The sequence below is a fragment of the Ochotona curzoniae genome, unplaced genomic scaffold, assembly GCF_017591425.1.
Source record: "Ochotona curzoniae isolate NIBS_2020 unplaced genomic scaffold, NIBS_Ocur_1.0 scaffold_2587, whole genome shotgun sequence".
NCBI classification, from domain to species: Eukaryota; Metazoa; Chordata; class Mammalia; order Lagomorpha; family Ochotonidae; genus Ochotona; species Ochotona curzoniae.
Genome location: NW_024467096.1, coordinates 8,336,390 through 8,458,285, shown reverse-complemented (window position 1 = coordinate 8,458,285; position 121,896 = coordinate 8,336,390). Strand labels below are relative to the sequence as shown.

At 40.9% G+C, this 121,896-nt stretch overlaps 1 protein-coding gene across 8 annotated transcripts; it reads left to right on the top strand.

The window, feature by feature from the left end:
- Positions 1 to 1,598: 1,598 nt before the first annotated feature.
- Positions 1,599 to 77,996, top strand: OPA1 (OPA1 mitochondrial dynamin like GTPase). 8 transcript variants are annotated; one of them, XM_041003032.1, is made up of 31 exons: positions 1,599 to 1,800; positions 8,093 to 8,411; positions 8,972 to 9,068; positions 9,803 to 9,910; positions 10,341 to 10,394; positions 11,077 to 11,144; positions 19,087 to 19,197; positions 23,805 to 23,858; positions 27,338 to 27,442; positions 29,335 to 29,421; positions 30,462 to 30,575; positions 32,404 to 32,484; positions 32,619 to 32,693; positions 33,006 to 33,077; positions 33,164 to 33,263; positions 33,599 to 33,729; positions 35,301 to 35,373; positions 35,479 to 35,551; positions 36,542 to 36,657; positions 37,649 to 37,713; positions 38,465 to 38,541; positions 42,834 to 42,999; positions 44,826 to 44,978; positions 46,168 to 46,276; positions 46,723 to 46,802; positions 48,792 to 48,932; positions 51,657 to 51,773; positions 54,021 to 54,114; positions 56,661 to 56,771; positions 76,195 to 76,269; positions 77,672 to 77,996. In XM_041003032.1, exons 1-30 carry the CDS (start codon positions 1,769 to 1,771, stop codon positions 76,257 to 76,259), a joined length of 3,048 nt encoding a protein of 1,015 aa, XP_040858966.1. In that variant the 5' UTR covers positions 1,599 to 1,768; the 3' UTR covers positions 76,260 to 76,269; positions 77,672 to 77,996. The 8 variants fall into 8 exon arrangements, with proteins under 8 accessions (XP_040858966.1, XP_040858968.1, XP_040858967.1 ...); XM_041003034.1 differs by lacking the exons at positions 9,803 to 9,910; positions 77,672 to 77,996; XM_041003033.1 differs by lacking the exons at positions 10,341 to 10,394; positions 77,672 to 77,996.
- Positions 77,997 to 121,896: the final 43,900 nt, after the last annotated feature.

The window sequence follows — 121,896 nt, the reverse complement described above, 5'->3', positions numbered from 1 at the left end:
GTTTTTGTCAGGGCATACAGAGATTACAAAAAGTTTTCATGGAAAGTATGAATATAATTTATTTAAATAACTCCCATCTGTGGATAAGTATGTGACTCTAACCTTTTACTATTTTGTACAATAATAGAAATAAATTTCATCAGATAAACATTTTTTTTTTCAAAAAAAAAGAAAGAGATGTTTGTGTACACCAACAATCCTTGAAATGTGAGTGGTCTTCGAAGAAAATAACCACTTTCTTGCTTTTGGGAATTTTACTAACAGTGTCTGGGATCATACTTGGTGTTACCAAGTGGATGAATCCAGACTTGTCATTCCCACAGCTATGGGAAACACAGTTCTGTCAAGGCCATTATGTGTCTCTGGGGTGACGCACTCTTTGAGTTTAGTCCTGGCTATGCCACCAATTGGTTCCATAATCATTTACAGGTTACATCCCTTTCACAGCCTACAGGCTCCTCACAAAACACACACTGACTGGGTTAGAATGTTACAAGGGTGTTTAAGGTCAAGGAACTGACAGAAGATCCAGAGACAGAAGAAAGCAGATGCGAGATTTCCAAGGGCTGGGACTCTTCTGCAGGAGACCAGCCAGTGGAACTGGGTGGTGAGAGCTGGAGCAATGGCAGAGAATGTGATGTCCTCAAGAAGCTTGAGGAGGGACGCAGATGGAGTGTGGGGATCAGCCGAATGTCCCTGTGAGGCTCAGCCACCACCAGCTGTGCTGGAGCAGCCACAAGGGCTGATCCAACAGAGGGGTAGGATTAAAAACCAGATGAAAGTTGGTGAGGAGTGGACAACCAAAATCGTTTTTTAAAGGTCTTATTATTTCTGTTCAGAAGTCAGATTTACAGAGAGAAGCAGAGACAGAGAGAAACACCTTCCATCTGCTGATGTACTCCCCAAGTGTCTTCAACAGCCGGGGTTGGAACAGGTTAAAGCCAGGAGCCAGGGGCTCCTCCAAGTCTCCCACGTGGGTGCAGGATCCCAAGGCTTTGGACCATCTTCGACTGCTTTCCCAAGCCACAGGCTTGGAGCTGGATGGGAAGTGGAGCTGCCGGGATGTGAACCGGAGCCCTTGTGCAATCCTGGTGCATGAAAAGCAAGGATTTTTTTTTTTTTTTTAACAACGGTGTAAACTGCCCGAACTTAATCTAAACCCACACACAGTTGGCCTGGCTGACTTGAAGTTCCTTCCGGGTCTGATCTTTATTCCAACGCTCTGACCTTGTCCATGAAAATTGCAGTATTCAGGATTGTTTTAAACGCAGATCGACAGGAATAGTGGCAACGGGAGCCATCGTTAGCTTATATTACTTTGTTACTGTTCATTTTGTACGCCCTAGGCACCTGCATGCCTAAATGTAATTAAATTGTCGTGACCCTGCATCTTAACCAGCTCTCACCCTTACCCTCTTCAACTCCCAGATCTGGAGACTCCAATTCCCAATTCCAACCCGGAAACAGTGAGCGCTCGGAGAGGCGGAGCGAGCTGAGCCTCGGGCGCATGCGCTCCGCCACCGCGGACCGTTCGCGTTGCCCGCCTAGGGGAGTGTGGGGAGACTGTTTGCTTGACGGACCGAGTACGGGTGCCGGGTCGGCGTTTGCGGAAGTCTGTGCGCCATTGGGAGGGCCTCGGCGGCTGCTCCGTGCCCTTGTTGCGGAGGGCCTTCTCCTGGGTCATTCCTGTGGCCGGAGCCGGGCTGGGGCTGACACGGGGCCTCCCACGTGGCCATCTCGGCGCCTGGGTGACCTCCCGGCTCGCGGGATGTGGCGACTACGCCGGGCCGCCGTGGCCTGGTAAGTGCGGGCTCTCCCCCGGCCCCGTTATTTCTGGGGTGTTGGAAAGCCGCGTTGCCCCATCACTCCGTCCATCAGGGGAGAGGACGGGTCTCGGCCCGGGCCGAGGGCTATGCAGTGCCGGCCCCTGTCCAGCTCGGCCCGCTACACTGTCCGTTTGCACCCGTGTGTCCTCTGCTCTTCCATGGGTCTCTGTCCGTCCTCTGCCAGCGGGGCTCGGCCCTGTCCGCGGTGGTCTCCAGCTCCCACCTGCACCCCAGGTCCGCGTTGCACCTGCAGGTCCCTGGGCTCCTCTCCCGTTCGGGGGACCTCTGCTTGCAGTCAGATCCGGAGCGCCGTGGCGGCTTTGCTGTTCAGTGGTCAGGCAAGGAGACTCGCTCTGGGCTGCCGCGATGATTGCGACAGACACACTGTCATTGTCCCCCCTGGTCTGCTTTAAACCTAGGGCAGGAAATCAACAGCAACCTTTTCATTTTGGCGGGTTGCAGTATGCGTTTTTAACGTGGTTAGTTTTGACCTTTACTTGTAATATTGTTCCTGTGTCCTTAGATGCCTTCAGGCCTATCCTATTGTAGGCATTTGGGAGGAAGCAATGTGCAGGAGCAAGGTTGGAAAACCTTGGTTTGCCTGAGTAAGCTCAACCTCCTAGCCTGTGTCCTGAACACTTTATTTTCCAGAATTTCCTTAAGTGATGTAGCTACTTTACAGCGTTTATGAAGAGTACAACCACGTTCATTTTATGAAAGTTAATTGGAGCACAAATGCAGATAATATGCATAGTAGTTTACATTTGCTCATCAGTTAGAATCATGGCATAATTTAATTGAATTTTGACTTGGAGGTAAATTCACAGTGCTTGGAATTGAAGTATGTTGCCTGCAACCCTTGCATGTCTGCTTCTCAATAGTTAAGGGGGAAGCAACTCTGTCATTTTCTTTTAAAAGAGAATAAATGGGTAGGACCCAGCATAGTTGTTGCAACAGTAAGGGTGCGTGAAAATATTTTGTGGGTGAGGTTTTAAAGCACACTGGTTTGTAGTTAGTATGATTTGTCTATTCATTTGGATACTCTTGGACTGAATTGCTTCTGAACTGTGTACTCCATGGAGTCCTGACAGAAGTGCCATGCTTGGCGCAGTTAATCTACCTGCAAAAGAGGAGATGTTGGAAAGTCAGCCTTGTTTAAGTGTGTCTTTTACTTTAGTCCTTTTCCAGGGACAGTTAAAATACCACTTTTTTAAAGAGATGAGAATATAAACGTGCTTTAAAGATATAAACGCATGCTTATGGGTATAATATTTGTATAAAATTATTGAAAAAAACAGCTACATATTAGGAAGTGGCATACATTAGAACACATAGTAGGTGAGGAAGAGAATAGATGATTTCTGAGGGCAAAAACCTGTCTTGCACCCACTTGATTTTTAGATTTGCTTGAATACAGAGGTTGTCTTCAGGTTATGTCCCTTTCAAAACTGTGAAGTCATTGCTGCATTTTCTTCTAGAATTCTTTTTTGCAAATGAGAATTCTCACCAAAAAAGTCCTTTTTTTTATTCTTGAGCTTGTCATTGCTATAGATTTCCCATCATGCATTCTTGCAGGATCTTAACCTTATCATCTATATTAATTTTTTTCAGTCCCCAGTTCACATGTGGGTCTTTTTTTCCCCCTAGCATTCACGTGTCTTGGCACTCTGGGCTTTTCCACACCAACATTGCTCTCTCTTCAATTCTGGGAAATTTATGTGTACATACACTCAGTAGGCATATTTGCAAATTTGTGTTTAAGCTTTATATGTACCTTAGTAAGACATACTTCATTCTGTAAACTTTTTTTTATTGTCATTTTTGAATGACAGTGTACTCTTATCTCTGCAGTATTTTCAAGAATGTTCCTAAGAATATGTTCCTAAAATGAGGATTTAATACCTGCTTTTCCGAGAAAGGATTCCCCAGTGCTGTGTAAAAGAGTTGCTGAATTTCCCCAAGAGTCTGGGAATGGCTGATGTAACCCCGTGGGCAGTTTACCACTGGATGAGAGGCTAGTTTGGCAGTTGTATCTTAAGTGTGTGATGCATCAGCTAGCAGTTTTCAGGAAGCAGGTAGCTGATGTGAGCAGATACCCTACAAGCACTGGTATAGCTTGGATCTCAGGGCATCAAGGCTGTGGGGTCCTCCTGCGAGCACACAAGAGCCTTAGCTCACAACGGCTGCTGTTGACGCCCACTTGGATTGGGTCTCCTCAGACGGCGCCTTCAGTAAGGTTTCTTCAGCTCTAACTCACGTACCTGTATCTCAGCAGGGCTTTGTTGTGAAAAATTGCTCTCTCCTGTGTGAACATTGATCTTTAGACTATCTCCCTGAAATGGAAGTTCTGGAAGTAATCCTTGAGGATGCCTTTGGAGTGCCAGGATTTGGGCTGTTAGCCGGACTGAGTACCTGGAGCACCTTTCTCCTGCAATTCCTGACCTGAAGTGCTGGACCAGCGCATCCTCCCTTTCTTTGTCCCTGACTCCCACCCAGCAGCATTGCTGCCAACATGAGGAAAGTAGGCATTTCAGGGATTTGGGAGCAAAGGAAGGAGAAGGTGGTGAAAAGCAAAAAGCATCTTAGAGATGAACTTAAATCTGAAATACATCAAATTATGATACGTATATACAGATAATTTCTGAGGATTAAAGGATTATTCATCCCTTCATACATTGCTGGAGGTTAGCACAAATTAATATTTGACAAATTAATAAATGGCATTTGTTGAGTACTCTGTCCTAACCACTGCTGGGTTCTTTCCATTGTTTGCAATCGAATTTCGCCCTTGACATTGCCTGTCATTTGTTAGGCACTGGGTTAGGCCTTGGAAATAAAATGTTAAGAAAACAGGACCACCAACTTTAAAAAGATTGCAGTTTCCTGGCACAAACAATATTACTGCAATAAATACACTATTATGTAATGCAAATTTTATAAGCTCTACAAAGAACTGTGGCAGAGGGCCTCCCCTTGTAATGCAGATTCAAAGAGAGCCAGTGGTATCTAAGGGGAAGCCATAGGAAGCCAGTAGTTTGTCACCCAGCCATGAGAGGTAGAAGGAGTGTGTCACAGTTGAGGATGAGGACTAGGCTGGGTCGAGCTTCGAAGCAAATAGGAGACAGGCAGGGATCAGACTGGTGCTGCTTTCAAGACCAAGGGATTCAGATTTTATTCTTAATTCAAGCAAAGCTTTTTAAGAGATGGGTGGAAGTGAGTGACAGTGAGCACGGTATGTAGGTAATTGTTGAGGAAGTGAGTGTAGCTGAACAATGAGAAGTTGGTATATAAAGGCCTTGGTTAACCCCCAAAGTTGAGAAGGAGACTGAAAGAAAGTACACTGGGGTAGGAATTAAAGGTTGAGAGGAAGCTTCACTCATTTGAAATGTCAGTGTTGTCAGACCTTGCTAAGAATTCCAAAGACGCGAAGGCCTTTGGTGTGGTCAGTTGTAGCTGCTCACTGAAGTGTAGAAATAAAAATGAATAGAACTGGAGGACATCATGTTAAGGGAAGTAAGCCAGACTCAGAAAGACAAATACTGCATGTTCTCCCTCATGTGGGAGCTAAACAACAACAAAAATCCAGCGAAACTCAATCTGAACAGTGTGCTAACTAGAGAGTGTGCTAACTAGGTTGGGGTGGGAGAGAGGCTTGGATCAGAAAGTAAGGAAGCTGAATGTGGTTCATTAATTGGGACATATATACTAATGTGAGATGTTTCTGATAGTGGAAGCTGAGTGTTTATAGCTTCTAGTCATATCATACTAATAAAAGATGTTAACAGTAGTGGAAGTTGGTTGTGTGGTGAACAGCAACTTGGTATTACTGCACAATTTCTGTCTTATAAGCCTAATACATCTGAAATTAGGTTGGTTTATTATTTTATAAAATGGCTAGAGCAGAGCCTTGAGGTGTTTTGTTGTATGAACTATTGGTCAAAATGAGAGACTTACAAAGTGAATAAATAAAACTTTAAAAATGGTCAGACTTGCCCTACAGCTCCTAAGGTCTGGTGAGGTAGGGGAGAATTCCAAACAAGGGTTTGCCCTTGATGGGAAGAGGAGCCTTTGCTGGAATCTTGCACCGGGGAGAAGGTGAGTGTAAATGCAATAAAGAAACAGTTTCCTTGTGAAGAAGTTGCACCTGTTTGCTCCTGATGGCTTCCTCTTCTTAGAAGAGTAAAGGCTGAGGTCATGTGCCAAGCACTGGGGGAGCTGTGGAGAGATGGGGTGTTAGAGAAAGAAGGAACCATCAAGGATAGTCTGGACAGGGAGTGGACGAAGGATTGGATAACAGAGAGGAAGTGGAAATGTCAGGCGATTAAGAAGGCCCCTTTGATATTTCTGTCTGGTTGAGTATAATTCTGTCTGACAGTACTTCATCTCCTTGGCACGAGCAGAGAGAAAAAGTAATAGTAAGGTTCATCGAGTGTTGGTATTTTGCCAGACAAGTTAAAGTCTGAGCACAACAGATTTGATGGAGAGAATGTCAGAATCAGACACTTAAATTAGTCATTATGGGTGTTAATTCTATTTCTGCTGTTTTGCCATTTTACAGGACTGAGAAATTGCGATTTCTCCAATTTTACCTCCCAGTATGAACCATCTGTGCCAGCCTGTTGGGGTTTTTGGTTTTTTTTTTTTTTTTAGAATTGTCTTACCCCATGCTCTTTTGCTGACCTGGAATTCTCTGTTTTGACGTTTCACTTTCCTCTTAATGTTTAAACTTTACTTTTTTCTGCTAAGTTTTCACGGATTGTTTCATCCCAAGAATCGCTTGTTTTCCTGTGAACTCTTGTACCACCTAACTGTGCCTGCTGCCCCTTAGACATGGGAGTGTTGGGAGTGTTATTTTCGTGTGTGTGTGTGTGTGTGTGTGTGTGTGTGTGTGTGTGTGTGTGTGATTGGTAGTCTAGAGACACTTTTGAAGCTGAGGGGTTTGCTGAGTTTGAGGTCAGGAGATTTCAGTCTCAGTCGATAAAAGAAGGTGTGGACTAGACTTGTTATGTCACGGTGAAAATTATGATGTTTTGGAGACTGGGCTGTAAATTAAAAGAACTGTAATGTGTTGACTGGTTTTTGTAAAGAAATCAATTGATTTTGTGTGCAGAATTAACAGTTACATATCAAATCGCAAATGAATGGTGTGCCTAAACCCTGGTAAGTCCTCTTTCCCTTGGGTCTCCTGAATTAAAAAATTCCTACAAAGTGTTAATGAGAGCAAGACCCTGTGTCGTCCTGAGTGTTCTAGATTCTTGGGTGTCGCTTCAGCCTCCTGTCTGGGCCACACTGTTCAGGCATCTGCTGCTTCCACATTCTCGCCCACTAGTGTCTGAAAAAGAATGATCTTACTGTCAGGCCGATTCTCATTTCAAACTCTCTCCCACCTTTGCCTGGGCATTCTATCTTAAGCAAGGCATTGTTCTGAAAAACAGATCTGGAAAGAGAATAGCTGGCTTTACACTGGCTGTTTCTGAGCTCTGACAGTGGCATTTATGCAAACATGCAGCCTCATGCCTGGCACTGACCAGGAACACAAGGGATGCCCCATTCTCCCCACCGTCTTTCCTCACAGCGTTGTTTCTCTGATTCTTGATCTCTTTTTCCTAAGAAATTTTCAGTCCTATGTAGTAAAGTCGTGTAATTTTAAAAATTGCTTCGAATTGGACCTGGCCCGTGGTAAGCAATGGTGAATGTGCATGTTAAACATGATCAGGCGAGTGGCTGTTATTGGTGAGTCTTCATTCTCTGCAGTGCCTCTGTAGCTAGGAGAGAGAGGATAGCTCTTCTACACTGCTGAAATTTCTGCTAACAGCAAGATTGTATACAGTTTTATTCTTAAATTTACTTAGAGTATCTAGTAATTGACTAAATAAATAAATAATCCCCTCCACCTCTTCTCCTTTTAGTTTCAGTTTCTCAGGCCAGGATCACAGCCCGCCTTCAGTACAGTAAAGCACAAGCCTCGGAGTGCCAGCTCGGATGTCACTCTTCCCTTTCATCCTCTCAGGAGTGTGCACTTTGTGCCACAAAGTCTTTGTGTCCACAGTGAGGACAATTCTAGTCCTTCGAGCATCGTTATTAGGATTAAATGAGGTAGCATGTGCTAGCAAAGTGCCGGACATAGTCGATGGTTAATAAACGCACAGTACTGTGTGAAATACTTTGATCACATGTGCATAAGCATGTTTTCCTTTGAATATTGCTCTGTCGTTTCGTTTGTATTTTGTCGCTGACCTTTTCTCCTCTTCTCATTTTTCCTGCAGTGAGGTCTGCCAATCCTTAGTGAACCACAGCTCTGGAATGAAAAGAAGCTTACCACTACAAAAACTGCATCTGGTTTCACGAAGCATTTATCATCTACATCACCCTTCCTTAAAGCTCCAAAGACCACAGCCCAGGGCATCCTTTCAGCACTTCTCCTCTCTAACTAATCCTCCTTTACGGAAATTGAAACTTTCTCCAATTAAATATGGCTACCAGCCCCACAGAAATTTTTGGCCAGCAAGGTTAGCTGCAAGGCTCCTAAAGCTTCGGTATCTCATCCTTGGCTCTGCTGTTGGGGGTGGCTACACAGCCAAGAAGGTGAGTTCAATGTCCCTGCTGCTATTCCAGTTATTCTAGCATGCTTGCTTTGAATCTTGACAGTAGACTTTTTTTTAACCACAGTATGTAATTAGATGTTAAAATGTTTATTGTTTGTATCTACCATAGTAGATTGTTTTAACAGTGATAATAAGAAAATACCTCCCATGGAAGGGGCCCTGGGCTAGGGATGATATTAGCTAGCGTTGATGTTGAACTTTGCCATTCTGTGGCAAATCTCATGCTGTCACCTCTCGGGCCAGAAAGAAAGCATTCTGTCTCAGCATGTCTTCCTTTATGTCCATAGAATTGCTGAAAGCCAAATCATAAAACCTGTGAAAGCAGGAGTGTGTTTCGAATTTTACACTCTTCCGTATTTAGTAGAGGAAGGCTTACATGTTTTGTGTTTGTCTACTATTTAACTTTTAGAACAAATTAAATTTGTTTCTTAAATTGTTGGTCATAGTACATTGCTCTCAGTAGACGAATGTGCTTTAAGTAACTAATTTTTCTTTGCATTTTTATTTGGCAAAACACCTGATTAAATTCTTATTTTTCAGACTTTTGATCAATGGAAAGATATGATACCTGACCTTAGTGACTACAAATGGATCGTGCCTGACATCGTGTGGGAAATTGATGAGTATATTGATTGGGGTTTGTATCATCAATGTTAAAATACACTTTAGAGTCACTTCCTTAGGAAAAAGAAATAGTTACATTGAGATAGTTGGTAAACTTACGAGTGTGATACTGCACAGTTATTTTCTAGTGACAGAAGTGATAGGCTGCCCACGTGGAAATGTATGTGAAGAGTACATCCTATAGACAATCATTTGACACAGCTCTTACCATCTTTATTGAATCTTTTTGTCTTTGTTTTATGCATATGCTTATTATTTAAGTCCACCTCTAAAAGTTGTACTGTCACAGTGAACATACACTTTGGCATCTTGTGTCTACCTGTCTGACAAGTTTGACATTTCTGCTTCCAAGCAACCTCTCTAAACATCATTTTCAGTGTCATGTAATGTTACCCAGAACAAATATATCATGATCTACCTAACTAGCTCTTTTTAATTAGATACAAGTCTGCTACTGGTCTCAGTGATTTCTGCACTTGGCCACTGTGCAACTTCTTACAGGCATGTGAGAAAAAAGGCTATTCGATAGCTATGATTGCCTGGAACTCATGTTGACCTTTTAAAAATGTTTTTTGATGAGATAGCTTCTTCACAGTGTGCCGCAGCTCCTCGGCTGGGAGATTAGTAAGAACAGTAGCCATGTTGTGCAGTTGCTGTGAGGATTCAACAAGAATTGTGTAGTCCTTCTGTGGTTTCTGGCACGTACTCTGATTTTGAAGGTTGTGTATGTGTTTTGATCTTCTCCAGAGAAACTTATAAAAGCTCTTCCTACTTCAGAAGACCTTGCAAAGGTAGCACCAGACTTGGACAAGATTGTTGAAAGCCTCAGCATACTGAAGGACTTTTTCACCACAGGTAGGAAGGAACCTGTTAGATCTAACAAAATGCACTTGTTTATCATCATATTTTAAATGAAATCAGTACAAAAGAAAAATAAGGTTTTTTTAAAAAAAATTTCATCACACAGTAGTTTGAAAGCTCAAAAAAGGGCAAAAAAGAGCTTACAAATGCTTGGCTTTGAGTTAGTAAAGGAAAAACACGCTTATCCTTGACATGTAGATGAGACTTCCTATGTGTTTGCTTTTCATAATTAGTTAGAGCCAATTTGGGGTTTTCAAAGGAAATTTAGCTGGATAGACCATGCTGAGACAGTTTCCCAAGGTCTATTTGAACATACTTGCCCAGTGACATCCCGGTCGTGTTGTGACAAGATCTCAGACGTCTGTGTGTGCTCATTCCTATAGAATTTTACAATTCTATTTCCCCTTTTGCTGATTCTTCACAGGTCACAAATTGGTTAGTGAAGTCATAGGATCTTCTGGCCCACTTCTCTTGTTAGGTGTGTAAACAGACATTTCTGCTGACCTTAACATGCCTTTTAAATGCTGCTAATAAACTAGGTGCAATTACAATTGCAGACCAAACTTTTAATGCTGCTTGTGCTAAATTTTAAAACCCCAGAACTGTATTAGGAAAACTCATTATCTTATAGGTAAAAATGATAAAATAATAAAAGTAATTCTTAAACATGAATATGTAAGTCTAAAACTGTTTTGAAAAGAAAATTTGCTTAGTTGAAATAATTTGATGTGCATCTAATTATTTTCAATGAGTGAAATGAAAAGTGATTTTTTAGTTTGTCTCATCTGCCCTGTCATAGTTGACGTTGTAAATTTGGTTTTATCTTCTGTGTGGTCAGTATTGGCAGTGATACTGGCCCAACTGTAAGTACTGTCATGCAAAATAATTCTTACTAAAGACTGTCTTTTAATCATAACATTCAATTATATATACTTTTAAACAGTTGAGCATGTGCTATAATTTTCCTTTAAATTTTCTGTATCAGTTACCAGTAATGTCATAAAATAAAATAAAATAAAAAAGAAATGAGTTGATATTTTGAACCTGAATTATTCTAAAGCTTCATTTCCTTTTAACTGGCTAGACATAATTTGGTATTTAAGTTAGACTATGAGTAGACATGACTGGAGTATTTGAAGGAGTGTTTATTTATCTTTAAGGTTCCCCTGGAGAAACAGCATTTAGAGCAACAGATCATGGGTCTGAAGGTGATAAGCATTATAGGAAGGTAAGGATAAGCAAGAATTCCTTACATATGTAGCCTTGAAAGATTTTTTTCAAGTTTTTATTTTTCTAGGCCATTTGAAAATGGTAACGTCTGAGGAGCAGATTCACCCAAGAGTATCTAAATAGAGGTATTGTCACTAGTCTTAGTGCAAAATGTGAGGTATTAGTGGCAGTTTGTGAAATATGACTAGAGAAGCTCATTTTCTTGAGATGTGTTCTATGAAATATTAACTTGAAAAGTTATCCCTGTGAAAGGATTAGGTAAGAGGATACCTCAAATGTTTTTGGAAAAAAATCTACGTAAGGAATAAGTTTGTTTTTGTGCCAAAAATTTTTTGAAATTCATAGTTTTTTATATTTTACCTTTTCCACGGATTATTTTAAGACTTTTGTGTGTGGGAGGGAAACTGATTTAGACAAAGTAAGCAGACTTAATTTTCCTGAAACTTCTCAGAATTCAATATATTCAAGCACGTTATAAAAATCAGTATAGTCTCCCATTTTCTCTTAGTTCTCCTGGGAAGTAAGCTTCACTTAGGGGAGTTTGTGAGAGGGAATGGATGGGTTATTAAGAAATAAATCATTTCTCTTATATTGAAAGTCAGAGTTATTTATAGAGTTACTTAGGGTGTGTCAGGTTCAGTACAAATTCATGTGCAAAGTCCGTATGAAAATTACAGGGTAGTTACTAACATAGAACAACATATAACACTGTGTTTTTATAACCACACGTATTTACCTGAGAATTTCCTGGCCTTCATTTCTTTTTCATTCTTTTGGAATTGAAAAAATAGTGATTCTGTGAAAATTCTAGACATGTGTATGTTTCGAGAAGGGACAGCATTGTGGCTTTACAGACTAAGTTGCCACTTGCCATTCCATCACCCCTCGTCACAGTGCCAGTTCAGGTCTGGGCTGCATCTCTTTTGATTCAGAATGGAAAAGAGCAGATGGTAGAACAGAGTCTTAGACTTCTGCCACCCACTGAGGAAGGTGTTCCTGGCATCCACCTGCTCTGATCTGCCGCTGCAGCTGTTTAGGTAGTGAACCAGCAGCTGGGGGATTGTCTCTTTGATTTTCTTTTTCTTTCTCTGCCTTTCAAAATAAAAATAAGAAAAGAGATTTATACAAAAAATGTTTTATGAACATTTTAATTTGAATATTGAATATATTTTATATTGAAACTTATTATAGTATTGACACATCAAAGGAAATCATTTTTGTTTATTTGGGGCACAAGAAAATGTAATTCCTCTGTAAAGGTTTCCACCTCTGTCCCTATCCTTCAGCTTTTTATGTAATATTCCAAAACTGTTTCATCCTTTTTCCTATGCATTTACCTTTATAATTTGAAGAAAATATGTTTTGAAGTGTGTGTATGTGTGTGTATTTTGCATTTTAACTTGATCTGTTTTGCATTAGCATTACTTTTACCAAAATCAATCTGGATTATTTTACTTGGGAAAAATAGGTTGGTTTAATATATGTAGCTTATTTTGAGCCTAAGGGAGGTAAGTTTAAATGTTCAGAGACAGAGCTGATCTAAGTGAGGAGAAGGTGATTTAGCGTGGTTCTCTGAGTGACAGGATTTTTCCTAAATTGCATCGGGATGTCTGCATGCCTGTTTTCTCTCTGATACGGCTCAAGATCACCTTGGTGCATGAAAAGCCTGTTGGATAATTACCTTAAAATCTTAATGAAGTGATAGGTGACTTACTAGTTATAGACCAGGTGCTCTGTAATACTGAAAGCAAGAGAATGTATGTTGGGAATTTAATTATAATTGCTGTACAGTAGACAGGAAAGTGAATGTACTGCATTATGTTTGACTTTGCTCTTTGCTTACTTCATAATAAATATCCAATGAACTATTTCCTTTTGTACACTTTCTTAATGTATAGTGATTATCTTGTCCATTAAAAAGTTAGCATTTTTTTTTCCCAACTTTTTTTTCTAAGTTTGGATCTAGCGTTACAATTAAACTACTTTCATTCCATGTTAAAACAAATTGTAATTGATATTAAAAAATTACTATCAGAAAAAGCTTCAGGGGATGGTTTTGAATTCTCTTGATATGAAGCTTTATGTTTTCAGGGCTTGACTATTGCCTGTGGTACATAAGAGTAAAGAACATGCAGTCAAGATGTAGCTGAACTTGATTTTAGGAGAGTACTCTGCAGATTGATGGTTGAATATAAGCCTGAAGGAGGCCTTAGGGCCTTTTTAAACCATTCAGACTTCAAGTTTGGAAGTTCGAGAAATAATCAGAAGTAGTAGACTGGATCCAGATTTTAGCTGATACTTCTGTGATTAGGTTAGTCAGGTATCTATCTGAGAGTCCCAGATTTTAAGTAATTTTTTTAAAGATTTATTTATTTTTGGTTACAAAGTCAGATATACAGAGAGGAGGATAGACTGAGAGGAAGATCTTCATGCGATGGTTCACTCCCCAGGTGGTTGCAACAGCCGGAGCTGCACTAATCCAAAGCCAGAAGCGTGGAGCCTCTTCCAGGTCTCTCACATGGGTGCAGGGGCCCAAGGCTTTGGACCGTCCTCCACTGCTTTCCCAGGCCACAAGCAGGGAGCTGGATGGGAAGTGGAGCTGCCGGGATTAGAACGGGTGCCCATATGGGAAACCGGCATGTTCAAGGCGAGGACAACAGTCACTAGGCCACTGTGCCGGGCCCTTAAGTAATGTTTATAGTTGAGAGTGCTCACCTGTTAGTTGACTGGCTGTCAGATTTTGGCAAAGTTTCTCATTGGAAACTTAAAGGTAAATTTCTTCTTTAAGTATAAAAGTGTGTGGGAATCAGTTAATTATTTTTTAAAATAATAATACTTGAAAAGCATTTCTTCAATTGAGACTAAAGGGTCCTCATTTCTGTAGAGGAACGTATCTATAGAAAAGTTCTGTAAAGTTAAGGAACAGTTAGGAGCGTTCAGATCAATTGAAGTTAAACTGGTGGAAAGCTGAGGGGAACCCCGGAGTTAGATGGCTTGACTTGGGTGAACTGCATGAACAGTGGAAAGAACTTGATGAGCTGTAATGTTGAGCCTGGAGCCTCCAGACTTACATGTGCTAGAAGGTTGTGATAGTAACAAAGTCCACAAAACATATGTTCCCACAAGATGCTGAACGGGCTAACTAATCATCAGTCTTCTTTGGTTTTACCTGGATTTATACATTCATTTTGTGGCATTAGTTATTATGTTGATCAGAAATTTTGATAACTGCTTTGATTTAATCAAAACCACTTCTTGCAACTTTATTAAGACATAACACAAAGTAAAACCATATTTTAATAAATAATTTTTAAACAAAAATGTTATTACTGGTCCACTGGAGGAAAGAGGAAAATAAAAATATTTAAAACAGCTATCAGTATGGATAAGTAATATTCTTGAGATCTGGAGACATTAAGAATTACTTGAAGATAAATTTGGAATTGGAGGTTTTTTTTAAGTAAATTAATAGATTAATTTGATTGATAATCATATTTCTGTCATCCTTAATATATGCAGGTGACAAGACTACTTAGTATATTTCCTTTTTTAGATTCTGTAGATTATTGTGTTCTAGCGAATATTGACTTGCAAAATGAAGCATTATTTATGCTTTGTCTTGTCATCTCATGTCACAAAAGTAAAGATTATGACCATTTTGAAGGTGACAAACATATTTGCAGATTATAAAAATATTTAAATGACTATTACAGATACAACTTATAGAAGGCGTCATTACCGTTTTAAAAGTAATTGTCAGATGGTGATGCGTGTGCTAGTGTTAACGCCCCTCTTTCCAATATGTTAACTTTACTTCTTATTTTGGTGGTTGATTTTGTGCCTTGTGGCTGAAATATTCTCTCTTCCAGTATTGTCTGCCAGCCTAATCTCTACTTCCCTTAAAAGCAGTAGGGCTGTCATCTTCGTGAGACGTCTGTGACCATTTTAGCTCTTTTCATCTGTACTTGGTTAAAGCCCTTGCCATGTGAGACACTATTGTCGTCAGCTTGCATCCTTACTATTTAGTGAGTGATTTCTGTCACTTATTTGCTGTCTTCAGAGCATGTAATGTTGAGCCCTCAGCAGGGTTAATTGATTTAACTCTGTTGAAGAGAGACTGATTTAAAAGGAAGTAAAATTGGTTGGTGCCAACCATGATGGACTGAAAAACTTTTTGCTTGGATTACCCGTAAACTGTTTTTGGTCTCCGTGTTTGGTAACTGTTAACAAGAACAAGATTGTAAAAGTTTGTGTACTCAATATTCTGAATTGGACTAAAGCTGTCTTGCTTAAGCGTATATTTATCCTTATGCGACAAATAATGTAACCGTGGCAAAGTTAAATTCTCAAAACCATCATCATAAAGGAACCACAGAAACTCTTATGTTTTATGAACAACTGATTAATAACTTCACTAGATTAGATTCCTAGCCAAAAGACAGATCATTTCTGTGCTGGAGTTTGGTAGAAGGGATCAGAGGAAGGTAGCAGGAAATTTCTGTGTGAGAGAAAGTAGAATGGAAAACAGACAGCCTTACATTGTGATAGTTACAACAGACAGTACTTACATGCCATTCAAGAAAATGCTTTCATATGTGCATATTTATATCCCACTATTTTTAGGTAACTTATTAAAGCAAGGGGTGTAGTAAAAGTGATATGTTTAAAATTATTGCTAGTAGGCCATTTTGTTCATTTCTTAAAATTACTTGTGGAAATTGTCTAAATGGTTTTTCTGGATTGGAGCAAGTTAATTCCTAGTGGAAAAATCTATTTCCTTGTAGGAACCAATAATACACATTTTTTTCAATTGGTTATGAATATTTTGAACAGTTACATATTACTGCAAGGGGAGAAAGTAAGAGAATTCTTAGCTACTAAAACAGAATTGTTCAAATTTTACAACGTAGTGTAGTGCTTAGCAGTTTTTTTTTTTTTAATGGGAAGCAGAAGATGTCTGCACTTGCATAAAATTCTTTGAGCAGATTGAGTTTATTACGAAAATTCTAAAGCAATGGTTGTGAACTTTTCCTTACAAAAATCATAAAGTCAGTATTTTAGACTTGCACACCAATAATATCCCCATGAACTAGCCCAGGAGCCCACCATGTTAGCCAGCTTTTTCTGTCGGAAGCACTGCATCATGGTAGTATCATTTTGTTTTTTTAAAAGAGCAGATTGAAATAATGGACCAGAGGCACTTTGAATATAATAGCATGACCATGTGCAAAGTGATTTCAAATGCAGACTTTGGAGTCACAAGTCACAACACTTGGCCTGGGGTCCTTCCTTTCTGTTTTCTAAACTGCAACTGTAGGCTGGTTAGTTAGCCATTCTGAGTTTTCACTTTCTTCTGTAGAAGAAAAAACTCGGCTGGGTAGGATTGTCATGGTATCACACTGAAGTCCTGTAGCACAAGACCTGGCTATGTAGTTTTATAACAAAACCAAATAAGTATTCTTTTAGGAGGAAGAAGAGGAGTATGAGAAGGAGCATTATTTTCTTCCATTGTGAATTATTAAATGAGTTAATAGCATACTAATTTCTTCCTATCATCTGTGGAGTCTTCTGAGTATTACCAAAAAAAAAGGGGGGGGGGGAGAAGTGTGAAATTTTAAGAGAGGTACAAAATAGCCTATTGTTACCAATGAACCTTTGTGGGTTCTTTCCTTAACTTAGCAAGAAATAAAAATCAGGAATCAAGTGCAAGCATAACAGAATCTTTTCAAAGCAAAGCGATGGAATAGCACTGCCCCAGCAAGAAGTAAGGGGGTGGAGTGTCCGATGGACTCTGGCTTTAGGGGAAACTGGTTGGGCTTGTTAACATTTTTTTTTTCCTTCATTGAACGTTGAGAATAGCATAGGAGTCCCCAGGTGTCTTGAATAAGAGTATTCAAGTGACTGTCTTGTCCTATTCTGGGAGCATTGCCTGCAGCTTCCCTCTTCTTAGATCTGGGCGAGAAGCAGGGGGCAACTCCAGGTGTTGCTTTGCACAGTCAGTTAATCTAGTATTTGCAGACAGTGAACTGTGAGATGAGGTCCAAGAACTTGGTATTCCCCCACTCTCCTCCAAGGCCCTGGACCCAGCCTTGCCTATTATCAGTAATTCTGAAGATAAGGCTTTCACTAAGCCTCCTGATTTAAGCAGTTATTTAAAAACAGTATCAGGCCTTACACTAGGGGCTGGGTTTAAAACTGAATAAACAAGCCAAGAAAGCCTTCTTTAGAGGGAAGAATTATTTGAGAAATCTGAACACTGTAATGATTAAAGGAAATGATTATGATAAATGACCAAATGAATGAAAAATAAATCAGATTTTTTCTTGACAAAAAGCAATGATATTTTCAAATACATGAAAAAGATCGCGACATTCTGAGGGTAGTGAATGAGTTAACAAGCACTCATTCATTGAAAGATTTATCAGTGATCATCAATCATTTATTTTAAAAGTCTTCAAAAATAACTTCATCTATTTATTTGACAGTTGGCCTGCTGTATCTGTAAACAAGTGGTACAATTTCATTTCTCATGTGGAAAAAATTGTCTGGTTTCATTCTTTGATGTATAGTTTTATTCATTAAATAAGCTTCTGGGTGAGTTTACTAATTACATTTTGAATTTAATGTTACCCAGTGTTTTATTTTAAGATGGAATAATTATACAATATAAAATATTTTGATAGTCACTTTAAGCAAACTCTGGGGCTGTTTTAAAGTCCTTAGATTATTTTAATAAATTGTGGTTTTCCTAACACTTTATTTCTGTGAGTAGGCAGAAACCAAGCACATTGCACTCCCAGAACACGTGCGCGTGTTAGCTTGTTGGACGTTACCTTTTAGGGGTTGCTGCTTGGGAATTAGGCTTGTGATACTGTTCATTCCTAGTTGTCTTTTCCTCTATATTTTTCAAGGTTGGTTTTTCTAATAGGCCAGTTTTTGTTTCATTTTTAAATTGTTCGTTTCATTTTTAAATTGTTCGTTTCATTTTCTAATAAGCCATTTTCATTTCAAATAGACTGTTTTTTTAATTTTTGAATTCATATAACCGATTTTCATAATTATATACATATTGATGTTGAGTGCTGTTTAATGATTGATATGTGCTTGTTATCCATCAGATTCTGTTTTATGTCAAAACACTCATAAATTTGGGAATTTAGAGTAGTATTTGATGTTACATAGTCTAAGCAAATCAAAATTTAATTTTTTAATTTATAAAATAAGATCTTGGGTTTAGTTAAGTGAGCCTGTGTGTACAAATGCATGCAGAATTTATGGATTGATGTAAAACCTTGATGAACTTGATCCTAGAAAACTCCAATTTTCAGCAGGATTTTGAGGGATTGTCATCTTGAGGAAATCAGACATCAAAGAAAGATAATTGCTGAAGAGTAATAGTGAACAAATAAGCTATTGTCCCCCACACAGTCCCATGAAGATTGAGGGCAAGAATTAGAATATATAAGACTATAAGGTCAATACTTTAAAAAAATCACTTCTGTTGTTTGTTTTTTTTTTTTTGCTCCATAGATAATTATAAACACTAGTTTATATCAGAAATGAATTTGTTTTCTACATTGTCATGTACCAGAAAATTTGCTGAACCAGAGCGCTGCCCTGCTTGAGCATTCCAGTTAGTCTGCTTTACCTGTGTCGATATTATGTGCCTGGCTTGTTTTATGAATCATTTACTGTTGCATTTCCATTTTGACTTTTTAAAAAACACTTTTTTCGCGAGGCATCTAATTTGACTATGGGGAAAAATGGAAACTCAGTACAAAGCCCAATTATAGGACGGCTTTAAAGGTGCACCAGTTTCCATTTTTGTTTTAAACTATCCATTTCTCCTTATCTTACAGCTCTTCCTTTGTTGTACCCTTCGATTTAACATTGTTCTCCTCCCCAATTTTCCTCTTCTCCTCGTTGTAAACTCATGGCAGGGTCTGCTTGGTGAGCTCATTCTCTTACAACAGCAGATTCAAGAACATGAAGAGGAAGCACGCAGAGCCACTGGTCAATATAACACGAGCTATGTCCAACAGAAGCGCAAGGTGATGGATGGTTCGAGGGGGCTACTGATGTATTCACACTAATCAACCATTTCTGCCAAGATCATGTCACCTTAATCCATTCGTGGATTCCAATTATGATTTTTTTAATAAAGCATAGGAATTTAATTTCTAAACATTAGACTGGCTGTGAGGATCTGTGGATTTGGATTTAGAATAGAATCATGACTTTCTGTTTATATGGTCCAGTTATTGAGTCACAAGTGTGACTCTGTAAACAGTTTATCTACCTGTTCTTCAAGTTATGTTTCTAAAATGAACAGGGTTGCTCTAGATTTGCCAGTCTATAGTATTTAAAGAATGAAGTTTGTTTTAGCTAAAATAAGTCAGTAGGGAGCAATTTTTTTTAAGAAGAAAACTTGAGACTTAATTTCTATGAAAAGACAGGTAGTTCTTAACAAACATTTACTGAATTTATTGCATAACTTTGTTGCATTAATCAATAGGGTGAACATAAATAAATTTTTACCTTGATCCACCTAGGGATTGGACATTGGAAATAAGTAATTATGATCAGTAAAAAATTGATTCTAATAAAAATTATGATATCTCTATCAATGTTACAGTATTGGTGAAAATATTTATAAAAATAAAATATAAAATTATACACAATAAATAGCATATACATCTATATATGCTTCTGGCTGTTAAAGAACCCCCAGAGAAGATTCCCAAAGTTCCTGTTCTAACAGAAGTTTCAGATCAGAGTGAATAGATGTACTAGAGTTACACTCAAACATTTCAGATCAAAGAAAATAGATGTGAAACTAGAGTCACACTCAGAGCTTTTGAAATCAGCTAATTTTATTACATCTGAAAAGTCTGTCGAAACTTTATTCAGAAAGATTCAACCATATAGTTGACTGCCTGTAGGTTGTGATTTTAAAATCAGCCAGTATTATAGGTGCTGATTTGGTGTGCTAATTCTGCTAACCTTATCTGATCTGGTGGTGGTTAATACTTCAGAGTATTTACGATAGTTCCATTTGTTTTTCAGTGTCGTTTCCTGGTTTTTCTCAATTCCATGGCTGTGGAATCAACTCCTATATGCTGTTTAGCTTTCAATAAGTGAATAAAATAGGAAATAATATCATTTTTCTCCTGCATGGCTCAGTTAAAGTAGATGTGTTAATTACGCTAAGGAATAAAGTTATTTAAATGGTACTTTAACAATGTCTGGTAAGCCATGAGTATGCCATTTAAATATTTTAGCAAATTAGGTGCTTAGCATATCCATATTTTTTTTTATAATGTAAACAAGGGTGAGGAGCTAGTACCTTCTGGCATGTTACTTAGAACCATAACTATTGGTCTAGTTACAGTTGTTCTTAAAAATAATTAGAGTCCATTAGACCTTCCACTTCATGGTTTCTAACTTTCAGGACTCTGAAGTCTAGTTTATCATTATGCTTTTTCATCTGATTCAGAGGACATTAGTAATGAATGCTAATGGCTGATGATACTGCAGTGCCAAAGGTTGTTGTTTGTGTAGGTCTACTTTAGTGGCCTTCATTCAGGCAGAGTTATATCATTCTTATTTCTAACACTTATTAAATAATTGATTTAAGCTGTAGGTGCCTGGCTTTTCCTATTTGCAGAATAGGGAGCGGCAGGTCTGTGCCTCTGTGGAACACGTACGCAGTGGAACGCTGCACAGGCTTGTTATTACCCACCCTGTAGTGACCTTCTGCAAAAATAAAGGAGTCTTTTAAAAGAATCTGTGCTCTTCTACAATGAAATCTTTTCCTACTCTGAGTATTTCTTCACAGTAACCTCCCCTACTTTTCCCTTGTAGTTAATACAAAAGTGACTAATTCATATCATTTCAGGCTTTTGAGGTTTGCTTGAGCCCCTAACCGCAGCTACTTTTTGTTGCTTTCAACTTATTCTTTCTCCCTTACCTTTCAGAAAATGAAAATAGGTCTCCATTTTTAGTGTATGAGTTGTAACTTGCACATTTTTCCTCTAAGGAGCAAAAGCGCACAAGCAGAGATGTTGGAATAAAACTGCCATTAGTAGTTTTCTTCCGATACCTATGTACACATATATAGAATTTTTACAAATCTTTCATGTGTATATATGTAAATAAATACATATACATATGTATATATACAGATATGTGTGTGTGTATATATATGCATTTCCATGTTTCAGAATAGTCAAACTGGCTAGAGAGAAGTACTTGAAATTTTAAAAGCAGGCTTGCTTTTGTGAGGAGCTAGTAAAGGTTTTCCTCTTTCAGCATAACTTGTTTCTGCAGAGACTTCCGCTTTTTCTCCATCAGTTTCACAGCCCTGGAATTGTAGAAAAGCTCTGGTTTCGAGACCTTTAGTACCCATTTCCATCAGAGTGAGTTCGAACTAATTTCTTAATGAAAGCTAAATGTATTGGACAGTAGGAAATGAACTTATTGTTGTTAAGTAACTGGATTTTACCAGTAGAACACATCAAAATAAGACACACCCAAATTCCTAGTAAAGATGTAGAGTAACAGATTAAATTTAGCTTGTGCTATTTTTAAAGAAAGTATGCACTGCTTCTCTTCAATTACATGTGCTATATAAGCTTAGAGATTTTCATCTTGTTAGAGAATATTAGATTCTTGGCTCCACCACCACCTGTCTTTATAACATTAAGATTTATTTTGATGTTCTATGAAGGCAAACAAAGGAAGTCCGTCTTTACAATCACGACAGAAAGGACAATGATGAATACACATAAAACTCTGAGTTTGTAAAAATGTAAACAGTTCTGATCAGTTAGCATAAAAAATGTACTTAGGATACTCCAATATCCTATATTAACATCTTATATAACCTCTTTATTTTACCAAATTTCAAAGTTAGCATTTTATAACCTTTGGTTTACAATAAAAATTCAAAGTTTTTTGCATTATTGATTAGATTCTTCGTTGTTCCCCCAGATGTTGAGTAGTGTTTGGTTTTTTGTAGTCACCGATGATAGATTCTATGAAATCAATAGATATTCACATTCAAAACCAAAATGGTTTATGCTAATACTTTTTATGTATTTCATACTAACTTAATAGTAGCTGGATAAATATTTAATAGGACAACTTTTATAGATGTACCTTTTCAATAAATTTGGAAGTTAGTTACATAACACATTTTTTAGACCACACAATTACAGAATGTTGGCATGCCATATGATCATGATAAATTTTATTTCTTCATTGATCTTCAAGAGTTTGCTCTTTGGGTTGTGGACTCCTTGCCAATGTGCTTGTCTCCTTGCAATTAAGGAGGTTGTTAATAATTCTTGTCCATCCTACACTAGCACACTTGGCTAAAAAGTCTTCCATTGCCAGGTGTGTGCTTACTATGCAGGACTGCGAAGACCATAATTAAAGTTTGTATTGTGCTGCCTTTATTTCTAGTTACCAAATCATTTTTGAAGGTTTTCAGGCATAGGTTTTTAAAGAAAAATAAAATACATTACCTATTGTTTCTGGCAACCACTGTCTTCTGTATTTTGTAAGTAAAATTTTGGGAAATTTTTGAGAAAGAATTTAGAAATAGGGATTAAAATCTGAAAATAACATTCTATAGCATGGACAAGACTTATTAATGTCTATTGCAATAATCAAATCTAAATTTTTCCATATGTGTTTGCTACCATTATGTCTTGATTGCTTAATCAACAAGAGAAAATGAAGATAGAAATAAGGATTTAAATGGAATAAATTCATTTAACTTGGATTTTGCTTGTATGAATAAATTCATATTTACACATTTTGGTTTTCAGAAATTAAGCAATTATTTGGAAAGGCTAAGGCTAACAACTTGTATACCTCACCAGAAAATCAAAGCGCAGCTCTGTGGATTTCTCTTAAATGACATCATTTTCATTATTATTTAATTGATCATTGTTTTTTATATTAACTGTTGTATTGTGACTACTTTAAAACCTGCTGTGCATTTCATCTGAGAACTATTAGAAACCATTTGAAGTAGTTTGCACAATACCCGTGGGTTTAATTCTGTTTTTGGTTTATGTTCAGATTGATTTTCACTTGGCTTTGCTACAGATCCAATCTCTTTATTATGGGTTGTCAGATCTTATGTTGGGATTCAGTTTGAAAACAAGCATCTGGCTCTACTCATTAAATATCTGGGAATGCAATTTGGTGGATTTTTTTTTTTTGCGTTTATTATGCTGTATAGAAATAGATATTTCCTTGAGAGATACACTGTGACCAGTGAGCTATTTCAGTAGTTACAATGGTAGCATGTACCTGATACCCCAGAACACATTTCTGCAGGGAGATGCTAATGCCTTCTTTCTCCAGGTGTCTAAATCTCTTTTCAAAAGAGCTCTGAAGGATGTAGTGATCATCTGTGTAAATCTCTTACTTTCTAACAAGTCTTTCCTGAGAAATAGCTAAAATTTTCCAAGGAAAAAGACTACTAAAGGATTTTAACTTTATGTATATATATATATATATATTTTTTTTTTGTTAGTGAATGAATAAATTTTTACTTTGTTAAAATTTGCTTTATTTAACTATGCATTATAAAGCCAAGTGTAAGACATTGTTCAATTAAAATTCAGCGATTTTCAATGCTTAGGTGTCAGATAAAGAGAAAATTGACCAACTTCAAGAAGAACTTCTGCATACTCAGGTAATTCTAATGAATAAAAAAAAACAGGGACTTTTTAATTTTAATGTGCTTTTGGTGGTGTGGAAATTATTTTTCAACAAAACAAAATTGCAATGGTAGAATAATATAGAATTATTATCTTTGGGTACAAAAGATAACAGAATAAGTAATAAAAAAGGAACCATTAAATAAGTATGAATTCACATGTTTATTGTAAAAATTTATCTTGAGCAAATTTTATGCTTATACTTTTGAAGAAAGACCATTAAAGGAGGAAACTGATTTTTTTCATCTACAAACTTACATTTGCATCTTTATAATAGATGAATTGATAGTAGATAAGAAATTTCAGTTAACACATAGTTATTGATTGGTCAAGAATTTTTTCCTTTGCTTCTCTGAAGCCTGAAATCAGCTGCGGCTTAATGGGAATTCCCTGAATTCCCCTTTGAGACTAGATGCCAACCCAGGAACCTGTGTGCACCAGTGGGTGCTTGGCCCAGTCTGACATGGCTTGCCTCCATTCCCTGCATTCATTGGCATTTACTGTGGCCTTGCCTAGCCAGCCCATATCCATTCCAGTTCTCACCGTTGGGTGATACAGTGCAGCCACTCCTGGAATACCCTCAGAGCTGGCTGTCATGTGCACTCGTTGGTGCCACAACCTTGCCCAGCCCGTTCCCTACCAACTCTAGTTCTTGCAGTCACCAGTGCGTAATGGGTCCTAGACCAATCCAACTCAGCCCACATGCATTCAAAGAGGATTTGCAGCCATGTTCAGACTGGTCTGCCTCCACATTTTAAATAAATATATGTATATACACAAGCAGTGGAATTCCCTTAGTTCCCGTACCAGGCCCTCTCCCAGCCTGATTTTGTGCATGCCAGTGGTATTCCAGCCCAGCCTGGCATGGTCCACCGCCAGTCTCAGCATACTCCCACCCCTCACCCCCAGTCCTAATACTCACTGATAGTTACAGTAGTAGTAGCCTAGCCCTGCCCAACTTGTCTCCATGCTTGGCTCTCATGTGAATCAGCAGGTGAAATAGCCTAGCCCAGCACTGTCCATACCTCATCCTAGCTCCTGTGTGTGCTAGTGAATGGTAAGGTTTGGCCCGGCCCAGCCTGCCCCTGAGCCATTCTACGCACATGCCAATGAGTGTTACAGGTTGCCTGGCCTGGCTTACCCTAGCCCTGGCTTTCAAGGCTCATCAGTGGGAGCTGTGGCCTACTAAGAATTTCCCAACTTCCACTAGACCTGCTACAAAACCCAGATCTCACATATGCCAGTGGGTACTTAGGCCCCTACTGGATATATAGTATGCCCCTCCAGTCCCAGCCTTTGCATGTGCTGGCAGGTGTTGTAACCCAGTCTGCTCCCAGGCCCAGTTCCTGTGTGCGCCTTGAATGCTGCAGCCTTGGCTGGCCCATCCTGCACCCAACCCCTGTTTCTGTAAGTGTTGGTGAATTCCATGGTCACACCTATCTCACCCTGTCACCATCCCCAGCTCTTGAGCAAACCAGCAGGTATTACAATCCCATAGGGGTGAGCCCACAGAATCTGCCCCCCAGGTCTGGTTCTTTTGTGTGCCAGTTAGTGTCATGGCCCAGCCTAATGTGGCCCACCCAGGCAGGCCCCTCAGCCCTAACTTTTGTGTGTGCTGGTGGGCAGTGATCGATGCCAGCTCTCTCATGAGTGGGTGCATTGATCTGACCTAGAAAGGTCATCTGGTTTTCTTCCTTCAAACCGCCTGCTTAGTCCCCTTGTTTACCTGCATTTGCAGTAGCCCAGTCAGTCCCCCAGGAGTCATTCTTCACTTAAAATATACTCCCTCAGTGGTTCTTCCTTCCCCATAAATCCCTAAAGCCCCTTCCCTGGGCAATCCACAGGGCCCCTTTGCCCCCCACTAGCATGGGCCCCATAATCATTTTCCTGCAGGGTTCACTGGCACCTTCCCACATGTCTTTTTTTTAAAAATGGGAGCTCTACTGGGACACTGGCATAATTAACACAAATTTGGCACTAACCAGGCCCAGAATGCCCATTGGCTTCCTTTTTGCCAGCAGTATAACACTTGCCTTGGTACGAGGCAACCTAGTTGCTTACCCGCACCTGGGGCAAATAGTGCTTTTTCAAGGTATTTCTGATGCTGCTTGGATGAGCTGATGACTTACAGTTAATGATAGAAGGAATTGTTTTAAAGATTTGAAAAGTTATGTTTAAAGTTAAAAGACAATCTTCTGTTCTCTGTAAGACAAAAATAGATGATTTGGATGAAATTAAACTAGTATATTTTGAATCACAGATGCCTTGATACCTCTGTTTTCTGTCTTACATCTGACTCTGCTAAAATCACCTACGTTCTTGGTGGCATTGTGTATATTTTTGTCTTCCCAGGCAGTTAGTTCCAGTCTTCAGCCAGAGGTTAAGAATCACTAGTCTCTGTGAAAATGTTTAGAGTAGAACATAGCTTGTAGCTCTGCCCATCTTACACTATGCCGTTCAGCTCTATTTTTCTGTTTTGACTTAAGTTGCCTATTTCTGAGGGTAGAACCATTAAATCTTGCTATTTATTTTGGTTTTCGTATCAAAATCAAAATTTTTCTAAGGACTATTTTCCATTATAAAAGTAATGTTATTAAAAGTTGTACATCAACATAATGCTTATTATACGAAGGAATAATTTTGTTTTCTGTTTATGTTGATGTTTAGAGAAGAAATAAAAACTTGGAAGGTCAATTAGAAAGGGTCAAATTAGTTTGTGACGGAAAGTGTGTGACCAAACAACTATTTTGACAAGATAATCTCTTACTCTTCTTTGAAATTATTTTATTAATATCTAGAATATTAGTATATTATCTCTGGATATGTAAACTTAATAGAACTTGAAAGGACTTCAGCCATTGATGAACAGACCTAAATTCAAAATTCTTCCTCTTCTACCTACAAGCTAAGTGACTTTGGTGAGGCTGCCAAACGTCCCTGACCTTAAAATCCTGACCTATATGACTCGTGCCTCATTGGATTTATATGAAGGTTGAGGAAGCTAGTGCTTAGTGCATTAACACTAAGCCAACACTGGTGCAGGGTCTGTCTGTTACTGCTAGCTGTTACTGTATCATCTTAACAATGATAAACTAAGGTGGAGAATGAGAGGAATCTGAATTGATCAGGTGGCTGTGTGATGAACACTTGACACTTTGATTTCATAGGAAATAATCCTCTTAGAGTATACGTAAAAGCTCTGAATTCCTACATTTGTTGTATTTTTAATTTATTTTCTTCAGCATAAATAGCAAAGAGCTTTCCAACTAAAATGTGACACAAAATATAATTAATTGTATTGAGATGATATACATAGTTTATTATCAACATTTTGTAGAAGTTTTTAAGTGTGATAATTCTTAAATAGTCCAGATTTGGGAAGTTTTAACTTAGGTTTAATATTCTTTGACACCTGTTTTTTTCTCACTAGCTTATGTGTATTGTTTTATTGCAGTTAAAGTATCAGAGAATCTTGGAACGTTTAGAAAAGGAGAACAAAGAACTGAGAAAATTAGTGTTGCAGAAAGATGACAAAGGCATCCATCATAGGAAGCTTAAGGTATTTTAAGATGATCTTAAATTGCTACTTATCAGAACTTTGCTTAACTTTGTATATTCCTTAAGGAAATATATTCTCTTTTTCTAATATAATGTTCATATTTTGTGTGTTGTTTTATACTATGCTTATAAAATGTACATACTTTTAAGAATCATTTCTTAGAAGTGTGTTTTTCTGAAAGACATTGCTTATCCTTAGACTTAATTTGTATATCTATTCATATCAGCATTACTAGTTGATGGGTGGACATTTAGCTATGAAGATCATTGCCTTGCTCATATGTGCAGGAAATTATTTGACCACTTCAATTTTAAGAAAACTGACACTATTTTTTAAAAAGTATTGATTTATTTGAAACACATATTTGTAGAGAAAGAAGAAAAGAAAAAGAGATCTGTGCCATCTGCTGGTTCATTTCCCAAGTGGCCACAGAGGTTGAGATTGGGCCAGTCTAAAGCCAAGAACTGCATTCTGGTCGCTCATGTGGACAGTCAGGGTCCAGGTAGCTTAAGGACCATCCTCCACTGCTTTCTCAGGTGCAGCAGCAGGGGGGATCAGAAACGGAGCAGACAGCACTCAACACTGGTGCTCCAATTGAAGACAGTGCCCTGACACGCTGCACCACAGTGCTAGTCCCAACGTTATTCTTTTAATTACAGTTTTATTAGGTATCTAAAAGAAGTTTTTGAAATGAGTTTATGCTTGTGTTGTTATTGTTGCATTGACAATTACCATTATTAATACATTCAATATTTTTATTTCTTGCCAAACCATGCCATATATGTTAAATCCAATTTAAATGAATGTCTTAACTTGAATCTCAGAATAAGTATACATGATGTAAAGAAATGTAGCAGAATCATGGTGGATTAAGTCATGGTGCCAGATGCATTCTGTGGCCAACCATGCAGTTTTCATTTAAGCACCTTGTGTTTAAACCTTTGACTCTATTTCATGACTGCATAAAACACATAAAGCTCTATTTTTGGCATTCCCTAAGATGCCACTTGAGACACCTACATCCTGTATCAGAGTGCCAGCATCCTGCTAGTACACATTCTAGGAGTAGCAAGTGAAGACTTGAGTGATTGGGTCTCTGATTCGCATATAGGGAACCCAGAATACCTCAGAGATGGTGTTTTCTCTTCCAAAATACTATCATAATGAAAATTAGGCAGCAGATAATGAAATTAAGGCAGCAGAAGATGAACCAAGTGCTAGAGTCCCAGCCGTGCCCACTGGAATCCTGGATCGAGTGTCAGGCTCCTTGTGGCCTGGCTTCAACCACCTGGGGTCACATTTAGAACCAGCAGATGGAAAATCTTTCTCTGTCATTCTGCTTTTCAAATAAATAAAATAAATGCTAAAAACAAAACAGAAGACTCCGTGTTGAATTGTCCATGCTTCATCAAATACTTGAAGCAAGGAGCATTGTTCAATCCCAGTTCTCCAGAAACAGCACAGGACTTGCCCTGACGCACACACTTTTTAGCCTGTCCAGAGGACATTTAACCACTCTTCCTGGGAATCATTCCTGCAGTTTAGCCTTTCTTCAGTCACTTACTTGTATATCCTCTCTGTCCTTTCTTCTCTGGCTGTGCCATATACATACATACACACACACACAAAGCAAATTTCGGGTAGAATAATTTCCTTCTTAGTTGGTAACCTGATTACTTATTTGGTTTTATTTTACATTAATAGTCTTTCAGTGTTGGCATTTAGTATTAGTTTGACAATATTAACTTATGACTTCCATTATTTGCTGTTTAATTAAAAGGGTGAAAAAATAAATCCTGATGAGTGTATCCCTGAATAAAATCAGCTAAATAAAAAATGTAATTTTAATTTATACTGTTTTAGTTTAATAATAATATTTCAAATGTTTACAGAAATCTTTGATTGACATGTATTCTGAAGTTCTTGATGTTCTCTCTGATTATGATGCTAGTTACAATACCCAAGATCATCTGCCAAGGGTAAGTGAAAAAAATAATAATGAGCTTGTCCGTTAGCAATGAAGCACTTTAACATCTCAATAAGTTGTGTACACATAAGAGTGTTTATATAAAAACACATATATATACAGGGTAGGTTTTTGTAAAAACCTATAAAATCTTATGTGTTCCATATCCTGTCTTGAAGCAGTGAATATTACTTGACTTTTTACCTTGGTTCATATAAATAAATAACTTTTTGCTTTTATTCCATTATATCTTCTGAAGGAAGCCTATCAGATAATTACATTATATTTATAAAATACAACATTAAAATGCCTGAAAGGGGATTCAATTAAGGGTATTATGACATTTCACTTAATAGAATGGAAAATGTGTTTGTAAAGTATAAACTAGTCATTAAAGGATTTGTGTAAAGTTAGTGATCTGTTTTTAAAAGTGCTGGCATCCGTTAAACTTGAATCGGTGGTATGTACAGTAATATCTTGCTGTTTATATTTCCAATATCTGTACATGTGTTTACCATTATTTTTTGTGGATACTTAGAAAATTTTCACAATAAAATGAAAGCAATTGAAGACCATTGTGCTTAGTGAGGAAAACCAGTCTCAAAAAGACAAATACAATGTTTGCCCTATTTGCAGCAACTGATATACAGAATACAGAAAGTGGGATGTCTACAGGTGAAATTGACATTTTGTGTATTGATAATTGTTTATAGCCTTTGTGCTCCTGAGGATCAGTTGTTTATTTAGTGTAGGGTTAAGTTTATGATTATAAAGTAAATTGAAGTATGTTGAAAGAAAAATAAGAAAGGAGGTTTGAAGCAAAGGAGGGAAGAAGCAAAATGGGGAGAAGTATCACTTTGTTCTTAAAATAATATATACAAAACATGAAATTTACCCTTTATGTAAATTTTATAAATAAATTTTTTTGAAAATTTAAATTTTAAAGCACTGATTTTTTGTTGATATTTTTAAAGATTTCTCAAGCAGCGTTCCAAATCTGTTTGAGTAAATAAGAAAAATATGAATGAATGTTGTTTTTCTTTTTCTGGCAAGGTTGTTGTGGTTGGAGATCAGAGTGCTGGGAAAACTAGTGTGTTGGAAATGATTGCCCAAGCACGAATATTCCCAAGAGGATCTGGAGAAATGATGACACGGTCTCCCGTCAAGGTAGGAAAACGGTCTCCCGTCAAGGTAGGAAAACGACAAGTGCCTCAAAAGAGCAACTGTTTCAACAAAGTCTGTGCTTGTATTGAAGACTTTTGTCTAAAGAAAAAAACATTATGTAACAATTAGTTATTCCTAGTGTAGAAAGTAATAGTAGCCATGAGGCCAGTGTTGGAGAAGTGAGAGAAGAGCAGAGTAGAGCACAGCAAAGAAGAGATGAGAGGAAAAAGAGAGGAGAGGAGAGACTGAGAAAGAGCATGAGGATAATGGAAATGAAGTCAGGACATAAAGATAATTTTCTAATTTTATTGTCAGAAGAGCAGGACAATGGGTTGGTTGTAGCTGAAAGATTCTGTATCAAAGGAACATTTTAAAAGTTATACGCCGATGGTAATGTCATAAGGAAGGGAAAGGCTGGTGCGAGAGAAGGAACAATGCAAGAACAAAGTTGCCAAGGTGAAGAGGCTGTTATTTATTATACAGGTTGTTCAGAAAGCATTGACAGTTCATCCATGGCCACTGGAAGAAAACACATATATGGTGTTAAATGAATATTTATTGGACACATGCTATGCGTCAGAACTCTTAGAAGACAGTGTGCTGATAAACCAAAAAAACATTCTTGTCATGATGGAGAAGAGGAAAATAGACAATAAATGAATAAATAACTAAATAAATAAACTATGTAGCCAAAAAGTCATGGTGTTCAGCTAACAGGTAAAATAGAATCAAGCAAGGAGAATGGGGGTGCCACAGCATTGGTATGATACATTAAGAAAATGGTGTGTGAGCCAAGATTTGCACAAACTGAAGGAAGTGGTCATGTTGCTATCTAGTGCAAGAGTGTTTCAAGCAAAGAAAGCCCCTGGGGTGATTAGGTATAGTAGGAACAACAAGTAGGCCAGTGTGGCTAGACCAGGGAGGAATGGCAGGAGATGAGTTCTTGTATTGACGTCAGTTTTTATTGTCAGTAAAATGGAGAGTGAGTGCGGAGTTTTGAGTAAGTAATGTTTAAAGCTTACTGCATCGAGGACGGCCCAAAGGCTTGGGACCCTGCACCCGCGTGGGAGACCCGGAAGAGGCTCCTGGCTTCGGATTGGCATAGTATCGGCCGTTGCGCTCACTTGGGGAGTGAATCATCGGACAGAAGATCTTCCTCTCTGTCTCTCCTCTCTGTATATCCGCCTTTCCAATAAAAAAATAATAATAATAAAAGTAAACCTTAAAAAAAAAAGCTTACTGCTGCTGTGTTGCAGCCAGACATTGATAAGATAGGTGGTACCCAGAGACCAAGTGAGAGAGAATTAAAGTATCCAGGTGTTGCTTGGAGCAGTGACGGTGAAAAGAATGGTTTGGTATGAATCTGTTTAGAAGTTAGAATCCGTATGAGTTCTTGGCAGACTTAATGTGGAAAGATTGAGTATGTGTCAGTCATTAAGGATGCCTTTGGCCTGAATGTGTTGAAAAATGTAGTTTACAAGGGAAACCAACGAATGAATCAAGTTTGCATGAGATGAAGTTTAGTGTTGGGCTTATTGCTACCAAGTATTAGTGAACAAATGCTCTGTGTAATGTTGGTTGAGAGAAAAGAAAGGGTAGAGCTACTTCAGGTCATAAAAGATAAAAAGTAACTAGTAGTCTTTTGGAGAAATCGCAGCACTTGTTGGATATGTGTCAACACGGGTAACATCATTACATCCTCGGAATGGTCCTGATGGACCTGCATGCGCTGCCCCTAAGTGTAGCTTGAAGGGATTGCTGGATTTCTGCAGTGCATAGCTCGGTCTAGACTGTCAGTTCCATGGTCATGTCTGTTTTCTGTGAATTTCAGGTAACTCTGAGTGAAGGTCCTCACCATGTGGCCTTATTTAAAGATAGTTCTCGGGAGTTTGATCTTACCAAAGAGGAAGATGTAAGTAACATTCTGCTTTAGTTCCGGTGTATCGGTGTATCGTGTCACTTTAGAGCTCTGAGTCAAGTCAATTCACTGGTGGTTTTTTGTGAACTAAGATTTTCTTAGGGTTTTCCTGTTTTTTCTGTTAATAGCTTGCAGCATTAAGACATGAAATAGAACTCCGAATGAGGAAAAATGTGAAAGAAGGTTGTACTGTTAGCCCTGAGGTAAATATTGCAATTCATTTCAACAAGGTTTTTTGAAAATTTGGTGTTTGTGGCTTCAGATAAGTCATGATATTGGTGTTGATGTTTTGATTACAACTATTCCAAGATGCACAGATTGTTTTAAAGGATTTTAAATTATGTTATTCTCTTGTGGGTGGTTTTACAGACATTTAAGATTGGAAAAAGATTAAGTTTTTCTGAGTACTGTACGTGAGTGGATAAAGTACAGATATTCAGAGTACATAACACCAGATAATTCATAGAAAACTCCTCCCTTACCACCAAAATTAACAACATTTTTCCCCTGACTAGACTATCTCCTTAAATGTAAAAGGTCCAGGACTGCAGAGGATGGTGCTTGTTGACTTACCAGGTGTAATTAGTGTAAGTATGTTTTTAAAAACATGTATTTTATTTTATCCCTATTGTGGAAAACCTTTTGAATGAAATTTATGATATTTTTCTTCAAGACTGTTACATCAGGCATGGCTCCCGACACAAAGGAAACGATTTTCAGCATCAGCAAAGCTTATATGCAGAACCCTAACGCCATCATACTGTGTATTCAAGGTACATCGTGTCAAATGATGTTCATTGCTGTAGAATGGTTCCTTCTGTGCCAGCCTACGCTTTACTCTAAATAATGCACACTATTAAATCACTCAGATAAATGCATTTTTGCTTTCTCTTCCAGTTCATTTTATTAGTAAATAGAAGGGAAGTAAGAAATATTTTGATAAATTTCACTGTAGGCAGCATTGAAATTCTTATTGCCTAGAATTTCTTTCCATAAATATGATAAATGTATTAAGGTAGTCTTTCTTGCTATAATCTAAAGATAAGAGCATAGCTTGTGCTAAGCTTTTAAAATCTACAGTCTCATTTTTTCAATTTTTCTTTCCCAGATGGGTCTGTGGATGCTGAACGCAGTATCGTTACAGACTTGGTTAGTCAAATGGATCCTCATGGGAGAAGAACCATATTTGTTTTGACCAAAGTAGACCTGGCAGAGAAAAATGTGGCTAGTCCAAGCAGGGTAAGAGCAGATGATTGTGAGAACAGACTCCTTGCACAAGCTCGAGTTGCAATAGTCTTTGATTGGGGGCGGGGATGGGGGAGGGCCTTATTGGTTCCCATTGAAAACAAAGTATTAGAAAATTATTGCAAGTTGCTTAAATGGAATTTGGGGCTGTAAATAAAGTTGAAGTTAATGCCTCAGAAGTATTTATTGCTAATGTTTGCCCAAATTCAAATCATTTTAATATGCTAATAGATAGTCATTAACTTCATTTGTTGTGTTTCTTTTTTTAAGTTGATATCCACAAAGTAGCAAAAAACTTATGTATGCCAATTTATGGCAGATAAACATTACCTTCCCTGACCCATCAGTTTTCATAGAAAAAGCACTGAGTTGAGAGTCAGGCTACGTTGCTCTTGCCAATGCACCTCTGTTAACCAGTTCTGTGCCTTCTCAATTTAGTCAGTACAGAATTCATTCTTTAGTTTGGTTAACTAAACTAGATCTGAAGTCATTGTTGTTTATAAAACTGTGAATTCAATATGTACTCTTAAGTGTTCCTTTACTTTAGGAAGTGTATTTTTAGAATTATTTCATAGAAATCTCTTAATACCTTGCTTTTCTTCTTTTTCTTACCAAGGAAAATTTTTATTTAAGGTAACAATGTGAAGTCTTGACTAAAGACGTGCCTTCTTCCTAAGTACAGAAAATGATAGTTAGCAATATAGAATCTGTAGCCAGATTGCTTAGTTTCAAATCCTGGCCCTACCATTTGCTAGCTATGTAACTTTTTAAGTGCTTTACACTTCCTCAGCTGGTAGAATTGAAAATAGTAATGAAAAATATTAACTGTCATAGCTTATGAAAGTTTAATCAGTCAAACATGTTATAAAGTAGTTGAAGTAATGCTTAACACCAAAGCATGTTATGTGTGATGTTTGTCATCTGTGGCTTTTATATCAATACTCCCCATAGAATAACAACTTTGATTTTGACTCAGATTTTGTTTACTTCTTGCCTTGAATTTTTTGGGATGATCCCTTTGTAGGACCAACCCTTGGCTCCATGAGTCTCTGGAAAAACTATAAGACTTATGATATAGCCAGACTTACATCCAAAATTTATTAGCAATATAAATTGCAAGGCAACATCATGAAAAGGTGCTTGAAATAAAGTCTAGATGAACCAGGTTCTGATTTCCAAAAGTCCTCTCACAGTAGTCACGGAGAGCACATTCGGTCCCTTCAGTAGTGTGTTGCCCACAGAGGCAGGAACTGCTGGGCTGAAGATGAGAACTTATCCAGATCTCCCACAGGGCGTGCTTGCCACTGCTGCTGCACTGGAGCTAGTTCTCTGTGTGAGGTGTGAGAATTTTAACTGGCATCTTAACCACTAGGCTAAATGCCTGCCCTAGTACATGTATTTCGGTAGTAAAAGCACATGTGTTTACACTTGTATGCTTTCCCTCAGATGGCAGCCGAAGTATTTGTAAATACTTTTGTACAGATTTAATATTTAACAACACACTAAACTTTGAACAATTATGTAAACCTACAACTCATATTTATTTTTCTCACTTTTTAAAATAGATTCAGCAAATAATTGAAGGAAAACTCTTCCCAATGAAAGCTCTAGGTTATTTTGCTGTTGTAACAGGAAAAGGTATGCAAAGAGGATTATTGTCATTTATTTTTTAATCTTTTGTTGCTTTTGAATAATAAAGATGAATTGTCTTGGAAAAAAAAAATATGACATATCTTTCCCTAGGAAACAGCTCTGAAAGCATTGAAGCTATAAGAGAATATGAAGAAGAATTTTTTCAGAATTCAAAACTCCTGAAGTGAGTGTCTTGTTAAACAGAATTCTACAGTATTGCTTAAACTGAACTATTTGTGTTTCATTCAAAAGTTCATGTTTTGTGGCTGTTATACTTTAGCACTGAGTAATTTCCCAAACAGTGATATATGTTTATTAATAAGCTACTCTGACAGAATTGGAATTAGATGGAATTAGATGATCACAGGATGTGATAGAGGCTGATACACCACTCCGTTGGGTGTGGCACTATTAACATAAACACCTTGTGTGCCATTTTACTTGAAAAGTAGAGAGTTTTTGGAAATAGAAAAATATATTTGTCTCTGGGTTAGCATAGTAAATCAACACAGCTTTTAGAACGATATTCAAGTATTGTCTGTTGGGAGTTAACTGACAAGCATTTAGAATATACTGTTCAATATGACAACCAGTCCAATGTGGTTGTTAAAATTTAAATCAGTCAATAATCAAATTAAAAATTGAGTTCCTCTACCATACCAGCCATATATTTCAAGGGATTAGGAGCACCATGTATGACACAAGTGTTGTAGCACATCAGGTTAAGCCACTACCATGATGCCAGCATCCCATATGGGTACCACTTCAAGTCCAGAATACCCAATTTCCAATCCATCTTCCTGCTGATTGCCTGGAAAAAGCAATGAAAGATGGCCCAAGTACTTGGATCCTTGCTCTCATGTAGGAGATCCAGAAGAAACTCCTGGCTTCAGTTTGGGCTAGTCCTCGCCATTGCAGCCATTTGGAGAGTGAGGCAGCAGATGGAGGATCTCGCTTTCTCTTCTTTTTGTAACTTTGTCTTTCAAATAAACAAGCAAATAAATTGACTTGTAACTAGTATATGCCATGGTAGACAGCACAGATATTGGACATTCTCTTTACAGAAAGGCTTTAAATAGTGCTGATATAAAAAAGACATAAGTGACAGTTCTGTAATAGTAAGTTATTGTCCTTTTTGTCATTTTAATACATATAAGCTCTTATTTTTTTATAGGACAAGCATGCTGAAGGCACACCAAGTGACTACAAGAAATTTAAGCCTTGCTGTGTCTGATTGTTTTTGGAAAATGGTACGAGAATCAGTGGAGCAGCAAGCAGATAGCTTCAAAGGTAAGTTGGATTTTTAAAATAAGCAGATATATTTAGATGTCTTATTAGTCGATGGTCATTAACAGATATCAGAATCTTTACACAGGTAGGGAACTGTTTTTGTCAAGGGCCATTTGGACATTTGTAACAGCATTCACTGATCATTCAAAATTGCCAGCTTGAATTTCAGGTTGCCATGGTAGGGCCAGATTAACTGCTTTTGTGGAGCTCATATAGTCAGTGGGCTAACATCCCCACTCCTACAAAGTTGGTTTACTATTTACTACTGGTAACATAGAGAAAGTAGAAATATGCCATCCTCTATTTGTTGAAAAGAATGGAATTTTCCCCTTTCAAGGGAAACCTTGCTTGGAACACACAACAAACTTTATTGAAGCTAGAAAGTTTGCACTCATGTTTTGGAGAAAGCTTAGAAAAACATTTACCCTTTTCAGAGAGAAGAGAGCAAATATCGTGAGAAATGGAGCACTCCATGCTTTAGGTGCATCGGACTCTTTCCTAAATCCTGCACTTTGCTGCTCCATTGTCTTTGCTTTCGTAGTTTCAACTGATGAGATTCTCTTTCCCATTCTTTTAGAAGTCCTACTAATTTCACCTAGTGTTTCGGTAACCTTGTAAGTATTATTTGTATTTCCATGTTACATGAGAGAAAAACAGGCAACAAGTTACCTAAATGACCTACGGGGGTCATACAGCCATGGGTAGTTAACCCAAGATTGGAATCTTAATGGAACCCATTTTTTTTAACAACTTATTCAGCTGTTTCAGTTGTGTGCTTTTGAAGACTAAGACACTAGAATCATAGCAAATGGTAAATAAAGTTTTTGCAGTAATGAACATCTGCAAAGTTAAGAGCTCAGATATCCAAAGAGCCTTCAGTAAACTCTCAGAAATTCAGTTTCCACAGGACATAGGCTAAGTAGCATAACTTTTAGCCATTACATCTGAAAAAGAAAATCATCAGACTTGAACATTTTCCCTTTTTTTGCAGCAACACGTTTTAACCTTGAAACTGAGTGGAAGAATAACTATCCTCGCCTGCGAGAACTTGACCGGGTAATGTTTGGATACCTCACGTATTTTTTCTATGTTGTCATCTACTGTTGTGTCCTCGTAAAATTTGCATGTATGGGAGAATTCTGGTAAGACAGATTAATTTTGATCTTAAATATTTTAGAGCTGTGAAAATACACTTCTAAGTTATCTCTTCATATTTAGTTAAATTACTTTATGGCATTAAAAATAAATTGGAATTATGATTATCAAAATAAATACTTAAGACATTTTCTGAGAATGTAGACTTTTCTTTAAAGAAGCTGTAAGCTGTTCAGTTAATGTATTGTGTAATTAGAATTTTTTAAATTGTACATTAAGCTTTGACCTTTTCAGCACTAAAGACCTTAGAGAAGCTTGTTGTAGTTCAGTGGAAGCCAAGTGTTCTTTCTCCATAATTAAAAAAGGACATTATTTGTAAAACAGAGCATTAATTTACAGTTACTGATACTGTAAGTATGTTTTGATGCTTTCACAAAACATCATGTGGAAATCTTAAACTGTAAAAAACTGCATGCGGAATGAAGCACATCAAGTGGATACTTGGGTTGGTTTGGTTGTCTTTCTCTGGATAAAAAAGGATTCTATGAAAGAGGCTGTAGAAGAGCTATTCCGCTGGTGGTGGATATTTAAACCTCAACCCAACCTAGTGATTTATTAGAAGTCTTCACCTGCTTGTGATTGCATCTGGAAAATCAGAACGGAAAATCTACTGTTGTGTGAAAATCTTACTTTTTGTATCCATGTTTTCTAGAATGAACTGTTTGAAAAGGCTAAAAATGAAATCCTCGATGAAGTCATCAGTCTAAGCCAGGTTACACCAAAACATTGGTGAGTGTTCGCTTTGATGTTAGTTCCTTTGCTCAAAAACGATGTGTTATAATGCAAAAGTAAAACTTAGCGTTGCATTATTGCCCTTACTCATCCTTTAGAATATTAAGTAGACAAAAGCAGGAAAGTATAGCTTTTGCAAAAGTAATCACTGTGATAGTCTAATCAATTGAAATGGTAGAAAATAGCTTTTTTCCTATATGGTCCCTTTAAATACTAACTCATCTTCGATTTTGTCTTAATAAGTAATTGGCTTATTTTTTTAAATAAAATCATTTAGGCAGAATGTCATCAAGTGCTGTAAATAGCAAAAGGCTTAATTTTCCACTGAATGAAGATTTTAACTAAATGCTGCTTACAAATTTTTATTCAGTCGTTTTAAGGATGACAGCGGGCAGGAGAGAAATGGAGGGAGAAATGGGCAGGGACAGACAGAGATCTCCTGTCTGCTGGTTTACTCCCAGATGCCCACAACAGCCGGGGCTGAGCCAGGTCAAACCAGGACCCTAGAGTTTATTCCTGAGCCCCAAGGTGGCAGGCCCTCTCAGCTGCTGGAGTCTGCCATCACCTGCTATCACTCAGTGCGTCCATCAGTAGGGAGCTGGAATCGGGAGCAGAGCGGGACCTCCAACCCAAGTGCTCTGTGTCTGCTGCTCTGTAAACCTAAACGTGCCTTGTACGTAATTCTCCACGTCAACATATTTGGTTTTCAGTGGCTGCATAGTAATCCAGTTGATGTGCATAAATAAATAAACCAATAAATTTATTTGATAAACCAAATAAATGTGATTCCAAATAGAAATCATAGGTTATTTCTTTTTTCAAACATAAACAGTACCACAGTGAGATTCTCATAAGTCATCTTTGTCAATAGTATCTTTATTTTCATAAATTCCTAGCAGTATGATTACTAAATAGAATTGCACTCATTGTTTACCGAACTTCTCTTCATTACCTAAACTTCTGATCACAGCAACTAGGATGCAACTTGGGAAGCCACTTCCCATGTCAGAATACTTGGGTTTGACCAGGCCCAGCCCAAGCTGATACAGGCATCTGGGGAGTAAACCAGCAGATAGGAGATCTCTGCCTATCTGTCTATCCCTTCTTTCCTCCCCTTCTCTGTCATTCAAATAATTAAATAAAAATTTGTAAGCAGCGGTTAGTTGAAATCCTCATTCAGTGAAAGATTGAGCCTATGACTATAAACTAGTGAAAGTATCTTATTGTGGTTCTGCCTTTGTGGCAAGGCAGATAAAGCTGCTGCTCACAATGCCAGCATCCTACCAGGATGCCAGTCTGATGATTCCTCCACTTATGATCCAGTTCCTTGCAGACGGCCTTGGAGAAACAGCCAAAGATGGCCCAAATGGAAGATCCAGATGAAGCTTCTGCCTCCTGACTTCTGCCTTGCCCAGCCTTGGCCATTGAAACCCCTGGGAAGTGAACCAGAGGATGAAAGATTCATTCTCTCTCTCTCTCTCTCTCTCTCTCTCTCTGTCTCCTTTGTCTCTCCCTCTCTCTGTAACCCTGCCTTTCAAATGAATAAGTTTTTGAAAGAAAAAAGTTTTATTTTTAAAATATATATATTATATTTTTAAAAGATTATAGATATTTTAATTATACATTTTATTGTTTTTATTTATATATTTTTATATCTTATTTTATATTTTATTTATATAATTTTATTATATATTATATAGTATTTTAGACTATTATAGATATCATATATTATTAAAATATATGTATATATATTTTAAAGATTTTATTTGAAAGGTAGTTACACAGAGAAAGAGAAAGAGCTCTCTTCCATCTACTGGTTCATGCCCCAGGTGGCCAGTTTCCACGGCTCAGCCAGGTGGGAGCCGAGAGCTTCATCCAGTCTCCCTCCTCGGTGGTTGGAACTTACAGACTTTGACCATTTTCTGTTGCTTTCCCGGATCATTTATCAAGGAACTAGATTTAAAATGAAGCTGCCAGGACATGAACCAATGACCATACGGAAAACTGGTGCTGCAGACAACTGCTTTCCCCACTGTGCTACATTCCCAGCCCCTTAAAAATGTTTGCTTAAATAAAATGGGATGTAGGAAAAAGAAACTACAGTGTTAAATGTAAATTTATGGAGGTCATCCCTGGATAGTGGTGAAACCTAGAATAGAATAGAAATCTGTACTGTATAAGACAGTTGGGATAATTGGCAGAAGATAGCAATAAGTTGCAGGTGGCATAACCAAATGATGAGTCACACTGAGGGAATTCCATGTGAGGTCGGGTGTGACGGTTTAGAGGTTTCACTGTGCAGGAACCTGTACAGGTCCCACTCTGGACTTGGAGAATCATAGTTCTCCATAGGGGAGCATCAAGGCACGGAGAAGAACAGTGAGAATGTAACATTTTTATGGAACAGGATGTTGGGAGCGCATGAAGATTGTTATGACTGAGGGAAGCAGTGAGGCTCGCACAGTGCACTGCAGCTTGGTGATGAGCAGGCAGTAGAGGCCGAGGAGCAAGAGGTGACAGTAACAGCCCTGTAGGCTGTGCAGCATGAGCCCTCTTCGAGAAAGTGACTTTTGGCTTTTTGTTACGGTTTCTTTGCAAGAGTATCTAGTGATAGAGATTGTTGTTGCATTCTTTATTTATTTATTTATTTTTTAATATTGGAGTAGCCTGTTACACTTTACATTTTGGAGGAAAGTCAGAAAAATATGTTCTTGAGATTTTTTTTTTTTCTGAATTGGAATAATTCTTTCTCTGTCTAGAGACCTATGTTGTTTTAAGACATTTGTTAAGGTAGATTTTTAGCTTGACTGCATCTTTTCTATTTTTTTTTTTAAGATTTGTTTGAAAAGCAAAGTGACAGAGTGAGACAGTTAAATATCTTCCATCCCCTGGTTCACTTCCCAAGTAGCCACAACAGCCAGGGCCTGGCTACACGGAAGCCAGGAACCTGGAACTCCATCAAGGTCTCCTTCATAAATGGCAGGGGCTCGAATACTTGAGCTGTCCTCTGATGCCTTCCCCAGAGCATTTGCTGAGAACGGATTGGAAGCAGAACACCGAGGACTCAAACTGGTTCTCCGGTTCTGGGTTGCCAGAATGAGAGGTATCAACCTGCTTCACCACTATGCCAGCCCCACTACATCACTTTAATGGATGGAGTATTGAAAAAATATTATCTAGCAGTGTCCCATAATATTTTATGCTCTGTGCTTAATCAAATAAATTATAAAAATTATACCAAATGGCCCAGCACGATAGCTCAATGACTAAATCCTCACCTTGCATGCTCCAGGAACCCATACAGGCACCGTTTTTGTGTCCCAGCTACTGTGCTTCCCATACAGCTTTTTGCTTGTTGCCTGGGAAGGCAGTAGAGGATGGCCCAAAGCCTTGGAACCCTACATCCACATGGGAAACCTGGAAGAAGCTCCTGATTCGTGATTTCAGATTGGTTGAGCTCTGGCCAGTGCAGCTACTTGAGGAGTGAACCAAGGATGAAAGTTCTTTCTGTCTCCCCTTCTTTCTGCACATCTGCCTTGACAATAAAAATAAATCTTAAAATTATACCAAAATAATTTTAGCCTTGGACTCCAGAACAAGGAGATACAAAGTGTGTATCAATATTAGACTAGTAAGTACCTGCACGGATGTTTGGAATATTAGTTATTAGAGTAGTGCAAGCCTATATGAGAATCTAGTCCTCTTATTCTCAGCTAAGAAGAATATAAAATGGCACGGCCATCTCAAGAAAGTTTGGTAGTATCAAGAAGTGTCAAAGTTTGGTATTATCTTAAAAAGTTAACATACAATCACTCTGTCACTCAGTCAATCTGCTCTTACTTGCCCAAGAGGAATTAAAGTGTGCGTACAAAGACTTGTACATAAATATGCATAACTTGATTTGTAATAACCAGCATGTAGCATCAGCTTAAATGTCCGTCAGCAGGTAAATGCAGTAGCAATACCATTCAGCGATAAGAAGTGAAATGTTAATACATAAGACATAATTATTCTGAATAAATGAAAACAGATGAAAAAGAAAACACATATTAGTGGATTTGTATCAGTTCCTGGAAAGTACAAACTAATCAGAATGATGGAAAGCTCTGCTCGTTCCCACCTTTTAGGTGATGGATATGTGTTATTATCGTGATTATTGTGACTCACTGATGCATAAACATTTCAGAGCTTATCCAAACCTTAAAAATGTGAAGTTTATTTACATTAATGATACCTCAAAAACTGAATGTCAGCTTTGGTGTTTTGCAATTTTTGTTTTCTAATTTCAGGGAGGAAATCCTTCAACAATCTTTGTGGGAAAGAGTTTCAACTCATGTGATTGAAAACATCTATCTTCCAGCTGCACAGACCATGAATTCAGGAACTTTTAATACTACAGTGGATATCAAGCTTAAACAATGGACTGATAAACAGCTTCCAAATAAAGCAGTAGAGGTTAGGATATAATTTAATTAAATGGGTAAGAAGCATCATCTGAAGAGAGTAGGAGCTGTGAAATTTAGCTTTTATTCCTATCACAGCCACTCTTTCCTTTTGGTCCTTATATTCCGTTATTCCTTAGTGCTCTTCTGCATGTTGGAACTAACCGTAATGCTATACCAAATACTACTCTTTTACAAATTTACTGTTACATTAGCCTGAGGATATTGGTTCTTTCAAACATACCATTTAGCAGCACTAGCAAAAATTTCCTCAGATGTAAAATATCTTAAATGTGTTCCGTAGGCACAGATTGTTTAAATAAAACATTTGATAAACCAAACATTTCATTAATTTTATTCAAAGCTCAGTAATACTTGCGTACTCTTCCCATAGGATTCAGTCTGTTACCCGTGTGTCTTGGCTGTGACTGGATAGCTGTGGACTCCTTGGAATAGGGTTTAGCCTTTCTGTTTCATCATCTAAAGGAATGGCAGCTGTGCCCACCTCGCAGGGATGTTAGGAGGATTAGATGATGTAGGATCTCTACAACGCTTAGACAGTCCCTGAGCCATCGTAGCTGCTGAGGAATCGCAGCCTCTGTGTTCTCATCTTCTGAGCCGTCTGTCCTGCACAGAGCTCTGTGAAGAGCAGTAATCCCCTGTGCTTCTGTATGTAATTGCTGCATAAAAGTCAAGTCAGCGTTAGGAGTGTTTTCATCTCTACCTTAGAAACGAATGCCATTTGCTAATTATTCAGGTTTGATTTCCACTCCTGCCCTCCCCCGTCCCAGTTTCTTCCCCTGTCTTCCCAATTCCTTCAAGCTTCGAAGGACTCTCCCAGCCTGTCTGCTCAAAGTGTGTGTTGCTGAACCTGGGTCAGCGCTCCACAAGGCCACCGTGACGCAGTTAGAGAGCTCCTGTCAGCACTTCACTACCTCTGCTCACTACTGCCACTGACAGGACAGGAGAGTTTTACATCCAAAAGTTCAGGCAGCAGAAGTGCTCATAAAGATGGCAATGACTGTCCTGCTGTGCGTCCTCCTGCTGGGGTGGTGGGAAGGGTGGGCACCTGCTGAGGCTCAGGCGGCACACAGGTTGATTCCAATCACCCTCTGTGTATTTTTACAATCATCGATATGACAGAATTTCTTTATGTTTTAAGTAGGAGAGGACTAGGAGACAAAATCCAACACTTAAAGCCCACTTAGTCATCGGTATATTTGCTTTTGAATTATGTCTGACACTGTGCTGTTTCATTGTTTGCAAAATTAGAAATCAGCTGCAATGCAAAGCAGAATAATAGCCATATGAAAGTATTCATTCATTGTCTCTGATCTTTGGTTAATTGTAAAGATGTGACAATGACTGAATTGTTAAGGCATTTTAGACTTTTTGCAATGTAGAAGTAGGGAAACTCAGATGTCTTACAGGTTGAAATAAATAAATGAACTGAAATGAATGTATACCTTCCCTCATAGAGGCAAACCCCATGGAGCTCAAGAAGGCAGTGACATGTAGGAATGGGGATGTGCCATTCCCAGATGGCTGAGAAGAAGCTGGGCTGGAGATTGTTACATGAAGTCTCCGGGCTTTTATAAATGTTGCAGCCGTGGCGTTTGTTTCTTTATACACTGTGCCTGTCTAACAAAACATGTCAGGAGGCCACGTCTGTCCCACCAGCGCCCAGTGTGAGAGCTTTCGGTCATAGTGTATGTACTTAGTGCTCTTCGTTAATGTGGTTTCTGATAAGCTGATTTATTGGATCTGTTTAGCTTGAATTCATGTGCTACTTTCCATGTGTGTAGCATACACATAGCTTTTTATCTTAAATGATTTTAGGTTGCTTGGGAGACTTTACAAGAAGAATTTTCTCGCTTTATGACAGAGCCCAAAGGCAAAGAGCATGATGACATATTTGACAAACTCAAAGAGGCTGTTAAGGAAGAAAGTATTAAGCGCCACAAGTGGAATGACTTTGCAGAAGACAGCTTGGTATGTTGTCTTGTATTTGTATAGAAGTATCATATTTTTTATACAGTTTCTTATGTTTCTTATGTTGATACTTTTTCATAAAATTGATGTAATTTTGTAGAATACATACTGAATTTAAAATAATGAAGAAAGAGATTAATGGTCTCTCTCTACATTTTACCGTTTCTCTTCCTAACATTCACTATAACTTTCCTGGCTTTTATTTCAGAAAAAAAAAAAAATTTCAGAGTTTTCAAATTGTCACCTAGCAGGCATTTCCTGGACCTTGGATAGCTGTTTCTAATGTTACCTGCCATCTGTGGTAACAAAAGGAACTACATGCATCAAATGTTAGTCTAAAATTGTAACACTAGTCACCGTGTGTGTCAGAACTTCTGCTAAGTGTTGTGCAAGCATTTCTGATTTAATTTCTAAACCGTTCTATCACTGTCATCGACAGCTGGGGTTCGGGCCCTGCCCTGTGACTGCAGAGCCTGGCCTCCGACCGCCCGTAACCCGATACAGCTTTTGTTCTGTAGTGATTTCTCACCAGCATAAAATCAGACCTTCCTTAAGCACCTGGTTTGTTCAAAGACTGTTGAATGACAGGATTGAACAGTTTTCTAGGAAAACGCCTCTCTCACTGCAGGCTGATTGTAATTAACGTTTTCTTTTGAATGAATATGTGTCTTCATGTTTTAAAACCGTATGTTCTTTAATGTTTTAAAATTGGCTTTCTGGTGGGTTGATGTCATTTTCATTCATTTGGAAACCATTTTCAATTATAATGAATAATATGACCTATACTTTTTATGCGTCTATCCTATTTTTCATTGCTGTTAATGATGACATAATGGTTGTTAATTTTTTCTCCTTTTTTCAGAATGTTAATGCACAAGTATAAATTATTAATCCCTGAAAAATTAGGGTTTGGGGTGTTGGATTTTCATAGAGAAAGATGTGTGAAATTCCCCCACCTCTACACTCTCCTCTGCTAACTTAAGATAGGGGGTAATTTCCATTGTTTAATTTTTAGGCAGAAAGTCAACAAATCAACAGGCAAAATTTAAGTTCTGTACTTTTACGGGAGATGTTCTTTCAGGCTGTTGTAGATACATTGATAATTTCAGATATTAACTAAGCTGTTATTTTGAATAAAGCTGTGAGAGTGATGAGAAAATGAGATCTTTTTCTTTCCTTCTTGTTGCAGAGAGTTATTCAACACAATGCCCTAGAAGATCGCTCCATATCTGATAAGCAGCAGTGGGATGCAGCCATTTCTTTCATGGAAGAAGCGCTGCAGGCTCGTCTGCAGGACAGTAAGCACAGCCAGAGGCTGCAGAACTCTGGGATTCTCATTGCTGAAGGAGTCATCCAATTGGATAAATAATTACAAAAGTATAATTAGCATTTCCAAATCTTTGTCATTAATAATATGCAAAAAGTGGTTGAGCATTGTTTTTGAGTTTGCTCAGTCAACTACTCTGACTGCTTAAAAAAGCCAATAGATTGGATACATGATGCTTGTATTACTCAATTTTTTAAAAAATCATAATTCAGACTATTTTAGTATTTTTATAAACATTTGTACTTTTCATGGATTCTAAGCACATATAACTAAACTCTTATATGTGGTCTTAGTTTTTTTAATTATAACTAACTTCATATTGATAAAGCAACATGGAAGTGAAAAACATGAGTTACAATTTAGGTTTTTGGTAAATGATAAAATTCTTAATAAATAACTGTTCAAAAACTTTTCTAGCTGAAAATGCAATTGAAAACATGGTTGGTCCAGATTGGAAAAAGAGGTGGCTGTACTGGAAGAATCGGACCCAAGAACAGGTAAAAGCAAGGGCTTTCTGTCAGTCCCGTGATGACGCAGTTTCGTTCATCTTACTTCAAATGCTCAAGTAGAATGTTTGCCAAGCTCATGGAGTCCTGAGAATTTCCACTGTTTTTCTAAAAGTTAATGACCAAAAAAATACAGCAGAAAGTTATTTTTTTTTCTTAAGTGGAGTAGTTTATATTAAAAGAAATGGGAAGATGAAATATAATCCTTTGCCTCATTACTTTGCTCATTGCAGTTCTCTAATTTGAAGTAAGAAAAAAGGTATAAACAGGAAGAAATGACTAGCTTTCAGGTGATTTTTCAGTGAATACAGTTGGGACAAAATTCTTTTGAACTTTTTTTTCTTTCCTTGCATTTTCTCACCTGGATTTTTCACTTAAAGCTTATTTATTTTGCATTTTTTATTCCTGTTGTCACAAAATAAGTATAGAAATTGAGACACAAATAGAATTGTAAATTTCAGTTTGTTAATAAACATATGACAAACAATTTGGAAAACATGGAATGATAAAGTTGAGTATTTTACAAGTCCCCAACCCTCACTACCACCTGTTTTGACTCCGACCATATCCTTTTACTCTTTAAATCAAGTTTATGGCACTGTGACCTTCTTAACATTCATTCTTCAAATGAAGGAGTCAAAATAGAATATATACTAAAAATACTGAAATGAATGAAGTGATAAAAAAGAGATGACATCCAATCGAAGAAGTGGAAAAATTAATGAGACAAGATAAAGAGAATGAACAATTACTTCTCTATATTTTTGTTTTCAAGTACAGTTACTTAAATTATGGAGAGTCCTTATTTTCCCTAGTTTTTGCTTTATAAGCTAGAAGATATGTCTGAAATTTTCTCAAAATAGAAGAGACAGTCTTCTCCTTTTTGTCATGATTTTTGGGGGAAAAAAAAAGTCTTGAAGAGCTGAAGAGGGACCATTCGAGACGGACTGGCTGTGCTCTGGAAGTGTTATACGGACAGGCTGGGAGAAGGCATTCTATTAGGAAAGCTTTTCTGTGGAATCTCTCCGATTTTCTGACTTTGGGACAAGAAGAAATATCAGTTAGAAAGCTGGTGAAATGCAGATAAACTCAAGGGAGAAAGAGGCTCGCTCAGTGAAGTTAGGCCTAATGAGCCTTAGCAAATTGGCCTCAGGTACTAGTGGTAAATGTGCTCCAGCGAAATACTCAAAAGAAATGATGTCCAGTGTCTAGGAGATGGTCTCAAGACAAGCAAGAGTTTCCAAGAGTGAATTGGAAAAAAATGCTGAACTACTCCCATATAAATATTCATTTCCACTTGTGGCCCAGTTTGGGATAAAGTGCTATAGTAACACCTTGTTTAATTTGATACAGTAAAAATACCTTACAACATTGCAACAATTGGTATATGCATATTCTTCCTCTGGTGAGAAGGTTAATGAAAAATTGCAGCAAAGGGGCTGGAAGTGAATTTAAAAATGCTAGGTACCTCCCAGCAACAATAGTCTGGAGTATGATTTTTAATTAAAAAACTTTATTGAACTAAATGATACATTTTGTATTTTAATTTGTATTTTAATTTGCCAGGGGATAAACATGTCGTCAGTCAGGAGGTCTTTCAGTAATCTGGTTGTAGATATGGGGCATTTATTGAACATGATCTCTTTCTGTAGGGTGCTTTTTCTCCATCCAAATCATCCCCTAAGGTCAAAAATAGTGTATAGTAGGTGCTATAACTGTTGCTACAACTTCAAGAGTGAAACATTTCACAAACAACAAAATGAGACAAAGGGGCGAAGTTTTTTCTGCTCTCCTAAGAGAAGTAGTTCTGTACTCATAGACCAGCTACTTATGTTCATAAACCAAGGAATTGCGTTCTTTTCTTGTTGGGATTAAGTTTGTGCAATGTGTGAGATTACATAATTATTAAAACTGGGAGTGCGGTGACAAGTGCCAAATCGTGGGCCATGTAAACACAGTCTTCTTTTCAAAATTTTTAAGTGTGTCCACAATGAAACCAAGAATGAATTGGAAAAAATGCTGAAATGCAATGAGGAGCACCCAGCCTATCTTGCCAGTGATGAGATAACTACGGTCCGGAAGAACCTTGAATCCCGAGGAGTAGCAGTGGACCCGAGCTTGGTAAGAGTGCTGTGAAAGGCATGATTTCACTTCCATGATCTTTACTTCTTGCAACAAAATATTATTACTCTGAGTGGATTATTTAGGTATTTAACTTTGGTCATTTGAATAGTAGCTGACAGTAAATATTTGAGTAAAGAATGGAAATTTTATTCTCAATGTTGCTATGTTAAGGGTATCACTTTAACTTATAAAAGGGGAAATTGCGGCTTAGAAAGTGAATTTTCTTGGACAAGTTAAGTATTTATTGCAGAAGAAAATGAAGTCTGCCCAGACCTTGCACTGCATCTCACTATTCCAAATAGCAAGGCTGAATTTCTGTTCACATGTGCTTATGAGTGGAAAAAATTTAGAAAACTGTGAGTAACTTTTCATTAAATTGGAAATATCTTTGAGTTATACCTTGTCTTCCTCACTTACAATAAAGTTAAACATAGCCTACACTTTAGGCTATTATTTGCTTTTCTTTATGATGCTTATTTACAACAGATTTTTTTCAAAAAATTCCAAGCCTACACTCACTGCTATTTAATATGATATGAGGGTTCAAATCCTCATTTATGAATGAAATCCAGTTTGAAAAGTAAATGTCACTAGCAATGCAATCACATAGATAATTGTTGGCCACACATCTATTCTTACAATCTTTGAAAAATTATCTGCTAAATATGTTTCTAAATTGAGGAATAAATATACTTAAATTCCACCAGAGAGCTAACTCAGCAGTTAAAACTGTTATATTTCTGACATTGTTTATAAACTGAACATGAAATTTTTATGTTATTTTAGGGCCCAGCACAGTGGCCTAGTGGCTAAAGTCCTCATCTTGCATGCACCAGAATCCCATATGGACGCCGCTTCTAATCCCAGTGGCCCTGTTTCCCATCCAACTCTCTGCTTGTGGCCTGGGAAAGCAGTCGAAGATGGCTCAAAGCGTTGGGACCCTGCACCTGTGTGGGAGACCTGGAAGAGGCTCCAGGTTCCTGCCTTCAGATCGACGCAGTTGTGGCCATTATGGCCACTTGGGGAGTGAATCAACGGACGGTAGATCTCCCGCTCTGTATATCTGACTTTCCAATAAAAATAAAATAGATCCTTTTTAAAATGTTATTTTTATTGGAAAGGCAGATTTTTACAGAGAGAAGAGACAAGAACGTCTTCCATCCACAGGCTCACCCTCCAAATAGTTATACTGGCCGAAGCTGAGCTGATCTGAAGCTGGGAGCCAGAAAGAAGCCTCTTCCCAGTCTCCCACATGGGAGCAGGGACCCATGGTCTTGCACAGGCCACAAAGAGAGGTGGATCAGAAGTAGAGCAGCTGGGGCATGAACCAGTACCTATATGGGATGCCAACAGTTGCAGGCAAAAGATTAGCTTGCCTTGCCAACGCAGCCCCAAACATGAAATTTTTAATTTAACATAGGTGTAAGTTTATCCACATTGTTCCTAGCTCTTGGTGCTTTTAGTGATTATACATTGTGTTGGGCAGTGCAATAGGAAGATTTTTGTCTTGGAAGTAAAATGGAAGAGGTTAGTGACTTGATTTTTGCCAGGGGGAACAGGCAGCCTGTATTTTAGGATGCATATTAACTATATCTTTATTGCTCTACAAGAACAAGAAAATCTGGTTTTTTTTTTTTTCAAGTAATGCTTTGTCTAGCACCCTTTGCAAAATTCTAAAATAAGCAACAAAATACCATGCTAAGGATGTTAGGTAGAGAGGATGTTAAGAGATGTGATTTCTAGTACAGTCCAGTACATGAGCTAGTAATACTACCTTTGAGTAGTTGATTGAATGTCTCTGACCCTTAGATTTGGCATGTGTCAGATGGTATGATGATATTTATTCCATTTTTTCTTGTGATTGTGTTCAAAAAAGATAATTGGTATAAGTGAACACTGAATAGAAACATAGTAATAAAGCAGTGGGGCTAACGTTGGTATGGCTGCGGTGGAATTTAATAATGAGAAAGAAAGGCCAGGTGTTTTGCTAACAGTGATTCAGATAACATGCTTTCAATTCATGTTAGAGCATTTGGGTTCAAGTCCCAGCTCCTTTTCTGATTCCATTTTCCTGCTAATGTAGCATCCTGGGAGACAACAGGTGGTAACACAAATATTTGGGTTCCTACCAACGTGTGGGTGACACAGAATAAATTCTAGTCTTCTGTATTTGATCTGGCCCATTCCCAGCTATTGTAGGCGTTTAAGGAGTTGAGGAGTGAATCAACAGATGGAAGCTGTCTGTTCTATCCTATCCCTGCCTTTTAAATGGAACAAAAGTAATGAATAAAAACAGGAATATCTTATTTATATTTAAATATGTAATCACCACAAGGAAGATAATGTTTGGCCAGTGATTATGGTCTGAGATTGCTTCCAAGCATGAATTCTTTACTTAATCAGTATTTTCAATCTGGTTTGTTCTGTAATAGTCTCACTTCAAACTAGGAGATAGTAATCCCCCACTCTATATAATAGACTACAAGATGATTGCTTGGATATAACAGTTTCTAAAAAATGCTAAATTTTGAAGTGCATAAGCTAATAGGAAGTCAGAATAATAGTAAATCAAATCTGTCTTGAAAAAATGTTAAACACTGGTAGAATAACAATACAACATTGCTGTTGCTGCTAATTAACTTGTATAAAAAATGTGCAAACATCTCAGTATGGTGGATCAATGAGAGAAACAGACACTAACATTTTCTTCTCTTGTTTTAGATTAAGGATACTTGGCATCAAGTTTATAGAAGACATTTCTTAAAATCAGCCCTAAACCATTGTAACCTTTGTCGCAGAGGCTTTTATTATTATCAGAGGCATTTTGTCGACTCGGAGGTAAGCACTACAAAAACAGATATGTTTTAGCAATAGTTGGTAAAAGATATTGGCTTTAAACTCAATTTTATATCCTGTGATCATCTGAAAGAAAAGTCTGTATGCTTTAAAATGATTAACCTGATTTTTTCAAAGATACTTGTCCTTTTGGTAGTAACTGCATCTTACATACGTGTCAGACTCAGCACCTGTAAGAATGCGTTTGTGTCTAAGTGTAAAAAATAAAAATATGTAAAAGGAAATAAAATCTCCTGGCCTAGAAATTAATTTTAGTTAACATCTTGTGTCTCCATATAACATAACCAAACACTTCATGATGGAAATCATCCCACAAAACAATACTGACCATACTTTCATTCCTCATATCATTGAAACTTGTTTCAAATTAAATAATTCTTTTTTTAATGCATTTATTGGAAAGAGTCACAGAGACAGAGATCTTCCATCTGCTGGTTTACTCTGCAGTTGGCCACAGTGGTTAGGTTTGAGTCAAGCAAAAGCCAGAAGCCAAGAGCTTCTTCCAGATTTCCTGTGTGAGTGGCAGCGGCCCAAGTACTTGGGCCGTCTTCACTGCTTTCCCAAACCATTGGCAGGGGTGCTGAAGCAGAAGTGGGGCAGCCAGGTCTGGAACTGTATGTATGGGTAATGGCATCACAGGAGGTATCCTTGCTCCCGCACCACAATTCTCACCGTGACATAATTCTTCCAAAGAACCATGCAACATTGTTATGCTGGACTGTTTTAAATGATGTCACTTTTTACAAAGTAACCCCTAGGGGGCAGCAGATTGCTGTATTTGAGCATTTTGTTACAGGCAAAGAATGTTTTACCTTCTGAAAAAAAAATTGTGATCAGCAGTCAAAAAATTTTTTTCATAAGTGTAAAAGAAATTTGCATTTAAATTCGTCTAAGCAAAAAAAAAAACTGCACAATTTAAATTGTTGAGAATCCTTTGTATAGAATAAACTTTAAAATAAACATGAGGGATGGACATTTGGTACACTGGTTAGGATGCCACTTGGGCTGTCTGCATCCTGTCAGAGTTATTCATCCCCAGCTCCAGGACAAGGCTGATGTGCTCCCTGGGTGACAACACGCCATAGCCTCAGGAGCTGCATCTCTGCCCCCAGCTGAGACACACAGGTTGAGTTCTTGCCTTGTGGCTTTGGCCTGGCCCAGTCCTGTCTGTCACAGCGTTCGTGGGAGTGAACCAGTGGATGAGAGCTCCTTCTATCTCACTGTCTATCAAAGCAAATAAATAATGTTTAGAAAAAAATAATAATAATGTTTAGAATTAAAGATATTTTAAATATCTTTATTTTCTTATATAACTGAATTAGAAAATACACACTCAAAAGTGGTTCACCTGGGGACAAAACTAAGATAAACATGATTGTTAACTGATATTAAGTATGAACTGAGGGAATACTTTAAATGCTCATAGGAAATGGGATCTAAAGATTATGTGACATCTATATATGCATGTAGTTCACAGAAAATGCATATCATAAAACTGGTATGCCCTGATTTAAAGTATTTTTTACACTAAGGTAAACTGATTTATTCTTCATAAACTTTTTAAGTCCCTGCATATGCCATGAATTTCTGTTTATGTATAATATAATGAAATTCTGTACTTTCCAACTTTATTTGCTGGAGTCAAAGCAAATCCACCAGCACTCATTTGGCTCAGTGACTCAAAAGCCACATGTAACTCCTGCTTCTGTTATCAGAATTCATGGCTTCAAGGCTTACCTCCTCCTCTGATTCCAGCTTCCTGCCAGTGTGCACCGTGGGAGGCAGGAGGCGAAGGCTCAAGTTCTTGGATCCCCGCCACCCTCGTGGGAAACTCAGATTGACTTCCAGGATTCTAGCTTTGTTCTGCCCATCTCTAGTTGTGGGCATTTAAGAAATAAACTAGAACATGAAAGATTTCTCTGTCTCTGTATCTCTCTCTCTCTCTGTCCATCTCTGTCTTTCAAATAAATGAAAATAAATTCTGTATTTAAAAAAGAAGCTATGTAGATGTGGAGCAGATTGAACAGAATATAGTAAAAACAGGCAGAATTTTGTGAATATCCAAAAAAGAGCCCTCCACTTGTAACTGTAGGATTGTATGTATTAGAGTATATAATAATGTATATTAAAACTTAGGCTAGAGGTACTAACTGATGCTTATATGTGTGTAAACACTTAGTTCTCACTTACAAATTTTCTGCTGATAATCTTACTTATTTAATATTTCAGTTGGAATGCAATGATGTGGTCCTGTTTTGGCGAATACAGCGCATGCTTGCTATCACTGCCAATACTCTGAGGCAGCAGCTTACAAACACTGAAGGTAAGCCACAGTGGTTACTGCTTTCTAATTTTGGCATTAAAGCAGTGGTAGCATCCATTTTTAATAGGAGGACCACAGTACTTCATTAAAACTAGATTTGTTAATAAAATCAAAAATTATAATTTGCCCTTAAAATATTAATTAAAAACACTCAGTAGGAAGTAAAACATACCATTAGTGTCTATCTTCGTTATACAAAAGCTCCATCAGTAATGAACTGTTTGGAAATCTAGACTTCTACTCATTAGAGAGTTTGGCAAGGCAGCAGGCACAAACTAAATGAACATAAATTAATGACTTTAGTGTCCACAAACAATTCTATGTCTGAGAAAGAACTTGTAAGAACAGTCCCCTTTAAAAGAACCTTAAACACCTAGGAATAAGCCTAACCAAAGACACAAACAATCTCTACTTCAAATTGCAAAATGTTAAAGAAATAGAAGACATTGAAAGATGGAGAACTTTACTGTGCATGTGGATCAGTAGAATCAGCATTATCAAAATGCCCATATTACAAAAACTGATCTAGATTTAATGCAATCCCAATTAAAATCCCCACAACATTCTTCTCAAAGCTAGAAAAGATGATGCAAAAATCATCTGGAAACACAAGAGACCATGAATAGCCAAAGCTATCTTAAACGATAAAAAAAAAGCTGGAAGAATCACGATTCCAGACTTCAAGGGCAGTAATAATCAAAGTGTCTGGTACTGGTACAAAAACAAAATAAGATCGTTGAAACAGAATAGATACCACAGCAGTGAGCCCACACGTGTACAGCCAACTCATCCTCGACAAGAGAACCAAAAATAACCCAGGGAGGAAGATTAGTCTCTTCAACAAGTGGTGCTGGGAAAATTGGATCTGCATATGTAGAAATATGAGACAAGATCCCTACCTTTCACCTTATACAAAAAATCAGCTCTAAATGGATCAAGAAACTAAATCTCTGTCCAGACAACATCAAATTACTGGAAGAAAATACAGGGAACACTCTACAAGACACAGGCAAAGACTTATTAGAAAAGACACCAAAGGTACAGGAAATTACAGCCAAAATAAACAAATGGGAATACTTGGAACTAAGAAGCTTCTTTACAGCAGAGGAAATGATCAAAACAAGGAGGCAGCTAACGGAGTGGGAGACCGTCTTTACACACTGCACAATAAATAGGGGACTGATATCCAGGCTCTATATGCAAAGAGCTTCAGGACCTCAACAACAGCATGGCAAACAGCACTGTTAAAAATAGGCAAAGGAAATGAGCAGGCATAAATTTCAATGACTAATAGACATAAAAAATGCTCAGGCTCTGTAGCTATTAGGAAAGTACAAATAAAAACCACATTGAGATTATGTCTAACTCCAATGAGAGTGGCTTACATTCAGAAACCAACAAACAACTGCTGGCAAGGCTATGGTGGAAAAGGCTCCCTGCTAGTGGAATGTAGGCTAGTGCAACCACTATGGAAGTCAGTATAGAGAGTGCCAAGACAGTTGATCTACCATGGGACACAGCTGTTCCACTCCTGGGAACATCCAATCGAAATGAAGTCTGCATAGGAGAAAGCGACCTGCAACCCTGTATTTGTCTTCACAGTAGTGAAGACATGCAAACTATGCAGATGTCTGTCAGTAGAGGAGAGGGTAGAGGCACTGGTACGCCTGCTTCATGGAATACTACTCAGCCATGGAAATAGTGAAATCCTACACTTTACAACAAAATGGTCCCAACTGGAGACCGTTATGCTTACTGAAACGAAATGAGTCCCCAAATAATAAATATCATGTCCTAGGTGATACAAGCAGCCTTTTTTTGCAAAATTCAAAATACATATATTCTTAGAGATGAATTGTAAATGGAGACTAGCATACTGGGAATTGAAGCTATGTTGTAGTACACATCTCTACTCCCAAATAAAAGTAGGACTCCCAATATATCATGTCTATACCTTTACAGTATGAGTCTAGATTTCCTAACTTTACCTATATGTAACATGTCATGAGACATTTAAATAGCAAAATGTTAAACTAAGGGACCATACTACTGTGATAATATGGAGGGAAACAGGAGGAAAGGAGTCTGGAGGGAAGAGGAAAGAACCCTATAATTGGAAAATTGTATCATGGAAAATAATAAATATGCTTGAATAATAAAGTACATCAACATGGAAAAAAATTTTTTAAATCTAGACTTTCATTAAAGTATTTTTAATTAAGAATATGTGGTTCTCTGAGATGAGGTGTTAGTTTCAGGCTGATAAAAATATTCTGTAATGCCAGATATTCCATAGTTATGACAATTATAAACTTCATAGATCTGATATCATGAGAAAACATAAAGGCTTACTATCCAAGGGAAAGTACTTCAAGAGAATCTTGGGAAAAGGGAAAATATGAGATAAGTTTATTTTGGTGCAAAATAGTTGAAATCTAAGCTTTCTGTAATACATTTTTCATGAACTATTTGAAGAGCAGTTCTATAGTTAATTATTGTGTAGTGTTTACAAAGACACCTCAAATATCTTTACTTACTTTAAACAGTTAGGCGACTAGAGAAAAATGTTAAAGAGGTATTGGAAGATTTTGCTGAAGACAGTGAAAAGAAGGTTAAATTGCTTACTGGTAAACGTGTCCAACTGGCCGAAGACCTCAGTAAGTAGCCCCCTGTGCCCTCCACCTCACCACCTGTCTGCCCTCCCTGTGTCCGTGTATGTGCTTATCCATTCAAACAAACTACAGAACAGTTATCTACAAAGAACAAAGCGCTGGTTTCTGACTTGCAGTCCTGTCACTGCCATGTACCTTACTGTTTATATCTTGGATAAAATTTTTTTCAACAAATGTAATGCAGTCACCAAAAACAGAATGTTAACAATGGTACTTTGCTGTATCTTAATCTCTCACCCCAGTGTCCCAGTGTTGTCTGTCTATAATCCAGTTTCCTTTTCTTGGAAAATGCCATTTATAAATCAGGATGTAAGATCTAGATGTATTCACTATTACTGGAATATTAGTGCTCCTAGGCCCTCTAGTAAAAAGAACCACGAAATTAATGTTCTGTGTATTTATGTATAAATGTGCAAATGTATATATACATGTTTGTTCAATCATATGCATATATTATATTGAAACCCCCGAGTTGATTTTGATACTTCCAGTTTTAGTCCAAGGGTGTAATACTGGTATTCTTAATTTGCATATTTGTAACTACCTTTTCTGATGGTGAGATACTTGGCTCTTGGTGTTTTTAATGAATATACTTACTCTGATTAGTATTCCTGTATGTGACCAAACCTTGTCACTGTCCCCTCACTGTGAAAATTTCACCAAGTTCAGACTCAGTGCCACACTAGGCTACCATCAGAGTTCCCCACCCTGAGCGGACACGCTTTTCACTGGCTCATTAGGAGAGTTGGTTCCACAACCATTCGGAAGTCTCTGGCTCATAATTTCATGCTGAATCAGTACTATTATAGGAAGAGGTATGTCGTTCCCTTGATATATGCAAGTGTATTCTTTTATACACTCAGGATGTGATTTTTAGATAGTGAAATATTTAAGTGAATTTTACTACCATATAAATTTGTATTGATTGAAAAAGCTCTTTTCATGTTTTGTATTAAACCTTGTATAATCCATCGCTGTCCACTCCTACTTGGTTTATTTAAAGAAAGAGTATTACCAACTCAGATATGTACACTGCCAAGCCCAGCCCCGCGTTCTCTGGTGATCTGAGAATGTAGTCTTCTAAGTCTCTTAAAACAATTTACCGCATCTGCACATATGAACTTATGGTGGTGTTAATGTACCAGATAATGTGCTTGGAAGGAACTGTCTCACGGGTGACACAGCTTCATCAGTCACACCAAAGGCAACGAACCATGACTTTGTCCCTCGGTTGAAAGGAGTCTTGAGTGCCTTTTCCTTCCTGTTGTCCTTAATGTGATACTGGGGAATGTGGTCACAGATGCTTGCAGTTACTACTGTGCTATACGAGTACATATGTGTACTATATGGGTACATTTTCCATTAGAATATGGTGTGTTTGCTCATAGAGTTTGGAGAAAGAGGGAATCAGGCAGCTTTACTGTAATTTCAGAACAGTGGACAATAGAGTGATTAAGGGATTGTTGAAATTCTGGTGCATTCATATTTTTGCCAGTCTTAAACTTGCCCTGTTTTAAGTCACTGTCGTTGCTTTGGAGATTCACTAACTGCTATCCCCTAAGATGAGCACCTAAGAAATAGTATGTTGTTCTGTTCTAATCTAGAGAAGGTTTATTTTGAAGGTAGATTCCATAGCTGGAGCAGGAAGGGGACAGAGTGAGCCTGAGGCATCTTAGATTTTAGAAAGAAAGAACATAAGAACATGTCAACAGGACAGAGGCTATCGTTTTTATTTTTTTTAAGATTTTTTATTTTATTGGAAAAGCGGATGTACAGAGAGAGACAGAGAGGAAAATCTTCCATCCAATGGTTCACTCCCCACGCGGCCACAATGGCTGGCGCTGAGCTATGCCGATCCAAAGCCAGGAGCTTCTTCCAGGTCTCCCACGCGGGTGCAGGGTCCCAAAGCTTGGGCCGTCCTCAGCTGCTTTCCCAGACCACAAGCAGGGAGCTGGATGGGAAGTGGAGCCGCCAGGACTAGAACCAGTGCCCATATGGTATCCTGGTCCATTCAAGGCGAGGACCTGAACCACTTTGCTATCACGTCAGGCCCGAAAGAGGCTATCTTGAGGAGTCTCCAACGGACCAAACCTGAGAACATCTGCACATCAAATAAATAATGGCAGGAAAAGCAGTTAGTCTCACTTGGAGATACCGTTATCCCGTGTTGGAGTGCCTACATTACAGTCCTGAGATTGGTCCCGTTCCAGCTTCCTGCCGATGCACTCTCTGAAAGATTGCAGGTAATGGCCCAAGTTCCTGAGTCCTTGCCACCATGTGAGGGACCCAGAGGGAATACTCAGCTCCTGGCTTCAGCCTGGCCCACTCCCAACTACTGGGGCCATTTGGAGAGTAAGCCACCACTTTGAAGAAGTCATGATGCTAACATTGTTATTCACTGAGTAAAATAGGAATCCATGAGTTGGTGATTATATACACAAGTAAATAAATTAATAACTATGGATGGAATATTTATATAATCATAAAAAATATTCATTAGAAGAGCTAAATGAGAACTTTATGCTGGAGAAGTCTGGGAATCATCATATTAAATGGACAAAGTTAATGTTACCAGTTACTATCCTATCAAAACTATGTTCTACCTTATAGAATTCAAGTAGAAAAATGTGGTGTCCCCGCTAGAATATTATTACCAAAGGTTTCTGTCACAGAGCCAGCACTGTGGCAGAGCAAGTTATGCTGCCGGCATCCTATATTGTGCACCTTTTCAAGCACCAACTGCTCCACTTCTGACCCAGCTTCTTGTTAATGCACCCAGGAAAGCATCAGGAGGCGGTTCAAGTCCCTGGGGCCCTGCCACCCACCTGGGACACCCAGATTGAGTCCCTGGCCCCTGATTTCAGCCTGACCAAGCCCTGGCTCTTGTGGCCGTTTGGCAGGTGAACCAGCAGATGGAAAGAACTGCTTTCTCTCTCCTACCCTTAATTCTGCCTCTCGAGTAAATAAAATTACTTTTATTAAATAAAGATCTATATCTTAAGTTCAGTCAAAACAACACATCAGAGAAGCCCAGATCAAGTCACCATCTACAAAACAACTGTCCCGTAGTCATCTATCTAGTGGTTCACTGCCAGATAACCATAATGGCAGGGCTAAGCCAAACCGAATTGAAGCCAGAAGCAGAAACTGCTTCTCCGTCTCCCACATGGGTGCTGGGGGCCAGCAGCACTTGGGCCATCTTTCACTGCTTTTCCCAGACGTGAAGCTGGTTTGAAAGTGGAGCAGCCAGGACTTGAACAAGTACCCATATGGGAGCCCGCACCCCACAGGTGACAGTTCTACCTGCTTCCTCACAATGCTGGCTGCCAAATAATTCAAGAAGTTTTTATAGCTATTTATATACAGTGTCAACCTGGGTTAACTCTATTTGGGTATCCATTGTAACTTTTATTGAAGTAAATCAAAGAGTTTTTCTTGAACATTTGTTTATTTTTATTGGAAAGTCAGATTTACAGAAAGAAGGAGAAACACAGAGAAAAATCTTACATCTGCTGGTTCACTCAACAGGTGCCCAAATGGACATAGCTGAGCCGATCCAAAGGCAGGAGCCAGGAGCTTCTTCCAGGTCTCCCACGTAGGTGCAGAGTCCCAAGGCTTTGGGCCATATTCAGATGCTTTCCCAGGCCAGCAGGGAGCTGGATGGGAAGTAGAAAGCCAGGTTATAAACCAGCACCCATGTGGGATCCCAGCATGTGCAAGGTGAGGACTTAAGCCACCAGGCTACCGCACCACGCCTGAAGTAAAGAGTTTTTCTAGGGCCCAGCACAATGGCCTAGTGGCTAAAATCCTCGCCTTGAACACACTGGGATCCCATATGGGCACTGGTTCTAATCCCAGCAGCCTCACTTCCCATCCAGCTCCCTGCTTGTGGCCTGGGAAAGCAGTATAGGTTGACTCAAAGCCTTGGGACCCTGTACCCGCATGGGAGACCTGGAAGAAGTTCCAGGCTCCTGGCTTCAGATCGGCATAGCTCTGGCCATTGCGGTCACTTGGGGAGTGAATCATTGGATGGAATATCTTCCTCTCTGTCTCTCCTCCTCTCTATATATATCTGACTTTGCAATAAAAATAAATACATCTTTAAAAAAGAAAAGAGAGTTCTTTCTATTGTGATTTACTTTATGATTTATGAAATTTATTTTGTATTTGTTATCATAGAAAACAAGTGAAAAATACTATCATCTCACAGACTTTTGCTGTAACTTGCTCCCTGTCTTGTTCTAAGATACCTCTGTTGTGTTGCTTGGGAGTTTGAACTTGGCTTTTTTTTTTCTTAACTGTTGTTTATTAGAGTGCATAGTATACTTACCATTTTCTATGCGTACAATCAGAAAAATCACTGATACCCAAGAATAAAAGGTTCACTAGTAGTCATTTAGGGTGTTCTTGTGAGGTTTAAGGAATCTATTCTTCCTTGTTTTAAAATACATTCTTTTCATATTAAAACTTGACATTTTAGTAAATACTTGAATACTTTTTGTATGCCGGATATTCCGTTAAAGGCTTTCCTCTTTGACTTGATTCTCCTCAACCTAGGTGTAGTTGTTTTTCTCATTTTACAAATGAAGTAGGAGCTAAACCTTTAAAAATACAGTTACATGAAATTGTTCTTCATTTTGGGGAGCTTTCTTCATTAACAGTATCCTTGGGTCAGAAAGACATCTATTAGCGATGCTGGTGATATACATTGGCATGCTGGTTACTTCCTGCAATATGAGAAATATTGAAATTCAAGCTTTTAAACTATGTGAAAACTGTGACCAAGCATCTCATGAAGGAACATTTGTAACATTAAAGTAGATAAAGTCGCCAAACAGATGAAAGGAAGTTCATTTTGTCTTTATGAGTTTTAAACATGTCTCCAGATATGTCAGATTTTACCCTAATGAAGTGTATCGTTACCCCAAACTGAGAGATTTTCAGTATTGTTGTGTCCACCCTCAGAGTCCTAAGGTTTAGCTATTACAACTACAACCATGAAATCCTTAGCTGAACATAATAATAGCTGTTTTTGTAACAGCTAGTTTGAGAGTATTAAAGCATCTTTTCCTAAGTTTCAGTATCTTTGTGTTTCCTGTACTTTATGAGAGCTGAAGACATACTCCAGTGAAATCTGAGTAAATTCATAGCAACATTTGATTTGGCAGCAGAATGTGAACAGAGGTGAATTCCTTTACTTGGGCTACCATTGTGCAGATTTATTTTAGTGGTATAGTTTGATATTCTTAATATTAAAAACCAGTTAGCTTAACTAGGCTCATAAATTAGAATTTTCCAATATCTCTGGCCTTTTATTTCCTGCAGTTCATTTGCTCTGCTGACTGCCTACACGAGGTGGCAACAGCTGGCCTTTTTAGCAGAGCTCAGAGGGATTAGGGAGAGGAGCCCAAGCCGCGGCGTGTGCGGCCTCTTGCCTCTGTTGACCATCCTTTATTGTTTGATGCCTGAGCATCTCCCAGACAGCAAGCAATTGTTTCTGGAAACGTGAAGTTTGTTTCTGCGGGAGTGTACAATGCCATGGGGGCTCGTCTTTGTGTCGCTTCGCTTTCCCAGTCTGCTCTTGCCCTCTGTCCTGGGCCTTCTCTGCATGTTCAGAAAGCAGCAGTGTTACAGCCTTTATGTCTTCGTCTGCATGATATTCAGTTTTAAGTGTAAAACTCAAAAGTACAGACTAGACCTGGAAGTTATTTCTTCTGAGTTGCCAGATTTCAATAATGACGATCATTTTTAAGATGAAACCTTTATTCATAATTAATATTAGCCATTTGACAAAAACAGATATATTTGTAGATTTTTTTTAATTACGGTAATGAAAAAAGGAGCCACAAGAGAATGCCAGTTTAAATAGCTAATATTAGAAGATACACATACCATAGGTTCTTGACTCTTGAGAACATTCTTTTAGAGACTCAAAAAAATTTTTTTAAGATTTATTTTATTTATTTGAAATATAGGAGCATCTGCTCATTCACTCCCCAGATGCACAAGTCAGAGCTGGACCAGGCCAAAACCAGAAGCCAACAGCTTCCCCTGAGCTGCCTAGTGCATGCAAAGGCCCAAACAGCCCATCTCCACTTCCATATGGTACTGCTTTGCAGGCAGTAGCTTAACCCATTCTACCTCCACCCTGGCCCCTCTAAAACATAATCCTAATTTAAAGTATAGTTACATAAAGAATATCTTCATGCTGTGTTAAAATTTGATTTAGAAATAGTCTGGACCTAGCTAAGTATATATCCTTAGTTAGCCAAAATGATTTTGTTCTTGTATGTTTAGAAAGGGTTCAAGATTCCAGACCTGCCAGATCCTGGGGACATGATAGATTGAAAATAGTGTCCCTGAAGTGGATGAAACTGGACATCAGCCTGAACAATTATTATACTCATAATTTGGAACTTAAAAATGCATGGGAGGGAAATTCTGTGCTTGAGCCTTTTTTCTCAGGTGGGACTCTAACATGGATGTCTTGACAAGGCTGCATAGGTGAATCTCCCATCCACCATCCTCCCCTGTGCCTGCTCCTGCACTGGTTTCCTCCACTGCAGGACAGCTTGTCACCCTATTTAACGTGTGCTTTTGTAGAGTCTGATATTATAACTGTTGGAAATTTAGTTGGTTGTTTGAACTACAACCGCAGTGCTGTGTTGATTTTGTTTCTGTGGACTTACCAAAAAGATGAATTTTAAAGGAGGAAAAAGTCATACTAAGTTATAGAAATCTAGGGACCTAGGTTTAGAGGAGTTTTTAAAAATGAAAACGTTTTTTCATGAACAAAAATAACCACCAATGAGTAAAATGAGGTACCCTGGAGCAAAAGCAGGAACTGTAAAGATTATTCCTGCAGCATCCGTTATGCAGCTCAGTAACTTGCTGTCGTGGCTGACCAAGATAAGGCCTCCGCACCGTTTCATCTCTCTGTTTCTAGCACATCTCTAAGCTATCTTTCCCATTTTTCTCTTTTCTTGCATTTTTTCATTGTGCCCCTTTCATTATTGCTTGAATTTAAACTGGTTTTTTCCCTCATACCTACTTATCAGCCTTCCTTCATAAATTAAAACCTTATTCAGGTATTATGTAGTGTTGCTGAGTTCAGTACAGTGCATACAGCCCACTGTAAACAAAAAATGATCAACTCCCAAAAGAATTTGAAAAAGGAAAATATGTTCATGTTTTTGTGGTTGATCCTTTTGCCAAAGTGATTTGATTTCACACCTGAATTCACCATGCTTGCATCATGCATGTCCAGTGAATGTTTGGTTATGATCTTTGGATACAGAATCTTCGTTAGCCCCTTTCTTCTCTTCGCTTCAATTTGAAAAGGTGGAGCAGGAGAGGAGGTATGGTGTAAGCTAACTCATCCCAAATAACCTATCCTCGTATGTCTCCAGAAAGCCAGTACCAGCATCTCATTTCTTTCTTTCTTTTTATTTTTTATTTTTTGCAATTTTATTATTTTTATTGGAAAGTCAGACATACAGAGAGAAGGAGAGACAGAGAGGAAGATCTTCCATCGTTAATTCACTCCCCAAGCGGCCACAATGGCCAGAACTGAGCCAGTCCAAAGCCAGGAGCCTCTTCGGGGTTTCCCACGCGGGTGCAGCGTCCCAAGGCTTTGGGCCATCCTTGATTGCTTTCCCAGCCACAAGCAGGGATTTGGAAGGGAAGCTGGGCTGCTGGGATTAGAACTGGTGCCCATGTGGGATCCTGCACGTTCAAGACGAGGACTTTGGCTGCTAGGCTACCGTAAGGGGCCCAGCATCTCATTTCTTACAGAGTAGCTTTCACTGGCTGGCCTTACCCCAGAAGCTAATCATTCCCTCTCTCAGTGTTGCAGACTGGCTTCCTCTATATCAAAACCGCTTATGTGGAGGCCACCAGTGACCTCTTATTTAGCAGTCCACCCTGCTCACCAAAAAACCTTAATAACTAGAAATAAATATTTATATTTGAAAAAAAGAAAACTGATATTTCTACAGAATAGATAGTTATGTGCTTGATTCTTAAAGTATTTTTTTCTGTTTTTCAGCGTAAAGTGACTGAATTTTTTTAATTCTATCTTGTTAAACATAGCACTTTTCATAATAGCGTGGCATTGACGAGGTGAAGGAGCTAAGGAAGGTAGTGAAGAAATGTGTATTCTTGAGCCCAGTGGATGTAGTGGACTCTGATTTATGGTGAAAAAACAGCCACAAAAAAAAAAAAAGAAAGAAAGAAAGAAAGAAAAAGAAAATAAGAAAAACCAGTTGAGACGGAGCAGAGTGGCGCCTGGGAAGGCCGCTGTGTCCGGGCAGCAGTCCCCCGGCGGCAGTGCTCCTCACGAGGCCGCGGAAGGCGCTTTCGGAGCCGCTGACGGCAAAGTTCACAACTCCAAACGGAGCTCTTAGAAGGAAGCACAGTTTTCGTGGTCTGTCCTTTAAAGTCACGCTGGAGGACCTTGATTAAATACAAGCATAACATGAAAAGGAAAATAGTCTGGAGACTACTGATACTAAGTGCTTCATTAGGAAGGTGTTTTGTTTGTTTGTTTGTTTTGCTCTGAATTTGAGTTTTAACTGATGGAAGTTTCTTTAGTAATTTATATATTGTATTTCCTAATGTCTTAGAGTGAGTTTTACTTATATATTACAGTAAAAATGTTTTTGGTGTTGAAAAGGCAAGTATACATAATTAAACCAAAATTGGGGTTTTTTCCCCTCCCTCTATTAATATGTACTATATCCTAAATGAAAAAGATTAGAATAAAATGTTTTTACAGTTAGAATTAACTTTGTTTTTAATAATCATACATTTTTTAAAGATTTATTTTTATTGGAAAGTCAAATTTACGGCAAGAAGGAAAAACGGAGACAAAGATCTTCCATCCTCTGGTTCACTCCCCAAGTGGCCCAAACGGCCATAGCTGAGCCAATCCAAAGCCAGGAGCCAGGAGCTTCTTCCGGGTCTCCCACGCAGGTGCAGGGTCCCAAGGCTTTGGGCCCTCTTCGACTGCTTTCCCAGGCCACAGGCAGGGAGCTGGAAGGGAAGCGGGGCTGCCGGGATAGAACCGGCAGCCATATGGGATCCCGAGCGTGCAAGGCGAGGACCTTAACCACTTGCGCCACCGCGCCGGGCCCATTTGGTTCTTTTTAACACTAAATCCCTCTTTACTTGAAGAACTAATGCATATGGATTTGGGGAAAACTAAACAATATAGATGGCAAATTTGAGAAAAAATAGTTGTCACTACCCATAGATTACCACTGTAAATAGTTGAACCAAATCCTAAACATAGCTCTCAGGACCCGATTATGAAGGATATTTTTTTTTTTTACAAAAAGTCTCTCTGGTCAACTTCATTTTATACCCCCATATCTCCAGTCCATTTTCAGTTCCATTGTTTCTATTTCCCAGCTCCTGCAGCATGTTGAAAATCTCTTGATGCAAGTGAATTTCAAAAATGTTTATTAACAGGATTAAGCAACATTAGAATAAAGCCTATGGTAGCAGTTACTTAGTGTAGCATGAAGTGTTCCCGACACCTCGTTGTAACATCTTGCAATACCAGGCTCCTTTGAAAGTCATTCTGCAACACGGTCTGTATAAAGTACTGTTGCCTCCCACGTGTGCCTTCTCCATGTCTCTCCTTCAAAGATGGCCCCAACATCTGGTCTTAAAGCTGCCGGATCGATCATTCCACATAATCCAGCTATTTTTTTTATCTTGTTCTCTATTACACAGAGAAACTCTTACCTGCTTCTTCCACTTTTATCCATCAACTTCCTTCTTAACTCTATAATCTTTATGCTCTATTTTTTGTGAAGCTATTTCCTCCCAAATTACTAAACATCAAGAGAAGCAGTGATCCAGGCTAGCGCTCAGGCCTGTGAAGCTGTACCATTTGGTCCTTTGAAATGAATATCCTGCTTCCCTAATGGTGCCACGGATTTACATAGTGCATTGCAGTTTCGAAAAAGTTCCCCTTGTGTCTTGCAGAATCATCAGAGGCTTGTAATACATTATCCCCATTGTTCACATGGGGAAGTCGTGGCCACTGGAGATAAGTTAAATTAGTATTTATGGCAAAGCAGGGGTAATTATCAGTTTGAGAGACAGTAACTTTTTTTGGGACTGTTTTGTAATTCTACTCATTTGGGCTTGAATGAATGTATGTGAGTAACTTTAAACCACCATGCTTATGTAATGTAACCTCCTTATTTGTGTCCTTTTGAGTATGTGTTAGTTTTAAAACATGTTCTCCTAGTGTAACTAATCAGGAAGAATCTGGACCAGTGTTGTCTCTTAAAGGTGTATGCAGTAGTTTCACACCTCAAATAGATAACCAGTTTCTCAATGTATATAATTATATTGTAGTTTTAATTTTGTGATTGTCCGTTTCCTCATAAAAGATTTCAAGTTAAACTTTTTGGTTTAAAATTGGAGGGTGGTTTTCCAATTTAGTGAATGTGAGAAATTACTTCTGAAGTTGTTTCCAATATTCTGAGCTGTAATCTGGCTTTGTAACCAGTATGGGGAAAATTATGCTAATCTGAAATGCTCTGCAATCTGAAATTTTTGAACACCTATGTAAAACAAAAAATTTCACCCTTTGGAGTGTTCCAATTTTAGGTTGGGAACATCCAACTGGTAGGGTCTACGGAGATACTGCAGCATCTGAAACATTCTGAGCCCAAGCATTTCACGTAGGGGACACTCATCCTAGTTCAGTAAAGACGTCTCCTTATTGTGCTAAGTATCAGAAAACTTGGAAAATCAGCCTTTGATAGTAGTTTGTCCTAATGCCACATCTTACTTAAGAAATAGAACTGCTATTTCATTTGTGCATTTCATCTCTCTTAATTAAAGCCTTCACCTTTTAATTCCACATTTATTTCATAAAATTTTAGTATGGCTCATGAGTCTATTACAGTCTTCATAATCTTTTCTTTCCCTTTTAAAATTTCATGAATGAGCTGACTGCTTAAGAATCATTCTCATGATACATTCATGTGTTGGGCCTCCTTTTTAAAGCTTCAGCGCTGAAGGTCTTTTGACAAACCAATATTTATAGCAGTTTGACAGCAGGATGAGGAGCAGTATTTGTAACAGCTTGAAGAAAGACCTTTTCCAGGACCCAGTCATGCAGTTACAATCTTGACCTATTTCTTATGCTGGGAACAGGCAAGCAGCAGCACCGCCCATATGTTTTCTTGTCCCGTTGACTGTCCATTCACTTCCCATCTGTTTTGCAGTCTTAAAGGAACAGAAGGGGCCCTCTTCTTATAAATCTGTCTTTGCAAGTGATAAATGATGTCCTGTCTCTTTAAGGGCTGCCTGGGTGGCTTTCTGTTTCTTAAAATATTTCAACTTTCCTCCCAGCAAAATTCAGATTAAAATGTACTTTTATAAGTTAAGAAGAAAACAAAAAAGGAAAAAAACTGTATTTTCATGAAGACATTTTAATTAATTAGGAAAAAATTTTACAGATCTTTTCTGCTCCTCTCAATCAGTTCCCAAAATCATACTCTTTAAAAATGTGTTGATACTTAGATTTTTCTGTATGAAAAAAAGGGAATGTATTGATTTTGAAAAAGTATATTTGAACCTTTTTTGGAGAAAAGAAACCAGTGTATTATAATAAAACATACTGCGCCTATTAAAAATTTTTTTTGAAATAAACAGCTTTTTTAAAGTAATCAAAATTAAGTTTATTTTGGTGCAGAACATTCTGAGACTTATGCATCTGAGAATTCTTCCAAAGTTCTATAGAAAATGTTTATCATGGAAGAACTATTCCAATAAAATGCAAAGCATGGATTAAAAAATGAAGTTATCATCCGATTCTGTTTCACATAAATTTTTTGAGTTCTTCCTATACACTAATGTGACTGTATGTAGTTAGTAAAACTACAGTGCGAACTTGGAATTTGCCGAGACCAAGCCTTAAATACTCACCACAGAAAAGAAAGTAACTTCATGAGGTGATAAATATGTGAATTAACTTGATTGTAATTGTTATTTCACAATTTTACATCTATCAGAATACTATATTGTACACCTTACAATTTTTGCATATCAGTCATACATTGATAAGTTGAAAAATAGTAAAAACAATCTTTTTTGGCCATAATTGGGATTAATAGATGCTTTTAAGTATGGAGCATGTAATGTACTAGATTCACAATGAAACAATTCACAGTAGACTAATAATTCTGAAACAGATCTAACTTTTATGTTTTGTCTTAAACAAATTCCTTAAGAATAACATTTTTTACTTTTATTGCTGAAAGTAAATACATAAGTGTACATATTTTAGTCATTAAGTTTTCCTAAATTTATGCAAAAATAAAAGTAATTTTTTTCTGTATAGGAATTATTTCTAGAATGTTAAATATGACAGGTAGTGTACCTTCCCTTTCTACCTTGTAGTGTGTCCTCAGATTGCTGGTATAAAAATCGTTGCTGGGGCCGGTGCCATGACATTGTAAGCCTCAGCCTATGGCACCAGAATTCCACATGAATGTCGATGTTAGTCCCAGCTGCTCCTCTTCCAAACTGCCTGCCTGCCGATGGGCTTGGGTCCCTGCACCCATGTTACAGACCCGGAGGAGGCTCCTTGCCTTTGCCTTTGAATTGCCATAGCCATCTGCAACCAATGGATGGAAGACCTCTTTTCCTGTTTCTCCTTCTCTCTGTAACTCTGCCTTTCAAATAAAAGTAAATAAATCTCTAAAACAAAAAATCATTACCTATATACTGTTAGTATAGTGTGCTATATAGTGTGCATCAATGGCTATATATACCTTCCTTTTTTTTCATTGGAAAGTCAGGCTTACAGAGTGAAGGAGAGACAAGATCTTCCATCCATTGGTTTGCTCCCCAAGGAGCCACAACTGCCAGAGTTGAGCCATTCCAAAATCAGGAGCCAGGAAGTTTCTCTGGGTCTCCCACATGGGTGCAGAGTCCCAAGGTTTTGGGCCGTCCTTGACTGCTTTCCCAGTCCACAAGCAGGGAGCTGGCAGGGAAGTGGAGCAACCAGGATTTGAACCAGCATCCATATGGGATCCCAGCACATGCAGGATAAGGACTTTATCCACTAGGCTACCGTGCCAGGCCATATATATACCTTCTACAGACTTACTAGAACTGGTTTATTAATTCCCTGATTTATTCAAAAAATATTTGAGACTTCTTACAAACATTCATCCCTATACAGAAGATAAAAAATATTTAAGTTGAAGGAAAAAGAAAATCCAGGCAAGTGAAATAAATCAAAATCTTGGGTTCAAGATTGGTAATCCCTTCAAAATGCATGCCCAGAGGTTCTGTATACTTTTCTAGCAATATACTCCAACTATTTTAGCATGGACTTCTTTGAGATCACTGCTTGTCTGATGGTCTTCAGTCAAACCTGCAACAGTTACTTAGAAGCATAAATATTCCCGAAAGTTCTCTCCCTAGTCCCCTTGCTGGGCACAACAACAGTTCACGAGTCCAATGGTGAGTCCATGTAATCATGAATTGCATGGCACAGTTTATTTTAGTATTCCCCACTGTAGACAGACAACCTAAGTAGTTCTGGTTTGGCTTATCTAAAAAAATAGGTAGGGTCTAAAGATGATTGATGTAGGTAGGTAGTGGTTAAGATGCCACCATAGCTGCCTGCACTGCACATTGGAGTACCTAGATTGGAGTCCTAGGACCAACTTCCTTCTCGTGTCCACCTGTCCCTGCACTCTCTTGGGAAACCATACTGAGATGCAGGCTCCTGGCTGCTGCCATTGGGCTAGCAGATGGCTCTCTCTCTCTCTGTGTCTCTCTCTCTGCCTTTCAGATAAGTAAGTGAAAAAAAAAAAAGAATTAATGTGAGTACATTTTAGAACTTCGTGGGAAACAAAGACTAAGTTAATTTGGGTACCAAAAAAGTTGAAATTCTTGCAAATAAATATTCTAAAAATTTATGTAAAATGTATATTGTGATAAAATTCTGTATGGATTTTTGAAATTCTTTACATCAAAATGAGTATCTTTTAGTTCGTTTTTAGGACTTTTACTGAGGGCCCTGATACATCTCCCATATAATCTTCTAGATCATTGTTTGTTTTTTGCAGCTGAACCTGTACGTATCAGTACTACAAGTTCAGAGTTTTATGTGGACATTGACAGCACCTCAAACGATACTGCTCCTTGGTATTTGTTAAGGTCGATCCATTATCGTTACTAGTTACTTAAAATGAAGGTTGCCGTCTCTATATGAAAGAGGAAGTATCTGAGAGGTAAAGAAATATAACTCTAAATGAGCAAATACAACATTTAGGTCTTGATAGATGAACATAGATAGCTAAGTCTTATGTTCGGTCTTTATATCTCTTTAATCCTTCATTTCTGGGGAGTAGGCTTCAAAACAGAAACTATTTAAAGATATCTTGACAGCCAAGAGGCGCCTTGCAGCCATGGTTATACTATAAGAATGTCTGACTTTATCCACAAATTGCTGGTGAGCTATTTATATAGTTAGCAGATAAAACATAATTTATAGACTTTCTTAAGGCAACTTCTTTATTCAATCGTATTGATTTGGACTCAACTTTTTCTGTAATCATCTTTTTAATGTTTGAATTAAGTATTGATGGCGTCAGGTCACTCAACGGTGAATGAATGAAGAATGAATGAATATTTATGAGCATCTCTTACACCGCAAGGGCTGCGTGGGGCTGAGTGATCTTAAATGACAGGGTTTTTTTTCTAAATAGATAATTCATGTGAGCAGTTCCTGCTGTTCCTCACAGACATTCATTGCAAAAAAAAAAAAAAAAAAGTTCCTCCCAAGATGAATTATGCCACCCTGGGAGAATAGTACTGCAATTTGATTATATGTTTTATTAAAAAAAATAACAATAGATAAATAAAATGATACTAAGAAATAAGTCATAAGAAAGCATATCATCACAGTAGTATATTTCAGTCCTAACTTTAAAATAAGTTTTGATTTCTGGATAGATTTTCTTCATTCTGTATGTTAAGAAACTAAGACTGACTCATCCACAGTCACACTTAATGACAGTACTTCATGGATTGTTAAAGAAGTTAGACCAAAGGTGGCTGAAAGGACCCAGCGCGATAGTGTAGTGTTTAAAGTCCTCGCCTTGCGGGCACCAGGATCCCATATGGGTGCTGGTTCTAATCCCTGCGGTCCGGCTTCCCAGTCAGCTCCCTGCTTGTGGCCTGGGAAAGCAGTGGAGGACAGCCCAAAGCCTTGGGACCCTGCACTGGCATGGGAGACCAGGAAGAGGTTCCTGGTTCCTGGCTTCGGATTGGCTATGCTCCAGCCATTGCGGTCACTTGGGGAGTGAACCATCGGACGAAAGATCTTCCTCTGTGTCTCTCTTCTCTATATATCTGACTTTCCAATAAAAAATAAATAAATCTTTTTTTTGTAAGTGGCCGAAAAACAAATTTTGGACAAGAATTAATTATATTAATATATACCTAGGAAGCGCATGTTTGAGAAGATTTTGCCTGTAACAGTATGCTTTGTATTATTTTTCATTAAACATGGAACCACAAATTAAAACTCCTAATCAGCATAACTGATTTTCAGGGTATCAGATATAATTGTAGCCCAAAAAAGATTTCCATTTAAATTTCCGAATAATAAAATGAAACTGGCCTTCCCACACCTCAGAAACCTGGGATCCCTAGCTTTGCATTTCCTAATTCTCAGTGTTTTCCAGCATGTGTAAATTAATGCCACCTTCTTTCATAACAAGCAGAAAATTTGTTTGTCTGTATTAATGCTTCTGCTTGAGAATGACCAAGACTTTCTAAGAGGAGATAACAACAAAGCCAGCAGGATTAAAATTAGGAAGATAGTTGCTAGATTTAGTTGTGCACTTCTGACTGTCTGATTGATTCTTGTGCTGATTGGGAAAGTGCACATTTTTTTGGACTAAATAGAAGATGTTTTGAGCACCTTGAACCTTTTTGTTAGCTTTCCTTGTTTCTGTAATGCCCAAAATTATGTAAATACTGAGCTTCTATAGGTTACTTGCTCAGAGTAGCTGTCTAATAAGGAACAAATTTGCTAGTAACAAGAAGTATTCTTTAATTCAGTTCTCTAGTGAACAGCTTTCCGCCTCAGAGCCTCAGCTACAGCGTGTCTTAAAATTTCATACCAGATGCGTATGCCGCATGTTATAAAACAGTTTAGTGAAGGTACATTTGATTCTTTGGATGTGTGTTTCACTTAAAGTACCCTGCATTAGTAAGCTTGATGCTTTTTTCTTGATGCTTGTTGAAAAGCATCAAACATTGTAGAAGATTTATGGCAGTGCATGTGGCAGTGTTTTGTGTGTGCCTCTTTGTTCCTGTTCTAAACTGTTATTAACCACTGAGGTGAACCTTCTCCCAGGTTTGGCCTTTTGGTATTCACAGTGTATTCAGAACCTAATTACAGATTAGTCTACATTGGAGACTTTCAGAACAGCATCACAAGACTAAAAAGCAAAATGAGAGCAGCAGTAGCATTCATGTGGAGATCAAGAGACCGGAATGTGAATGGGCGTCAAGTCACGTGAGGGAAGGAGAAAAGAGAAGGAACCTCGGTTCCCTGATGCTCCCGGTTTATGAGTTAGGGATTATTGGAATATTCATGACTCAATCAAGGAGCACAATGAATTGATGTTTGAAATAGCTCATCTATTAAGTAAACATTGAGTAAATGGAAAGTAGACTCAGTATTCACTGCATATAGAATTCTGCAGCAGAAATAGCTGTTTGCTAATCCCTTCCTGAGTTAGTTTACTTTATCAAGTAAGTCACAGATTTTATAAGAGGTTTCTAGGTATGAGCATTTAATTCAGATATTGACTGGAAAGGGAAGTTTGCTTTAATTCGATCATTATTAGTGTCTATTTGTGTAGTCCTGAAATCAAACTTTGGAATTTAAAAACACTGTGATACTGATGCATTCATTAATTTAAAGAATTAGAATTAGATTAAAGAAGCAGAGTTTTAGTTACTAAATTTCAACCTCATTTTTTTATCAATAAGTCAGTTTTTGTGCAGTCATATGGCATAGTTAGTATGCAAGATATCATGAAAACCATCCAAAATTTAAATGAACTCAAGTGTACAAAATAAACTGCTTGCCATTTTAAAGTAGCTTCCGTGCAGAACGTGAAATCTGAGGGTAGTCTTCACAGCTACAGGTGATTGATCATGCACTCAGTGTATTTTGGCCTTGATAATAAGGTACCATAATTAAGTTAAAACTGATCTCTTGCACTGTTACTAGGTTGTTAGATGTGAATATTCTCTGTGTTGTCTGTCTGGTGCAGGTGCGACCAGACAGCTTTCCTTGACCTTCCGTGCTTATGTGTACCCTGCTTCCTGTTCCAGGCTTGCTCTTACGAAGTGTGCCAATTAGATTTCTTCTTGTTAGTCCATATCCCTTATTTTCTGTGCCATGTATTAGGGGGACTTCTGAGTACCTCTAAAGTATGTACCAATCCAGACATAACTCTAGACACTGAAGATGCTGGACAGTTTTTGTCCAGTTTTATAGTAAGTATTGTTTTTCCTAGAGTTTCTCCAAATGTTTGTAGCTTTGGTCCCCTTAAGATCTAGTAATATCCATCAGACTGTGATAGTGCGTTTTGCAATGTTTCTGTCATCCTTTGGCATAGGACTGCTTAGAAGGCAGCAGTGACTATCCTGGTCTGTGTCTTTTACCAAACATGTTTCATGTAAAAGTTATATTTTACATGACAACAAATAGACTGAATGTGATAGCCTTTGCTTTATGACTGTTAGAATCAGCATATGGCAGTGGATCAGTATACTTCTGAATCAGAAGAATGTGGACTAAGTCAGCCCTCCAGGCTGTAGGAGCCTCATCTTCAGCACTGCCACTTGCAGGACTGTATGAGGACCAAGTGAATTGTCAAGTTTGAAAACACACAGTTGACACACCTAGAGTAAGAGAGAAGTATGGGATGCTTCCTAAACATAGGATAGCATTTCTGACATTGTATCAGTGCATTAGGTGGGAGAACAAGTGACAAAATGATTTTTTAAGTAGTGTTGAAGGAACGTGTTTATCACAACGGCTGTTTTTAATATTTATCTCCGTTCTCCTTTCCCTCCACCATGTGTACACTCAGTCTGTTACTTCTTATTAACTCACCCAAATGCCCTCTCCATCATTCCTGAGGCTTGAAGACATGATAGGACTATGTCCTGATACTCCAGTTACAGAAAGTATAACATTTCAAGGGACATTTTGCAGTTTTCTGTTTTTTAGACTTTGTAAGTCAGACAGTTGCATCAGACTGGCTCTTGCGTCTTCAAATGCACATGGATCTTGTTCAAGACCAGTCCCTTATAAGAGAGGTAACGACTGTACTGCCGTCTGTCCAGGCGAGGAGAGAGCTCAGCGATAGGGCAAGAGGTTGACAAGAGCTCATTTGCATTCCCCATTGGACTCAAAGGATACACCAAGTGGAGCTGGAGTCCCTCCCTTCGTCTGATACAGTATTATTCCCAATGAAATACTTGCAAGAGCTCCTGAGGCTCTGAGATGTCTGTCTGTTGTACTACTTAAGTTAGATTACTTTTCAAAGACCTCATTAATTTGCAAAATTCTGTTGAAATTTGTTGGAAAAAGTGTTCCTCTTACCCTCTTATGCTTGTTAAAGTTCTTTAGCTAATGAGCTGCACTTATATGGAACTCTGAAAATTTTTTGGAAAAAATAGGGCAGGCTGTGTGTCTCCAAGCAACTAGACAAATTAATGATAAAACTAAGAATGTGGCCTTATTCAGGAAAATAAGTATGTTAATTGATTTAACTGGTGTTTTTAAAAATGGAAGTCAGTCTGTCAAAAATACACTTAACTTCCAGGAAATGGGTTGTAAGTTTTCTAAATCTCTCTTAAAAAAAAAAAAAAAAAAAACTCATTTTAACACTACCTGATTACCCATCTGTGTTTCAATTTGCTTTTGTAAAAAATGCATTGTTTTACATTTTTGTATGTTTTAGACATTACTAGCTTTGACTTACTATTTGGGCTTCATGAGTGTGAGAAATCTTTACAGTTCAGTACAAAAATCTGTATGTATCTCTGTGTGTGAGAGTCAGTAATTTTGTACTCGCTTCAGCAGTGTTATGTGCTGAAGAATCATTAGCTTAACTATGTATTATTCATTCCTTCCCCTTGCAAGAAATGGCTGAGTTGGCATTCCCATCCACCTGAACAAGTTGCGGTGTGAGGTGGGATGGTGAGAATTTTCTCTAAACAGATAAATACATATTACCAAACTGCTTAGTGAATAAAGGTCTTCGAGGCATTGCATTGCCTTTGAAAAATAAATTTGTTTTTATTTCACTAATGCATTGTTTTATCTCCACAGAGAAAGTTAGAGAAATTCAAGAAAAACTAGATGCTTTCATTGAAGCTCTTCATCAGGAGAAATAAATTGTATTAAGTAAGTAAAATTGGTCTGACTAAATCCACAGTTTTTGGCTTTATTTGTATTTTTAAAGATTTTTTTTTTTTTATTGGAAAGGCAAGTTTGCAGAGAGAAGGTGAAACAGAAAGATCTTCTCTCTGCTAGTTCACTCCGCAGGAGGCCACAACTGCCAGAACTGAACCAATCCTGAGCCAGGAGCCAGGAACTTCGCCTCCCACGCGGGTGCAGGGTCCCAAAGCTTTGGGCTGTCCTCGACTGCCTTCCCAGGCCACAAGCAGGGAGCTGCATGGGAATTGGAGCAGCCAAGATATGAGCCAGCATCCATATGGGATCCTGGTGCATGCAAGGTGTAAATTTAGCCACTAATACCACAAATTTTTTATTTTAAACCAAATAATTTGCTGTTTAAGTGGATCCTGCTTGATACGTATGTAATAATTTTCATTGTGTGGATCTCTGAAACTAGCTTCCGAATCTCATAAGTATAATATTTTTAAATAATTTGATTGCTTTCTGACTGACCTAAATTTGTCTGCTAGGATTTATTTTGAAAATAAAGATGAATGAAGAATTAAGATGATTTGTAACATATAGGTTACACATTTTCTAAATGTAAGGCATTATACTGTAATTGGCATTTGTTTAATGCTGATTGCTCATAGTTAATGAATAATTACATGTATGTTACATATTAGACTTGCAAAAGTATTTTTATTTGGATTGACTAAAAGTGTTAGTAATTTGTTCTCATGAGGACATGCCTTTGTCTGTCTAAAGAGAAGGTTACCACAGACGTAACAGCTTGGTCACGGTTATTATGCCCGCAGAGGCCCTCAGCCTGGGGGACCCATCCCAGTTTTCCCTTGGTTTCCTACTTGTCTGCGGTTTCAAAGGCACACCCGAACCTCACCAGCTGTGAGTCTGTAAATGTTACAGAGTATCTGTGGATTGAATAGGTGATCCTGGCTTTGAACCCTACAATCCATGGAAGAATAAATGCGCAGAGTTGCAGCCTTGCTGCCTTCGGGCCGTTTTGTGGAGGTTACCCAATATCCAAGGAAATGATTTCTCAGTTGTAGATTTAACATGCATTTCTTTAGCTGGTAGTTTTGCTTTTTTTAGGTAAATTTTTGAGTAACGGTGGTTCTGGCATTTACTCCAATACAGCCATACACAAATGCTTCCCTACCAGTTACTTCATGTTTTAATTCTTTTCATGAAAAATTAGTCCCGGTATGTTTTCTGTGCTTACATCATGTTTTAGAAGTTTATTAATGTTAACAGCTCATAAAGAAACTACAAAACTTGAAACAGTTACATGTCAGTATTTTTGTGATGATGACATAGTAAAATTTGTTTTAAAACAGTACATTTCTCTCCCCAGACCTATACTGACGAATTGAATTTATTTCTACAGAACCCTGCACTGAAACTCGCCACCTGTGCATATGTCTGAAGAGGAAAGCCTCGAGTTTTGGCCTGCCTCCTTTCCTTGCTCTTGTCCACCTTTCTAAACAGTTGTTGAAGTCACAGGGTAAAGTTGATGTGTGTTCTGGGCGCTTTGACCATCAGCTGTGTTTGGAATGGAGAAGTCGTTGAAACGGCGTGGTCATCTCATTGTATCAAAGGGAAATTGAAATAATACAATTGGTATAGCCATTAGCTTCTGTCACTGCCTGCTTGTTGTCTCATTTGTGGTGGTATTAGTTTAATTGTGTCAGTGTCATTTCTTTTCCAAAAACATAATGCAAGATGTTTTCAAATAAAAGTTACAGCAATTTTTAAAAAGTTACCATTTGTATATAAAGTGATGGTAGCTGCTTAGTCTTCATCTGTATATCTGTAAACCCAGGAACTCTCTGTGACAATTCAGTTTATATTCATCACGTAAAAGGAGGCTGGTTAACAGAAGATCCCCCTCAAGTAAGTTTATTTGGATCTTAAAACCCCAGTGTACTCTCAGTACATGAATGTTAGTCCTTCTTCGACAGATTAAAAATGTCCTAGCGAAGTTTAAGTCGGTAGCTGTGTACCCACTTGATTCAGTTGCTATTTTGGCACATACTGTATCCATCTAAAATTAATTTTGGATATTGTATACTTAAATTAGTCTATTAATACTGCAGAATTTTGTTAATCATTGTTATTATTCCTGTTGGCAGAGCTGTATGTAGTAGGATAAAAGATGGGAAATTAAGAATAGTCAACCAATTTATTCTAATTTATTTAGAATATTTTCAAATATTTCACCTAGGTATCAGGAAAAGGCTGTGTTTCATAAAACTTTTAAATAGAAATTATTTCAACAATTAGAATGATCTTGATTGTCACTGAAATTTTTTTTAAAACTGCAGTGTAAAATAATACTCATATAACATTTTCATGTGTTTTTTATTGGTAAAAGACTTTATTTCATCTGATAATAAAATGTATTTGGTAAACTATCTTAGAGATTCAAATAAAACAGTTTTTTACTTAAATAGCAAATCATCATCCTATTCTCTCCCATTGTAACCCTCCATAATTGAAGTACCAAAAGTCCATGAACAGCACTGCTAAAGACAAATGGGCAGGTGAAGGGTGTTGACTGAGCCCCTAGAGGAAGAAAGACATGGCTCTGGTGGTGGGTTAAGCACACATCTGCCTGTACCCCAGAGCACTGCTCATTCCCAAAAATGCATGCAAAAGCTGAACTAAATTCGATTTTTTTGTTCTTAATAAGGCTCGGAAAATATTATTTGTTAAATGTATGATGTAATGTGCTTGTTACATTATGTAAATGGAATCAATCAAAAAAGTGAAGTGGACAATTGGATTTCAAAACCCTCATAAGTAAATCAATGAATGTAAACAATAAATTTTACAAGCCGTACTTTACAAAGCTAACAGTCAAGACTGGGATCTTCAGAAGTTTCTAGGAACTTTAATTTCTGTATCATCTCTCATCAGGCCTGAGGCATTCATCTAATCAACGAAGTGGCTTCGGTATAGTAATAACTCAAGATCTTTATCACTAATGACACACTCCCTGGATTAACTCCAATAAATCCGTAGGAGCCAACATTGATTTAATCCAGTTAGACCATTTTGGAAATGCTCATTGTCAGTATTTCCAATTTTTTATTTTAGTAGCTGCTGCTTAAAACAACAAAATATGCTATTTTTCACTTAAGATGACTTTTCCATTTCTGTCTTTTCATTAGGCTTTCATTATGCTAATAACATTGTCCATTGTATGACAGTTTTTATTTTATAATTTACAGTTTTCTTGGAACAAATTTGTTGGTAACAGTTCCCATGCAATTTCCATTGTCTTCCCCCAAGATCTGACACTTAGGGCGCAAGGTTGAAGAATATCACAAAACATTTCATGGACTGGGAGTTCAGTAAATACTTGTTTTGTATTTGTTCCCACAAACTGTTTATATGGTTGATGAGAAAAGTATGGTTAATAGTTCAAGCAGCTGCTGTCCGAGCACTATATTTGGTAGATGAATGGTCTAGATGTTGGGTGTTTCTTCTGGGTTGGGGACAGTGTTGCGAAAGGTGTTCTGTACCAAGATGAGGAGAGGGCCTCGCTGATGAAACCCCTCCAGCCAGTGCTGAAAATAGCTAATCATGCAGTGGTACTAAAGATTTTTACAGTTATAAGGCGTAACTATTACAACTAAACATGTGTTTGTAAAGAAAGAGGCTTTTATTTCTGTGACCTATGGGTAGCAAAAATACATACACACACACACACATATATATATATATATATCTCCTCACCTGTGTTTCTCCCAAGCAAAAGACTGATGTTATTAGTATTTCTTTCACAACTTTTTACATAAAATTTTAAAGGAGGCTGAAGAGGTTCTTGATTTCTTTGATAAGATCCATATAATTATAGATATGTAGATGGTAAAAATTAATATTGTTAAAAATTCCTTGAGAGCTTGATGTTGTCTCCAGACCTCTCAGTGATGGAGTCTCTTCATGGATTTTTTTTTTTATTTATTTTGAGCTGATTTCTAAGCATGATTTGTTGTTGTTGTTGTTGTTGTTCTTAAAAGCTAAGTATTTACTAAATGCAGGTGTTATCGAGAGAGAAAATAAAATTCAGTCTCAACAGTAAACCCTGTATGTTGTGGCTGTAGTTTAAAAATTAGAGATTTAAATTCAGCTTAAGATGTACGATATGCAAAAGTCAAATTGTAACTTTACAAGAAACCTTATGTTTTTCATTCCAGAGTTTACCAAAGAAAGGAAAGCTCTGAAAAGAAGACAGAACATTTTGCATAGGTTATATCCAAAATTGGTTTTGTCAGGATATTAATTTGAAGAATCAGCATACGCAGGCGGTGCACAATAGGAAGCAAGTGATTCTTGCTCCTTCCCAGTTGATTGGAGTGCATGCAGTCACACAGGCCTAGCAGTTCAGGTATATTCTCAGTGAATATCTCCCACTTTCCAGCCTTCACCCAGCAGTCTCCTTCCCACAAGCTGTTTAGCCCCTAGAAGCAGACGAGTAATGTAAAACTGAGTGGGAACATGGCATAGACTGGCGTTCTCTGTCCTTAAGGTTTGAGAAGTTTGCATCTTATATCCAGCGTGTAGGTTTGAAATATAAATTCCTTAACTTGTTAATTTTGTATTTATTTATTTTAGGTGTTTATCTGAGAGAAATATGGAATTTTCTTTTTCCAGTACAGGGGATCAAAATGCTGGTTTTTATCTCCATTCTCTAAGCTGATCTATGTTATAATGTCAGATACTTTAGCAGTATGGAAATGTAATTTAAAACTTTTCTCCCTGGAATGATCATGACTATGTGATGTTTAAATATTTAAAACTTAACATTGTTTTCACTTGTGCACTGTGAATGAACTTTGTATTATTTTTTAAAAACCTCACACTGTGTATAGATGTTCCTTTCTTCCTACATTTTTGCCTGTGCTTGATCTAAGGTCATTTGTGTAGATGTGTAATTAAAAGCTACTTAAACCATGTTATAATTCTATTATTAGAGAGCATCCTTTAAATTTTCTGTTTTAAGAAGGAAGAGAGAGAAACCTACATACCGCACGGTGAAGCCAGATCTTTATCCAACGAGCTCTTAATGCGGCTTTTCTCCGAATGGTTGAATTTCACATGCTTTGCATCTGCCACTGGCAACCCATGGGCAACCTTTGCTTTGTTTTTTTTTTTGGTTTTTTTTTTATGACACTTGTCAAAATATTTGCAATTGTTTGTGTTAGTTTATTTAGTAAGCAAGTTCTCTAATTGCGCTCTTTTTTTATTTTTGGCCATCATTTTCCTCACTGATGCTAGTACAAGTAGTCATATAAGGCTTACTAGAAATATATGTGTTAAACCAAAAGGAGATTTTATAGGTCATGTAATTTCATCTACCACCTGAATAAAAACTCTTGTAACTAATTTCCTTTTCCTTACCTGAACTGGTTCATAAAATGATGCTCACTAAGTAGTTGTTAAATGTGTAAAGGAAGGGCGGTGTAGGTGTGCCTTCAGGATTCATACAGCGGCTGAAATCCAAGCTGGGAAAAGATAAAAGTCACACGTGCTTTAATAGCACCTGGGAGCTGTACAGTAGATTATAGTTGGTCAAGAAATATCAAAAAGCTTTTAATTTCTTTAGACGGTGCATTACAAGAGCACGTTTCAATCTTATTGGCATGTGTAACCCATATCAGTGCTACCAGACTGATGTGCTACCTTGATACCCAGAAAGAGCTGTATTTTAAGTTGTCTACCCTTTGCACATACAGTTTTTTATGACTAAGACATATTATGTTCTACACATACAAGACCAAGTTCATAAATGTAGAAAACTAAGACTAGGACAAGTACCAAAAAGGTTGTTAAAGTTGAAAAAGCTAAAAATGGTATCAGGAAAGTTTTAGTGTGGGTGATGTTTAGCCTAAAAGGCAGTTTCTAAAACTAAGGGCCTCGTAAGGCAGTGGGTTAAACCTCTCTCCAAACATGGCGGAGTTACTAAGCATGGCGAGTGTGTACAGGATTCCTCTTCCTCTGAAGACCAGTGAATTCTGTATCCCGTAGGACCTGCGTCCTGGCCCATTCAGATCAAGTTTCTGGCAAGGACGTAACTACATTTACTACTTCTAAATGTTTTGATATCAAAGATGTCCCTTCATTCTAATGGTTCTTCTTGCTGCCGTTTGGATTTTGGTGTTTTCTGTTTGCTTGCTTGTTTACTTACTTATTTATTTATTTTAGTTTGTTAACTCAGGTGAAACTGGTTCTTATGTAAATGCTTAAGAGGATTCAAGAATTGTTTTGAAACAAAGTCTCTAGTCACCAGTGAAGACCCAGTCATTGCATTAGCAGCGTTGCCAGCAGCCTCCCACAGACTGACTTCCTGGCAGTGTTAAGCATACATGTTATGGGATGGGTGATTGTCATAGCTGTTAAAATGCCTGAGTTGCTCCCATCTCATATCAGAGTGCCTGAGTTCAAGTCTGAGTCTGCTGCTAACTCCAGCTTCCTGCTAATGTATACCCTGGGAGGCACAGCTGATGCTTCAATAATTGGATAACATCTTCATAGAAGACCCAGATTGAGTTCCCAGCTCCTGGAGTGGCCTGGCCCAGCCAAAACTATTGTGTATGTACATCTGGGCATTAAGCCAGTAGTTGATGGGAAATGAGTCTCTCTCTCTCTCTGTCTCTCTGTCTCTTGTCTCTCTCCCTCCCTCTCCCTCCATCCTTCCTTTCCTCCCTCCCTCCCTCTCACCCCTTTCTACCCTTTCAAATAAATAAACACTGGGGTAAGAATACGCATTATACTCTTTAATGTCAATACAGAATGTCCACTATCCAATTACAAAATCACAACAACAATGTAGAACTTAGAATTTTAATCATTTGTCAGAGAATGCATGAATTGTAATCTACCAGTTGCCAAAAGTTCATGAGACCTAGTATTTGAAAAAAAAAAAAAAAATATGTAGTACATGGGTTAGCTCCATCTTCTTTGTTGCAAAAGTTTATCAGAAATTTAGGCTAAATCTTCAAAAAGTGGTGTATTGCCTGTACTACTTAGCTTAATTTTTTATCTGATATGTCCTTTGCTTTCACAGGCAAATATTTTGATACATCTGTTTAAAGGAAATACTATTTTTGGTGGAAATCTAACAACATGTCACTGTTTTCGTTTGTGTTCATTGATGTCAGGAATGCCTGATAATTCTATGCCAACAAAGTTTCCTGTCTGAGCAGCTGTCTATACCTCTTTTCTTTTGACAGTGATCGCTCAAGGCTTTGCTCATTGCTTTCCTATGGCTGCCAGGAAATGCTGACACGAATTTACCTCTGCACTGAGGTTGCATTGCTTTGTGGGTGTTTTGTTGTTGATCTGTTTTCTGTACATTGAAACACAGAAATAGTCCTGCATCATTAATAAAATGCATTGCTTACTGTTTGTCCTTTAAGAAATATGTTTGTCGAGAGCTCTCGCATTAGCCTGAAAGCTCTGGGTGGTGGACTATCAATTCCCCCTTGCATGGCCAACATATAGAATGTTTTAAAACTTAGTTTAATACATAGTAAAAAGCTGAAGTCACCTTATAGATGCTTCAAGAATGTGGCATACACCTAGCCCATAGCAAGCAGTGTGCCTGCTCTCCATAGCCCAGAGCAAGACAGGAAGTAAGGGTTAGAGAGATGCTTAAGTTTACAGCCATTCTAGAAAAAGACCATCAGCAGGACTCAGGACACTCAAAACAGTGTGTTGTAACTGGAATTCACATCTAGAGATTCGGCCACAGATTCCTAAGACCATTTTAATGGTTAGTACACCCTGTTACCAGAGGTGGGCCCCGTGAAATTTTTGGTTTTCTGTTTAAATTTGGAAGATGAAACCAGAACAGAGAAACATAGTTCCCCCTACTTTTTTTGTTCATTCGTATGGTGGCTTCCATTTTCAAAGCATATTATTTCCATTTTATAGATGAAGAATTGGGCACAGAAAATTTTTGAGTGACTTGTACAAGATCACTCTAATAAGTAGGCAAGTTGAAATTTGGAAACAAGCCAGGTTAAAAAAAAATCTTTGCACTTTCCAAAATGCCTTCTCAAAACTATGAATTTCAAAACATTTTTACAAAAATATATTTTAAATTCATTTTTTTTTCATGAATTTAAAAGCTATGCTTGGGCTTTTACACCAATTTGCTATTTTTTAAAGATTTATTGATTTATTTAAAAGTCTGAATTGCAGAGTGAGAGAGAGAGCTGTCATTCACTGGTTCGCTCCCCGATGGCTGCCGGGCTGGGGCTGGGCCAAGCTGCAGCCAGGAGCTTCCTCCAGATCTCCCACGTGAATGGCAGGAGCCCAAGGACTTGGCCTATCCTCTGCTGGTTTCCCTGGGACACTAGCAAGGCAGGGAGCTCAATCGGAAGTAGAGCATCCAAGGATTCGTCTGGGATGCCAGGCTTTACCCACTAGGTCGCAATGCTGGCCCCATCCTAGTGTTTGAAACCTTGGTAATTTTATTTCACCAAATTACTGTTTCTTCACAGCCTTTTTGTTTCTAATATACTTAACACTTAAAAAATCATGCAGTGGGATTAGAGAAAGCCTTTGCATCTCAATAAAATCGATTTTCAGGAAACACTTTCGTTTCCTTTCCTGGAGATATGTCTAATTTCCCAAGACTATCAGGCTGGAAATAGCTACTTCGCCACTGGAGCTCTTAGCAATTTATCTTGGAGCATATTAGAATGCTTCTATTAGAACGAATGCTAACGCCCCAGCCATGCACTGCCTCCACTGTCAGCTTTCAGCACCGTCACAAAGCCACTCCCATCTTCCTACAGATTCCTCTCTCAAAATCTGAGACATTTACATTCTTGCCAGTTATACTAATTGTGGTGGGCATAGGTGAATCAAGATTGTGAGAGAGTAATTCCGTTCATGTCAGAAGCACTGTGTTTTGTCACCCTGGTGGTGTGAGGCATTTGTCCTCCCCACTGGGCCGCCCCCTCCCCTCAGTGTGTTCTGCCAGCTGTGTACCCTATGATTGGCTGAGCTTTTGATGTGCAGATATTACAAGTTGGTCACAAACTTGCGTACAATGGGCCTGTTCTGGTTCATGTGAAAATCAACATCCTTTTTTGTGTTTGCTGGTGACAGGATGCTACAATACTATTAGCATTTGCAAAGAGTATGCCCTGTCCAGGGGTGTAGCCACAGCTCGTGTGCTGCTCAGTTTGTGTTTCTCTATTATGTGAGAGACACAAAGAAGCTGAAGGCTGGCAAAGGCCTGTCAAATCTTGTCATGTAGCGCTCGACCCCCAAACTCCACTTGGCCTCCAGCGGCTCTTGTTCCCTGTCCCACCCCTCCCTCTGAATGGGCTCTGAGGTAGGTAAATGAATTCAGAGGCCTGGTGGGCGGAGGGATTCCTTTCTGACCTCATTCCTGTACCATTTGTTTGCAGGCTTGTAGGGGGAGAGGAGGACATTTGGGAATCCTTTGTGTCAAATCATTTTCTTGCAGGTTGGGGAGTTAATGGTAACTTTGTCTGAAGCCAGCGGAGCAGAAAGCCTCCGCAGATGAGGCGTGGCCTGCTGAGCCTCCTCAAAGCCCCAAGATGAGAAGATGGAAACGGGGAATTTTCTAGAGCAGATGGGCATGCAGCCTGCATGCATGCTCAACATCTGCTAGGGAGAAGCTTAAAACTTCTCTGCAGTTAAGCAGTGCAGTTCTTCGTTCTAAAAACCTTTCCTCGTTCTGAATTATATCATGGCTTTTACAATGATGCCTACAGTTGGGATAATCTTTTGTACAATTAGTCCTTTTATATATTCTGAAATGTTTGGAACGCTGCCTGTTACCTGGCTGAGTGTATACGGCGTGGGTGACCTCTACAGGAGTTAACATCGTTCTTTTATCCTCAGCCTTACTTTGTTCACCTAACTGTGAGTGGCAGCTTTTAGAACAGCAGTAGCTTTTATTTTGCAGAAAAAAGAAAGCAAAGAATAAAAGAGGCCTTGGTGAGGGAAGGCGAGATTTGCTCAGTTGGTGTTTGAGCAAGAAACTTAGTCTCCAGATTTGCAGGCATAGATGGTTCCTGTTTCGTAAAGATGTAAATCCAGGATCACATCCAACAGAGCCAGGTGTTTTTATAACAGCACGGGAGGGAGAGGATACACATGTGAAATACCCCTGTTTGAAAAGGCAGCTGGGGCCCGTGTTGTGGCACCGTGGGTTAAGCTGCTGCCTATGAAGCTGGCATCACTGGGATTCTGTTTGGAGTCTTGGTTGCTCACTTGCCACCCAGCTCCCTGTTGAATGTACTTAGAGAAATTGCAAGAGATGACCTGAGTACTTGGGTCTGTGCCACCCATGTGAGAGACCTGGCTAGAGTTCCTGGCTCTAGGATAGGCCTGGCCCAGCCCCAGCCATTACAGATGGGAGATTTGCTCTCTCTGTTTCTCTTTCTGTAACTCTGCCTTTCACATAATTAAAGCTGAATCAGGAAAGTATTAATTTTCACTGTAAGCATCTCAGTTTTAAAGTCCTACACACTGTATGTGTCAGACATTTAACAACTGCAAGCTGCCCAGCCATGAGTCAGGCGCTATGCAAAACCTCTGATTTCAGCTACAATCTTCTGTTCATCTCTGGCCTCGGTGAGTTTTGGATATAATCCTAAGGTCTTCTGAAAAATAACAAGATTTCTGGTCATTTTTAAGAAACACAGAGATTTTTCTTTCAGTGCTTTAGCCTTATTTATTATGAGTCTAGACTGGAAGAAAACCTGGATTTATTAAATGCTTACTCTATTCCAAGTACTTAAAATGCATTGCCTTACATATCCTAACAACTCCCCAGGGTAGGCAGTATCGCTGTCTAACCAGGAGGCCACCCTGGCTAGGAGAAGCAACCTGAGTCTCCACAGCTGGCCAGCTAACAAGGCCTTTGCGGTAGTCTGGGTGAGGCTGGTTGCACAGCCTAGAAAAGGGAGGCACATAATGGGTCCGAAGTGTGCTAACAACTCCTTTCTTGCACCTGGGCAGTGGTCCTGGAATGACATTTTGCTCTCATGTCATGAGTCAGGTGTTCAAACAAGCATGTATTCATAAAGAGATTCCTAGATGCACTAATTACAAGTAGACAAAGTGCTAAATGGCAACCCCTGATGGATTAAGATGCGTGTTTATGCACAAGCCTTTCGTTTTAAAAGATGTAGAAGGCACATCTGTGAACCGTAGCAGAGGGAAATGACGTGTCACTCCAATTTTACACATTTTAATGAATTCTGTTTAAAAAAAGATTATTTTTATTTCAAACTCAGATATACAGAGAGGAAGATCTTCCATCTGACGATTCACTCTCCAAGTGACTACAACAGCCGGTGCTGCGCCAATCCGAAGCCAGGAGCCAGGAATTTTTTTCTCCAGATCTCCCATGCAAGGGTGTAGGGTCCCAAGGCTTTGGGCTGTCCTCGATTGCTTTCCCAGGCCACAAACAGGGAGCTGGATGGGAAGCGGGGCTGCTAGGATTAGAACCAGCACCCATATGGGATCCCAGTGCATTCAAGGTGAGGACTGTAGCTGCTAGGCCACCGCACTGGGTCCATGTTTAAATAAATTCTAAATGTTGGGAGCACATTTGTTTGTAAGGTTTACTGAGAAAGAGATGTCCTGGAATTGTTGTAATTACTTGCTGTTTGGACAGCTTACATGAAATTATCTCACCAAAGGATGCTTTATCCTAAAGGAGAGTCAGGTATCTAGTAAATTTTATGTGTGTGTCTAGAACTCGTGCCAACATTCCATTCCTAGTTTCTCCACCTCAGCTTGACAGCTGATGGGCATCAAGTGCTTATGCACCATCAGCATGAAGCCTACATGAATGTTGGTAACTCCCACAAGTGGGTGAAATTCATGCTGTTATTTTACCCCCATTTCACAGAATTCATCAAATGGAGCCTCTGTGATGTTTATGGTGTCAGAGTTTGCTTAGCTTGTAAATGTCAAAGCTAAGATTTCAGCCCTGGAAATCCAGTTGCCAGTCTGTGTACTTCACCGCTGCACAATTAAGCGTTCTGTTTTGGTTGTTTTTCTTTTAAGACTTATTTATTTTTATTGGAAAGTCAGATATACGGAGAGGAGGAGAGACAGAGAGGAAGATCTCCTGGCCAATGATTCACTCCCCAAGTGGCCACAATGGCTGGAGCTGAGCCAATCTGAAGCCAGGAGCCAGGAGCTCTTCGGGGACTCCCACGTGGGTGCGGGGTCTCAAGGCTTTGGACCATCCTCAGCTGCTTTCCCAGGACACAAGCAGGGAGACTGGATAGGATGCAGGGCTGCCAGAACATGAACTGTAGCCCACATGGGATCCCAGCACGTACAAGGTGAAGACTTTAGCCATTAGGTTACTGTGCAGGGCCCTCTGTGGTTTTTTTGTTGTTGTTGTTTGTTTTGTTTTTTTGGTTTTGTTTTTTGTTTATTTGTTTTTTACAGCAAAGGCATGCATAGCCCAGGAGGAGGTGAGAGGAAGAGTCCCTGTTGGCAAAGGGAGACACCCTTTAGAGGTTATATAGAGTTCACAGGACCCCTGCTTCCTCAGGAATGTTGGCAAACACATGCACCTTAGCTCCCTGCTTGGCACAGTCACCAAACCCCAGCCTTGATGGCCTGCTAACTACCAACACACAACCCATGTCTAGCAGCTCTTCCTGTTCAGAGGAGTTCATCTTCACTGAAATAAGGACGAGCAGAGATGAGAAACCAAAGTTAGTTTTGAAAGATTGTATCTATTGGTTTTCCAGAGAGCCCCCTTTGCCAGAGAGCAGCCAGAGTGTGAGACACGTGAATGCTCTTGTCCAAGGCCAAGTAGCAAAGAGCACGGCTGCTCATGAACAGCCCTCCTCCTGGGCCGTGCTTTGCATTTTTCTATTTTTGACATTTTAAAATATGCAGTGTGGTTGCATTAACTATTTTTACATTTTTCAAACTTGGACAGGCTTCAATTTTTTTAACCTTATTAACTCAGTATTCTGAGTGTTCTCTCCCAGAAATAAGTCAAATAAACTTAGGTTTTTTTGAATCCTAGCACATAGAACTCAGTTGGCATCTTCTGTAAGTTCTATGACCTACTGGCCTGTCTTTGCTTCCCACATTCCAGTCTGCACAGATCTACCGGCCCATATATCCCAACTCTGTGACTGCCATGCACTGTCCCAGCTCTCGTGTGCATGCTTGCCAGAAGAAAGGATCTAATGTCAGCATGGGAGCTGGTACTGTGAGAAAGGACCAGCTGGTGAGGTCGCTGCTTTTGACATCAACATCCCACATCAAAGAGCTGGTTTGAACCCTAACTGTTCCACTTCCAGTCCAACTCTGTGCAGAAGCACCTGGAGGACATCAGATAAGTGACCCAAGTACTTGCGCTCCTTGGAGATCAGGATGGAGCTCCTGCCCCTGGCTTCCACCTGGCCCAGCCTATCGTTTGTGGCTATTTGGGGAGTGAACCAGCAGATGGAAGACTTCTCTCCCTCTCTTTCTTTTTCTGTAACTGCCTTAGAAAAAGATATGTTTTTTTTTTTAAGTAGAATGTAACTTGGTCCTCTAATTTTAAAAAGCTCTCTCCAGATAACTTTATTTCCCATTGATGAAACAGGACTCAAGGCTGGCACTATGGTGTCAGCCACCCACTAAAGCCACCACCTGCATGACCCCTATGACATATGGGTGCTGCTTTGAGTCCCGGCTGCTTCACTTCTGATCCAGCTCCCTTCTAATGCACCTGGGAAAGCAGTGGAAGATGGCCAACTGCTTGAGTCTCTGCATCCACATGGGAGACCTGGATGAAGCTCCTGGAACCTAGCTTCATGCTGGCACAGCTCCAGCTGTTGTGGCCATCTGGGGATATGAACCAAAGGATGGAGGGTAAGACCTCTTTCTCTCTGTCTCTCCCTCTCTGTAATTCTGCCTTTCAAATCAAATAAATAAATCATTACCCCCAAAAGGGATTTAATTGGATGTTCTCTAAAGGTCCTTCTAATTTGTGAAGGCTTTTTTTTTTTTGCCTATTATAAATGAACTCCCTTAATTAAGCATACAGCTTTTAAAGCTATTTCATTTCATCTTGAGAATGTATCAAGAAGGTGGATAAACATCGTCTTTGTTCCAGCATTCAGCTATTTTTTTTCCCCATTTCACTGAAATGTTCTGTAGGCCTTTGGGAGGGAAATGAGACTTTATTTACCAGAAAGGATGATCCCACCCTGCTTATGCTGGAACCAGTGTGTGGCCTCCTGTTTATTCATTCTGACCTTCATGTGGCTTTCCCGTGTTTCTTGGCTGGGATGCTGAAAGCTAGCCTCGCCAGCACCAGGTGGAAGCGCACACCACGTATGCCAGTGCTGCAGTCCCATGGGCTCTCCAGAATGCTGCGCCCCCATATGCCCAAACCAAAGTTTTCAGTATCTGAGCAATTCTCTTAACTCCCACTCGTGTGCCTGCAAACCTTTTTCCAGGATTTCTTCTGCTGTGGCCCGAGAACTATGCAGCGGCCAGAAGTTTTCTCCTCCTACCTGGTGCCGAAAAACCTGACAGTCCACCTAGCCACAGACAGCAGGGTCTGGCAGGGAGGCACGGCAGAGCCCAGCTCGCCCACTCTTCCCAGTGCGGGAGGGAGGCAGAGGTTGCCCGTCAGGCCTGCACCGTGAGGAAGAATTCAAGAGTTCGTTTCCTACTTCAGCACTGATCTAATCTTAGCACAGTTTGGTTCTGGCACTGCATTTCTGACACACTTTACGACAACACAAAACACAGCTGTAATTCCTTAAGCTAGCAGAGCTGTAATCAACTTAGAAGACATTTTCAGAAGTAAACCCTCACCTCCTGTGTTTTTGGCATGCATACAGTCTATCCACGGGCCTCCTCAGATGCGACCCTTTCCCAACCACAACAGTGGCTAGAAGCTGGTCTGGGCGCCCTGGCAGGTCCCCAGGCTCTGAATCTCAGTAGTATACAATGGCAGGAGGTTTTTGTCATCATGCTAACATGGACTTAACCATTTTCACTGTATTGACACTCACAGGTTGTGCAAAAGCAAAGACAGACGGCACTGGGACCTTCACACGGGCCAAGGCAATGCATTTAATGGGCAGTATGTCGTGTTTACTATTTTGCACTCACCACTGGAAAGACAAGTCGATGTGACACACTGGGAAGATCACATAAACACTGCACCCAAAGCATAATTGTGGTCTTGAGGGAACACTGATGAGGTATGCCCCTAAACTGCTTTTTTTCAACTAGGAAAGTATAAGAAGATTCTTATTGGAAGAGTCACTCTTCTGCCCAGATTTATGCAAAAATGAGAAATTTTCAAAAACATGTCTGCCATCATGAGCTTGACAGCTTCTCAGTATAATTATTTTTTAAAAATTTATTTATTTTTATTGGACAGTCATATTTATAATGAGAAGGATCTTTCATCTGCAGGTTCATTCCCCAAGTGGCCGCAACAGCCAGAACTGAGCCAATCTGAACCCGGGAGCCTCTTCCAGGTCTCCCACGCGGGTGCAGGGTCCCAAGGCTTTTGGACTGCTCTCCACTGCTTTTGCAGGCCACAAGCAGGGGGCTGGAAGGGAAGTGGAGCAGCCAGGATACAAACCAGCTCCCATATGGGATCCTGGTGCATGCAAGGTGAGAGCTTTAGCCACTAGGCTACCGTGCCAGGCCCATCAGTGTAATTATGATGAGATGGACAGTGATTATAATGGATGTGGTTTTATAGCATTTTAAAATGAGCTGTTTCAATGGTTGGATGATCTGCAGAGTGCAGGGAACCAGAGCTTTCCAAATGGTTAATAATAGTCCCCAAGCAGGCACAGCTCCAGATGTCTACTGTGTAGAAAGTGGACCAGTGGATCACAGATCAGTGATAACCTCACGGACGGGGCTGCAGACTTCACATGCAAGGAACCTTTGTCAGGTGTTGGTCAGTGTCAAAGCAGGGTCACAGTTACCTGAGATGATGATGAAATTCTCTTTTTTTTGATTCTATAACTGTGTGAAGCCAGGCTTTCTTCATACACTTAAACCAAAGCATCAGACTATATTAAATTGAATGCAAAAGTAAATCTGAGAATCAAGTAGCTTCTATCAACCAATAATTCAATAGAATTGCATAGATGAAAAAGCAATGCTGCTCTTAATCTGTTTTTCATAAGACATGTTAATATATAGTGGCTTTATTATTTTTGAAGTATTAGATTTTTTTTAATTATTGTCTCTAGTACCATTAAATAGCCCACATAAACAAACTTCCATTACTCAATAATTTTATTGGAAAATAAAAATTGGAAAATCATGACTTAAAACGCAAAACAATATGAGTTTAAAATACCTGTAGGGCTTCCGTTGATGTTAGAGTGCCATATATTAAGCTGGCACTTGAGATGTTGGCAGCAAATATTGGAGCATTGCTTCAATCCCAGCTAATTCTGTTTCATCGCCTTCCTAATGTGCTGAGAAAGCAGTAGAAGATGGCCCAAGTGCTTGGGGCTTTGCTACCCTGTGAGAGAACTCGATGGAGTTCCTGGCCCCCCGGCTTCAGCTTAGCCCAGCTGAGCCAATGCTCGATTTGGAAAATGAACCAGGAAATCCAAGGTCTCACTCTGTTGTTCTATCTTTCAAATCAATCAGTTTTAAAAATGATCTGTATAACTGCATGTCCCATGAAATTTTCTCTTGGTTCCTTCAGTGGAAATCAAGATGAATTTTATATCAATGGCCAAGTTTCAGAAGGCAGAATGACAAATGTGATCCCACACTTGGATCATTTGTATCACTCTACCAGAGCTGCTTCCCCTGAGGACACCTGTGGCACCTATGTCATCACCCATTGGACAGTCCGCATCTGACCCATCGTCGTGTTCTACATTGTTGATACCCTGTCATTGCAATACTTCCATCTCTCGGCTTCTGTTACCACACTCACATTGGATTTTCCTCCTCTCTTTCTGTCTTGTTGTTTAGTACCTCCTTGCCAATTCTTCCTTCCCTGTTCAACCATGACGTAGTACAGTTCCTTGGAGCTCTAGCCCTTTCCAGACTATGAAATCTCTCTAATTTCATCTATTTCCAGTGCACAGGTTATCATTAAGTGCCAGTGGTTTCTAATATTTCTTTAACTTTGTTACTTGTGCTTGTCAAAGCTACCTCATGGCGAGACACATCGTCTACTCCACCCTGCACTCACTCCACTCTGCCCTTTTTCACTAAATGCAAGTTGCATTTATCTTTTTAAACAATCCCAACAGTAGGAGTCATCCTTGAGTCTTTCCTCTCCCTCAATATTCATATCAAGTCATTCACCAAGCCCTCTGGAATATCCCTAAATATCTTACATCCATCACGCCTCCCAGATCCTGGCCCTAGCCTTGAGCTCCTGCAGAACCTCCTAACTCAAATCCTAATGGGATTGTTTTAAACACACATTTAATTCTTAGGCTATTTGAAAACATTCTGAAGATGGGCACCATCCTTGTGATTAATGTCTGAAATCAACAGCAAGGTGCTCTAGGACCTGGTGAGAGCCACCTCTGCCTTTTCCACCCTCCCTCTTTATGCTTCAGGCACATGAATTTTCAAGTCAGTGGAAATACTCCCAATGGATACACTCTATGCCACCCCAACCCTTTGTATTTTCTTCTCAATCCAAAAGCCCTGATTGCCCAACCCACCACTGCTTATCCTTAGGGCTCAGCTTAAACCTTAACTTGCTTTGGGAGTTCTTCCCAAACCAAGCCCCCAAATCACCCTTAGTTCTTGCATCACCTCTGTAGACTCCAAGCTTTGTCTTCCTGGCACATACCGCATATTTAGCTGCTTTTTCAGATTCGATCTTTCCAATTAGACTGCAGATTTCCAAAGTATCAGAAACTGGCTTTTCCACAAAGCAATGCTTGGGATAATAAATTATTATCAAATGAATGGATGAATGAGTTTATCTGAATGTGAGGGAGTTTAGACACCCACTCTATTTGAAATGGGTCAGTAGCTAAATCCTTGCCTTGCACATGCTGGGATCCCATATGGGTGCCAGTTCATGTCCTGGCTGTTCCACTTCCCATCCAGCTCCCTGCTTGTGGACAAGAAAGCACTCAAGGATGGCCCAAAACCTTGGGACCCCATATGCATGTACGAGACCTGGAAGAAGCTCCTGGCTCCTGACTTTGGATTGACTCGACTCCGGCCATGGCAGACACTTAGTGAGTGAACCAGCAGATGGAAGATCATTCTCTGTATTCCCCCTTCACTGCGGAAGTCTACCTTTCCAATGCAAATGAAGTAAATGTTGAGAGAGAGAGAGAGAGAAAGGAAGAAAGGAAGAAAGAAAGAAAGAAAGAAAGAAAGAAAGAAAGAAAGAAAGAAAGAAAGAAAGAAAGAAAGAAAGGAAGGAAGAAAGAAAGAAAGAAAGAAAGAAAGAGAGAGAGAGAGAGAGAAAGAAAGAAAGAAAGAAAGAAAGAAAGAAAGAAAGAAAGAACAGAAAGAAAGAAAGAAAGAAAGAAAGAAAGAAAGAAAGGAAGGAAGGAAGGAAGAAAAGGAAGGGAGGAAGGGAGAGAAGGGAGGGAGGAAAGGAAGAAAGAGAGAGAGAAAGAACAGAAAGAAAGGCATCAGAATTAAGGATGGAGTCTTGTTCCTCTCCTCGTATTGACCCACCCACACCAACAGATGATTCCAACTTGTTCCTAAACACTTCCTCTGCCAAGCGATGATGTGTCTTGCTCTTGCTGTTTAGGTTGCCTGGTTTCCCAGCTCCTGCCCAGGTGAGGTCACGGAGCTGCCCAGGCCCAGCTCTGCTCAGCATTTGTCCATCTGTGGCCACACCACCTGGAGCACATCCCAAGTATTCTAGAGTGTGTATGCTGTGTGCTACAGACCCCGGCCTCCAGAAGTCAACAGTGCAGCTCCCAGCCTAAGCCTCTTAGAGCACATTCATGACCATTTCCTGAAGGCTTTTACTGTGTGGCATGGACTCAATAGGCTGTATTTACAGACCGAGAAAGACCCTGGTGGCCTTACGGAGCTCCTCTGTTCCTGAGAATATACCAAGAATCCAACTTCAATCCATTTTTGTACAGGCCTAGTTGAACCCACTTTAGTAGTTTAAGAACACATCACTGTAGTGCAGGGCCATTAGTGATGCTTTGCATTTATATAGACATAGATATAAATGAGATTTATTTTATTTTGTTGGAAAGGCAGATAATGCAGAGAGAAGACAAAGATCTTCCATCCACTGGTTCATTCTCCAAGTGGCCACAACAGCTTGAGTTGAGCTAATCAGAAGCCAGGCCACAGATAGGGAGCTGGATGGGAAGTGGAGCAACTCAGACGTGAACCAGTGCCTATATGAGATCCTGGCAGAATAAAGGCAAGGATTTAGCCACTAGGCTATCATGCCTGGCCCTAGAATGACACTGTGAAGGCCACACACCATGTTTGGGCTTGAGGCTCCTCTTTCACAGGGGGCTCAGACCACAGGATCAAGGGAACGGCGCCTGGATGCACTCCAGGTTAGCGTTCAACGTCTTCTTCTTTCCTTTGGCTCCTATGAAGCCCAAAACTAACTCCTAAGCCTATCCTCACATAAATGGGACCTTACCTTTCATGAGTCTCTGGGAACCAGGCTTTCCCCTGATTGGGCTTCACCTCGCTACCTTGCTTTCCCCATTTAACTTTAATTTCTTCATCCAAATTTCTAGAGGTATTGCCAGAAGTGTTGCAGGGTGCGAGCAAGATTACACCAGACATGTCTAAGGTTTATTGAAGAGTCTTTATTAACCAAGCTTGGTGATAATAGAGCACAATAGCAAATCACAAGTCCGTATGGCAATCCAATCACTCATAATCCAACCAAATATGATCCAAAGGGGAACAAATGGTCATTATCCTTAAATCCATCCATTAAGCTGAAGACCTATGTCCCAGCTTCCCCAACAATATAAGTTATCCTAAAAGACATGAAATGAATAACCTGGACACACTTGCAAAGCTGCAGACATTCACCTTTCCCTGGCTTCTCTGCCCACATTCCATCACCACTAGGCCTCACCTCTCCTGGAATTCCTGATAGTACACAAACCAGAAATAATATTATTATATCCATCGTCCCATCTAAGCAGTACACAAGGACCATGCTCAAGGGATTACCTGTCCTGGGTCAGCCAAGCGTCGAGGTCCCAGAGTAACCGAAGCACCTGACCAGAAAGAGAGCCAGCCCCTGCTTCACGGGCCTTTTAAAGGGGCTTGTGAGGGGCGTGGTTACACAACAATGCAATACCGTCCCCTCTCAGATGATAGGTGAGTCACAGGTGGGCAGGAGCGAATATTTAACTGTTGTGGGCTAAGAAAACACCTAGACTAATTGGACTTATCTGCATCCAATATCCTGGCTAAATTAAGCAGGGGTGTTGGGGGGAGGGATGGTTGAGGATGGAATTCCATTGCTGTTAGGACCCACCTTCAGGACACAGCCACATTTCATTTGCCCACTGTCAATGGGTGCTGACTGCCACTGGCTGCACCCCATAACAAAAAGCTGCCCCTGATCCTTTTGACAAAGAGGTAACATGTAAACTTAAAAATACACGCCACTAGCTAGGATGCCTGAATCTTGCTTTCCTGCGTCCTCATGTCTTTCCAAGCAGCAGGTTGTGAGTCTAACTTCTGTGCGGTTATTTCCTTCCAATCGTCTAGAAAACAGGGACGAGGATTAGCGGCAGAAAGCCCCTGGTAATACCTCAGGAAACCCCACCTTCCCATCCAGCCTCCCCAGGGGAAGGTTCTTGAAGCTGCGGGGCAGGGGAGGCAGTGCGCGGGAGGGTAGACACACCGGGGCTACACTGAAGGTCTCCTGGACAGAGTCCGCTGCTCTATTGAAAAGGCCCTTCTTTTCTGGGGATTAGAATATTCATGACCCTTGAGATCAGCAGGTGAGGCTCAACCCTCCCGACTCATCCTTTGGGCAAATAGTGCAGAAAACTGAGGTTGCCAGGATGAGAAAGGAACAGTGGGAGTTGGGCGCTCCCCTCCCCATCCCCTCCTCCCCTTGGCCCTCAGCCCCCTTTTCTTTTCTGAGAAGGCCAGGGTGGGAGGCACTTGTCCCGAGGTAAAATCAAGGACTGTGTCTTTCAATTTCTAAAGAAGGGGCAGTGAGACCCAGGCAGAAGTCCCGTGACATGACTCGAGACAGAAAATGGTATCTTAGCATCGAAGACCCCCTTTGACAAGAAGAAGAAAAGCCCTTTTCTTCACCACCGGATTAGGCGAGGAGGGGACTCCGTGGAACATGTGTGCATTGTCTGGGAGGGCAGCGGCCAGGCCCCGGGGCTTGCCTCCCGGAGGCCGCCCCAGGAAGCCGGCCCGCGCCTAATTAAAAGGGAAGGGAAACAGCGGGGACGCTTGTTCCGCTGCTGCCCACCAAAGTGGGGTCCTGGGGGTGGGATGGACCGTGTGGCCCAGGAAATTGGATAAATTGATGGTTGTGGGAGGCCTCCCGGAATGTGTGGGCCCCTGAGGCAGAGCTAGGGTAGGCCAGGGCGGCTCATCCCAGGTTTTCTCACGAACTTGGGCCTAGAAAGAGGCTTGGAGCAGGGTGGCCTCACTTCCTGGTCCTCGGGGAACTCAGCACCTGTGCCAGGGTGAGCCCCACTTAAAGGTGAGGAGACTTGAGGCAGTGTGTCGGCCCCTGAGTGTTTGGCTGATGATGCTGGCTGGTCCCTGGCCTCCCCCAGCTGACAGGCCCGGAGCGAGAGGGTCAGAGGTCAGAGGTCAGGCCACGGCGCAGGGGCCCTGAGGTCCCTGAAAGGGGTCGGGGCAGCAGCTCCCCTTGTCAGTGTGAGTTTGTGGAAAGCAATCTCTTGTATTTGCTCATGGTGAGACGCCTCTGGGAAAGGGATGGGGGAAGTGAAAACCCAAACACGAAGACAAGGTGTTTGGCATTTCCCAGAGAAACACTCTCTAAAGGCCTTGTTCTGGACGTTTCGATGTGCCTCAGTTTCCCAACCGCTTTCTTGGTTGAATGTGATAGAATGGTGGAAGGTTCCAGCAAAGCTAATCAGCAGCCTGGTGACCCCCTTCCTATAGCATGTGCACCCCTTTTGTACCTCGCCCTGGCTCCGCTGCGAGACTCATAGGTAACAGTGACAACAACTGCAAAACCAAGGGGTTTTGTGTCCTCTTGGCAACCCCCCATCCCCGGGCCACACTGCCTGAGGCCATGAGCCTCCCACAAGGCACCGCCACACGAGCAGGCAGGTCCGAGTGCTCAGGCTGTCCCAGTGAATGATGAATCTAAGTCTATTTTGCAAAGGAGCTGTGGCTTCTCTCTGACTCTGCAAATATTGGCCCAAAGACTCGAGTGCGGCCATGCTGTTGACAGCTACGAGATGCGGGCGTTGTGGTCTTTGTTAGCATGAAGTGCAGCCCAGCAGAGCCCAGCCTAACCCCCTGTGTACACACAGGGGGCAGTGTGCAAGGAGGCCCATGTGTTTGCTCTGCCAACACGCGCCAGCGGCAGGCCCTCCAACAAGGCGGTCCCTGCCATGGTTACCACGGGGCTATTTGGAATGCATGACCCCAGGGTTGCCGGGCGGTGGCTAAGCCACACACGCACATATTTCTTTTCATCTCTCGTGGACTTCGTTTCTCTGAAGCATATTTGGATGTGAGGGCAAATGAGCACTTCACATCCAAACAGCGCGATGAACATCCAGAGGCTGTCACCCGCTGGGTCAGAGCACCCAAGTGTGACATCCGTTCCCAGAGCTCACTCCCTGCCTGGCTCGCCCTCTGCAGATGTATGCAAGCTTCGACCTTGTTCTACCTGTTACAAGCACCAGAATTTTTGGAACTTTGCCTTGGCACTGGAAGCTGGTGTCTTTGGCCGTGGAAAGACAGCTAGAAAACCACCAAGTACAGCCGGAACTTGGCTCTTCCTCCTGGCTCTGGCATTAGTGGCTGACGAAGGACTGAGTTGGTCTTCGCATATCTCAGAGCCCTTCGAGGGCCAGTATTCAGACCCTGCATGCATGATGCAATCTGGGGGACCAGAGGGGTGAGTGGGCCTGAGCCCCAGGGGGATGTGCCTTGAGTACGTGGCTGTACCAGATTCAGGTGTGTGTTCCCAGCAAGTGACCACCGCCCTGCCTCTCACCCTGCACCTGCTGCCTCCACACCACCTCCGGAAGCATCAACAAGTACGTGAGCGAGGAAGCCCTCCATGTCACTAGGAGGCCTGGTTTGGTACCATCCTAAATGTCACCCACACCCTCTTCTCACATACACTCACAGGCACGCACGCATACACACGCATACGTGCACACCTTCCTAGAGGCAGATATAGGAAAAGCGGGGCTGGGGCACACCCTGAAAGAGAAACCCTGTTGCCAGACTACCTGCTCCTGGCTGTCCCAGTCCCAGAGCATGGTCTGCACACACCAGGCCGTGAAAGGCATAGCAGAGAGGAACTCCTCACAGATGGGGCAGCTGAGGCATCCAAAGGGGAAGGGACTTGCTTGAGGCTATGCCACTCCCCACCACAGAAGCACACACACACACACACACACGCAGCACAACTGTGGACTTGAGTGTGTCTGGGCCTCAGTGTATTCCATTTCCTCTCATGTCCCCTTGTTCTCACTTGCATCAGCAGGGGTATGGCCACCACGTGCCCTGCGATGATCTCTCCATCGGACAAAGAGGACCAGAAGCCTGCATGCAATCTGAAACGTGTTGCCCAGCACCACATCTGTGACCCAGCAGGGAGCTCAGGCAGCCTTCACCAGCAGCCCCTACATTTCTTATGCACTGGGACCCAAGGCATGTGGTCCACTGAGCTGGCTCATGCTATCAGCCAGCTAGAGATTTCACGGACTGGAGGAAGAAGGGCTAGAAGGGCTTATCAGAGCTCCCAGATCCATGGCCTCAGCGTGGAGGCCCAGGTGCCCTACAATCTTGGGAAATTTGTGTCTTCCCCAGGGACTTCACTTCACTTTTATCTCCACGGCACAGTGACAGCAACAGCCCAGCCCTGATCTGATATCTAGCAATAGATGGGCAGGTGCCAACTGACATGAGGTCCTTTGCAGTCACTTTCAGCTCCTGGCCTGGCCCTGGGATGTGGTCTGTTTGGGAGGACCACGTGATTTGGTAGAGACTCAGCACAAGGAAGAAAATAATTATCCTGAATGACAAGCAAATGGTAACTGTGGCCAGCCAGCCCTGTGGAAATGAGCACGGAGTGCTATGCAGGAACAGAGCAGCTCAACCCAGGCGGCCTTTGTGAAGGAAGCCACACACACACACACACACAAACACACACACCGAGTTGAGGGACAGGCAGGAGTGAATTGCTGTCTTTGGCATTATAAGCCCTCGCTTAACTGTGATAAAACTTAAGAAAGTTGAATAAAAATGAGCCTATGGGCCATCACTTGCAGTACCAGCAACTTATATGGGAGTGCCAATTTGAGTCCTGACTACTCTCTTTCCAGCCTAGCTCCCTGTTAATACACCATGGAAGGCTGTGAAAGACGGCCCAAGTTCTTAGGTTCCTGCTCCCCCCATGGGACACTCTGATGGAGTTCCAAGGTCCTGGCCTAGGCCTGGTCCAGCCCCAGCTGTTGTGGGCATCTAAGGAGTGAACCAGCATTTGGAAGATCTCTGTCTCCCTTTGTGGCAATCGTATGAAGAATGGTGTGGGTCTGGAGATGAGGCAGTAAAAGGCAGAGTAAGACTGGAGGCTGGGAGACCTTGGAACAGTTTATGCCCAGAGCCCAGATCCCAGACCAGCCAAGGCTACAAAGGGGCCACACAGGGTTTGTTTTTTGTTACTGCACTCCACTCTGGAGGAAATCACGTTGATGTATGATTCCCAGAGAAAGCTATCAGGCGAGATGCCCTCAGGGTGCATGTGGGCCGCAGCGGGTGGGGCAGGAGCTGAGCAGCAACCAGTCCAGAATCACCTGAGATCACCTTGGCCTTGGATTCTGAAATAAGGTCCTTTACTGCATTGCACCAGACTGAGAGTCGAGGCCAAAGTGCCTGAGTTTGGACTCTGGTGGAGCAACAGGCCCCTCTCTCCCTGAGCCCTCAGGCCTCGCCGGCCCAGGCATCCCTGCACCCTGCTCACACTCTGCCTGTGCAGTAGGCGTTAGGTGTTCATTTTCAGACAGAACACTGAAGCCCCCAGAAGGCAAGAATCTGGTAACGGCTGCTCCATCATCCTCTCCGTGGCTGCTCCAGTGTTACATTTTGATAACTGAATGTGATGCATCGTTCTGATCTGCTTTTGAATGTGCTTCTTTTTACGACTGGTTTTGAACAATTGGATGAAGACATGCTTTATTGTACTTTAGCTTGGGGAGGGGCTGTTAACCTTCTTGGGCTGGGGGTATATAATTTTCATCAGACTTAGAAAACCCACAGCTTTATTCCTTCACTATCTTTCACGAAGCAATCCTTCTGCATCGGCAACTTCAAGCACATGTGTATGAGGCTAATGGAGATTGTCTCTCGGCTCACTGATGACTTGTTTGTATTTCCTGGAGCCCCAAGATGAGGAGTGGACCGGGACCTTATAGGGGAGAGCTCTGAATGTCAAGCTTATTCTCTTATGTTATTATGTAAAATAGATTAGGCTGCCATTGAATAGAAATGCTGCCAGGAAGTTCAAACCCAAACAAAATCAAGACCAATCTTCCTAATTGGGGGTGGGGGAAGCTGCAGATTCCTTGCATTGAAAACCACTTCCTCCCCTTGGTAATGGATTCAGATCTGAAACAAGGGGGCCGAACATGGCTTCTCTATTGGTTGGTAAACGCGAACTCTCAGGTTTCTTTCTGGTCTAAAGATGCATTTGTTCTGAGTCAACACAGTCTGGTAACACCAGAAAGGGACTGTTCCCAAGCAAGAGAGGAGCCTGGCACAGTGGCTGCCAGGCTGCCCCTTTCTTCTGGGTCTGCATGGAACCTTGCATGTCCACAAGTTCTGGCCAGCGGCATGGCTGGTCAGCCTGGTCTACCCCCGCACCCCACCCCACCCCGAAGGCAGAGCAAGCCCTTTGGAGGAGGGTGGCCCTGTTGTCTACAAGCTTTCTTTGTCCACAAAGGCCCTGTTGAAATCTTCACATCTCAGAAACAAAACTGGGACTAGAACTTTCCTGCAAGAACAAGGCTTGCTCTGTATAGCAGTAGCCGCTGAAACTGTAGCAGGGAGGGCTGGAACAAGCAACCTACTCCCCTCCCCCGCCCCACCTTCTGTCCCGCCCTGATTCTTATCCTGGCAAAAAGAGGGCCCCCTTCAGGGTTAACCTTTCTTTGACAAAGGAGCTGGAGACCAGGGAGCTGAGAGGAGCGGTAGCCAGGAGTAGTGATCTGGCTTGGCAATAAAGGGAGTTTATTCAGCTGTGTACGAAAGAGCTGTGTTTGGCTTGTGGCAGGTGATGCTGCTGGTTTTTCACATCTGATTGGGCTCATAAATAAGCCCTATTGGAAAGTGAGCTGAGCTCTAGAGGCCACACCTCCTGCAAAGGGCTTCTGTCATCTGGGGCTTGAGAATTCTGGAAGGCCCCTAGGTTTGCCAGACACACCGCTGGGACCCATCTTCACCTCTGCCTCCCGAGGCTGTGCCACAGAGCTTGCATGGATCAGACAAGGCAGTGGAGGCTGCAGCTCAACCTGAGCTTTCCGTAAATCTTCTTAAGATTGATTTATTTATTGAAAAGGCAGATTTACAGAGAGAGGAGAGCTAGAGACCCTCCATTCACTGGTTCACTCCTCAAATGGCCACAACAACCAGAGTTGATCTGATGCAGAGTCAGGAGCCAGGAGCTTCCCAAAAGGGATGTGAGAACGGCAGTCAGAGGTTTAAACTACTATGCCGTGACACTGATTCCATTTGAGTATTAGAACAAGAGGAATCTTGTTTCATTGCTGTAAACAACAAACGCTGGAGCCTGCAGTGTGTGGGCCAGGAGCAGAGGCTGACACATGAATACAACTGAGGCCCCTCTCTGGGAGCTCAGGGTCTCGTGATTTGGATCCATCCAGTTTGGCCTTGGGAAACTCACGGAATTATTTTGAGCTCCAGATCCTCCTCCTGCAAAGTGAGTTTCCAAGAGCCAGATACGCAAGATGAAGTGAGGTGACAGGTGGCAAAACCACAGCAACACCCCACAGGCATGGCTGGGATGAGGGGAGCGGTAAGCAGGAGTCACTGGAGACCAGGCTGTGCCTGTGTTCGCTGGGAAGCAGCTGTGAAAAGTCTGGGAGGGTTCCTGGCACCTGCCCCAGCTGAGGGGTCCACACAGCTCCCACCTCCCCTGAGACGGGGGGTTGAGCGGGTCCTTCTGCAGCATGGGGCGAGGGGCACGGGAAGACTGGACAGAAGCAGAAAGGAGAATCGTGAGGGCTTTCTGGGCTGGAGCACCCCCTGCTATTTGAATTCTTTCGGTTCCTCTCCTACTGAGGCTGAGTCTGTGACCCTGCACTTCTGAGTGAAGATTCATTGCTTCATAGCTCTATGCTCTTCGTTTTGTGAGAAGCTGAAAATTTGAGATTTTTCAAAAAAGAAAATGCTAGATTATATCACATATATGTGACCCTTCGTGGAACATAAAAAAGGAAAGATAAGAAAGAAAGGATGGAGGGAGGGAGGGAAGGAAGGAGGGAAGGAGGGAGGGAGGAAGAAGTAAATTTCCTTGTTATTGCTCTAAAGCAACTTGATACTCGCAATGACTTTCTGGTCACCAAAGAAGGCAAGCAAAGGCAATAGCCAGCTTCTTCTGTGTTCTTAAAAAAATCTATGTATCTATAGATATATAGATTTTTTTACTTAAAATGTTTAAGTCACATGTAATATTTGAACCTGTTTATGGGGCACAGAGCACTACTTAGAACACAGACACAGCCTAAACCAATCCTGCCATGACTGTGCATGGCACTGCTTAATCTGTCCCCTGCCTCCGCCTTCCTCTCCATCCTCCCAAGGCTGTAAGAAGCACCATTCTGACTTCAGATCCACTGTTCTTGGATGTCTGCGTGTGAGAGCCAGGGCATTTATCTTTCTGTGTGTGCTTTATTCCACTGGACATAGTGATGTCCAGGTTCATCCATTCAGCTGCAATGGCAGGGTTTCATCCTTTTTTATGCCTGACTAGTATATATATATATATATATATATATATATACATGCCAATTCATTTTATGCCTTCATCAGTGTGTGGACATCTGGGTTGACTCCGTATGTTGGTGATTGTAAACAAAGCCACAGTGGACGCGAGAGTACAGCTAACTCTCTCACATACTGAACCCATTTCCTTCAGACACACACGCCTGCAAGTGGCCTAGCTGGGTCACACAGTGCATCTCTGCTTAGTGTGTCAAGGCACCCGCCGTCCTGTCCTCTCTGGCAATCTTGGAGACAGGCCGATTTCTCAGCTGCTTTGCGCCTGGCTTGGGCCCCCCTGCTGCTGGGAACATGCAAAGCCCCTGGGGAAGGTCCGTGTGGCTTGCTGTTGCCAGGAGGAGCAGCAAGGCCTGTGTGGAGTTAATAGTAACTTCTTTGGCAGCAGTGCTGTCCCCTGGGGGCTGCCCCAGCCCCTTGGACCTCGGTAGGAGCTATTGACATCTAACTGTGCATGCCCACGCGGGCTATGCGCAAGGCACAGGAGGCACTCTGGTGGCTCCTTTGCCTTTCTTCCCTTTATTTTTTCTTTCTTTTTTTCCTCCTGGCTGTTAGAATTAAAAAAAAAAAAAACCAGCATGCATCATCTACTGCAGCCTGGGGACTTAGGGGTCTCTGTGTGGTGTTATTGGAAAGAAAAGACAAAACCCCCAAACAAAACACAGTTGTATGAGCACAAAAGTCCAACTCCACGGTTGAAATCTCCCTTTCCATTCTCCGGAATGGGTTTCCCGAATGAGCCCTTCTCATTTGCGCAGACAATGGGGTCCCCAGGGAGCCGCTTGTGATCAGAGCAGAGGGTGAGGGGCTGGCAGGTCAGCAGCGGGGTCTCTGTGCGTGGGGGAGGGCCTTCTGTCCTCAGCCTGTATCTTCCATGATCAAGCATGGGGCCAAAGGCACCACATTCAAGGAGCAGGCATGCCTCGGTCATCAGAGACCCTCATCACTCCCGCACCCCATGGATGGTGGCCTTGGCACTGGGCACACACTGAACAAATCATGATTCATGATGGTGGCTGCAGTATCTTGCACAAGGGTTAATCCTCCAGCCAGGACACCAGCATCCCATATGAGCTGTTCAAGTCCCAACTATTCCCCTTCCGCTCCCTACTAATGCTCCTGGGAAAGCAGCAGAAGATGGCCCAAGTGTTTGGGCTCTTGTCACCCATGTCAGAGATCCAGATGGAGTCCCAGGCTCCCGGCTTCAGTCTGGCCCAGCCATGGGTATAGTGACCATTTGGGGGAGTGAACTACTGAGTAGAAGACTTCCTTCTTTTTCTCTGTCTCCTTCTCTCTGTAATATTGCTATGCAAACACATGAATAAATGCATTTTTATAAACACACAATATTTCTTAAATGAAGAAGGAAGAGGAGGAAAAGAGGAAGAAGAAGAAGACAGCTTTTAGTGCTGCAATTTGGAAAGTAAGCGGAATTCAGCCTTGGGACATAACATAGTCACTTTCAGACCTGGAGGGATGCTCAAGGCCAAAGCCTGGCTGCATCCCAAGAGAGGTGCAGGAGCAAGAGCCTAAATGATTACATCATCTGGGTAGCTGACCACAGCTACACAGAGGGCACAAGCGCACACTCTCTGACCATCAGACAAATGATATTTTCTTGTTTCTGACATTAGCAACTGCTATAAGTAGTGTCTCTCTTGGGAAAAATCTCAGGTTGTGCCTACTTGGAGCTGCTGCAGCTGGGGACGTAGCACGGAAAGCAGCAGGAGGCAGATGACAAATCCTGAAAGCTCTTTTCTCCACAGACACAAGCAGAGGTCCCTGGAAAAGCCACACGTGCACCTCATGCTCCAAGCTTGTCCATCATTGGAAAGTATAGGGTGACAGACAAGAAGTTTTCAGGCTTTTCTCAGGCTGGGGCCACATGAGAACCACTCCAGAGGAAATTCAGGGCTCACCTGGATTCTGCGTTGGCCACAGTACAAAATGATGCCTTTGTGGGTGCCTTCCTTGGTAAGGCTCCTGGGCCCAAGCACGCCTGGACATCTGGCACCTACCAGTAGAATTCTAGGGTTGATATGAGAGATTTCTCTGCAATACCCCCCAAACTCGTTGTGCACCTCAATTGATGAGGTGTCATTGAAATAGTTGCAGGAGGTTGTCAAGAACTTTCATGTAATTTTAACATATTGTCTACTCAATACTATGTCAGATACCACATGTTTGCCATGATTTAACCTGTAATTTTTGCTTGGTTGTTTGTTATTTTTTGAACCTGTCATTGATACTGTCTCAACCCAGATGTTTTGAAGAATTGAACTTGCGTTATTTTTGACATATTGTTTACTCAATACTATGTCAATTAATTCCATGGCGTTGTATGTTGATGCTGATGTTTTGTTGGGGATTTTAACTGACCGGAACATTACTCTGTTGGCTCTGCCTTCAGACCAGAGAAGGTCTTCCCAAGAGGCCACTGAACTTATCTGGACAATAAGATGCTGGACTTTATACTAGGTATATGCTTGCAATGAGGGAATCTCAACTGAACTTGAGCTGCGGTTATGCAGCAAGGTGGAGGAATCCACTATGGGAGGAGGGGTATGGGAGGGGTGGGGGGACTCCCCAGTGCCTATAAAGCGGTATCACATAATACAATGTTAATGACAATAAAAAAAAAAAAAAGAATTCTAGGGTTGAGACTGCAGGTGGAATCCAAGCGAGCAGTGGGGAGATGCTTAGGTCAGCTCCAGTCTCTTGCACAAATTGAAAGCCCAAGCCAGTGCAAATTTAGGGACAACACCGATCGGTTTGTGTGTCTCTCCATCGCTCCATCTGTTTTCTGTCAATGATGCTGCTGCATGGAGCTGCTGTGTCCCATCTGGTCCATAACCTCAGCTTTTTCTACTTGCAACCCCTCCCTTCTCCCAAGGTCAGGTGAGGCCTCAACATGAACATGGCTATCCCAGGGTGAGCCTGCTCACCCTTTCATTTGCTGATCACTCCTTGCCATAGAGCTGAATCCGGAGCTAAGTCTTCAGCAGGGCAGTTAGAGCACATCTGCTTGACTCTTTACCACCAGACCCCCAGCCTCAGCCAGGACAACCTGGGCTTGCACAGGATGCAGTTAGATTTGCTATTGCTTCCTGTGAGCCTTTCATTGTTTCCTGTTCTACTGAATGTTTCTTTCATCTTCTTCCCAACATAAGACTTTTCCCAGAGTACTGGGATGGTTGATATTTGAAGAAGTAAGAGCAGGATATAAGGGAATAAGGGAACTACTCCAGAGCAGGTAGATCAGTTGAAGCACCCCTGGAGGTTGCTGGGAGACATTTGATATGAGCTTACTAGTGTCCCGTGGAGCTGTGAGCCCTAGGCAGGATGTTTTTCCTTCCCTGCCTTGGTTTTCTCATCTGTAAAATGGAGATCTGCAGGCTTCTGTTGCCTCACAGGAACTTCCCTGGCAGAAGTGATGCTGACAAACAAGGTGGGCCTTCTCGTTATGTTAATGAAGTATTTACATAATATTATTCCAATTCTCCCCCTGTGTAGTGGTTGTAGAGATGAAACCTGACTCCCTGTATGGCTGGGAAGGGGACAGGTGCAGCGGATGGGTGTGAGCCATCATCAGAATATAACAACAAGCACCAAGGCAGACTCTTGGAAGGTCCAGAAAGAGAGGATTATGTCAGACTGCCCTGATTTGCATGTATTGTGTTTTGTATAAAAGATGCTCTACCAACTCTCGGGAGTTTAGGGGATTTTTCTGGTGACAGACTTGAGAACCTTCAGCAGTTCCAGATTTCAAGCTTGTTTCCATAAAGGATCTCAATCACTGAGCCGGATGGTATCTGAGAATGGACTAGCAGGCAGTGGGCGATCTGATTAGCAGGAATCTGCCCACCCAATTCCTCCACTGGTACCTACTAGCCTGCCATGCTGTTTGATGCACCACCCTGAGAGGCAGACCCCTCCAGCTCCTTTTGGAAGCCTTTTAGCCAAAGAAAGAGAAAGGCCACTCTGGGAAGTCTCCAGGCTGGGAAAGGCACGTCCTGTTTGTATGAGAATGCATGTGTTGTCCTGCAGCTTGAACTTTTCCATTTACTCCACCCTGGACATCTTGCACTCCAGTCTGTGTAGACTTCCCGCAGGTTCCTTTTGATTGCTGCCTAAAGAAACAAGGACCATCCAAATCCCAGAGTTTCTCAGCAATAGCCTGGAAAAAGGGAGCTTTCCATCACTTGAAGTGGCCAACCAGACACTAGTTATGTGTTCAACTTGGGGAAGATTCCTGCCCTGGGTGAACAGGTTATAGAAATAATAATCAATAATAACTTGTTGAACAGCTGTTCTGTCCCAGACACCACCACTACAAATACTTTCAATTCATTATCTAATGTGATACAGGCAACTATGAAATACATATCATTACTGCTGGTATAGCTCAGAAAAAGAAAATGTGGGGAAATCAGAGAGAGGCATCCCCAAGATCACAGAGCCAGAACCTGGATTCCAATGTGGGGGTTGCCTCCAGGGCCCAGCTGTCAACCCAATGCTACAACACCTGCTCTCCAGGCAAACATCTGTCCAGCAATTCCAAGTTCCAGGATTCCTTGCTCTGCCAAGGGCTACTGCTATTGGTGTTCCTGTTAAGCTGGACCTGACAGATTGGGACCTTCCTGTGCTCATGCAGAGAGTAAGGCAACTGACTTGCATATCTCAGAGGGGTGGAAGGCTCCCCCTAGGGGAAGGAGACAGTAGGAATTTCAGCTCTGGGGCCTGGGGAGCGTGGGAGGGGCAGGGGGACTGTCAGTGGGGAGTGCTAGCTCCCTGATACTGTAAGGCCCTGTCCCAAGGATGATAGAGACACCATGGGCTTGCATGGTTCTCTGGCTCTCTAGTTCTCTAGATAGTACAACTACTTCTTGGGGATTTTGACGTGATTCTGTACTGGTCTGTGTGCATGTGACCTTGCCTAGGGACTGCAAGGAGATGAGCTCTATAGGCTTGCCCTGTCTTGTCTTGGCAGCTGAGGGCACCTCCATGGCGAAGTGTCTGTAGGAGTGCTGCAGGAGCCTATTCGTGCCAACGAGAGCTCCTCCAAAAGGTTCCTGGGTTCCTCCTACAGAAAGAAAGGTAGAAAGAGCAGACAATAAATTTCTGGTTATGGATTTTCAGGTTAAGAATAACCTAATAACAAACAATAATTACATAAAATAACAATTTAAAAATAAAGTTCTATCTGCTACCTCATTATTGACTCTTTGTTGTAAGCCAAGTTCTTGATTAAATGTGATTCCCTTTGCTGCTTTTGGGGCTGCCACCACTCGCACCAGGCAACTCAGGCTGTGCACCTGCATTAGTGCTGGGCTCTGAACACAGAACAGTGAGCAGCCAGTGCCAGGCTCAACTGCCTGTGTCACCTCATTCTTCCACTGCTCCTTAAGATTATTTTATTGGGAGACATGTTGCAGTGTAATGGGTAAAGCCTTCCACCTGGAATGTCCCAATATGGGCATTCCAGTATAACTCCCTGCTAATGTGTCTGGGAAAGCAGCAGAAAGGTATCCACATGAAAAAGCGACCTTTACCTGCTGGCTTACTCCTGCAATGGCGGCAAAAGCTGGGACTAGGCCAGGAAGAAGCCAGAAGAAAAGAGTCTCTCACATGGGTGGCAGGCCATCCTCTGCTGCTTTCCCCAGGCTGTTAGCAGGGAGCTGGATCAGAAGTTGGGCAGCCAGGACTCAAACCAGCATCTGTGAGGGATGCTGGGGTCACAGGTGCCAGTGTTCACTTTCTGATGGGGTGACCTCGGGCACTTTAAAGAGCCATCCTGTGATGCTTTTTTTTTTTTTTTTTTAACAATGATTTATTTATTGGACAGGCAAATTTACAGAGAGAGAAGGAAAGACGGAAAGAAAGTTCTTCCATCTGCTGGTTCACTCCCCAAATGGTCACAACAGCCAGAGCTGAGTTGATCCAAAGCCAGAAGCCAGGATCTACTTCTGGATCTCCTATGCGGGTGCAGAAATCCAGGCACTTGGGCTATTCTCTGCCACTTTCCCAAGCCATAAGAAGGGAGCTGGTTGGAAGTGGAGCAGACAGGACATAAACTGGCACCCATATGAGATGCCAGCACTTGTAGGTAGAAGAGGCGGGGAGAGTCCGGCGGGACCTGGGTCTCATGTCTTGCATACTTGGGTTCACCTTCATGGTGAATGCTGGGTCCATGAGCCTTGGGCATGGGGGCTTCAGCAGGGCCCAGGTCACCTGGCCTGCATCCTTCAGCCTACCTGTGTGTTTGGTGGTGGGTCCATGAGCCCTGGGGGTGGGAGTTCCAGTGGGTCCTGGGTCACCTGGCCTGTGTCCTTGGGCCCACCTGTAAAGTGGGTGCTGGGTCCTTGGGGGTGGGGGAAGGAGGTGGTCCGGCGGGGTCCAGGTCACTATGCTCAGGTCCTTGGGCTCACCTGCAAGAACTAGTCCTCCTCAATGGAAAAAAGGAGTAGTTGTTGGCTGGCCTATTTGGGACCTTCAGAAGACATTTGTTACCATAGCGGAGGAAGGAGAACAGAACAGATTAGACAACTACCCCAGCCCAAATATGACAACAAATATCTGGGCAAGTGGAAACTCTAAGGTGAACTATGTCAGCCAATGGGCATTGAAAGTGTTTCCTAGGCCCGGCGGCGTGGCCTAGTGGCTATAGTCCTCGCCTTGAACGTGCCGGGATACCATATGGACACCGGTTCTAATCCCGGCAGCTCCACTTCCCATCCAGCTCCCTGCTTGTGGCCTGGGAAAGCAGTCAAGGACAGCCCAAAGCCTTGGGACCCTGCACCCGCGTGGGAGACCTGGAAGAAGTTCCTGGCTCCTGGATCAGCTTAGCACCAGCAGTTGCGGTTACTTGGGGAGTGAATCATTGGATGGAAGATCTTGCTCTCTGTCTCTCCCCCTCTCTGTACATCTGACTTTGTAATAAAAATCAATAAATAAATCTTTAAAAAAAAAAAAGAAAGAAAGAGTTTCTTCATCTTTGGATTGGTGAGATCTACAACATTTCAGAACTATCGCAATCACCTGGGCAGAACCATCAGAGCATGTGCCACATCAGGACTCTGAGTAAATATCGTGAAGCTTTTCCTCATCCCTGGTTGCTGGGGTGGTTGGGAAGCTGTGGCTTCTCCTCTGCTCTCCCTCTCTCCCCCAGATACAGAAAAAAGAAATGGAAAACTTGAAAACAATGATTACACCCAATTTTTCCTGACCCTCGAGTCTTCCCACCCTGATCAATTGTATAAGCATCATCTAAAATAAAAATGATTTAAAAAAGAGAAAAAAGGCAAGACACAGAGAGGACCAGAAGTATGCTCAAAATTGTATAGCTAGGGAGCAGCGTGATGACCTAGTGTCTAAATCCTCACCCTACGAGCACTGGCCTTCTCTATGGGTGCTCGCTCATGTCCTGGCTGTTCCACTTCCCATCCTGCTCCTTGCTTGTGGCCTGGGAATCAGTAGAAGATGGCCCAAAGCTTTGGGACCCTGCACTCATGTGGGAGATCTGAAAGAGGCTCCTGACTCCTAGCTTCGGATCGGCTCAGCTGTGGCTGTTACAGCCACTGGAGAGTGAACCAGCAGATGGATCTTTCTCTCTTTGTCCCTGTAACCTGCCTTTCTGATAAGAATAAATATACAGTTAAAAAAATTGTGCAGCTTATCCAGTCCAGAGTCGGCATAAAAACCCAGGGAAGGAAGAAAAGCAAAGGTACACAAGGCATAGATCATTCGGAAAGTGGGGGCCCCAGCATCCCGTCAAGACCCTGATTCAGCTCAGAGGCCGGGTTGGTTTTTCTGGAAGCAGGGACATTTCTATTGGGAAGCACAAGGTCAAATAGGAGCCGACATGGTTGGCAGAAGAGGCAGATTTTTTCCCAGAGGAGGGGTTTGTGGATCTGTGAGCAGGGTTCATTGACGAAGTGAGTCTCCTTGGGACAGCCTGTAGCAGAGGTGCAGGTGGAGAGCTGGGCAGACCTGGACGGCAGCTCTTGGCACAGGCTCAGTAAGGGAGGGTGATAGCCTGGCATGGAGTGTAGCCTTGGAGATGGAACCATCAGGACTGGGCCTCTTGTGGCCACTCTGTGCCATGGCCACCCCAGGACCGTCCCTGAGTGATGTCCACTGTCTCTTCTGCTAAGCACATGAGATCAGGCCCCAGGGATCACAGCTGTACCCTGTCATTGCATCCCCTCTCTGTGTCCTCTGCTCAAGCTCCAGCCTCATGTCTGGCTCCTGAATATCCCATCGCTCTGTCCAGCTGCCAGTGGGGTGTCCTATTCCCAAGCAGCACGAGCGCAACATGTTCAGGCAGCATCCCTCAGTCTGTACCACCACATCCCCTCCTTTGCCTCTGTCCCCGTTTATGCTAACAGCACCACGCTCCCAGCAGGCTCCTTGAAAACAGGCTGTGAAAGCAGCCATGGGGGAGCAGAGATCACCGCACGTCGCTGACACATGGGGTCTGGCTTAGTGGGCAAAGGGGAGAGAGCAATTAGCTGCCTCCCTCCTGGCTCTTTCCTGGGTGTCAATGCAGGTGCAGGCTCATTTTTCAGTGTTTGCCACTGGCTGTAATTGCACAGGCCCCAGAGGCCCTCCAGAGAGTCCCCACCGTTCCCCATTCTTCGCTCCTGGGAAGGCTGCATAGATGCACCCCAGGCCATGGATCATGTTTTTCACATAACCCATTAATGACTAAATAAAACAACCCAGCTTTCAACCTGATTAGCCCAGATGAATGGCTAGCAGTAGGTTTCCCGTGCCTGCACAATTTATCACCGAAAAGAACTGTGTCTTTAATGATTTAGCTACCTGGCCTGGCAGGCCCTGCTCTGTGCCGCCGGCCTCAGCGAGAGCAAGCGGTTAATTGCTGTTCTTGGTTTCTGACCTGGAAAGGGCCAGGTGACAGCGCCCATTAGCCAGGCTTGGCCTCCCTGATGACAAAGGAGGAGGAAGCCCTGCCTTCCCACCCCTGTTCAGAAGATAGATGGAGGTCAAGTGTCCCCAGCCCCACCACTCCCACTGCAGGCCTGGAACAGCTCAGAGCCACCTGCACGCTGGCAGGCTCCGAGTCTCTAGCGCCCCCTCTCTGGCCTGTTTCTTTCCTAGCTCTCTGTGTTGGAAAGTTGTGTCCTTAGGATTTTTAATTGCTAAATTCCACCAATAATTCTAAGAGATTTCATTAAAAAAATAGAGGGGGAAGGAGATATGTCTCCCAGTTGCCTTCTGTTATATTCCATCGTGATTGGGTGCTTGAGGGGAGACAGCGTGGCGAAGCTTATTTCCTCACCCACCCACAGGGATGCTCTGAGGAGCAGAAGGGATCACCAGCGCTGGATCTGCGCTTCTGTTTTCCAGACAGGCACGTGGCAGCCCACAGAAGAGGAAATGATTTTGTTGACGTGATGCTGAGGGATGGTTGTGTGAGTGTGGGTCACCAACCAGGCAGCATGCAAACCACCCGAAGACTGGCACAGCTGACCGACTGACCGAGCACGGTGTGTGCCACCGCTGACCAGGCACTATGTGGAGACCTCTCCTTACGGGGCCATCACAACCACTGGATAAACCAGTCCTGGCTTTCAGGCCCATGTTTTGTGCAGAGCAGTGCTGTCTGAGTGAACTGCTGGCAAGGCGAGGGATGCTCTGTGCCACAGGGTGTCCCCTTGTGAGCATTTGAATCATGTCCACAGGGACTCGATGGTTGCTCTGCTCATTGCTGTTTTGTAATGGAAATACAAATGAGCTTTCTTAAAAAAAAAAAAAAGATTTACTTATTTTTGTTGGAAAGGCAGATGTGCAGAGAGAGAAAGCTCTTCCATCTGCTGGTTTATTCCCTGAATGGCTGCAGTGTCCAGAGCTGAGCCAATCAGAACCCATCAACCAAGAGTTTTTCTGGGTCCCTCACATGGTTGCGTGGTCCCAAGACTTTGGACCATCCTCTAAATCTCAGGGCACAAGCAGGGATGGGAAGCAGAGTAGCCAGGACATGAACTAATTCCCATATTGATGGCAGCACTAGCAGGTGGCAGATTAGCCATTTGAGCCATTATACTGACCCTTACCAGCTTAAATGTTGAGTTCATCAAACTTGTTAGACTTAATAACGTTAGTCTTAATGGTGCTTTTCATTGAATAACAATGTTTTACAGAATGGTTGCTTCGCCTATTGAGATGTTCGTGTCCAACACTGAGTGTTTGTGTTCCGTTACCTCTGGCTGTGACTTCTGGTCATTGCAGGCTCTGCGAGGTGGCAGTAACAGCTCGGTCATTGGCTCCCGCCACCCACAAGGCAGAACTGGCTTGCATTCGTGACTCCCAGCTCTTCTCCTGATCTATTTTCGGCTGATATGAGCATTGTAGGAATTAAACAGCAAATGGGAGTGCTGCTTCTTTCTCTCGCAAATAATAAATGAAGAAGCCTAAGTTTACTTTTAAAGCAGTTTTAAATGTACAGAAAAATTTCACAGAAAGTACAGAGCTTTCTCTTTCAATCATGCCATACCCTGCCTCGCTTTGCACCCAGTCCTCCCATTCTTAAGTCTTCCATTTCTGTCACGTGTTTGCTCAAACTGATGAACTATGGGTCCACTCTCCGGGTTGTCAGTACTATGAGCATTGAGAAAGCCATGGTGCTATGTGTCCAAGATTGCAGGAACAAATAGAACGGTTTCTCTGTTCCCACAATCCTCTGCGCTCTGCTGATTCATCCCTGCATCCCTTAAACCCCTGGCAATCACTGATCCTTGCACTGTCCCTGCAGCTTTTCCAGTGTGCCATGGAAGAGTCATCATTCAATGTCTTTTCATCCTAGGTTTTTTCAATTAGCAGAATTAATGGAAGGTTCTATCATGTCTTTGTACTTAATAGTTCTCTTCTTTTATCACTCAATAGTAGCATTCAGTCACCTGCATGTACTTGGACTACCACTTATTTATCCACTCACCTAATGAAAGAAACCTCAGTTACTTCCAAGTTGTGGCAATTATGAATAAGGTTAGTATAAACACTTGTGTGTGGGTTTTTCAACTTATTTAAGCAACAAGGAATGCGATTACTGGGTTGCAGGGAAAAACTATGTCTATAGCTTTGTGAGAAACTGTCAAATTGGCTTCTAAACTGTGTTCCATTTTGCTTTCTCTCCGATAATTAATGAGAGTGAATGTTGCTTTGCATGACTGCCAGCACATGTGGTGATGTTGATGTTTGGATTTACATCATTTTAATAGGTGTGTGGCACTGCCACAAATTTTTTTTTTAAGTTTGCAATTCTCCAAGGACATAGTAAGTTGAAATTTCACATGCTTGTTGCCATCTACAGTCCTTCCCCAGTGAGGTATCTATTCAGAATTTTACCCATTTTTAATTGGGCTATTATCTTTCTTTATTATGAGCTTGAAACTTTCCTTGCATAGTCTGCATAAAAGTTCTTTATCACATATAGTTTTAATAAATATTTTTTTCAAGTGTTTATTTTCTTATTCTTTTGACAGGTCTTTCACAAAACAGAATTTATAATTTAATGAAGCCTAGCTTATTGATATATATCTTTTTCATGGATTGTTCCTCTGGTATCACCAAAGGGACAATCATGGTATCATGACCAAACTTGAAATTGATTGTCTAGAATTTCTTCTATTTTCTTGGAGTTTCGCTGTGCTGTATTTTACTTTTAGGCTTATGATCCACTTTGAGTTCATTTCCTTGAAGGATCTAACGGCTGTTCTAGGTACATTCTACCGTCCCAGCAGGGTTTACAAGACCCTTTCTCCGTTGTGTTGCCTCTTGTCTTTTGTGAAGCATCAGTTGACTGTTTTTATCTGTCTGGCTCGGGGCTCTCTATTCTGTTTCACTGATTTGTCTATGCATTCACCAAAGAGCTTTCTTTCCTGAGTACAGCAAATCCTGAGGTTGAGCAGTGGCAGTCCCCTGTTTCTGCTCCTTTTTATATATTGTTGGGTAGAATTGAAATAAAAGTTCATCTTCCTGTCCATGAATATGAACTATCTCCCCATTTTCTTCATCAGAATTTTGTTTTTTCCTTCCATATATTTTGTATATGTATGTTCGATATGGTGCTGATACACATGGTATTATGCATTCAATTTTATATTTTAGTCATTTCTTACTAGCATATAGGGAAGCAATTGACTTTTGTGTATTAACTGTGTATCCTGTAAGTTTGCCATGATCATCTGCTTGTTCCAGGAGGTGTTCTTGCTTGTTATTTTCTTTGTTGTTTTTTTCAAAAAATGATTTATTTGTTTGAAAAGCAGAGTTACACAAAAAAAGAGACAAAAAATCTATTCTCTGTTTCACTCCCCAAATGGCCTCAATGAGTGGAGTTGACCCACACCAAAACCAAGAGCCAGAAGCGTCCTCTGGGTCCCGTGTATGTGCGGCCAGTGGAAGCTGGACGGTTTTCTACTGCCTTTCCAGGCACGTTGGTAAGGAGCTGGATTAGGAGGACAATAGCAGGATTTTAACATGTGCTCACATGGGATGCTAGTGTTGCAAGATGCTTAATCAGCTGTGCCACCACATGGTCCCTCTTGGTTTTATCAGCTCTCCTGGATTCTTTCCATGAGCATCATGCAAATAAAGGCAATTTTATTCCTTTCTCCCTAATCGGTATCCCTTTAACTTTCAAACAAGCATTTAAAAAAGTGATACACTCATTTTTATTATTGCTATTATTTTTTTCCACCTTTTTTTTTCCCCAGAGGCTTAAATTTTCATGTGCAAAAGGAGAAAAAGGCAAGACATCTGGAAAAAAACCTCTAACATCTTTCTGCTAATACTTTCCTTCAAAAACACTGCATCTAAGCAGGCACAGTGATACATTCATATTGAAACTATGCGCAATAATGGACTTAAGGAATTCTCATTCTGACAAAAATTGTTCTGTTCACAGTTTAGAACTTCCTGGAAGGGTTGCTTATTTCCTCTGTAATACTTCTCAGGAATGCCTTTGATAAGACTTACTTATTTATTTGAAAGACAATGTTACAGAGAGAGAAGGAGCAGCACTCAGAGAGAAAGAGAGAGAGATCATCCATTTGCTGGTTCACTTCCCAGATGGCCACAACAGCCAGAGCTGGGCCAGGCAGAAGCCAGGACACCGGAATTCTATCCTGATCTCCCATGTGGTTCTAACCCTGACAGCCCCACTTCCCATCCAGCTCCCTGCTTGTGGCCTGGGAAAGCAGTCAAGGATGGCCCAAAGCCTTGGGACCCTATACCTGCGTGGGAGACCTGGAAGACAATCCTGGCTCCTGGCTTCGGATTGGCTCAGCTCTGGCCGTTGCGGCCACTTAGGGAGTGAATCATTGGACGGAAAATCTTCCTCTCTGTATATCTGATTTCCAATAAAAATAAATAAATCTTTAATATATATATATACATTTTGTATATTTCTTACATCTATGTTTTAGTTCACTAATTCTTTCTTTAGTTGAGCCTAATTTCATACTTAACATCCATTTATTATCCTCACCTATTCACTGGTTTTAACTGTAATAGCTATATTTCCCACATTCACAGGTTTTGTTTCGGTAAAGATTGACATATTTGTTTGAAAGAGTGACAGATGAAGAGGAAAAAGGAGAGGGAAGGGAGAGAGGGAGAGATAGAGTTAATGCTCCAACCCAAGTGGCTGCAATAGCCAGGGCTGGCCGGGCCCAAGCCAGGAGACAAGCTCTCCATCCAGCTCTTCCAGGTGGTGCAAGAAGCCCACGCACTCTGCTCATCTTCCACTGCCTTCTCAGGTGCATTCACAGGAAGGTGGATCAAAAGCGGAGTCTCGGGCCCAGCGCGATGGCGCAGTGGTTAAGGTCCTCGCCTTGCACGCCTGGGATCCCATATGGGCACCGATTCTAATCCCGGCAGCTCCACTTCCCATCCAGCTCCCTGCCTGTGGCCTGGGAAGACAGTCGAGGACAGCCCAAAGCGTTGGGACCCTGCACCCGCGTGGGAGACCCAGAAGAGGCTCCTGGCTTCAGATCGGCATAGTATCGGCAGTTGCGGTTATTTGGGGAGTGAATCATCGGACGGAAGATCTTCCTCTCTGTCTCTCCTCTCTGTATATCTGCCTTTCCAATAAAAAAAATAATAATAAATCTTTAAAAAAAAAAAAAAAGCGGAGTCTCTGGGGCCAGCATTGTGGCATAGCTGGAAACCTGCACCTTTACCTCTGGCTTCCCGTGTAGACAGTGGTTTGTGTCTGGCTGCTCTACTTCCAAACCAGCTTCCTGTTAATGGCCTGGGGAAAGCAGCATGGAAGATGGTCCAAGTGTTTTGGTTCTTGCTTCCCAAATGAGAGGCTTCTGACTTCAACCTGGCCCTGGGCCAGCCCCATCCATTGAGGCCGTCTGGGAGTGAACCAGCTGATGGGAGACCTTTCTGTCTTTCCCTCTTTCTCTGTAACTCTTACTTTCAAATAGATTAATAGATCTTGAAAGAAGAAAAAGAAAAAGAAGAAGTTGAATATCTGTGACTTGTCAAGACAGCACTCTAAAATGGGATACAGATGTTGCAAGAAGTTTACTTAACCTACTATGCCACAATGGCTGTCCTTTATGTTCTGAATTCTATTTGGTTGTTTTTCACAAATGTCTATGCCTTGTTGCTCCTGATTTATATTTTATTCTTGCTTTTGCTTTCTTAAATTGACCTATTTTAGTTCTTTGTTTTATTTCCATAATTCATTTAAAATTTTTATTATATTTTCTTGATTTACTTTAAAATCTTATTAATGCACAGAGAACATATTTCATGCATTCCACACAATTCCAAGGAGACAACCATACTTCCTTCACTCTCTGGATTCCTCCCTTGCAACCAATCCCCTTACCTTCCTCCCCTCTCTTCATAGACATAATTTTTTTAGACAATTTCTTTTTCTTCTTCCTCTGAGGGAGAGAGAAATATAATGGGAGAGACCATGTGCAGCCTCCCAACTGTCTAAGGTCCCTGTTGTGGAGCATGTTCTCAGGAGGCTTCTCAGTTGTTTTAATAGTTCTGAGATACTGTGGATATCACTGATCCAAGGATGAGGTAACACTTCCAAGGTCCATCGGCTGACATAGTCCTCCTCAGAGTCTCGTTTGTTGTCAAGCTTCACTGATCAATTTGTTCTGCCCGCCTTCCTCTGTCCTCGCATACACCAGAGGGAGCTGCAACCCAGTCACAGCAACTCCCAATAACCCCTACTGGACTGGTTCCTATGCCTGCCAGCATGTGCAGTGGACTGGTTCAGCTGTCCCACATCCCATTCAGATCTCATCTACTTCACTGGGCTTGAAAGCCTAACTCAGTCCAACTGACTCCACCCTCCGTTTCACACTTATGCTGCTGGGTGCCACCGCCTGTCAGGCCAGACCCGCCCCCCAGTCCTGGTTCTCAAGCTCACCTGTGGGAGTTGCAGCTCATCATAGAATTCTCTCAGCCTCCCCATTGGACCCACTCCTGCCCCAGATATTGCTCTCTCAAGGTGGTTCTGCAGTCTAGCCCAAGAGGACTCATCCCAGTCCTAGCACTTGCCAGCTAATGCTGTGGCAAAGCCCAACCAACCTGCCTTAATTCTGACTCATGCCTGTACAAGTGTATACAATTGGATAGTCCAGACTAGTTCCCCCCAACCTAATTCACATGCAGGCCAGCAGGTGCTGTAGCCCTGCCAGCCCTAGTCTGCCCCCAGTCCCAGCTCTCACACTCACCAGCAGGAGCAGTGGTCCAGCAGGAACGTCTTCATTGTTCCCCTACTGGGCTCACCTCCTTGTCTTGCCTGTGCTGGTGGGTGCTGCAGCCTGGCTCTGTTTGGTCTACTCCCCTTCCAGTTCTTGCTGGTGGGAACTGCCACTCAAGCTGGTACAGTCAGCCCCCAGTCCAGACCCTAATGTGAACTGGCTGGTGCTGTGGCCAGACCCAGTTTTTTCTTGCACCTCATCCTGGTTCTCAGATCTGCCAGTGGGTGTTATGAACTGGCCCAACCTGGTCTGCCCCCAGACCTGAGCCACGCATAAGCTGCAGGTACTGTGACTTGCCATGGTCTGGGCTGCTCCTTGCCTTGGTCCCATAACTCATAAAAATAAAGTCCTTAAAAATTTATTTATGCCGTTTGCTGTTTCCTCTGGTATTAATTTATAGCAGCTGAGTTATATATATATAAATAAATATATCTTTAAATATAGTATAAATAAATATATAGATTAAAAAATTGAATTGTGATTTCCTGCTTGGCTGGATTCACCTGTGAGAACTCAAGAACTGTGGGTTCTGAGCCCATTACAGAGCATGCATTTGTTTCTGTCAAGCAGCCTTGGAACGCTGTAACACAGGGTGACCCTGTAGTTAACATTCTGCTGGGGGCTTCCAATCAACACAGATGCGTGGATTTAATCGCTTGGACAGCTAAGTTTGTTTTTGCCTTCATTTACCAGCGGCTGTATTCCTGCTAGTCCAGTCTTTCACGGAGACTGTGGCTCTTCGAGCTCGCTAGTTATTTGTGGTCTCTGTGCCAATTTTCCAGCTTACTCAACCTGAACAGTAGGTTTCCCCTGCAGGTTATTAAGACTCAGTTTGTTTCAGAGAATGGCAAGTGGTCTCAGGATGGCTGTGACTTCAGTGCCAATGCTCGCTTCAGTCTGGTCTCCCAGTGTCCTTACTTCGAGGTCAGTTCAGTTCTGTACCTTTACATTTCTGTGTTCGATTTTATCAGGAATATCTATACTTTTCTACCAGGAGGAGTTATTAGGCCTTTAGTACATTATCAAAAAAAATAAAAGTCATAGTACAAGTTTCTAAAACTCTTTTCACTTACTAAATAGCATCTTTATTTTGAAGGGATGGGTTGTATGTATATTGAAAATATCTACTAAGTAGCATAGTAGTAGAAAGAGCACGAAGTTTGGAAAGGTTTATCCTCCTGTAAAGGACAAAGTATACTACTTTTTTGAGTGCCTTGCCATGAGAAACCTATAAGATCCTTACAGTTTCTTGCCTTTGACCATTTAAAATAGTTGCTGAATCTTCTTGATTGCGCATGTATGAACTACAACAAAGTGCTTTTATTTTGTTTTGTTTTTAATATTATTTACATAGTTGAGGGGGATGCATACATGGGTAGGTTTCTGACTAGGGTGGGGAGGCCTCGAAGCATGGAGGAAGATGGATGGGATGAATGCTTCTATTTTTTTTCCTCCGTGTCCACTGGAGTGGAGGTGGGGAAGGGGAAGAGGGCAGAGGGTACCATTTCTTGCTGTTGAACTACACCAGCACCTGGGGATGGGAAATAGTCATTTGATGACGCCTTGGAGACCCAGTGTGCAGAACAGTGCTCTGAGCATGTTACTTGAGCGGCTCCCAGCCCTAGATCCCGTGCCTATGAGAAAGTTC

Excerpts from the sequence above, each read along its gene's own strand:
- OPA1 (XM_041003032.1), top strand. The coding sequence starts at position 1,769 with ATGTGGCGACTACGCCGGGCCGCCGTGGCCTG. Across the intron at positions 27,443-29,334 it reads TCCATCATAGGAAGCTTAAG|AAATCTTTGATTGACATGTA; the intron begins GTATTTTAAGAT and ends AAATGTTTACAG. Across the intron at positions 44,979-46,167 it reads ACTTTGCAGAAGACAGCTTG|AGAGTTATTCAACACAATGC; the intron begins GTATGTTGTCTT and ends TTCTTGTTGCAG.